This window comes from Pongo abelii, chromosome 17, assembly GCF_028885655.2.
Source record: "Pongo abelii isolate AG06213 chromosome 17, NHGRI_mPonAbe1-v2.0_pri, whole genome shotgun sequence".
NCBI lineage: Eukaryota > Metazoa > Chordata > Mammalia > Primates > Hominidae > Pongo > Pongo abelii.
In genome coordinates, this window is record NC_072002.2 from 38,836,242 (window position 1) to 38,980,420 (window position 144,179).

The 144,179-nt window shown below is 40.9% G+C and overlaps 1 long non-coding RNA gene across 1 annotated transcript; it reads left to right on the forward strand.

The window, feature by feature from the left end:
* The first annotated feature begins 7,816 nt into the window (after window positions 1–7,816).
* On the forward strand, window positions 7,817–100,193 carry LOC129051673 (uncharacterized). Its single transcript, XR_008516100.2, has 10 exons — window positions 7,817–7,921; window positions 20,658–20,775; window positions 65,906–65,974; window positions 66,589–66,773; window positions 69,118–69,373; window positions 81,833–81,919; window positions 85,696–85,802; window positions 87,219–87,285; window positions 87,399–89,667; window positions 98,825–100,193. It is a non-coding gene; the product is annotated as an uncharacterized LOC129051673 (long non-coding RNA).
* Window positions 100,194–144,179: the final 43,986 nt, after the last annotated feature.

The following is a 144,179-nucleotide window of genomic DNA, read 5'->3' on the forward strand; positions in this document are numbered from 1 at the left end:
TGTGTTCACAGCTGTGTCCAAGGCTTGTTCATCATACCGCTCCCCAGTCTTGATTAGTTTTCCTAAGGCATTTGTGACAATTAAAAGTGGAATGGGGCTGGGTGCAGTGGCTCAACCTGTAATCCCAGCACTTTGGGAGGCTGAGGCAGGCAGATCACTTGAGGTCAAGAGTTTGAGACCAGCCTGGCCAACACAGTGAAACCCCATCTCTACTAAAAATACAAAAATTAACCGGGTATGGTGGTGTACACCGGTAGTGCCACCTACTTGGGAGGCTGAGGCAGGAGAATCACTTGAGCTTGGGAAGTGGATTTTGCAGTGAGCCGAGATCGCGCCACTGCACTCCGGCCTTGGCAACAGAGTAAGACTCCATCTTAAAAAAAAAAAAAAAAGAATAGGTAGCTCTTTCTGGTCATATCTTTGTATCTTTGCATTTGTTTTTCTAGAAATAGTAACTTAGCCCAAAGAATGAATCTCTGCTGGTGATATTTAAAGCAAAATGATGGTCCAGTGAAGAAGACATTTCTGAGCAAATATTTACTGATTCCTAAAATCTTGATGATGAACTCCTTGATGCTTTTCAACATAATCGATTCTGTGTTCTGTAGCTGGCTCTACATGTGAGAATGTTGATGGAAACTGGAGAAACATATTACCAAAGACATTACCATTTTAAACCTAGAACTCATTTAGTCTCTAAACTCTCTCTATGATTGTATTGTTTGTATCTGTCATTGTATTACCAGGAATCCTTAGACCTAAGCCTCACTAATACAATCAAAACCAGCAAACTAGGGAATTATCAGACTGGGAGCTCATTTCATGGTGAAATGTCATGTGCTTAACAGGTGCTGATATCTTGTAGCTAACTTTTCACCTCACCTCCACCTGAATGGTTATTATGACCAAATTGCAGTGCATGACCAAATTAGCAGTTACTGTATTTGGGCAAATATGACACATCTCATTTAATGTATATCTTAGTGTGAGACCAACCAACCTCTAAACACACAGAATGTAGATAAATTTCTTTTAAATGAGCATATAGTAATTTTTGTCTAATCACTTTGGAAGAAATATAAATGTCTGCAATTGCTTTGGAAATTAACCCCACACATGTGCATGTCCACACACATACATATACACCAAGTGCCATCAAATGTTACAACCTCTGAATTTTCATCATAATCTTAAAATTGGCTAGGACTTTAGCAATTATTTAATCTGAAGAGTGAAGAAAATGAGGTTTGGGGAGGGGAAGGAAAGCCTGAGTTTGCACCCCTAGTTAGTGGTACTCTTTGTCTAGTTTTTCCCCCGTGTCCAGTGACACATATGTTCTTCCTCCTTTCTCCTCTTCCCTTGAGTTCCATGACCTTTTCTAGACATCTTCTACTGACTACACAACTGGTTCCCCCACTTTCTTTAGGTCTCTGCTCTCCCTTTGCACCCAACATAAAGTGGCGTCCTAACCCTCAGGACTCCTTAGTCTCCACAGCATTTACTCCCAGCTTCCAGCTTAGGGGTTTACTACCTGATGGATCCAACTAGAATGTAAGCCTCATGAAAGAAAGGACTTTGTTTTGTTCACTGAAAAGTCTGCACCACTGACAGCCATGCAGGGTGCACAACAGGTGCTCAATAAATATCTGTTGAATGAATAGATGGGCATCAACTAGTGAGAGGCAGAGACTGCAGAAATGAAGGTGAGCAAAAGGCTTCTGCTATCATGGAGCATTTAGCCTAGTGAAGGAGTCTTGCATTGGCAATCACATGGGTGTGATACGTTCTATGAGAGGAATTACAAGAGGTCACAGAAGTGCACAACAAGGGGTCTTGACTTGGTCCTGGGGTGCTTATGGACAATAGTGGGAAAAGCCCATGCACACACTGTGTATGTGTCCTGATTACTGAACCAGACTTATAGAACACATTCATCCCTAGTATATTTGAATGATGTTTTGTCAAATACAAGTTGATTAGGTTTCTGCGTGACTACCTTAGTCTCCAAATAGGCTGTGTTTGGTGGTTTAAGAGCTTAGCGGCGATGGGATTATCCTTTAGATAAGATTGTGTAGGGATACATATTCTAAGCATGGAATCCACCATTGATCCACTGGATTTTTTTTGAATGAATTTATTCCAATGGGAAGGCGGCCCTGGAGTTTTCGGTATCTCCCTGGGGAATTCATCTGGGAGAGCGGACTACCGAATGAACGACTACCAAATGAACGACTACCAAATGAACGACTGCCAAATGAGTTTTGTCTACCAAGGGTCTACCAGAGGACCACATGATGTCGCTGTTGCTTAAATATATATGAAAACTCTTTTGTGAGGATTAGTTTATAAAGAAAGTTTCAGGAAGATGGAAAAATGTTATTCCAATAAGAGAAACACTTTTATACACATAAAAGGCATTTTTAAACGTAAAAACAGCTGACTTATATCCCAAAGACTCCTTTTAAATTTTTATTTATTATTATTTTTCCTTTACTCAGCAATATCATAACTGTCTTGGTGTTACCTGATAATTTCTTCTGAAGAATTTAGAGTGCCATTATGTCTAAATATCTTACATATTTAAAACTTGAGGAGATTTAAAATATAAATGTTTCACTGAAACATTATAAAATTCAGAATAAAAATGACATGTGTTGTGAACAGAGGGTTAGAATTACTTCATTTTCTGCACCTGAGACCCTCTCAAAAAATGATCACCTATATACATAGATTACATCCACCTACATTCCTCAAATCAACATGATTTACTTAATATCAGTCTATCACCTGCTTTTAAAAACTTTTCCCTCCTTTTTCTTTTCTTTCTCTCTTACTTCCTTTTTATTTCTCAGAGAATTTTTGTTTCTTTTATCATTTCATGGATTTATTTTGTTAGTTTTAGTTCATTCATTTCTCAAACATTTACTGCATACCTGTTATGTGTAAGATCATATTCTAGGTATTGTAAAAGACAGAAAGTAGGTGAGCATATCATTTCCATATATAAGACTCTTACAGTCTTGTAAGATTGAAGACAAATTCACAAAAAATAACAGAATGAATCTTTATTGCATGTCAGACCCTCTACCAAGTTTTTAACGTGTTATCTCACTTAAATCTCATGATATCTCTTGTTAACTTCATTTTACAGGTGGGAAGACTGAGATTTAGGGAGGATCAATATTTGTCTAAGGTTAAACAGCTTGTGTATGTGGGGGCTGAGAATCGAATCTCAGTACATTTGGCCACAGAGCCTGAGATATGCTTTTTTAGACTTGCAGTAATATTAGGCAAAATAAGGCAAATGTTAAATATAGAGGTTCAAAATGCAATGGAAATTCATATCTGGGGAGGTTTTATGGAGGAAGTGGCATTTGAGATTGGCTTTCAAGGATGAATAGTATTTCACCTGGTAGAGATGAGAAGGGAGTCTCTACCAAACAAAGGTTTAGTTCTGGCTCATGGTATATTTACAAGCTAAACCGACAAGGGTCTTGGTTCCACACATTGACTCAGGGACCCAAGCTGAAGGGCTACTGTCTTACAGTTGCACACTCTGGAACATAAGCAGAAGAGAAAATGATGCATGAAAGTTGTATTGCCTTTGCCCAAAATTGACTCATGTCACTCTGCTCACATTTCACTGGCTAAAACCAGTCATATGGTCCTGGTTAACTGCAAGAGGGCTGGGAAATGTAGGGAACAGATGGAATATTAATGAACATGCTGTCTCTTCCCTATTATTATGCTGCCTCCCTGGAAATGTGGAAAATATGCATTATTATCCAGATTTAATCAGTGGATAGACTTGAGTACAGAAAGATTAAGTGACTCACTGAGGATCACGTGGTCACCTTGGTCATAGCTACCAAGAGCAGGTAGCACAGGCAGCTACTGACACGGCATTATTTCGGGAGCCTTCCTACCATCCCCCACCCCCAGGTCTTATTTCCTCCAATGATTGGTTGGAAAAGATGGAATTTCTACAATTTCAAATGATTTTCTTTGGCTTAAGTCCTCAGTACTTTGCAGATCAAAACAGCCTTTAGAGAAATGCCATACTGAGCCTGACACGTTCAAGCCCCTTTTGGAATGATGAGATGTGGGTGGTGTTTTCTAGCACAAATAAATAAATAAAATAAGCCAGCAAATATAATTTAAAAATGACAGTCATTCTCACTTTAAGCCTGGTGTTTCCCAACCTCTTCCAGTGGAAGATCAACTTACAGGAGGGCATATTTCTCTCATTCACTGGATTCACTGGGTATACCTCTGTGACTAGCCTATCGGCAGTACCTGAAAGACCATTTAAAGAATGAGACCATTGTTGTCTGTGGTGAAAGGAGAATTTGCCTGTTGCAAGTGACATACCATGCAACTCTCTTCTAAACAGCAAGGTGCTTACCCATGTGAAAAAAAAAAAAAAAAAAAAATGAAAGGAACAGCCAGATTTGGTTACTATCGGAGCCACATGATTCAGAGATATCCTTGTTAATGACAGTTGCACAGCTGGATAATTAATCAAAGTATGAAGAGAATATAGCGCAGCCTAATGCACACAGCTCCATCCAGTCTCTGCGGGATCAGGCCATCATCTGTTTATTCTCCTTTGGAATGGCTTGAGAATATTCAATTATTCAATAGCTCCCCTCCTTGCTGTGATGGGATGTATGGTTTTTAATTGGCACCAGGGCCTTTCTGCTCCTATGAACTTTGCTAGTCACTCTTGTGATTCTAGTCCCTGGAAGCATGAATGTTTATCTTTATCTAGAGCTGAGCTCAAACAATGCACCTTGAAGTACTGATCAGCTTTTAAAAAGCAGTTCTGCCAAGTGATTGGTGGCAAAATCATGACAAAATCTTCATTTCAATTTTGTCCTTTTTCTTCCTTCCCATGTTGTACGTGCCACAGAACATTGGATAAAAAGTCTATCTGTAGCATGAACTTTCTCTGCCATTATAGTTAATTTTGTAAATGTTGTATTTTCCTTAGGAGAGATTTTGGGTTTTAATATTAGGCTGGTGCATAAATATTTGCCCATTATGGTGTGTTTCTTTGAAGAGCTTTCTGGAATAGCAATTTAATATTTCTGATATATAAATACAATGTTTTTTCAAGCTTAAGAGAGAGATTATTATAATCGTACAGAGACATTTATTAAGACATAGATTACCACCTATTTTAGGGCCTTTGAACATAAAGTTACAATGAAATCTCATTAAGTGGGCTGCTTCTACTGATTTTACCTCTCTAAATATTTGCCCTCTGTAGTGGAATTTTTCTCCTTCAGGCGCAAATTTTTCCAACCTTCTGTGTTAATTAACTCAAAATGTTCTTTCCCCGGCTTGGTCCCTGCATGGCTCTGCTAGTCAAGATTCCTAACACTTGCCTGCCAACACTTAGTGTTGCTTCACTGCCTGATCATTTCAAGAGTAATAACTTATCACAAGTCCAACTCCTTAGTCGGTTTTCCAAGCCCTATTTAACCTGACCTTCACAAAGGACCCTGCCTTTTATCTTGCCACCTCCCTACAGACATCTTTTCAGTTGATCTCCTTCCAGGTGCTTTGTAATCAAAGTGAGGTTTTCAGACAGCAGCATCAGTCCTACCAAGGGGCTTACTAACATGCAGAAACTCAGGAGTCATCCAGCTGTGGGGGGAAGGAGAATCTGCATTTCCCAGGTCATTCCTGCATACATCAGTTTGAGAAGCCCTGCCCAAGACATAGAAGCTGCAATCTTGCTTCTATGTCTTTGCTTATACTGTTCCCTCCTGAATGCTGTCTCTTCTTCCATCCACTGCGGTAAGTTATTTTATTTTATTTTATTTATTTTTTTGAGATGGAGCCTTACTCTGTCACCCAGGCTAGAGTGCAGTGGCGTGAGCTCAGCTCACTGCAACCTCCGCCTACCGGGTTCAAGAGATTCTCCTGCCTCAGCCTCCCGAGTAGCTGGGATTAAAGGCACCCACCACCACACCCGGCTAATTTTTGTATTTTCAGTAGAGACAAGGTTTCACTATGTTGGCTAGGATGGGCTTAAACTCCAGATCTCAAGTGATCTGCCTGGCTTGGCCTCCCAAAGTGCTGGGATTATAGGCATGAGCCACTGTGTCCAGCCCACTTACATAAATTTCATTCATCTTTTTGGGGCCAGCCAGTTGCGCATATCTCACATATCTCACTTTCTTCCTTAAACTTTGTCATGATACATTTTAAATTGAGTCTTGGTTTGGAGGTAGTTTTTAAAGACAGATCATTAGACAAAAAACTACAGAGTCAAAAATACCCTTGCTTGGAGATTAAAGTTGTCTGTCAAATAAAGCACAGATAAATTAGTGTATCTCATGCTGCCTGTTGGTAAGCTCATCCATGGTCAAATTTTCCTCTCCTATCAGAACATTTTGCCATTTCTTTGGTTGAATACCAGATTCACTGAATGGCTTGTGTTTAGGAACTATATTGTCTGAAGAAGTATGTCTCCCCCACTTCCAAGTTGATATAGCTGAATTTTTGTTAATTTACATAAGAAGTAACTCCCCTGAAACCAGGCCTGATGTGTTCCCACTTGTGTATTTTTTTGTTGTTGTTGTTCCTTTTTTGAGATGGAGTTTCACTCTTGCTACCCAGGCTGGAGTGCAATGTTGCAATCTTGGCTCACTGCAACCTCTGCTTCCCGGGTTCAAGTGATCTCCTGCCTCAGCCTTCCAAGGAGCTGGGATTACAGGCATGTGCCACCAGGCCCAGCTAATTTTGTATTTTTAGTAGCGATGGAGTTTCTCCATGTTGGTCAGGCTGGTCTTGAACTCCTGACCTCAGGTGATTCACCTGTCTGGGCCTCCCAAAATGCTGGGGTTACAGGTGTGAGCCACCGCACCCAGCCTCCCACTTGTGTTTTTATTGCCATGTCGAGTTGGATCTGGTCAGAGCAAATGAATTATTGGGACTATTTCAAAAATATGTTTTGGATTATTTTGAATTAATTATGAATCATTCCCTTTTCATTAAAGAAAGAATCTCAAACATTTAATACATTTTTTTAAAGTAGAAGAAAAAGAAAAACATTTTCTAACTTCCCACAAGGCTTATTTAGAATGGCAAAAAACAGGGAAACAAAACAAGAAGAATGAGAATTAAAAGGAGGAGAAGAGGAAGGAAGAGAAAGAACCTCCATACAAAGTTTAAATAGTAGAAAGATACATTTTAAGTAGGTTAATGTTGCCTGTTATGGACCGAATTGTGTCCCTCAATTCATATGAGGAAGCCCTAACCCCCAATGTGATTACAATTGGAGATAGGCCCTTTAACGAGGTAATTAGGTTAAATCAGGTTATAAGGATGGGGCCTTAATCTGATAGGACTGGTGTCCTGATAGAAGAAGAGGAAGAAACCATGGAGCTCTCTCCCTCTTTCTCTCTCCACAAGCGCACAGAGGACAAGACCATGTGAACACACAGTAAGAAGGCAGCTATCTGCAAGGAAAAGAGGCTGCACCAGAAACCAACCTTGCCGGCACCTTGATCTTGGACTTCTAGCCTCCAGAATGTGAGAAAATAAATGTTTGAGCTTCCTAGTCTATGGTTTTTGTCATGGCAGCCTAAGATGACTAATATATTGCCTATTCAAGATCATTGTCCTAAGGACACGATAGATTGATGTTTTAGCCTGAGGTCTCATTATTTTGGCTGTCACAAAGCTAGAACTAAAGTAATATGATTCCTTGTGTAGCTATTGGTCAGTCCATCTCAGCAATTGCTTCTACTTGATGATGTGTGTGAGATGAACAGAGTAAAATTGCCTGTGTATTCTTATAACTATTTAGATTCTAACCAAAAGCTGCAGCCTCCAAATATTTCCCAATGCGTTTAGGATTTTCAAATGGATTACCTAAATTTTGAAAAAAGTTGAAACTGAAACTCAAGTAAGTTTGCTAAGGTAATGATGTTACTGCAGAAATCTGGTGGGAATTTTAAATAGTTGCAGTGTTACTTCTTTAGCTAATAAAACATTCTTCCAGTAGATCAGAGCAGTAAAGGTGGGAATGTCTTTTTCTCTAATATAGGCTTCTTAGTGAGGTGTTAAGTGCAAAGCTTACATACTCTCTTTTTCCTTTAATGGAGAAAAAAAGACTGTAGGAGGTAGAATTCAAAGTGCTAAAATCGAGGCATGGGAGAAGTGGAAGATGTAGACATTACGGTGCTTCTTCTCTAATGAGGAATCACATCCAACATTCAGGATTCATGAAGAGAACTAGTTGAGGAACTTGACTTGAGCTTATTTTTGGTGCATGTGCCTCTTAATGTTTTGTATTTCATAATATTCTGCATCTAATATCCATAATATTCTGCATCTAATATCCATGGCTCTCAAATGGCTTGACAAATGTTTCATTAATGTTATTTTATGGTAGGATTGGGATGCTCGAGGGTTACATGGAACTGGGGGTCTTGAATTTGGTCTCTCTAAATTATGTTATTTTTCTTCCTTGGTTTGAAGTGTGTCTATGTAGGCATATTGCTGGGGAAAATTACTTAAAGCATATAAATACATTTGTTAAGTATAACATTTCACTCCCCCATGCTTCTTCCTTGGAAATTTTAGGACTCCAGCATTTATTGTTTCAATGGCATGAGTCTTACTGGGGTCACATGACCAAGTGGACAGATTTTTGTGAAAGTCAGGAAGTTTGGGTTTCAATTCCATTTCCACTTCTAATCTTATGTGTCACCTTGGCTGGGCCATAGTGCCCAGATGTGTGGTCAAACATTATTCTGGATATTTGTGTGAGGGTGTTTTGGGATGAGATTAACACTAAGATTGGTAGACTTTGAGTAAAGAAGGCTGGCCTTCCTAATGGGGTTGACGTCATGCTGCTAGTTGAAGGCTTGAATAGAACAGAAGACTGACCCTCCTCCCAGTAAGAAGGAATTCTGCTAGTAGACAGCGTTTGGGCTTGAGCTATAGCATTGGCTTTTTTCTGGGTCTTCAGCCTGATGTCCTTCGAACTTGAACTACAGCATCAACTTTTCCCTGGGTCTCCAGCCTGCCAGCCCACCCTGAATATTTTGGACTTGCCAGCCTTCATAATCACATGAGCCAATTCCTTAAAATGAATCTCTTTATATGTAAATAGAGAGAGAAAGAGAGAGGGAGGTGTATATATATACATGCACATTGTCTTAGTGCTGCTTCTTTGCAGAACCTGACTCTATGGAATCCTGGCTCTGGCCCTTCTCCTCTCTGAGGCCCACGTTTGCAATCTGTAAAGGGAGGAAGTAGAACTGCATAGCTTCTAAGGCCCCTTAGAAATTAAAAATTGCACGATGCAAACGCCTGCTAGTTTTGACATGTATGATTTTTACAAAGAGTAATAAAAGCAAATTCCAGAGAAGTACTAGATAAAAATGTGGAAACACTTCCTCATTCACTGACTTTTGCTTAACATTTAGAGCAATTTGGTCAGTCTCTGCTATAGTAAAATACACATGTCTCGGCATTGTCCCCAAACAAAAAATGTGGCTGGGTTCTGATGCCAAGTCTTTCCTCCTCTGTCACAGTCCTGTCCTCCTTCCCAAACACCACCACCCTGCCAGCATTATCATCCCTGTTATGGGCACCGGCATCTTTCAGGCGAGTCTTGGACCTCCTAATTCCTGTGCCAGGCACCAAGACAAGTGGAATGTCAGCTGACTGAGACCCCAGCTGTCATCCAGAGATAAGAGTCTGGGCACCAGCTATGCCATGACTGCTGTTTGCCTAGGGTGTGATAATTTCTTTGACTCTTAATAATTCTTCCTGATATCAAAACTAACACAGATGAGTGCACAATAGCACTAAAAAGAAAATAAAAGTCACCTATTATAGCACCTACAGATAACTATTCACATTTTATTGCATAATATTCCTTTTGAATCCAGGTAATAATACAATTTAGTCTTCCTTGTCCTCCCTCTTGAGGGTCATCTTGTGCTCATGTACTTTGAGGAAGGAAGGTTTCTTCATTTCTAGTCCAGTTAGGGTCACCAAGTATGAGTGTGCAAGTTGTGCACTGCACAATCTGGAAGGCAATTCATGCTTTCACTGTTGAGCCGTAAGGTCTGTAGTGACTCTGCCACAAGCTTTAATGTTCAGTGGATTTCCCTGAGGGCTTGCAGTTAATGGAGGAGGCCTTAGATAATAGCCCTGCCCAGAACAGAGAACAAGTTACAATGGAAGATAAGACATGCCCAATCTTAAATATTCCCAGGCCATCTTGAACAAGGGAATATTCACAGGCTGCTTCTTCCTTTGGCCTAAAGTTCTCATCATATTTCTGAAACTTGCTCCTATCCACGGTTCACTCATCCTCAGCCAGAACTCTCAAATCTCTCCTGGGGAGGAAGTTCTAAAATCCTGGTTACTTTGTTGTACAGAACATTTAAATTCTTCTCCTAATCCTATCTTTTCAGACCATGAGCAGGGTGCCTTTCTTTCCATATCCGAAGGAAGTCTCAGAAACGTGTTATCTTAAAAGATCAGTTCTGTCCCTAGGAAGACTTCCCTACCAACTGACAGATGTGTAGATGGATGCTTAGATGAAGAGATGGTGATGCTCTTCATTTTCTTTATTGGTTTTTGCGTGTCTCTGGTGTTTGCATTTTCACTGATGGCAGAAAGATAACAAACTTGGCCTGAAACACTGTTTGGGGGCTATGTTCTGTCAGGTTCCAGCCCTAGCTGAGGACCAAGGAGAGTGGATGGATGAATGGCAGGTAGCTGGAAAAAACCTAGAGGAATCATAGTTTCCACATGGCTTTTACTATCTCTTTGGGTGTGAGCAAGCCTGGGCATGAGTGGTGGGCACAAGCAAGCCATGGGTGCAAGTCTAGGCATGAGCTGTATGTACAGCATCAGCAAGGTAATTATACCTTTTACAGACAATAGTGGCTCCAACCCAAGCACGAGCTCATGTGGGTGATCACCTAATGAGCCTCATGTGGCATGCTTACATAACATGCGGAGTTGTGTGCCCGCGCTCCAAACCCGCTGAGTGAAGCTGTGCTGAAAGGCCACCTTGGCCTATTCCTGATTACAGGGCAGGAATATGTACCTTACAGGGTACATAAATATTGAGGTTTAAAGTTCTTACCATGACTTTCTCTCTTCTCAAAGATTTGCCCCTCTTCTTCTCCACAATATGGCATCTAAATCTTCCTAGTGATTGGGGAAGATCCACAGACTCTGTTCAAAGATGCTTGTTGTCTTTCCTGGCTTGCTGCTGGGGTTAGCTCTGGGGTCCAAGCTGGCATCACACAGGGCTACTTCTCTGGGCTTGATCAGGTGGTCCATCTCCTGTGTCAAGGGGTCCATCTCCTGCAGGCTCTGCCCCATGACAGATCCTCTGAGTCCTGGCTATGGGTTGCCCAGAAGCTGGCCTGGGCTTCCCACTCTTCAGCCTCCACTTTGGGGACACCTTTCAGCCACCGTCTGCCTCCTCTGTTGGAAGCACGCAGGAACAGCTGGAACATTCCTTCCACGTCAGTCTGAAGCCAGAGCAACCCAAGGTCCTGTCTTCTGCTCTCACTCTGTGTGTCACACTGCTACTTCAGCATGCTGGCACTCCCTGGGTGGGCACCAGGGAGACTAGGGCTGCCAGAGTTAGCAAAAACAAACATGGGATTCCCAGTTAAATTAGAATTTCAGAGAAACAATAAATGCAATTTTAGTATTATTTAGTAAGTAATATTTGGGACATACTTACACTAAAAAAGTATTTGTTGTTTATCTGAAAATAAAAATTAACTATGAATCCTGCATTTTATCTGACAACCTTACATGGGGCACGGGCACAACATCTCTTTATTTTATTTTATTTTTTTGCTTTCCCTCCTCATTACCTTTGGATGGAATGAGGGTCTGCAGTAGCCCTATAGTCTGATGAGTCCCTGTGGATTTTACCCCCCAATTTGAGATATTGCATTTTAAAGCTAAGCTTATTTATAAATTAGGATTATATTAGGAATAGAGATTTTTTTAATCTACTTCTTTCTCCTTTATCATAGACACTTTTTTCAAGAACATGATTTTTAATGGCTAATGGACACATATGGCTTGATTTTGACTGGATTTCTGATATGTTGAGTTAGAAGTATTTGTTGAGTAGCTCTTAAGTACCAAAGTATTGTTTTTTTTCTTGTCTTTCTTTTTTTCTTTTTCTTTTGAGACAGGTTCTCCTTCTGTCACCCAGCCTGGAGTGCAGTGGTGTAATGATGGCTCACTGCAGTTTTGATCTCCCAGGCTCAAGAGATCCTCTGCCTCAGGCTCCCAAGCAGCTGGGACTACGGGCACATGCTACCATGTCCAGCTAATTTTTTTAAAATTTCTTTTGTAGAGATGGGGTCTCACTATTTTGACCAGGCTGGTTTTGAACTCCTTTGCCTCAAGCAATCCTCCTAGCTTGGCCTCCCAAAGTGTTGGGATTACAGGCGTGAGCCACCATGTCCAGGCAAAGTATTGTTTTGGTGCTGGAGATATAGTGGTGAACAAGTCAGAAATGTGTCTGCTTTCATAAATTTACATGCCAGTCAGGAAGACATATACTAGACATACTAAGTTTTAAGTGTTCTCACCACAAAAAAGTATGAAGGTAATACATATGTGAATTCACTTGATTTAGTCATTCCACAATGTATACATATATCAATGCATCATGTTGTACACCATAAATATAAACAATTTTTTTGTCAGTTAATAAGACAAAATAGACATACTAAGTCAATAAAATTAACTCAACTCATGATGCCTGCTATGGGGATCACGAAAAAGTGAGTGACTGTATGGGGTGGAGTGATCCTGACTGGGCCAATAAGAATCCTTCCCTGGGCTAAGAAAAAGACTCCAGCCGTCTCTTTGACAGCAGTTCTTGTAAGACGTAAAATTTAAGACCTGACAGTGACCATGCTCACTGTTGCATGATGAAGATACCAGTGGTGAGACAGAGTTATCATGCAGGTAGAAGTGGTAACGAGAGACAGGAGCCTTGGAGGCATTCGAGTCCTTGGGTTCAGATGCTCCTGATTTCTACCTTCATCCTTGCCTTTCTGGTTTGTTTGTTAGGCACTTCCTGGAATCCTATGAGCCAATAAATTATATTTTTGCTTTAAGCTAGTATGGTTTGAGTTCTATCATGAGCAGCCTAGAGTTCTAATACTAAAAGGGAGCTCACTAGAGATAATAATTTACAACAGATAGCCACACACAGGCCCACCGTTGGTTTCTCTGCTACAGGGGTCTCCAACCCCTGAGCTGCGGACACTATCAGTCTGCAGCCTGTTAAGAACCAGGTCGTACAGCAGGAGGTGGGCAGCAGGCAAGTGAGCATGACTGCCTGAGCTCCACCTCCTGTCAGATCAGTGGCCGCATTAGATTCTCATAGGAGCACAAGCCGTACTGTGAACCGCACATGCGAGGGACTAGGTTGTGCGCTCCTTATGAGAATCTAATGCTTGACGATCTGAGGTGGAACAGTTTCATCCTGAAACCACACCCCACCCCATCCATGGAAAAATTGTCTTCCACGAAACTGGTGTCAAAAAGGTTGGGGATCACTGCTCTACTAGATCAGCTCCCTGCCTATCTCCTACTTGGCTAAAGACAGCTTGTCTTCATCTCCCTGAATGTTTCTACCTCTCTACACATCATTCTTAATCCAAAGGGATTCCCAGATTCAGAGAAATGAGTGTTTCCTTCCCTCTTGTATAAGGTTTACCTCCCTGGTTTCTCTATATTTTGGCCTCAGACTGACCTCTTCCTAAAGTGCCTGACCCCATGAATGTTCATTCCATTCAGAGAGGGTCACATGCCCAACCACAGGGATATCCTCTTGTCCCATGGCATTAACAGAACAAGCGCGCAACAATCTGACATCAGTTTCCCCAAAGTTGGATTATTCAGTGCAAAATGATGCCATATGGGAGACATTCATGTCAAGCCAACCCAAGCTCAATATCACTTCAGTTTTCTCCTCCTCATGAGTTAAAAAACCATGGTGTGCACAGCAATGTGTGCATGGGAGAGAGGGACAGTTGCATTTGGAGGCACAGTTTTCCCATAGAAACATCTTTCCAAATGATGTTTAGGAGCTCAGGCTGGGCACAGAAGCCTGTATAGCTACAAACACACTCTGCATAGTGCTAGTTGCTCTAAGCTCACAAAGCTGCTGAACACCATCAAGCTCCTCAGAAGCCTGAGTCCACTGAGCTTTGAACCTGAGTCCAGAACCCCAAACTGAAGTCATTGAGCTCTTGTGAATCCTGAGTCCTAGAGCCTTTCTGAGCACCAGGGGTTTTCTCAGTTCTGAAAACACCTGAGACTGGTGGTAGGGGGTGGAAGGATCCATTATAAGCCCCAACAACTGGGCCTCTGCAGCCCTGGATGGATTCTTTTCTTTCTGCTCTTCTACCTCCTGGGAGTTGAATCCATCGTTCCTCCACCTGTAGGTTGAGAACCACTCCAGTTTCTGAGGCATTCTCAACTAAGACGATACATAGGGCAATAACCATTATGACCTATCTACACTCTTGTCCAGTATGGTTTGAATGAAGGTCACCTTCTTGGTACCTGGTAGCTCAGACAGAACTACTGGGTCCCTTGTGTAAATTACCGCCAGCCTCTCCTTCCCCGTTACTCCTGCTGCAATCCAACAACATGATCATGTCAAGAAAAAGGGTTTATGTCGAGCCTGCGAATTTGGAAAGCTGATGACTGTACTTCATGGAGTCTACTATTGCTTATGTGAGTGGTTTTTGATTTCGTGGGAAGACAGAAAGAGGCAGAGCCCACACCTGAAGTTAATGCAATGTGAAAGGGAGGGACATGGGCAGTGGTTACAGGTGGTGTGTTGATCCATAACCTGAAATGAAATTGAAGGAAATTCAGTTTATTAATATGTAATAAAGGTATTATTGGGATTTCCATACTTCTTAAGATCTAGATGCTATGGCCTCAACTCTCATTTCACACTTGTAAAAAGTCTGATGTCTACCCGAGATTCCTGTGGCTTCCTAATCACCTTTGTCTTCAAGCTCCTACTGCCCAAGTCTCTTTGCTGCCAACTAGACTCAGGATTTGGGCTTTAGCAGTAAGCCTGGACACCCAGTTGCACTAATCTCTGCTTCCCACCCCAGCCTTAGGCCTCAGCTTCCATCCAGTGCCCCGTTCTGTGTGTCTACTGGATTTTCCTAGGATTTAGGCCCCATCCTGGACCCCTTCCCCTTAACACAGACCTTCATTTTCTATCTAAGCCTGTCCTGGTTTCCTCTTTGAGCTTGGCCCCTGTACTTTTTAATTGCTGGCTGAGAATCTGTAGAATACAGAGAACGTGCCACAAAGAATAGCATCAGCTTTCCAAATTCCCAGGCTCAGCATAAACCATCTTTCTTGACATAATCATGTTGTTGGATCAATTTTCAAAAATACAGTTAAAATAAAGAATCAAAAAAATTTAAAACAAACAGCAAACCCACATGCTTTTGATGTAGGGCTAAGATCTCTTCTTCATGGTTTTGCTCTTTGGAGTTTTTCCACAGTTTTCTATGAATAAATCACACCTGTGATGCAGTGTGTGTCCATTCCAGCTATTTTGGCCTTTTTCTTTCTTTCTTTTGTTAGTGGAAAGACAATTTAAGACTTTCAAAGAAGTTTGGGTTCAGAATGCTTTTAATTTTTATTATTTTTTCGTCTTTTACAAGCATGTAAGACTTATTTGACACCAAGTTTTTGGTTATTTGTATTAACACGTCTTTCCATAGAGTTCAATTTAGTCTTTACAGAAACACTAGTGCTACTTATTTTCCCACTTGTAAGTCATGTGCTATACATGTACATGATATAAACAGATTTAGGGACAAACATACTGACTCTTGCTAGGTGTTTAGCTACTACAGTGTAGCCTCTTGGCCTTTGGGCTTCAGTATGCCATGGGCATTGTATAGAATGCTTTACAGAGAACAGTCAGCCAGGAGGGGGATGGTTTAAAGAGTTTTGACTAGGTCTAACCCTAGCCTGGGTTTCCTATTGCGGTGTTGCTCTCCTGATTTCCAGATGTCTGATGTCAATAACCCTGGAGACCCCTCCATCTGATTTCCTCCCTTCTTGGCTTCTGCTGAATGGCATCCACAGGCCTGGCCATTTCCCAGCCTTCACCTCTCCATTTCCAGCTTCTCCTTCTCTGAAGGCTGCTGCTAAACTTAAGGCAGAGCCCTGTCTTTCTGGGCTGAGCACCTGCAGGGCCAACTGTAGGAGGGTCCTGGTTTGGGGGTGCCACCCTCTTTCTCTTCATTGTAGTCTACTATTGCTTACGTGAGTTGTTTCTGATTTGGTGGAAGGACAGAAAGAAGCAGAGTCAACATCTGAATTGAATGCAGTGTGAAAGGAAGGGATATGGGCAGCAGATACAGGTGGTGCATTGATCCATAACCTGCACTAATCAGTGAAAGCAGAAGCCTGGAGACAAAGGTGGTTAAGAACCCACAGGAATCCTGAGTAGACTTTGGACTTTTTACAAGTGTGTAATGGGAGTGAGGCCATGGCGTCTAGATCTTAAGAAGTATGGAAATCCTAATATCTTGATTACATATATGATAAACTGAATTGCTTTTCAAAACATACTCTTTTTCCTGGTATTATCACTTTAACTCAGGCCTAGAGACTTTAATAAAAAAATAATGTGAATTATGTTCTATCTCCTCATTTACCCTAAATTGTTATATCTTTTCTTCCCGGTTAACTAAGAATAACAACCCATCCAGAATTAAACCGCAATCAGTGACAAAGCAGTTAGAATCAAATTGTGTTAATGGGTTTCTTTTTCTTTATTAGTTCTTTAGCTTCCAAGAAACTGCCCCCATAAGAAAAGCATTCATGTTTGAAGAAGGAACATGAAGTAGGCAAGCTTGCGGTTTGTGACCAGCCTGTGCTCCTGTCTTTGGAAGTGCCCCACAGTCCTGGCTTGAAGAGGGGGCTTCCTAATTTGTGTCTGCCAGATGGCCCAGCTCCTGTAATCTGATTGGACAGGAGGTAGACCCCTGACTCACGCTGAGCCAATCAGATTCTTTTTCTCAAAATACTGAACTGTGAAACTCAAAAGCCTCTCAATAGTGATGATCCCTAGGATGGAAGGTCTTGGAAGTCCAGAAACCTGGACAGCTGTGATACTTCCCTCATGAGAACGAGAGAGATTATTGGCCTAGAGAGAAAGACAATCATGAAGACAGGCAGTAGAGATCAAGGAATAGCACTAACAGTAAAACAGAGGAGAATCTGTATGGTGGAGAGGGGAGCAGTGTGGAATTTTACAGAAAAGAATATTTTCTTGTCAAAATGAGGGAGGCAATAAAACAAGAGTCAACTAGGTGAGCAATTAGGGTACAAACTAAAACCGTGTCTTTCTTAGGAGGCAAGCATGTGGATAAGGGCAGCATTATTATAAAATATTTAATAATACAAGGTAAAAATGTCATTTGATTATTTTTGAAATTGGATACCACACTAAAAAACATAACAAAACGAACTTTAAACAAAGCCTTACATGCAAACTATAGAGTCACTAAGTGAATTCTAGAAAGGAGTATCTAGCACAGAGACCCTCCAGTGCTGCAGAGACCAAACCTCACTCATGCCTGTGACCTGTGGTTAAACTCCTTAGCATGGCTTCATGAGCTCCACCACTTGGACCAAACCTTCCCTTCCAGCCTCACTACCTACTCTCCCTTTCTGGGCACTATGCACTCAGCTCATCCTGGCATACTTGCCATTTTTTTTCTTTTAAAAAACTGAGTCTTACTCTGTTGCTCAGGTTGGAGTGCAGTGGCATGGTCATAGCTCACTGCATCCTTGAACTCCTGGTCTTAAGAGATTCTCTCACTTCTCACCTCAGTCAAACAATGAGAATACATGGACACAGGGAGGGAAACATCACACACCAGGGCCTGTTGGGGGGGTTGAGGGTAAGGGAAGGGAGAGCATTAGGACAAATACCTAATGCATGTGGAGCTTAAAACCTGGATGAAGAGTTGATAGGTACAGCAAATCACCATGGCACATGTATACCTACATAACAAACCTGCACATTCTGCACATGTATCCTGAAACTTAAAGCCAAAAAAAAAAAAAAAAAAAGAGAGAGATTCTCCCGCTCAGCCTCCTGAGTTGCTGGGACTACAGGTGCATACCACCATGCCTGGCTACTTTTTAAAATTTTTTGTAGAGAAGGGGTTTCACTGTGTTGTCCAGGCTGGTCTTGAACTCCTGGGCTCAGGTGATCCTCCTATCTCAACCTCCGAAAGTGTTGGGAGCTACCAGGCCCAGTCATTGCCATTACTTGAATATGCCATGCATTTTGTCCTAGAAGATGGTCTTGACATAGATGAAGTTCAAGGCTGTAGTTAAGTGGTAACAGAAAAATACATTCTGAATTGGCCTGAGCCAAAAGCTAAAGGCTGGCTTCTAGGGTGGGCTCGATTGGGAGACAGAAGTGATTAACTGAACAAGGAGATCCAAGTCTCAAGAATGACACCAGGCTAAAAGCACAAGTGTGCCCTATCGAACTTTAAGGTACTTTAGATAACAGCACATACATTTCTTTGCTTCATTTTCCTGTGTATAATCTGTATAATACTTGGGTGATATGTTTTTTTTTTTTTTTTTTTTCACATTCTACTTATGGTTTAATACTTCAAGCAATATGTAGAAACTTTACAACAGTATAGATGTCTTTAATTTCTTTCATGTTACAGTTTTCGAACATATTACATCTAATAACATTTTAAATCCCCCAGCCAGTGTTATATTTTTTTGCTTTCAACTATCATATATATCTTAAAGAATTCAAAAGGAGAAAAATTATACATTACATTTACCCAGATATTTTGCCATTTCTGTTGCTCCTCATTTATTCCCAAAGTTCCGTGTTTCCCTCTGATATCATCTCCCTTCACCTGAAGAAGAACCTACAGCATGATATGTTTTTAAAAATACAGAAGAATAGTTAATTTCTGGCTGCTGGCTTAATGTTTGCTTTGAGCCAAGACCAGAATATCTATGGTCCTCCTGTCTGTTAGTTTTCCTGGGTCATTTTTGTCACTGTCTGATCCTTTCCACCAGCTTGGCCTTTGCTTCTACCTAGGATGCTGGTGTTAATTACCTTTTCCCCACAACTGTTTACTCACTCTGAGTTCCTAGATGGTTCTAAATAGCTTCTCTTTCAAAGAGCTCCTCCCACACCTGACCTGCTGTGAGATGGACAAGCTGGGCAGCTCCTCTCTTTCTTCTTTTATTCGAGAAGGTCTCAACAGCCATTTAAAAGGGAAGCTGCATATCCAATTTCTAATGTGCTCGGTAAGAGGTATCCTCTCTGGGTGAATGTAACAACCTGAGTTCTCAGCCCTTCAACAAATCAAATGAGAGTCTTAAACAGATCTCCCTGCAATGAGGATTAATAAGCATTGCTTCCCATTTCTAAGTAACCAGTTATTTGTCAAACACTAACATTTGTAATATTTTGTCCACCTAAAGGAATTTTCTTCCAGAAGCATATTTTAAAAATCTACAGATTGTAAGACTGAGACTGATTTGAAAATGAACACATATTTTCAAAGTGAGATGAGGCTGAAAGAAAATGATTTACCCCAGAATCCATTGAATCCACAATGAATCATGTAGTACCTTGTGTCAATTGTCCCATTGTTCTTCCTTTGTTTGTTCAGTACCTACCAAGTGCCTTCTGGGCATTAGGGATTCCTTTTGAAACTACTGGTGTAAAAATAATAATAGCAATATAAAAAGCTAATATTTGTGGGTTCTTATTATGTGCTAGGCACTGAACTAGATGAGAAAGCCCCATTACCTGCACAGAGGTTATGTAATGTGATTCAGGGTCACACAGTTAGGACATGGAGGAGCTGGTGTCTGACTCCAGAACTCTTACATTCCGCTAGTGTACACACATGGATAGGACCAATTCACTGCCTGAAACAGGCCCCAAACCCTTCAACACTGAGCCTGGCCCACCTGGCTGGGTCTCAGCCACAGCCCCAGCAGCATGTCACTTCCTCCAGCACCTGTGAAGTACTTAGGGAAGGGTGTATCTCTAGAACAACTCTCCTGCTTGTTCTGAGTTAGAGAGGTCATTAAACTCTGGGTCCTAACCATGATTATGTAGTTAAAAATATATGTTGATGTCTTAGCCAATTTGGATAACTATCACAGAATACCACAGGCATGGTGGCTTACAAGCAACAGAAAAGTATTTCTCACAGTTCTGGAGGCTGGGAAGTCTAAGATCAAGGCACCAGCTGACTTGGTGTATAGTGAGGGATGTTTCCTGGCTCATATATGGCTCATGTCTCATTGTATCTTCATGTGGTGGCAGGGTGAGGGAACTTTTTGGGGTCTCTTTTATAAGGGCACTAATCCCATGCATGAAGGTTCCACCCTCATGCCCTAATCACTTCCCAAAGGCCTCACCTCCAAATACTCTCACCTTGGGGATTAAGGTTCAACATATGAATTTGATGGGGGGAGGAGACACAAATATTCAGTCTCTTGTAATTGAATTAACTGAAAAGTAGCAGTGACTTTATCCGTGTAAAAATTTCCAGGTGAATTTCTTTTTTTGTCAGAGTCTTGCTCTGTGGCCCAGGCTGCAGTACAGTGGCGCAATCTCGACTCACTGCAAGCTCCACCTCCCAGGTTCAAGTGATTCTTCTGCCTCAGCCTCCTGAGTAGCTGGGATTACAGGTATGTGCCACCATGCCCAGCTAATTTTTGTATTTTTAGTAGAGACGGGGTTTCGCCATTTTGGCCAGGCTGGTCTTGAACTCCTCAAGTGACCTTAAGTGATCCACTCACCTTGGCCTCCCAAAGTGCTGGGATTACAGGTGTGAACCACTGCACCCAGCCAATTTCATTTATTTTCTAAGCCACCTCCCCTTATTCTTATCCTGTGAAATAATACCAGTTCTTATATACTTAGCATCTGAAGATGGAGACTATTAGTACCCCTTAAAAAGCAGAAGGCTGCTAGCCATGGAGATCATTTTTTGTTTCTATTAAAATTCTCACTTTACTCAGTTCATTGAATCTGGAGACAAAGATGAAGTCAGCCTATCAAGGTGATGGGTTGTCACCAAATACTGAAACCATGGCTGATTTTCCATATATTGAGCCAGATTTAGACATTCTTGTGTATCCTCCTCGCAGTTAATAAGGCATTTCCACCTATTCATTTCTTCCTTAAAAATCTTTCATACTTAGGAAAAAATTTAATGAGTCATGAGCAGAGTGCTCATCCCCAAAGAGTGCTTGAGGACTACACCTTGATAGAGAACGTGCATTGACTTGGCAAGGGAGATACTTTGAGAGGACTGAATCTATTTCCAGTAAATCATAAATGAAATACCAGGTGACAGTTTGAGGATCATATTAATTTATTTAGAAAAGCATAGCAAATTCTGGATCTAAATTTGGAAATGAAACAATTAAACATATAGGATCATAAGGAAAAATTCTGACGAATTAGCTAAAGAAAGCTGTAAAGGCTGGTAGGGAGGTTTCCTCAACTTTCTGTGCCTGGGATTGTTTAAGGGAGCTCACTTTTCTCATACAAAGACTCTCATTGTGGCAGGAACATTACTGCAGTCTTAGGCATCACATTCTTGTTCAGGTCAAAAGGAAGGGCTCCAGTGATGCCTGTCTCTTTATTAGGAGAGCAAAATCCACATTGCCTTCCACTTATGTCTTATTGACCAGAAATCCTATGTCCCCCTGAGCTCCAAGGGACGCTTGGAAATGAGCGTGTAGCTTTTCAGTCACTCTAATGGAGTTAGGAAGAAAAGGGTTCGGAATGGAGTTTCTCTATGGCATGAAGAGTGCCTGCCACATTTTCTTCCTTCATTCACTCTGCCTACTCATGTTAATCTCAATGCTCAGCACAAGTCTCACCTCCTCCAGGAAGCCAAGCTCTACTTTTGCTCTAGCCTAACGAGTTTTCTTCAAACCCTGAACTCAGCTCTTGTTTTCCTGTGTCTAGGTCTTCTCTCCTCAACCAACAAAAATATCCTGAAAGCAGAATCTGCTTATTTGTCTTTGCATATCTTGCAGCGTTCACTACAGAGCTTTGCACATAGTATTAATAGATATTCAGCAAAAATTGTATTAGAATGACAGTGGTCTTTTCTCACTGTAAAATACTAAGCAAAATTTAAAAAGCATTAAAAATATAAACCAATTCTCCATCAAACCCTCACCCATCCTCTAACACCTACCTGAAATACCACTTAGTCCATGAAGCCATCCTTAATCCCCCTTGCCAGTCCTGAATTGTCTCTCCTTTGAATTTTTATGCTATGTAAACAAAAGATGGTCTAATGCTCTACTTATTTCCGTTCCCTTCTTGAAGAATTTACTCTAGAGTGGGCAGTTGTATGTAACTTTGCCTCCTTGACCTCTGCTGAGTTGACTACAATGGACACTGGACCCATATTAGGGCCAATCATATTGTTTTTCCTGGGATATGTAATTGAAAACAGAGACCGGGTCATTAAGATGGTGCTGGGTTACTGGTACTAATAAGACCATGTACAGTTGCATTCAGAGTGGGTGCCATGAGAACCCGTACTTCTCACAAATATTGATTGATTGAAGGCCTAATAAGTGCTCATCATTGTATGGGGCAATAGGGGAAAAAAATCAGCTCAAACACCTGCTCTCATGGATCCTCTATTCTAGTTGCAGCGCTTCATTTTAGCTATAGTCAGGCAAAATTACAGAAGAGCAGAAACTAGGAAGCTAAGAGCAAGACAATCTGCAGCAAAGAGAATTGAGTGGGTTGACAAGAGACTCTGCAGCCTCTGAAAGACAGACTTGGAGATTTGGAGATTTGAGCTCACATAGTTCCCATGGGGCCCAACTATGCTTCTACCACTACCTCTATTGCTATTGTTGCTGCTATTACTGGCTAACATCTATTAAGTACTTACTATGTTCCAAGCACTAGGCAAATTTCTTGATGTGCATCTAATAGTTTCAATACCCTTATGATCCAGACACTTATGTTATTTCCATTTTATAAGCGAAGGCTCTGAGATGGTAGGTGAGTTACTTGAGAATGCCAGCCAGTAAATGACATAACAGGAACTTGAATTACAGGCCATACTGTTTGCAAATTGGTCTCATCTTATCACTCTGTATTCCTAAAATATCCTTGTAATAAACTAGCTTTACTGGGTGTCTGCTCCTTCCAATCAACAGGTACCTTAGGTAGCTTGCTATGTTTAGCTTAAACTGCAGGCAGGTAGACAGAGTAGTTCTCTATTTTTCTATCATTCTACAAATAGAATTGTAGCAAAAATAAGCTGCATTTTGAAAATGTTCAAAGTTAGACATTTGTATCAGTGTTTTGGTTTGAATATTCATTTCTTCAGTTGTATGACTAGAATTAGCGATTTTGTTCTTTGTGGGCACATGAGCCCTGGCCAGAGGGGTAGGGTTGGGAGGGGGCTGGCAAGAGAGTTTAGACAAGGAGGGTGCAAATACATAGGCATATCAAGAAATGTCCATAAACCAAGTAAATAATATATCTTGCACACATGTGAATCGTGTGTTCTAAATGGAGAAGTAGTTAATATCTATAAAACAAGGATTCCTGTAAAATAATTACTGAACCCATACCAGCTTTTTATCAGATATTTTCTATATCAACAGACACTAAAATTGAGGGATATACGAGTCTGCCCTTTTTCTAAAATTAAGAGTAAATCCTCATAATTAGAAGTTGAGAATCACTACCGTAAATTATATTAAAAGGCTATCAAGCCTTTATAATGGGGAAGGCAGATATGCTACTGTCATTCACTAATCCCATCCGAATAGCAGGCAGCTGTCACTGATAAGGACATTTTTTCTGACAGGTTCCAATACTACCTCACACTCTCATTATGATGCTCAAGCAGCCTCTACCACTGGATTGGAGTTAGCCTGTGAAATGCTGCCTTTCTTGTTTAGAAAATGAAGAACTCATGTTGTTCAATGACCATCCCGTGATTTTTCCTAGGGTCCAGATAGAGCATTGAGAATCAGCCAGTTAGTTTTACCAGACACATCTTGCTTATTTGGCTTTGTGTCAGTGTTCTTGAGTCACCAAATCTGGTGCCTTACCCATTTCAGTTTGTCAGCTGGGTAAAACAAAACTTACCTCTATATATGGTATTAATAAATGAATGTTGTTGAGCTTCTGTAGAGAGCAGTAGTTGTGGAGTAAATGTTATGGCATAATTGAAATTATGTCTTTTAACTCCCTAAGCGACAGAATTCCCTCCCCAGCTGCTTAAAAGTTGGAGTTATTATTCACATCCTGTTTAAAAATAGCACAAAATCTGCAGCAGGATGGGCGTGGAAGTTGTCTGTAGCTTTAATCACTAATGGCCTCATCTTCAAATGGTCAGTGATAATAAACAAGAAGGAGGGATTTCCAAGGGAGCAGAGCATTAATAAGGTAAGATTTTAAAATTAATTTTTCAAGTTAATTAAAATGTCCAAAAGCACAATAAAACTACAGAAAATCTGGCAAGGGAATGGCAGCAGGACTGATTAATGCAAGTTAACTGTCTTCTGAGGGTAATAGTAATAATGATGAGATTATGGATATGGAAGAACTTGCTAAAAAGAAATGTGATGCATGTGGAATACAAACTGCATCCCAGTTACTATTTTATGGTGCACAATGGATCTTATTAAGGAGGAATAGCGGCAAGAATTACCACTGAATTGCTCAATAAAAGTATTGTGTAATTAACAGTGTTGGAGCAGCAGCTGGAGTGATGCCTCCCATTGATGTTCCATATTCTCCATTTACTTCCAGTTTGCTAAGGGGTGTGGGTTCTAACTAAGACTGTTTGTTTATTTGACCATGAAACAGTAACATTTGTGAAGCAGGGCACTAAGCTAAGAGACATGAGCCTGTAAGGATGAGTAAGGCACTGCTTTGGCCCTCAGAGGGCTTATGTTCAAATAGGCGAGATGAGATAGGAATGTAATTAACTCTAATACAATGCAGATTGTGTTGAAACCTTCCATAGAGGTCAAAAGAGAGAGAAATTATTTTTAACAAAAGGGATTTAGCAGAAGCACCTGGGAATCTATGGCATTTGAGAAGGGCTCTGGCTTTGATGTTGGCAAGATTTTTGACAGGTAGAGATAATAATAATTCTCTACTTGTGAGTTCTTAAATTTTTGAGAAAGCCATATGGTATACAAATAACGTCATTAAGCCAAATAGGAAACAACAAAAGTATATTTGTGGTGAAGAGGAGGTCAAAGGGGAGCTATGTCTTTCAATAATATGTTGAGAGCACTATGTTGGCACACGAAATGGTAACATTTAATACCATGCAAATACATCTTGTGCAAAGGGGGCTTTGAACATTTTGGAATCAAGCAATTATGGTCGAGCCAGACATGCTTGGCCTTACCCTTGCTTTAGGTAGCTACTCTGGCTGCACAGCGGACTTGGGGGATAAGAAGCAGGTCATAAAAATAATCTTGGGATGCCACAGCAATAGAACACGATGGAAATGATGGGAGCCTAAATTTACAAGATGTGCTCTGTGAAAACAGAAAGGAGAAAACACTTGACAGTAGCATTGTGGATACAGAACTAAAAAAACTTGAACGAAGAAGAGGGAGAGGTCAAAGATGACCACCAGCTTTTGAGTTTGGGCCACCAGGAGGGTGGCCAGGTGAACGCCAACAATTTGGTGGATGAAAGGGCTTTGGGCTAATAATGAAGATATGTTGGTACAATAATGATTGATGCACCAGGGCAGGTACTTCTCCTGCCTCATCCAGCTGAGGTCAGCCTCCATCTTTTTCAGTATGAAGCTGAACTCGAGTTAATGCTTCTTAGATTCTATGATGATATTGAGTTTAGGCGCCATCAGACTGTGCTTGTGAGATGCTGGCATGGAAAGAGATGTTCTTCGGGCATGGTCAGAGGATTATTTAAACATCATCCACTTGTGCACCGATGTATTTCAGGGTCATTTAGAATGACAGCTGAGCTTTTCAGTCTCCAAAGTGGAGACAGGGTTGCTGTGAAGCTCAGTTCTGAGGTCCTGGAAAGAGTCTGGACCCCAGATCACGGGATACAACTGACTTTTAGTTTGGTTTTTATAAGGTTATCTTTAGGCCTCATTTTAATTTTCTTTTAGCTCCAAAGAATTCATTCCAGACTTCCTTTCTCATTGGGTTTCTATTATTTCTAGCTATATTTTCTTTACCCAGCCGCCTTTGTTTCTGGCATTGGCGCTGATGAGCACAGAAGGTGTTGAAGCGTAGAAGCCAGCTGACCCAGAGTATAATGAAGCGCTAAGATGGAGAGGAAGAATTGCCAAGAAATTCAAGCTGGGGTAGGTTATAGTTTAAAGGCTCATTCCGTACCAGGCTCATAAATCTAGTTCATTTTCAACTCCCTTGTTTCCTTAGTCCCTTGTAACAATCTACCAGTAAGACATAAAGTTTCTAGCTTTGTTACTTCTCAGATCCATCCCTGCCTCTCTAGCTCCAAGGTCACAGTCGTAGTTTTGCTGTCAGTCTTCTTTCATGAGGACTGGTATAATCTCCTCACTGGTGCTCTGAACTCTGTCTGGTCCTCTTCCAGCTGTTCTGTGCACTGCAGTGCACAGTATCTTCATTTTCAGGATTCTCCAAAGCCTCTATGGCTCTCCGTTGTTCCTGAAATCAGATTAAAACCCTGATCCTGGACGTTCAGGCTCTCCCTTGGTCATGGCCCTCCTCAGGCGTCCTTGCCACTTGCTACCGCCCACCCGTGTTTTGCGCCTGTCGGTAAACAGCCTTGCTGTACACCACACACCATTTTATGGCAGCCACCTCTGAAAAGTTGTCGGCACCACGGCTTCCTAAAGTGCCATTTTTCTCTGCTTCTCACACATCCGTCTCAAATTTCCTTTAGAGGTCTTTCTTGTTAGGATCAGGCAAGCTACTTCTTGGCATGAGTGGGTGTGTCTCTGTCACCCTAAATGCAGGTGGACAGAATGCAGGTTACCAAACCCTTTCTTTTTTTAGCAGGCTGTGAGGCCAATCTTATCCTTTCTGGTAAGTTTGCCTGCTGATAACTTTTACTTTCTGCATTGAGCATCATCTTATTAGCTCTATTCTTCAGTTGTCTGAAAAAATTACTGCGCTGTTAAGTCTCCTGCTAAACATAGACTTTAGAAATATGGCTTACAGAAGATCCCAGTACTTTCCAAAGTGTACTTGGATTAAAAAAAATGGGTTCTAGTTTCATGTAAGTATGGGAAATCCTAGATTTAGCAGAGCTAAACAGATTTCTTTCTGGGGGACTACTTAGAAATTTTAATGATGTATCTTTTAGATCTCCAAGAAGGGGTATTTCATGATCCATCAAAATTAGGGGTAACTCTCCTCTCTGGGGCAGGCTCTCTTTTGATTTCTTTTTTCTTATTGCAATGAAATGTAAATTTCAAGACATCCAGAGATAGAAACGAACTGAAAGAGACTGGATTTTTTTTTGTTTCCAACATGATGCAGCGCTAAATACCACCAGGGTATTATTGCCTCTGGCTAAAGGTGAATAAAGCCTTTGGCTCTCAGAAGTGTTCAGGGCCCAGAACTGGCACAGTTCGCTGTCTTTAGGGAAGGATGACAGAGAGGTGCCTTCTGCCTGCAGCCACGTCCCTGCCAGCACAAAAGGGCAACCGTTCTAAAAAGGGAAACGTGGTCTCAATGCTTCTCACTGCTTTCCTCAGGAAAGAAATTGCAGACCACAAGGGTGACAGCAAAACTCAACATTCTTACCTCATTTAGGACGCTTAGGAGTAGGTCCCCTCTCCCTTTATTCTTAAGGCATTCAAAAGAAAACATAACTTTTAAACGTCTCACGGGGAAACGGCACACTTTTCATGCTTTGCTTCTTTGTTGCTGATGCATAAGCTCTGCTCTCGTTAGTCCATGCTGGCTACATCCCAGCTCCAGCACGTCCCACGCCCACGTCATCCCTCCCAGCTCTGTACCCAGGAGGTTCGCTGCTGTAGAGGGCGCCACGTGCACCGTGCACCCTTCTCTTCCATACCCACCTCCCTCCCTCTTTGGTCCTGCTCCGGAGCCCGGTCCTGCTCCGACTCCACCTCCCATGGGCAGCCCCTACCCGTGGCTCCAGACCTCAGTGGCCTGCAACGGGGAGGGGGAGGGGGAAGCTCTCTCCTCCCCCTGCCCTTGACCTAGGGTGGCCAAGTCTTCCCACAGCTGCTAATTTCCGGGTACCTCAGCCTCTCTTTGGGCGTTCCCTTCACTCCGCCCACAGCTCTGCAAATAGTCCCGTCAGTGGCTAAAGCCTCTGGAACCTTCCGAGTTGGGTCGTCTTTCTTGCTGGACCCTGACTGAGACAGTATATTTTCAGGAAACGTACACAGGTCCCTCACATGAAAATACCGGAGAGCCGTCACAGTGTGTCATTGCCACCTCCTTCCCCTGAAAGACAAGGAGCGCAGCTGGGCCGCAGCTGGGGAGTCTCCCTTGGGATCAGAGCAGGGGGCCCAGCAGGCCGTTTGCCCAGCCTCATGTAGCCAAGAAGCCCTTTTTGGTGGAGGGAATCTCAGGGGATTAGTATTACAAAGGACCCATTTCGAAAAGCCCTAGAGCAGAGTATAGCTCAGGAGGGATGGAGCACATTCAGTGGTTTGCTGATAGCAGGTATTTAGGAGGCTGATCTGGGCCGTGCTGGAACCACCTGGCCTGGCAGATGGCTGCAGTATATTTTAGAGAAGTCCCTAAGTGTGCCTCAGTACACACTGCTCTTCGCCTCTGTTCTCTTCAACAATGTGTAAGCAAATCTTGGCTTGATTTTGCTGGGTGGGGGGCGGGATGCTATTGTAGCTTTTGAAATATATCCCAGGGGATCCTTTTCCTATGCCAGGAACTCTGAACTGTTGCTTTCTGATATTCCCAGGGAATTGCACTGTCCACTCAGAAGTGAGGGGACATCATTGTCCTCTCTGATCACAGGAAGATGAGTCTCAGAGGAAGGCATAGAAATGCCAGAGCTCTCTTTTGAGAAATAGCCAACTTACCGTAATTTTGGTAAGTGTTAGTGTGGTAGGCATGCTGGGATGAGAAAGGACTTGGCAAAAAAGGCTTGAACATCACTGAATTTGTTTGTCCTTTAGAAACAGAAAAGATAGGAGCACACTTTACTCTTTCAGTAACCCTGTGGTCAGAGTGTAATGGTCAGAGGCCGAGTGGCCTCTTCAAGATGACCAGGATGCAAGTCCCTGTCCGTATCGTGCATCAGTAGCAGCGTTGGGTGAATACGGTGTCATGGAGCCCTGGGAACGCAGCTGGAGCCCTCATACCTTGTGGCCAGCTGTCTCTCTCTCCCTGCTTTCTGTAGAGAAAAGAAGGGAGAGAGCTGGCTACTTTGTAACTCTCCTGGAGAGTTACAAAACACTTCTAAACACTTCTAAACACTTCTAAAGTGTTTATGTAATTTGCATTTTTTTCTGGTTGGGTTTCAATATTTTCATATGGACTTATATGATCATTTTAGCATATTAGGGCTATTAAACATTTTGTTTTAAAATTTTAGCAGTATCTCCCTTATTTAATTTCTTTTAGCCATTTTGTTTCCTCTTCAGAACTTCAAATTTCAGTGGTGTGTAATATGCCAATGTTACCTATTTAGTTTCTGCCTTTGGTTCAACATAATAAAAGGTCTTGACCACCCCTAAAATATAAAAAAAAAAATTCTATGGCTAAGTATGAATTCCCTTCTTTATATTTTAATTTTTAATCCATCTGGAATTCATCTAGCTTAAAGAATTATGCAGTAAAGGAAACAAATTTACTTATTTTCTCCCAGAAGGCCAGCTAATTTTTCCAACATCTTTTCCTCTTTAATTAGAAATGCCAGCTTTAGCATATATATGTAGTGTTCCCATTATTGTTATTCTCTTAAATATTCTACAAGTGTAGTTTTGCTTTTTTCCCTTTACCAGTGAAATTTGAACGGCTTAATCTCTCAGGAGTGGGTCTCATTCCTCGTTTCTTTCTATAACATTAATCTATTTGTATCTTTTTTTTTTTTTCTGTTGTGGTCAGTGAATATAGTCTGAATAATGCTTATTAGTTGGAATTTATTGAGGTTTTCTCTGTAGTATAATGTGGTTCAATTTTTGTAAATGTCACAAGAAGATATTAATACAATGTCTATATAGTATATACCTCTGTCTTCTCTCTCTCATCTGTAATTTCTATTACTGCTAGGTGTGGGTTGGAACTTTTTTAAAAGAAGGATTTGAAGTTTGGAACTTGGTTTGTTGGGGAGGAGACCCCTTTGACTTTTAGATTAAGCAATTGCCTGATTAACTGCACAGGGATATGGGGTCAAATTTTCAGAAAATAATCACAGCTTCTTTGCTCTTTTTACAATTATTCTTTCCCTTTCAAGCATCCTGAGCCATTTTATTTTAGGTGTTTTTCTTTTATACAGAATTCAGCTGAGTTTCAGTTTTTGATTCAGTATGAGGGGTTTTGTTTTGTTTTTGCAATGATGCTTTATTCTTTGTGTATGATTGTTATGTTGGTTATGTTTGTTTTTATTTAATTTGCAATGGTGATAGATTGCATTATTGTCAATTATTTATCCACTTCCCCACTTAGCTGTATTTTATAGCAGGCAGAGTGTACTTTCCTTTCCTGCCTTATTGACTTTGGGCTTTGACACGGGGTTGTTTTGACCAATGCAGTGTAGATGGAAGGAACAGTGGCCAGTTTTGATCAGAGGTTTAAGAAACACCATGAGTTTGGCTTGTCCCTGGAGCTTCTGTCCCCTGGCACAAGAACCCCCTGATGGTGGCTGCCCCTTCATCTTGGGATATGGAATGAGAAGACACAAGGAGCCCATCAGAGCTCAGCAGAGCCCAGCAGAAGTACAGCCCACCTGGAGACCTGCAAGCAAGAGTAAATATTTATTGGTGGAAGTTGTTGAGATTTGGGGTTGCTTGCTACTGCAGTTACCTTGTTTCCCTTGCTTTACCCCACTCATTCTTTAAAACTACTTTCTTTCTTCCTTCTCCTAATCCATGCATCATTGAAAACCATTAGCAGGCCAGAATGAAGTAGGCAAGCCAAGCAGGGATCAAGGCCTGTGGACAAGGAGGGGATGGGGCTGTGTTAAGCGGTTTGCTGTGTCCTGGAGGACTGAGAAATGCATTGAGGATAATGGGAGTCGGATCTCTTACTGTTGGGAATATGGAAATGGAGACAGCTAGAATCGGGGTTGCCAAATTTAGCAAATAAAAATACAGGACACTATTTGGGACAGATTTATACTTTTAGTTATTTGTTATCTGAAATTCTAATTTAACTGGGCATCCTGTATTTTATCTGGTAATCTTGGATAAAATAAACCCTGTAGTGTTGGATTGAAATTGGAAGTACCAGCATGAACTTACAGATTTATACACACACACACACACACACACACACACACACAAATAAAGACGTGTGACATATACATATGCAGGGGCCAAGAAACTTTCTCCTTGGCTGTCTGAAGTTTTGCTGAAAAATCAACTTGCACAAGGCAGATTAATTGGAGAAAAGGCATACAAATCTATTTAACATGTATACATGGGAGCCTCCACAATGAAAACCGTAAGATACAGGGGAATTTTTCCATTTTTATGCTTAGGTGAAAGTATGGACAGCTTTGTGGAAATATAACTGGAAAAAAAAGAGTATGATCTAAGGCTAATGGACTGAGTGGGGGAACCCAGCAAGATCTGTCTGTCTAGATTATTCCTGGCCTCTCTGAGCTGCTTTTTTTTTTTTTCTGGGTATGGGGCAGGGCCCTCTGAAATGGAAGTCTTATGAGCTACAGTCAAACAAGTTATGTCAGATAATTTTTTATGGTCAATTTTTATACAGAAAGACAAAGGGAAAGTTAGATTAATATTTTTAGGTTTTATGGTTGGTTTTCGGGAAGGGGTTCTGGTTTCTGTGACCTGCCTTGGAGAAGAGGGATTCTAGTTTCTATGGATAGCCTTGTGGGAGAATGGTTCTGAGAGACAAGAAGGTAGGAGAAGGTCAGTAAAAAGCTTTTGCTTCTGAGGCTGCTTCTGAGGCCTTCGTTTTAGGATATTGTTTTCTGAGCCCCTACATTCCCCAGTCTGAAACTTCCCCAAGAAGTTCCACAGTCCAGATATGGGGTTGGTGGATTGTTTCATAATCCATTCAACCAGCCTCTCAGTCCTGAGGATAAGCTAGTCCAATTACACAGTTAATAGTTGTGTCTCACTGCAGGCAGCAGTGTTGCAGGTGGGCTTCCACCACAGTCAGGCCTCTCTATGATTTGAGCAGTCAGTTATTTAATAAGAAGCATTCCTATGGAAACAAAAGAAAAACAAAGGCTAATGGTTACAACAAACTATAAACTTAGTTTCTGAGTCCAGAGGGAAGCCTGTTGAGAAGATTTTTAGATATTGGGCTTGAAGCATCTTCTGATGAACTGAGAGCAGACAGTGGCAATCTGACAGATTTTTTTTTTGGTTTGCAGTTTGCATCAGGTGTTCCAGTGAACTTTCTGAGTAGTCTGTACACCAGCAGGCACAAAGTCTGTTCATACATGAAGTTGCTGTAATGATTTTTCAAAGTTTTTTTTTTTTATCAAGTTGTCTAGTTTTAGCTTATAAGGCTTTAGGAAAAAGCAGTTTTAATTTTAGTGATTTTAAGCTAAAAAAAATTGTAAACATTAGTTTGGAGCCAGTAAAAAGTTCAGTATTCAGTCCAAATTGTATGCAAATAATAAAAACTCAAAAACAATGGACAAGGCTAGAATCTAGAATCTAATAACAGATATATTAGTTTTCTTCTGAAACATAATTTTCCTCCAGTCCTCTGTTTCTACCAATGACAAATCATAGTGCAATTTATTTGAAAAGTAAGTCTTAGTCTTATTTTACTTGGCCTGATTGTTTGCATAAAGTGTGGCAAAAATAGTGATTGGCCACATACAGTCTTTTTCAATTGGGTTTTCTGGAACTTTTTATAAGGAATTTCAGATAAGACTTTTGAAAGCCTCCTGAGGCTAACAAAGCCAAAGATTTGTCTTTAAACTGTTCCTGTAATACTTGCATGAATTGGGTGAATTCCTCTTTGAGGTCCCAGAATTACTTGAGGTTTCTGATCCTATCATTCTTTACTTACCGCAGGCCAGAAACCTTGTAAAGAAACCATGTAGACAGGTTCCAGCCCATTTTTTCCAAGGGGCTTTTTATCAGTTCTATAAAGTCAACTTCAATTTATTTTTTAAAATTTTCTTTTTTTAAATTTTACTTTAAATTCTGAGGTACATATGCAGAACATGCAGGTTTGTTACATAGGTATATGTGTGCCATGCTGGTTTGCTACACCTATCAACCCATCATCTAGGTTTTAAGCCCAACATGCATTAGCTATTTGTCTTGATGCCCTCCCTTCCCTTGACCCTCACCCCCTGACAGGCCCCAATGTGTGTTGTTCTACTCCCTGTGTCCATGTGTTCTCATTGTTCAACTCCCACTTATGAGTGAGAACATGTGCTGTTTGATTTTCTGTTCCTGTGTTAGCTTGCTGAGGATGGCTTCCAGCTTCATCCATGTTCCTGCAAAGGATATGATCTCATTCCTTTTTATGGCTGCATAGTATTCCATGGTGTATATATACACCACATTTTCTTCATCCAGTCTATCATTGATGGAAATTTGGGTTGAATCCATGTCTTTGCTGTTGTAAATAGTGCTGCAATAAACATACGTGTGCACGTGTCTTTATAGAAGAAAGATTTATATTCCTTTGGGTATATACCCAGTAATGAGGTTGTTGGTGAGGCTATGGAGAAATAGGAATGCTTTTACATTGTTGGTGGGAATGTAAATTAGTTCAACCATTGTGGAAGACAGTGTGGTGATTCCTCAAGGACCAATTTCTTAAAGCAGTCTGTTTACATCTGAAAATATGCCATTCCAGTCAAAACCCTGGTAAAATAATCAGTGTTCAATTGTGTCCTGTTACAAAAGAAAAGAGGTTCTTACTGAAATTATGCAAATAACTATATTGTCATAAATTAAGAACACTCACAAATTGTTTCTAAATTCTGGAGAAATCAGGTGGAGAGAAAGGCAATTGTTTAAATTTTACTCACAAAAGTATACTTTACCCAACTCGTTGTAAGCTATAAATAGCTCAAAGAAGAAGAAAAACATTTTCTTGATTCTAGAAAACAAAGCCTAAGAAGAATCAGCAATGTTTCAAACAAAAAGTCATGAAAAATTATGTTAGTCTTCTATCAGTTAGTCCTATGTAATTAACCTTTTTTTTTTGCTTAATGTTGGGTGAGCAATTTCCATAAATGTATCAGTTTTTTCATTAGAGTTCTGAAAGTTTTTTTTTTTTGTCCAATGGTATAATCTCCAAAGTTATCAGAAACCAGAAACCTGTATTCAGGAGTATTTATAAGAGTTTTTGTATGAATTTATTTAAAGAAGAAGCAAATTTTGGACTGCTGCTGATTATAAACCACTTTTTGAGAATAATCAAGGTAAAACAATGATTGTCTGTGGATGACAAAAGTGTTTGAATAGCCATGGCTAAAGACACAATTTACAAGGAAATTTGGTTATTTTGTGGCATAAAACAATTTAACATAATAATCATAATTATACTGATAACATGTAATAAGACATATTAGAATTTTAAGAATCACATACAATTTTGGAAGATATATTAATATCACCTTTATACAAATATAACCTAAAGTAAATTAAACTGCATTTTATATTTGACAGTGTTTTCTGTACGACTTCAACATACCAAATAAACCTAATATGTCTCTCTTGAACTTCCGTGGGCCCTAATATCCAAAAATTTAGTTTGAGATTCAAGAGACTGAATTTAGAATTTGAAATTTTGATTTTGGAAAGTTTGTCAAATATCAAAGGTTTAAAACACTTGCTCGGAATAGAATCACATGTCACTGTAAAACGATAGTTGTTCATTTAGTCAAAGTAATTTAAAGATTTCAAAAACCAAAAACCTTTACTTTTTGATAAAGGAAGAGTTTCCTAAACAATCATAAGACCTGAGAAAGACATCATGAAGCAAACTGTATCTGTCTTTCCCCCTCTCCCCACTTTTTTTTTGTTTGCAGTTTACTTAAAAGGTAAACAAAAATCTTTTACTACCTTGTTAATATTATACAAACATCTTGTTTAAAAGGGAAAACCAAATTTTACCTTTGCATCAGTGTATCGTTAATGCTAAAGCTAATTATAACAAGACCTTATAAACAAATCCAGTCAATCTTATTCTGTTTTAACATACAAAATAAGATTTCCGTAAACCTTTTATAACCTCTTACAGTTTTTTTCATTCTTTTTCTTTTTCTTCTTTTTTTTTTGAGACAGAGCCTCACTCTGTCACCCAGGCTGAAGTGCAGTGGTGTGATCTCATCTCACTGCAACCTCTGCCTCCCAGGCTCAAGTGATTCTCCTGCCTCAGCCTCCCAAGTAGCTGGGACTACACGTGTGTGCCACCACTCCTGGCTAGTTTTGTATTTTTAATAGAGATGGAGTTTCACCATGTTGGCCAGGCTGGTCTCAGACTCCTGACCTCAGGTGATCTGTCCGCCTCGGCCTCCCTAAGTATGGGATTACAGGTGTGAGCCACTGCACCTGGCCTCATTCTTTTTCTTAACTTTTTATATACATTTGGTTTTATTTGTCATTTTTCCCTTCAATTTACAACTTATAAAATCCTCTAAATTAGACAAAATTACTTTCCTTTTAACAAAAAATCATGTTTATTGGGGGAACCTGCCCCCAATATTTCAATGTAGGTTCTTTCTATTTTCCATAAGTGTTGGCCAGCTGAGAAATAAAGAGAAAGAGTACAAAGAGAGGAATTTTACAGCTGGGCCGCTGGGGGTGACATCACATATCAGTAGGATCGTGATGCCCACCTGAGCCTCAATCAGCAAGTTTTTTATTAAGGGTTTCAAAAGGGGAGGGGGTGTAAGAACAGGGACTAGATCACATGCTTCAAAGGGCAAAAAGGAGAACTACTGATAAGGGTCCAACAAAGATCACAAGGCAAAGGGCAAAAGCAGAACTACTGATAAGGGTCTATGTTCAGCAGTGCACGTATTGTCTTAATAAACATCTTAAACAACAGAAAACAGGGTTCGAGAGCAGAGAACCAGTTTGACCACAAATTTACCAGGGCAGAGTTTTTCCCATCCTAATAAGTCTGAGGGTACTGCAGGAGACCAGGGCGTATCTCAATCCTTATCTCAACTGCATAAGGCAGACATTCCCAGAGCGGCCGTTTATAGATCTCCCCCCAGTAATGCATTCCTTTCCCAGGGTATTAATATTAATATTCCTTGCTAGGAAAAGAATTTAGCGGTATCTTCCCTACTTGCATGTCCGTTTATAGGCTCTCTGCAAGAAGAAAAATATGGCTCTTTTTGCCCGACCCCGCAGGCAGTCAGACCTTATGGTTGTCTTCCCTTGTTCCCTAAAAATCGCAGTTGTTCTGTTCTTTTTCAAGGTGCACTGATTTCATATTGTTCAAACACACGTTTTGCAATCAATTTGTGCAGTTAACACAATTATCGCAGTGGTCCTGAGGTGATGTACATCCTCAGCTTATGAAGATAACAGGATTAAGAGATTACAGTAAGACAGGCATAAGAAATCATAAAAGTATTATTTGGGGACTGAACAATGTCCATGAAATCTTCACAATTTATGTTCCTCTGCTGTGGCTCCAGCCAGTCCCTTGGTTTGGGGTCCCTGACTTCCTGCAACTTTTTATGCCTTCTTTTACTTTTTAAAAACCAAAAACAAATTCTACTTTTTCTATACACTTTGTATACAGAATTATTTCTCCTGTATCCGGTAGTTTTAATTATATACAATGTTCATATATAATTTTTTAATGTTTACTCTTAGTAACCTTTATTTTCAGTAAAAATCTAGGAGGTAGGCAATTTTAATTATGTGTCAGATGCAGAGCTCAGGACAATTCCTGGAGGATCTAATGTCTTCCAGTATGGACAAGAGGCACAGCCAGTCCAAGGAGGATGAGGCTCAGGTGTTGTTCTCAGGCCTCACCATGGTCACTTGTCTAGACCCCAGAATTAGATGCTTCACGATAAAGACAAGCTCATCGTAATGTATGTGTAGGGGTTTGGAGGAGACCAGTAGTCAGCTGTTAACAGCTTTAACTCACAAAATAAGCAAGTATCAAAGGTACTATAGGAACAACAGTTTTTTGACTTTAAAACATCTAGCAGAAACAGCCTAACCCTGTCTAACAAGTAGACTCATGCAGAATGTCTAAGAGTTGTAACAATCTCATTTGCTGTGAGATGATGATAATGATGGTGGTGATAATTTTTGCCAATATAGAGTGAGCCCTCTAAGGTCTAGGTAGAAACCTTCCTTCTGTCAACCTAAAGAAATAAACAGGCAAAATTAACATAGAGAGTTTATTTGGGCCAAGGTTAAGGACTACAGCCTGGGACATACCTCCAAGTTGCCTTGGAGAATGCTCCTTTCAGCTTTTGAAATAAGCAAGTTTTTTTTGAGACAAGGTCTTACTCTGTTGCCCAGGTTGGAGTGCAGTGGGATATCAGTTCACTGGAACCTCCGCCTTCCAGGTTCAAGCGATCCTCCTGCCTTAGCCTCCTGAGTAGCTGGGATTATAGGCATGCACCACCATGCGGGGTTGATTTTTATATTTTTAGTAGAGACAGGGTTTCACTGTGTTGGCCAGGTTGGTCTCAAATTCCTGACATCAGTGATCCACCCACCTTGGCCTCCCAAAGTGCTGGGATTACAGGCGTGAGGCACCCAGCCAGTTATAAGCAAGTTTTTAAAGGCAAAAGAGAACAAGGAGTGGGCTGATGCCGTTTTTTGACAGAAATTCTCACTGGTTTTCAGAAATAACAATGGTTAGTGATAAATTATAGCATAGAATTTAAGGCAGTCTAAGAAGCAGAATTAAATCTATAGAATTATGATAATGGCATAGAGCATAGGTTTGCAGAAATCACCCAGAACAATTAGGAAAAGTTTGAGGCTGCAGTGGGCTATGATCATGCTACTGCACTCCAGCCTGCATGGCAGAATGAGACCCCATCTCCCCCCACCCCCAAAAAAAGGAATGGAAAATAGTAATTAATTAAGAACTGTTTAGATACCCGGAGGGTACAAATGAAGGGAGGGTGGTATGAGAAGCTGCAGCAGGAAACTGGTCTTTTCAATAACTAAATCTTTTTATTCCTCAGCAGTAAATTTTTTGTTTTTTGTAATAGTGTCTAAGCAAGAAAGAAAAAACAATTTGAGTATTTCTTTTTAACTTTCATTTTAAGTTCAGGGATATAAATGCAGGTTTGTTATATAGGTAAACTTGTGTCATGGGGGTTTGTTGTACCGATTATTTCAGCACCCAGGTATTAAGCTTGGTATTTATTAGTTACTTTTCCTGATCCTCTCTCTCCTCCCATCCTCCACCCTCTGATAAGCCCCAGTGTGTTTTGTTCCCCTCTATGTGTCCATATGTTCTCATCATTTAGCTCCTACTTATAAGTGAGAACATATGGTATTTGGTTTTCTGTTCCTGTGTTAGTTTGCTAAGGATAATGGCCTCCAGCCCCATCCATGTTGCTGTAAAGGACACGACCTTGTTATTTTTATGGCTGCATAATATTCTATGGTGTATATGTACCACATTTTCTTTATGCTTTTTAGGTTGATTCTATGTCTTTGCTGTTGTGAATAGTGCTGCAATGAACATGTGTGCCTATGTCTTTATGATAGAACTATTTATATTCTTTTTGGTATATTGATCAAATGATAGTTCTGTTTTAGGTTTTTGAGGAATCACCACCACTGTTTTCCACAATGGTTGAACTAACTTACACTCCCACCACACTCTTTTCCACAATGATTGAAGTAACTTACACTCCCACCAGCAGTGTAAAAGCATTCCTTTTTCTCCGCAACCTTACCAGCATCTGTTGTTTCTTGACTTTTTAATAATCACTATTCTGACTGGCATGAGATGGTATCTCATTGTGGTTTTGACTTGCATTTCTCTAATGATCAGAGATGTTGAGCTTTTTCTCATATGCATATTGGCTGCATGTTTGTGATCTTTTGAGAAGTGTCTGTTCATGTCCTTTGTCCACTTTTTAATGGCGTTATTATTATTTTTTATCAATTTGAGTATGTTCAACAGAGGGAATTTAAGGCCGGGTGTGGTGGCTCACACCTGTAATCCCAGCATGTTGGGAGGCCGAGGCAGGTGGATCACGAGGTCAGGAGTTCAAGACCAGCCTGGCCAACATGGTGAAACCCCGTCTCTACTAAAACTACAAAAAAAAAATTAGCTGGGCATGGTGGCACGTGCCTGTAATCCCAGCTACTCGGGAGGCTGAGGCAGGAGAATTGCTTGAACTGGGACCCGGGAGGCAGAGGTAGCAGTGAACCAAGATCACTCCACTGCACTCCAGCCTGGGCTACAGAGCGACACTCTGTCTCCAAAAAAAAAAAAAAAAAATGCTATTAATTGGTTATATGAGTGGGAAATGAGCTGAGAAGGCCAACAGGGGACAGTGTGGAAACCCGGAGAGGAGCAGCAATGGGAAATCCCCACACCTTAGGCTGGCGGGGCAGGGAGGAGACAGTGTTATTGGTGCCGGTGGCTGGCATCAGCTGGATGCTTGAAGCACTTTTTATGTGGCAGCTGGAGCCATGGAGAAAAATAGTCTCTATTGAGATGCTACCTGAGGCACAGAAAAGGGGGCAAAATACATGAATTTCTTCCTTCTCCTAGAAGAAATCCTGGGTTTCTTCCTAGAAGGAAGAAATCTCCCAGAAGTGCCTCCCATTGACTAAATGCTGACAGATACAGGGGCTGGAAAAATGTGCCTGGAGTTGTCAGCCCTTTATATTAAGACCAGAGCAGAGGAAGAGTGAGGAATGGATCTGAGGTCAAGACTGGCAAAGATTTTTCCTCCCATAGAGATTCTGCAGGTATGTAGAGCCTTTTTAAGGTTATTTCCCAAACCATATTACCCACCCTGCCCCTCTCCCAACATGCACATATACACACGTTTAGTGTAAGATCTACTTTCTTATATTATATCTTAAATGCTATGAACTTTTATCCATTTGTTTTGTAATAGTCATCTTTTTGGATTTTCAGAGTCCGAAGCACTTTCAGTTTTTTAGTTGATTCCTTTTGATCACAAGTAGGACTGATTTTCCTTTCTTTGTGATTTCTATAGCCAATCCTGTGAGCCTTCCTGCTCCTGGGAACTCTTTAAGTTACCACAGTCTCAGAAGAATTCTGTGTTTGGTGTCCCAGCTGTCTCTGAATTCTAGAACAACCTGTTCAGTGCCCTTGGGGTCAAGGTGGCATGTGCCCACCCATCTAATAGTCATTTGGGTTAAATACTTGCAGTGTCATCTCTTTTTTGGGGAGAACTCTTTTGCCTTGCTTCTAACCCAGAAGTTCTGCTTCCAGTAAAACAGCCTATTCTTTTCCTCAGTATACCCAATTCTGTAGCAGTTATGGGGTTTACACCAGTAATCTCCTCTGCTCATACCCATTCCTAGTACTTCATCTTATATAATTTCTACAATGATTCTGCAAATATATGTCACATAGGCAACCAGTATTTCTTACATCCTACTCAGGGCTGACATCATTAATTGATTAGGTTGATTTATTTAGTTCATTATTTAATTGATTTAGTTGATTAAATAATTATGATTAATTGATTATGCTCATTTTCTGATGAAAACAGCCTTAGAACACTTTTTAAAATTATGCTGGAAGTCACTCCCAGTAGCATGTGAAAAGAACATGTATTTGACATACTGGACTTGGTAGAAAGGTCTAAACCTCAGTTCAAGTTTTTAGCAGACAATGGTTTGTTACGAGGCAGTGAAAATGAGGAGTCCCTTCAAGTTCACTAAGACATTGATTTTGCTTTGCAATTTTTTCCCTTCAGAAGAAATCTTACCAGGTAACGGTGATGCTGATAACAAGAAACAAAGAGAAAGAAACAGAGAGAGTGAGATCGAGTTCCATTGTATGCTGTTTTAGATTGGGTTCCTTGGAAACCGACCCTGAAATGGAGAGCTGCATGCAGATTGTTTACTAGGGGATACTCCGGAGAGGCATCTATACAGAAGTGAGGAAGACAGCATTGGGTAGAGGGGGAGGCTAATCTGCGAAGCATTTCCAACTGAGGGCCGAGCTGATTCTCCACAGATCTCTGCAGGGGAATTTCTGGGGTGGGGGTGGAGGGTCTTGAGAATAGTCCCAAATTGAAGCAAAGGTTAAGCCTTTATGCCCGTACATCAGCAACATTGGTTTGGGGTGTCCCCTTGTCGAGGGGAGAGCAGCCTTGGACAAGGCAGAGCCAGTTTCCAGTGGGATATTGTGTCACCAACTTTGCAGGGTGTTCTTTTTTTTTTTCTGTCACAGATGCTGTGATGGATCTTTGGTCCATGTCGTAGTGCTGGGGTTGTACCTGCATAATGCTAGTTTTTAAATCTAATGATTTGTCTTTTGTTTTGGAAGGGATGATCTAACATGCTCTAGTCAGCTTGGTCCCTACAAACTCTTCATTAATATAAGGAATTCCTAAATCTTCGTAGGGCTTTTCTTCTTTGGAGCTCATATCTCTTGCCGAGATACTACAAAGCACTTGTCATTTTTTACAAATCAAGTCCAATTAGCATAATGTCATTGATATTGTGGACCAATATGGTGTTTAGCGAAATGTCCAAGTCCCTTTGGACCATCTTATGACAGAGGCTGTGAGGGCAGTTAACAGAGAGTTAACTCCGTTAATGAAGCCCTGTGGGCAGATCATAATAGTGTATTGTTAACCATCCCATATGAATGTGAACTGCTTTCTGATTCTTCTTTCAGATGGAAATGGAAACAAAAAGTTAGCCAACTACATAGTTATGGCTATGATGATGAAATTTGTCTTAGTCTGTTTTGTGCTAGACAAAATACCATAGATTAGGTAATTTATAAAGAATAGAAATTTATTTTCTTACAGTACTGGAGGCTCAGAAGTCCAAAGTCAAGGTGCTGTCAGGTTCAGTTGTCTGATAAAGGCTGTTCTTTACTTCCAAGATGGTGCCTTATTGCTGCATCCTCTGGAGGGAAGGAATGCTGTGTCCTCACAATGCAGACAGGCAAACTGGCCAAACACTGTGCCTCTTTTATGAGTGCCCTGATCCTATTCATGAAGGAGGAGCCCTCATGGCCGAATTACCACTTAAAGTCTCCACCTCTTAATATAATATCTGAATTTTGGAGGAGACACATTGAAACCATTTGTTCTAGTAAAGATACCACATTGGCATAGCAGCTGCAATTGAGACTTCTCTTTGGTTAAGGCTGTGACAGTTTTGGTGCTAAAGCAGGCCCATACTAACCTGTAAGAGCTGAGTTTTCAATTTTCAGGAGCCTTGTGAGCTGGTTGTTAAACCTATAGTGGGAGCATTATACTCTGGAAATTGGCAAATGCTATATAGCAATCATCCCTTGACCCCTGGAGAGCCTGTTGTTAAATGTTTACCAGCACGTCATTGGTGGTAGTCTACTGTCATTTATCATGTATCATGATTCTGCTCCATGTGCTTTTCCCTCTGCTGATTTTGCTTTGTTTTGCTGCAATAAATCACAGCTGTGAGTGTGACTGTATTCTGAGTCTTGTGAGTCTTCCTAGTGAATAATCAATAGAGTTTTTGTAGGGGCTAGAGTGGTGAATAAAATGAGGCTATCATAGCCATCACCAGTTTTGCATTCTTCAAAATTTTGAAGATGGCACTAAATTTTGCCATTTCCCCTGGGATATGATATTGTCTTTATTTATTGCCTTGGATAGGGGACAGTGGGGACATTTCAGTGGTTTCGTTTGGCTTTCACACTTCAATAGCTTTTGCACCACAGATCAAGAACTTGATGTAAGAGTTCTGTCATTTATCATGTATATCCATGTCAATTACACATTTGGGTACAGGGAAATGATCACTAGATGGATCCATGAACCCACTGGACCCATTGGGAAGTTGGAGCTGGGTCATTATTAGCCTTCACCTCACCCTATTGTAATGGGAAACACAATGGAGCTTTGTGTCCCTGGATATCACAGTCAATTCAGACCCTGGTTCCAATAATTCTTGTAAGTTTTGAGCACAGTACAGGGAAACGATCACTGGCTGGATTAATGGACCCAGTGTAGCCTTAGTGAACTGGATGTGGGTCATGACTGGTCCCCATATTTCTCTATTCAAATGGAGGGGTATAATGGTGCTTTGGGTCCCTGGGAATCAAAGTCAACTTACACTTAGATCCTTGTAAGTTTTGGGTGTTCCCATTTTTCTACTGGACAGTTATCTAAGGAAATGGCTGTTGATCTCTTTGGGAAAGAACTTGGAGAATTACTACTAAATACACTTCTGTGGTATTGCACGGTTTTTTTGTCATGGGGACCTGGCTTCTTCTTCAGTCATTCTTGAACTGAGAACTGGCTCAAGTTCAGAAGCTTGTTAAACAATCATGACATCTTATTCAGGCAGATGTTTGCAGGCTCTTGATCATCTGTTCTAGATTTCTTTTAGTTGGATAATTCGTGCAACACCTTGGATTGTCATGAATGTATTTCTTACTCCTTTTGTAAAAGATTGTCCTTGGGGCCCTCCTCTGGCACATTTCTGGCTGATCGGGGGCTCTCTAGACTTACCTGGTATATCCTCTTTAGCATACCCACTTCTCTGAGCTTTAAATGCCCCTTTCAGACCATTTGTCATATCAGTTTTGGTATTTCTAATTCATTGGGCCAAACAGATGGATGGGCCATGATATTTTCCAAGCTTTTGAGAGCCATCCTTGCAGTGTATTAGCACTCTCTCTGGAGTATTTGCCCAGACTTGAGTATCATGGGAGAATGTTCCCACACTGATTAATTCTCCTTTGTCTAACTTTGTGTCCTACAGCCCCACCTGTCAGCATCTATTCTCACGCACACTTTCCCAACTTCTGCTGGCACATATTAGCCAGAGCTTACAGCTTCTTTGGTATATAGTCCCTGGCCTCTTAGCAAGCTCAGTACATCTCTGGTTAGGGTGTGCTGAAATTTAACCTTGCTATTTTTCTGTTGCTTAAGAGGAGCTGCAGGAGTAGGGGGAGGCAAACATTATTTTTTAAGGCACAGCACCAATCAGGGTCCAATGAGGAGACAGAAATCACACCAGTAATTTGAACAGAGAAAATTTAACCTAAGAAGTACTAAGTAGTAAAATATATTTAACTACAAAAAGGCATGAAAGAGGGGTCTAAGGAAGATAAAAATAGCACACATGGAAAGCAGCTACCACTGCCAGAGCTGAGTACTTAGACCAGGAACTTAGAAAACATATCTTCTCCATCTTCCTCCATTGAGGCTGAGGTCCAAACTCCCTTGGAGAGGGTGTGGTTGCCATGGGAACACACAGTATGTTGGTGAAGAAGAAACTTAGTAGAAGGCACAGATGGAGCTGGTCTGCAGGAAACAGCCCACTGCGTGGTGGAGAAAATTGCTGGAGGGTGCAGGGAGGCTGGAATTGGTCCACAAGAACTGGTAAGGTGAGCATTACCAGGCCTCCTGCATGCTGATCTGCTGGAAGCCAGGACAAAGAAAAATGGCCCTATGGAACCAGTAAGAGAATCTCCTTCCTCTGGCTGTGACCTTGCAGTATCACCCCAGTGCCCTTTGTTGATAAAGATATTATACCATGGGAAAAAAAAGGAATGATTACAAGCTCTAGCTCTAGGATCACAAAGCAGAGCAAAGGAAGATGGATTAGAACTGAGAGGCAATAAATTGATGACTGGCACAAGCACTGTGATAATTTGGAAAATGCGGCACCAAAGTCCGCTTGTACCTCTTTGCCATGCCCCCCCATCAAGAGGTAGAGTTTATCTCTCTGCCTTGTTGAACCTGGGCTGATCATGTAACTTGCTTTGACTGACAGAGTAGACTGGGAAGTGATATTGTGATACTTACAAACTGACACCTCAAAAAGCCATGCAACTTTTATTGTCTTCTTCATGGAGCCCAGTGGCCATGCTGTGAACTTTGCCATGTAGCGAGGCCACATGTAGGAAAACTTAGTGGTCCTGCATTACAGCCCACCAATCCACTGCCGGATGTGTGAGGAGATTTGTGGGGACTGTTCAATCCTAGTCAGATGACTGACCAACTGCAAGCTCAGGAGAGAATCCCACAACAGCACACAAGGCACAGACAAACCATTTCAGTTCATCCCAGCCACAAATGCTAACCCACAGAATTGTGAGCAAATAGATGTTTGTTGTTTTAAGCCACTAAGTCCTGGGGGTGATTTGTTATATAAAATTTATAAGGCCGCATAGGGTGGCTCATGCTTGTAATCCCAGCTCTTTGGGAGGCCAAGGTGAGAGGATCACTTGAAGGTAGGAGTTTGAGACCAACCTGGGTAATATAAATCCCATCTCAACAACAACAACAAAAAAATAAAAATAAAAATTAGCCAGGTGTGGTGGCACAAACCTCCCACAGTTACTCAGGAGGCTGAGGTGGGAGGACACCTTGAGCCCAGGAGTTTGGATTACAGTAAGCTATGACTGCACCACTGCATTCCAGCCTGGTCAATAGAGCAAGATCCTGTCTCCAAAAAAATAATAATCATAATAATAAAATAAAATAAAATTTAAAAATTATAACTGATAGTGTAGAAAAGAGTTAACATAGCAGGCCTGGCTGTTATTCTTTGAAAGGCCTGCTGATAAGGCTAGCCTTTGACTAGTATTTGTAACTTGTGTTTTGGGAGGGTTCCTACCATTCCTGGAATGAGTAAGAGTGGCTCTCTCTGCCTAAATTGTCTGTGCAAACAATGTGGTTTATACTAAAACAATGTGGTTTATTTCTGGGAGTCTGGAATATTGGTACTTGCCAGGTAGAGACAGCCTACGTGATCAGCCCCCAGTTAAAACTTTGGGTGCTGAGTCTCTAGTGAGCTTCTCTGATTGGCAACATTTTCCATGTGTTGTCACAACTCATTGCTGAGAGAATTCGGTGCGTCCTGTGTGACTCCTCTGAGAGAGAGCTCTTGGAAGCTTATGCCTGGTTTCCCTGGGATTTCACTCCATGTGCTTTTTCCCTTTGCTGATTTTGCTTTGTATCCTTTGCTGCAATAAATCACAGCTGTGAGTATGACTGTATTCTGAGACTTGTGAGTCTTTCTAGCGAATAATCAAACTTGGAGTGGCCTTGGGGACTCTACACGCTAATACGGACACTTGCTTCAAAGCAAATTGCAGGGCACTATTTCTACCAAAGTAGGGTGGGCCTCTTCTGCAGACCCAGAGGCCTCAGGAGAATCTGGGAGCTGAAATTCTCAATGACGTTACTCAGATATCCTCATTCCAAGTCTCAGGGTCCTATGGTTTCCCTATTAGAGCTTGATCTCAGCATAGGAAAGCTTCTAGGATGAGAATTCAGCTTTCTCTGAAGCTCTGCTACCTGTGAGCCTGATCATTCTCTCTGTAATCCACTGGCTACCTGAGATCAGCATTTCCTTAAATGTTGCCCAGAAGGCCCTCTGGCTTTCATAAGTTTGCTTGAATTGTTGAATGACTGTCCTGACTATAATCTCTCTTCAATCAATCGTCTGGAGGAATTCCTTTTATTTTACATATCCCACATTCTTCTCAAGGGCCAGAGATATCTCACCAGTGGTTGCATCCACTTCCACCAGGGAAAATGTGAACAGTGGCAGCACTGCAGCATGCCAGGGCCTACCTCTTCTCTACCTTCCACCAGGGTGGGTCTCCATTCTTATGCAATTGGTGAGTGATCCAGTTCCAAGACCCTTATCATTTACTCCTATTACTACTACAACTTAATTGTACATGTGTAACACATTTAGAGCTTAGTATATGATTCCACATAAAGTAACTCCTTTATTTCTCGAATTGCTTTGAAGGGAGGCATTGGAGTTGCTGTTCTCTCTGTTGTCAAGTGAGGGAATTAAGCCTCAGTGGAGTGATAGCCCAAAGACAGGATTCTACTAAGTTGCAGAGTCAAAGTCAACCTAGATTTTTGACTCCATCATTCTTTCCTACCACATTGTGCTGCTTCTCCAAAGAACTGGTGAGGAAATTTCTTGATCTGCCTTTGCTTATTCAAATTCTTATGATCACCTTAGTATTGATGTGGGTGGTAGCAATCTACAGCAGATACATTTGACCTAAAAGAATCAAGGGCACAGAAGAGGGTGAGAAGCTTGTCAACCTTTAATGTGCAAACAAGTCACCTGGGGATTGGAAATGTTAAAATGTAGATTCTGATTCTGGGAGTCTGTATTTCTGACAAGTCCCTCAGTTGGTGCTGATGCTACTGCTCCTCAGCCTCACAGAGTAGCTAGGTTCTTAATAGCAAGGTTCTTGAAGAATCAAAGTAAGAAAAATTTACGAATATTGATTTTTTATTTTCCAATTTTTCAATGTGTTAAAATGAAAAACATTTTTCTACATTAATTCAATCCATAAACACTCTTTAAAAACACACTAAAAACACACTAAAAAAGGGGGCAAAAATAAAGCTGCAGAATTTTTCAGATTTTAACCAGCCGTAAGATAAAAATAACGATTTCTAAGAGCTTCATTCAGGCATTTGATTGACGAAGCTCATAAACAGTGAGTCAGTTAGGTACCCATCCTATGCCAGAATTCCCTTCCAGTTTTACGAGGACAAGGTAAAAAGACACAGCCAAATTCTGATCAATTCATGGAGACCACACTAAATCATTCTGGGGGATGACAAAGATTCTCTTGTGGACTAAACTCTAATCAACTAGGCCCTGAATCCAGCTAGGCCCTGACGTTTGGAATTTCGTATTCACTGAATTCCATGCATTGTCCAGTTTTAGCAGGAACCCTGTTAAGTCAGTTTAGACAGACTGTCCTACCTATGATATCTGATCACCCTTGATATCTGATGGGGTTCTTCATCCTCCACCCACCAGCTCCTCAGGTGATGTCTGGCCACCCTGGCCTGCTGTCAGCAAGAATCCTATTAGGTCAGTTTAGGCAGAGTCCCCCTTACCGCTGAGGTTGCCCCCTTTTATTATTTTTTTTTTGAGACAGGGTCTCTCTCTGTTGCCCCAGCTGGAGTGCAGTGGCGGTGTGACCTCTGCCACCGCAACCTCCACCTCCCGGGTTTAAGCGATTCTCCTGCCTCAGCCTCCTGACTCCTCCTTGGAGGTCTGGAGGCACGTGCCTGTAGTGGCCCTGCCATGTAGCCATGCCTGGCTAATTTTTGTATTTTTAGTAGAGACGAGGTTTTGCCATGCTGGCCAGGCTTGTCTCGAACTCCTGACCTCAAGTGATCCGCCTTCCCTGGCCTCCCAAAGTGCTGGGATTACAAGTGTGAGCTACCACATCCAACCCTGAGGTTTCCTCTTAGTAATTTCCCATGGACTGCTCCCCAGCCTGCCCGTTGACCTCCTTGCCTGTAAATTCCCACTTTTCCTTGTATTCTGAGTTGAGCCCAATTTCTCTTCCCTACTACAAAAACCCACTGGAGTAGCCCCTTTGAATAGAGTTTGCCTCGCCATTCTTTAACAAGTATCATGAATAACTTTTTCCTTCACGGGGATCGTAGTTGTGTTGGGTTATCCAGGATCCAGCTTCAAATTATAAGAATTTTCTCAGTAGACCTCAGAGAAGTTTCTGTTTGTATATGATAAACTTTGGAAACCTCTCAAAATGACACCCGTTCCCAGACCCTCACCTGGTTTTTGGTTTCTGTATTGTCAAGGTCAGCCACAATGTGGCTGACCTGCAACGTGTCTCCTCTCTAACCTTGTCCTTCCTTCTTGCCAGTGCCCAGCTTTCGGCTCCTGCTCCCACCATCTGTAGCTTTTCTTCAGGGACTGGAGTAGGGCACGGCCACACAGAGGGTCATTTCAGGGTTAAAAATTGAGGCAAACATTACAAAAAGCTAAAGTGGTGACGACCTTGGAAACTGGGATTGGCTTCTTAATCCTGGGACATCTGGTGGCCTTAGCTCAAGCTCCACAAAGCCTCCTTGTGGCTTTTTCTGGAAAAAAAGAAAAAAATATCCAGCAGGCAATTAAACTCAATCCCCCACCCCTTCTCATGTTCCGTACCAAACCACATTGCCAGCCTGTCATAGAGTTCTTTTCTTGACTGCCTTGTGACCCAAATGACAAAATATTTCCACTCAAAGTTTTGGGAGCTTCACCTCCCTCCTATTTTTTTTTCCTATAAATGGAACCCCAAAGGTTTGGGCTAGATATATTTTTTTTCCTTTTTAAAAATGGACTTTTTCCTTCCAGAAGCAATGATTCAGGGCTGACAATTCAACTTATTTATTTATTTGTCTACCCATCCATCCCTTTATTTATTTATTTGTTGTATAAGGTAATAGCTTGTGGTACTTACCCAGAGCCAGCTGTTTGCAGGATGCTGAGAGCAGGTGGTCTGGGAGGCCTCTGATGAATTGCAAAAGACACTCACCAGCTGCCGACACTGTGTGTAATGAGCAAACCTGCAAAAATCTTTATTTTCAATTGGATTGTACCTTTAAGTAAGCAAGGGAGACAGCCAGTATAACTACAGACCATGACCAACAACCCACATAAACAGTGTGCAAACACAAGTGATTAATGTACCACTATTTCAAAACATCTAAAGCTAATGAGTCAGATTTACTAGGGTGCACAAGAGAGGGGGAGAGGGATGTGGAGGAGGAGAGAACAACTTAATGGGCCTTAATAGCCTTTAGTTGAAGCCTAAGAATTCTCCTGCCTGTGGTCCACAGTGCCATCTGAGCTGGTAAACAAACACCCTGCTGGCCCACGAAGGCAATTTTCTTTCTGGCCATTCAGGGAGAGGGGTGTTCCAGTTTCAGGAACAGAATTAAGGGAGCAAGCTGGTGTTCACCGCACCCTCCAGTGATCTCTGATGATATGAGGGGATAATGGGTTACAAAGACAGACATTAATAAGGTAAGATAAGAGGGGGGAGGTTTATTAATTTTTCAAGTAAGTTAGGATGCCCCAGGGCATGGTAAAAGTGTAAAGAATCTGGTGAGCGATGAGGGGCTCGCCTGATTAATGCAAGTCAGCTGTCCTCTGAGGGCCATAGCAATAATGATGAGATTATGGAAGAACCTACTGAAGACAAATGAGATGCATGTGGAATAAAAACGAAGTGTCCTAGTTACTCTTTTGGAGTGCATGGTGGATTTTTATTAAGGAAGAACAGAGGTACAAACGACAGCCTGAGGAAGTGGGACTCTGCTTGTTCTGCTCAAGTGCTTTCTGCCTGGGCCTTCCAGGAATTCTGGGCCTGCCCTGGAGAAGTGCTGAAAAGGCAGTGCATCCAGCAACAAACATCTTCCACGTAGGCAGATAGGAGGGAGAAGGGCTTGGTGCCTCCCCCGGGCCCTCATGGCCTGTGGCTTTGCCTCCAAGCACTGCCGTGCACGACCCTCCCCTTCCTGCTGCTGTTTCCTCCAGGATGTGCTGGGAGCTGGGCTGCCTTGTGGTTCAGACGTGCCCCATCTGTTTCTGCTCTGCCACTGCTGACCAATTAATTTGGAGCTGGAGACAAGGGAACTTGCATTATTTTTCTTTTCCTTTTCAGGATGCTCACTAGGTATTATGTCCTGTCTCCGTGTGGTCCTCATCTTGCTTGTGTACTTCTCTTCCCTGGCTTGCCATTCAGTCTGTATCTTCCCATGGAGGCAGTGGCAGCTTCCCCACTCAGCCCCTGCCTTTGACGTCCACGTGCAGACGGTGGCAGCAGGGACCCTTGAACTTCAACATGCAGAGTTATTTGAGGAGCTGGCTAAAAAGGCAGCTTTAGGTCTTAGCCTCCAAAGAGTTCAGCCTAGATACCAGGAATCTGCCTTTTTAGTAAGCACTTCACAGGTGGTTCTGATACTAGTGTGCTCAGTTGATAGTTTGGGAAACACTTTGAAAGAGTATGAGATGGACCATGGGTTGCCTCTGATAGATTATTCTGAATGTCAAAGTTCCTAAAATTTCACTGTGGGTGATTCGCCTTTTTACATCAACTCACAAGACTTAAGGAGTTCAGAGTAAGATGTCAGTCTGCCACCCCCACCTCCCACCATGCAGTGGTAACCCCTCAAATCATTTTTAGAAATGACTCCCTTAGTGTGAGTCTGTTTATCACACTAGAGCAGACAGCTTAGAGCATGATGGCCAGACTTCTACGGAAAGATTCATGGATCAAGTTGGAAAGGAGGAGGCAAGGGAGCAGAGGACAGCCTGGAAGAGCAAGGACAGTTGGTGGGGAAGCAGGATATAGCCAATGGGTCCCCTGGGGCCAAAAGCAGAAGTGGGGGAGATGGAGAGGAGGAGGGGGCTGGGGGACAGTGGTGAAGCCAGTGGTTCTCAATTTTTTTTTTTTTTTGGTGGCAAAGCATTTCTTTTCAAATGAAATCTAAGTGGACATTCCAGTTGATAAAGGCAATTAAATAATGTATTAATATACATTTTATTTCAAATGTATAATAATTATCTTTATAATGATAAATTATATAGATGAAGCTGTTGGAACAAACACAAAAATTAGAAATTGGTGGCTACAGATAAGAGTTCAGCCTTAGATCATCTGGAATCAGTAAATTTGCTCAGATAAATGCTGTAAATGACAAGTTTGTTGGCAGCTGGCTTTGCAATTTTAGGAGATTCCCTTAGACAAAATGACCTGGACTCTTGGATGAGGAGTAACAGGAAATTTATATTTTAAGGTTGGATCACTCACGATATTTAGTAAATGTTCAAATTCCTCTCATTGAAAGGTCACTGCAGAAAGCAACCAGGGCATTGAAACAAGAGTTTAAATAGTCTCTGACATCGTACAACCTAGCTTACTATTGCACGAATGCAGTTACCCTACAGGAAAAGAAAGCCCCAAGCAGAGGCAGGAACCCTTGCTGGCATTGGATCAAGCCCTTCACTCATGTGCTGTAAGATGTGCTTTTAGGCAATTTTACTTGAACCGCCAGGCACAGGCCAGAATTTATGCAAATATCAGTGTAGCCCTACCACATTCCTAGTCAAGGAGACAGTTCTTAGAAACTATAAGAACCTTTATTCCCAGATATGTACAAAATGATTTATTTGATAGGCACAAGTTCACAATGTGCTAAAGGTTGTAAGTTTTAAAAACATACAATTTGTATTGAATTTATATTAAAAATGGAATGCACTTCCATGTGTTAAATTTATGTACGTACGCATTTCATGCATTGACATTTTGAATATAATGTACATTTAATTTACACTAAAAATGTGTAAGTTTTTTCTCAGGTGGGGGGTTAGAGAATAGGAGATAAGTGTCATACATTTGAAATACATATTTAAATAATGAAATTAAAACAAAATATGTATAGAGCCCTTGGATGCTTTCTGAGGAATTCAGGATTTGGAAAATCAGAGGCTTGGGACAAGACTGTGCCTAAGACAGACCCCATCACTAAGGATAAGGTGGGCAGCAGGGACTGGACATTAAGGAATGTCTCAGAGCATCTTTGGTAACAGTAGATTTTTCTTTCATCTAGCTACTTGTGCAAGAAGTTACAATGAGAAAAAAAAATTGCAAGAAATAGATGAGGGAAGGAGGTGCTGTAGAGAGAAAAACAAAGAGAGAAAAGGAGAATGAATTGTGCTGAGATAGAGATGCCTGGATGAAAAAGCTGGCCCTAGCACCCATAAAGCTGGAAAGAAAGTGGGGCCTTGGAAACTTCTGGAAGGATGTGAGGAAAGAAAAAGGCAAGGAAATGAGATGGAGAGGAGAAAGAGAAACCAGGAAGCACTTCAGAAGCATGTAAATTGCAAGGAAATGAGGAACAGCCTTTGTCTGTGAAGTCTGTGCTAGCGCTGAGAGCTTCATTTTACTGTCCTGGCAAGGAGGTAGGTGCTCAAAGAACTTTGTCTTGGAAGCCCACTGTGGCTCCCCTGGGCCTGGCACTTTAAGCCCCATACTTTTGCTCTCATTGTTTCTCTCTGCCTGCTCCCTGCGGTTTCTTCTTGGCTCTCTCCCATTTAGCCCACCCAGGCCTGGCCATCCGAGTAGAATAGACTTTCATTTTCCTTAGGTGTGCGTCGCGCATACTGACTAACCCGCTTCCTGCACAGGTGTGGCCCCTCTCCAGTGCCCAGCACCTCATTGCTATGGTAACAGAAGACACGCTGATTATCCGGATTTTGCCTCAGAGACTTAGGCTGTACAAGCTGCTTTCCTGGGGTAGCTTGTCCTTTTGCAGTTAACCGAGATGCCTGGGGAGAAGAGCTTCCCCCAACAGGATGGCAGGCGATGCTTCCAGATGCGGTCACTTGGCATGTCTGAGCTGAATGTCTCCATAAAAATATGATGTAATTAACAGAGCCACAGCAGCTGGAACAATTCAGCACCTCACATTGATTTTCCATGTCTCCTATTTACTTTCAGTTTTTAAACTGTCTGCAGTGACAGGAAATCAAAGAATTATAATGGTGTGTGTGAGGGCCCAATGCTGGGTCGGCATTTCCTTGTGAAATCCTGAGATTAATCAGTTTCCTATCACTCAGTCATCCCTTTTCACTTCTAAAGGAAAGCTGTCCTCCAAAATGCTACAAAATAGCAGTCTATTTTTGGATATTAAAAAAATCAATTGTATTATTTTAAAATTTGAGAGGAGTGTTTTAAAAAAAAGTCAGCCCGAAGCAATATTCACTTGTCTGTTTTCCCCTTCAAGTTTAATAGGAGTTGGCAAAGGCATTTGGGTGCAGTGAGACACAAGTGCTATATTCACCCTTCCTGAGTTTTGAGAGCTTGGAAAAGTTACTTGGTGCACCCAAAGAGAGGAACTGCATTCCAAGTTTTTTTGATCACTGAAATGAAGGAAAATAAGTTTCCCTGTATGTGGTTATTCATGAGCTTTCATCTGAAGCTGGGTTGGTTTTCTCATAGTTGGTCACTGTATTTCCAGCTCTGTCAGGTGAAAGTCGGAATCTTAGGTTAATTTCACCTTGGGTTCCTTAAAATGCTGGAGAAAATAGGCAGCTGCGGTTGTAGTGGGGAAACAGGCCTCTGTCTGAAGTCAGCTTGCTCTAGATTGTGTTTGAAAACATGCCTCAGATTTAAGTGGTCTTGCTATTTTTCCAGACTCCCTTGTCTTGGCAGATTCTGTGTCTTGGCCATACTGTAAGAACTCACTTTTCTTTTTCTTTTTGTTGATTCAAGCAATATAACCATTTCATAAATAATTAGGAAAATAAAGAAGAAAATTGCTCATAATTCTACTGCTCAAACACAATAGCTATGATTGTTTTGGAGCAATTACTTTGGGTCATTTTCAAACGCTGAGTTTTGATATGATTCTAAGCATAATGTACAAACAACTTTACATGTTGCTTTTTCACTTAATCTATGTCAGAAGTATTTCCCCATGTTATGATTAGCTTCCTAAATATCTTTTTAATTGCTGCCCAAACAGCTGGAACAATTCAGTCCCTCTTATTGACTTACCATGTGTCCTATGGAAGTAGAGACACTCTATTAACTATTTCTGTATTTTGGGACAATAGAGCAAATCCATTTTTCACTGTAATTAATCCCATGATAAGTACCTTTATAAAAAAGCCTTTTTCTGTATGTAAGATAATTTCTTTAGGATAAATTCCTAGAAATTACAGGGTCAAAGTGGATAAATATTTTATGACTCTTGATATTTCTTGTTGATCTTTAAAGCTATTATGTGACTTTATATTATCACCTAAAATGTTTGAGGAATTCATGCTTTATGAGCGTATTTTATTGACTAAATATGCAGTACTGAGAGAGCTTTATGTGTGCAGTTTGATGATGCTGACAGATATCCTGGAGATAAACATTTTTAAATTTAAAGATGTTCTGTTTATGTTTAACATACAGAAGTTAATGTTAAACATGATGCCTATTTTGTTTAACATACAGAAGTGACTTTATTAAAGCCATTTCTTCTAAATGTGCAATAAACTATGAATTCTTTGCCTGGTTCTAATGTTCTATCTCATCAAACCTCATAAAACTAATTAGCATCATATCCCCTCAGTTTGCCTGTGAATTTTGAAGATGATATGAATTTCTCTTCCACATGAAATAGAATTTGGTGGGTATCCCTTTGCTGGGAATAACTCCTTTGAAAAATAGAAAAAATACTGAGCGGAAAGAAAGTACATTTTCTGGGAAAAGAATAAGAACCCGGAGAGAAGGAGTGAGAATTGTACCACAGAGCCCCAGCAGCAGATGTTTTGGGTGTTGAAACTCCCACCAGAACAGCTGCAGAAATGTAGAATCACATCTGGGTGTGTGACGCGGCTGCATCATTACCTACAGACAGCAAAAGAGCCAGATGCTTCCAATTCATTTTAAAGACCAGGCTTCAGGTCTGAACCTGTGAATGTCTCCACTTCCCGACCAACAACTTATCAATTGCCGAGACAGCTCATGAAAACGTCGCCTCGCGGGCACTTTAAGGACAAATCTCGGTTGCAGCAGGTAGACGCAGAGTGCAGCTGCTGCACACCCGGCCCTGCAGCTCTAGCTCTGCTCTCGGGCTGGAGGATAAAGCCATCAAAGCCCTTCCACACGACGGTTCCTGCATGGCTTGTCACCGGTGTGTGAGGGTTCTGAGGGCGAATTCTGTTTAATCTCCACTCTAGTTCTTCAAATTCTCAACAAAAACCATTCATACAGAGCTTGCAAATGGGGAGGCCAAGGAAGTTATCTCATCAGCCCAACTGAGGCTTGGATCCATCTCTTCGATTGTCATTCAGAGTCCTGTGCAGAGCTCTCTCTTGAAGGAAGAATTGTAAAATGTAACCGAATCATGAAAGAGGTTAAGATTCACCAGAGTTATTTTTGGGGAGAGAGGATAATTTTACAGAGGAAGAAATGGAAGCCGAAAGAGGTGAAATAACTTGCCCAGAGTTTCAAAGTGGAGTCTGGCCCCAGATCGCAGGTTGTTGAGCACCAAGCTCCATTGTGTGTTCTTTGTCCTGCTGCCTCTTTGTTGGCCAATACCACACCAGGGTCAAGTAGGATGCGGTTAACTCTGGAACTCTAGGCTTCTGGTAGTGAAGGTCATTAAACTTGAGTGACAAGTTGTGTTGAGTAAAAATGATCCTAGAGTTGAAGAAATGGACATGTTATTCATGTCCATTGTGACCTGTGAGAGCTGTCTCCTGTTGAAACGCTTCTTATTCAGTAATAATATTAAAGGAGTATTATTGAGGTGTGGACCAATTGCTGTGGGAGGGACTGTGAAGTACAAGATGTATACCTGCCTTTAAGGCACTTATAGTCTGGTGAGATTAGCAGAGATAGAGGAATCATTAAGTAATATTCAAGATGGTGGAAGCAGGGCTATGAAGGTTTGTCTATGCTGTGGAGTCCTAAAGGGGATGAATGTCTCGAAGCTTGGTAGGCAAGGAAACCCTTCAGCCAGTGAGGTTTGGGGAAGTGTGCTAGGGTGGGGGTCAATTCAGACCCTGAGGGTCTGAATTTGGAAAGGTGCAAAGGACTCCAAATATAGAGTAAAGGAGAAACAGTCCAGAGATTTGGAATTTGAGAAAAAGGGTGAAAATGAGAAATGATAACGCATGCTCAGGGAGTGGCCTTTTTGTGTAGTGTGTGAAGCAGAAAAGGCTGAAAAGAAGACTCAGAATTAGATTGCAGTAATCTTGATGACCCTAGTCCAAGAAAGTGGAAACGACAACACTGCTTGTCAGCTGGGGCACTGCTTTGATAATAAGTGGGCTTCCATAAACTCAATGGGTGGTGTGTGGACCAAAAGGACTACGGCTTGAGCTTATGGCCAACTTACAAACCCTGTGTGTTTTATGTTTTCACCAGATAGCATTTATTTTGGCAACTATATAGAAGATTGTCTTATATCCTGACTTTGTCTTCTGCTAAGTCTCTGTAGCCATCTTTCAACTCAAATGGAACAACCAGAAGGGACACGCCAAAGGATGCCACATGGCAACCTCTGCCACTAAACACCTGTTCCAGAAGGAGCTAGTAGAGGATTATGACTAGTTCTTCACCATGAATTCATTAAAATCAGAAGAAAATACACACAAAAGGAAATCTGATTAGACCTGACTCGAGGTACAGGTTGAACATTCAGTAGAGTGGCTTTTGTGGCACAAAGAGGAAGAAGCCCTTTGGGCAGAACCTGAAGTGTTGTGAAATGGTACCCAACCCTGTGGGGGAACCTGATGGAGTGGTAGTGGCTGAGGACTTCTGTCCACGAGGCAGATGCTGCTCCTCCAGCAGTGTGATTTAGACATAGCTAAGTGTTCAGAGCTGCAATGGGCCCTACTCCATATTTAGTGCAACTCCTCATCTCAGTAAATGTCCTGACACTTAGGTAAGGTTAGGGAAGTGATCTGCCTGAGATCTCTCACTTTTGTTAGGGAATGGCTGTGAGACCCCATTCCAAGCACAGCTGTCTGCTTTGCTATCACTTCTGCTACCACTTGAGGATGTAAGAACTTCCTCTTACTGAGTCAAGAGGCTCATGCCTATAATTCCAACACTGTGGGAGGCAGAGTGGGAGGATCCCTTGAAGCCAGGAGTTCAAGATCAGCCTGGGCAACTAAGAGAGACCCTGTCTCTACAAAACAACAATAACAGCAACAGAAAAAAACAAAATATTATCTGGGCACGGTGGTGCAAACCTGTAGTCCTAGCTACTTGGGAGGCTGAGACAGGAGGATCGATCACTTGAGCCCAGGAGTGCAGGAGTTCAAGGCTATGGTGAGCTGTGATCATGCCACTGCACTCCAGCCTGGGCAACAGAGTGAGAGCCTGTCTAAAAAAAAAAAAAAATAATAATAAAAAAAAAAAAGAACTTCACTTGGGGGCCTGTCATTTTATTATTTCTCCTAGAGTGTACTTTCCTAAGACTAAGGCAGTAATGTCTTTCTTATGGGCAATGTATCTTCATTGCTGAAGGTCTTAAGAATTATCAGATAGTTTTATCCAGTCAGGTAGTTACAGAGAACAAATATAATTTGAAAGAGTTGAGGTACAGTTTAAGAAGTAAAATTTAGATCCTGGATCCCTATGTCCACCCACAGGGCTGGTGCATCCACCTGCATAACTCCAGGGAGCCTAGGTCATGTGGAGTTTGATGGGGATAGCGTCCCCTGCAGTTGGGCAATGCAAGGCTGGCTCATGACTGTTGCAGATTCATTTCTGCCAGACTCTCCTAGGAGTCAGTACATTTTCCTTAGTTCCAATGTTATTTTTCTCTCAGTCCAAGCCAGAATCTTTCCTACATAATCTAAAAACCAATTTCTTTCTGCTTGATTCCCCGATGCCCATCTTCTATTTCTTTCTGCCTGATTCCCCAATGCTTGTCTTGCATTTCTGGCAAAACAGCACCTGTGCCTGGCTAAGCCTGGGTCTCCCTTCATGGTTTCTGGCATCGACAGCAGGCTTCCTGCTTATTCCTTCAAACCTTACCTCCTGTCCATTCTGCTGTCTGTCTCATTCTCTCTCTCTTATCTATTTATTTATATTCATTTATTTGGTATTATTTGTATAGTTATTAAAGTCATCTATGTGGACATAATTTTAGCAATTTGGCTGGGTATGGTGGCTCATGCTTTTAATTCCAGCGATTTGGGAGGCCAAGGCAGGAGATTGCTTGGGCCTGGGAGTTTGAGACTGAAGTGAGCTAGGATGATGCTGCTGCACTCAAGCCTGGGTGGCAGAGCAAGATCTTGTCTCTAAAACAAACAAACGAACAATCTCCTCCAACACAAATTCATGATTCAATTTATCAGTTAAAGGTTTAAAATCAAACCTAGCAGCACCCTTGTTCCACTTTTCTCCACCCCATTTTCTCTCCATTCATTGCCAGCTACTTCTAGCTCTCTTAGTTTTTTTCTTATATACCTGCACATTCATAAATAATTTGCTAATGTTACTAATGCTTGATTTATCTGTTTTAGATGTTATCTATTTACTCTGTATTATGCTTGTGAAGGTTTTCTCTAATCATTCCCTTCCCCTCTCTCTTTCCTCTCAACATATTTATAGCACATTTTCATATTTATAGCCCATATTCAGGGTTTACATTATTGTGGCTATGTAAATATTATTTACTACTGAGCCAAACAAGTACTATATTTACATCTAGTCTATTATACAATGTTTTTCCCAGAAGTTAATAACTGTCTTTTTTTTTTCCATTTGCTTAGTGTTCTGTGAACCTATCACTAATTTTCCTTGCATCTTCTGACAGCTGTGTAAATGCTTCTCAAACAGTTTTCCCCAAGTTCGAGATATTAAATAATCTAGAATTCTCCCACCTGGCCCCTACTCCCAGATTGGAGGCTTTCCTCCTAGAGTTCTCCAAACTCCCAGAGTCTGCATTGGTTGCTCTTCAGGCTCATTGAACAGTTGTTTTGGGATTCCTCTCCTATGTTATTCTGGGGTTTGTTTTCCACTCTCTCCTTTCCTGGATTCCAATTTTGTTTTATTTGTCTTTGTCCACTTGTATTGCTATACAGGAATACCTGAGGCTGGATAATTTATAAAGAAAAGAGGTTTATTTGGTTCACAGTTCTGCAGGCTGTACAAGAAGCATGGTGCCAGCATCTGCTTCTGGTGAGGACCTCAGGAAGCTTCCAGTCGTGGTGGAAGATGAAGGGGAGCAGGCATCACATGGCGAAGGGAAGAAAGAGCAATGGGGAGGAGGTGCCAGGCTCTTTTCAGCAACAAATTTTCATGAGAACTAAGAGTGAGGACTCACTCATTCCTGTGAGAATGGCACCAAGCCATTCATGAGGGATCCACCTCCACAACCCATACCTCCCACCAGGCCCTACCTCTACCAATGGGGATCAATTTTCAACATGACATTTGGAGGGTCAAATATCCACATCATAGCACCTTGTTAGCTGATTAAACATTTTAGGGAAACACTGACTCCAGTTAGTCTTGAGAAAAGGTGCATAAGAGGTATATTTCCTTAGTCTGTGTTTATCCGAAAGTTCATTGTTCTACCCTCATACTTGATTAAGAGTGTGTCTTGGTATAGATGTAGACTGAACATACTTTTTTTCTCAGAATATCAATTGTTATATTGTCGTCTGGCCTCAGTGTTGCTAGTAAGAAACACGATGCCATTTTTATTCCTTATCCTTTGTGACAGGTTCTCTTCTCTGTCAACTTACAATCTGTCCTATTTCTGATATTCTGAAATTTCATAATATTTGCTTAGGTAGTTTTTTTGGTTGTTGTTTTAAATACATGATGCTGGGCCTTCTCTGGAAACTCATGTCTTTCAGTTCTGGGAAATTAAACCACTTATTAGATTATTTCCACCCCATAATTCTCTCCACTTTCCCTTCTTGGAATTTCAGATGTCGGATACATTGGCTTGGTCCCCTAATTTTCTTTTTCTTCATTTTCATCTTTTTCTTTGGCTTTTCAAGGAGAGTTACTCAACCTTATCTTCCAAGTGTTCTATTGAATATTTTTTTATCTTGGCTAATTCCTTTTTTCACTCTGATTATACTTTTTCATTGCATCTTATTCTTGTTTCATGAATGCAACACTTTCTCAAAAGTTTCTGATGATAATAATATCTATAGGGTTGTTTGTTTGTTTTTGTTGTTTATTTTTCTGCTCCCTCTATTGTTTGTATGTCTTCTCAGCCCTCCAAAAGAAGTTTATTTGTTTAGTTCTCTTTTTTCATAGTTGAGGTCTTCTACAAATGTCTGGTGATCTTTAAATATTTATTTATGATTAAGAAGTGGTACACTAAAAAGCTAAGAGGAGACTTTATGTGCATGGGGTGGCTTGCCCCTCAGTAAGCATTATCAGGAGATGAATGGGCTTACTTGATTGATGAAGAACGTTTCAGATGGAGTCTCTGTGGATCTTGTCCCTAGGGCCAGTCTGTCTTTTTGGAGAATTATCCATCATTTTCATGCCTGAAAGGTATACATCTGAGCACTCGTGTTCTGGAAGCAGAGACAGAAAGGGCACTTGGAAGACAGACTTCCACCTAGTGCCTTGTTTTCAGCCTCACACCCTGTTGTTACCAGAACATGAAGATTCTCTGGTTGAAGTTCTCTAAAGAAGACATGTTTACCTGCCTGGAAAGGATGGAGCAGGGAATGGATTGGGAGAGGCCAGAGGGAAAGAGCTAGTGTTTGGTGAGCTGGGGTGGAGTGAGGGAAGAAGCAGATACATACTGTGTACAAATACAGACTTTTAGTCAGTACCTCTGCTCCAAGCCCAGGCCTCCTGCCAGCTTCCACGGAACCTATGGTGTGCGGATGTCCAGTCTGTCAAGGGTTCTGTGGGTGAACTTGTGTGTTCTTCCATTACAGCCTCTTCTCCTCTGCTGAGGTAATTACCATTTCCCCATCCCTTCCCTGCTCCACAAATCTGACATTTCTTACCCACAGCTGTTACCTCTCCCGTTCTTGCTGACTTGTGGGTTTACATCTTTTAAATTCTTTTATTGTCATTTCAGTCAGGATTCAGGTGGGAGAAGAGATAAACATGTATACTCTATTTACCATATCTGACCTAAGGTCTCTTGTTTTTTTTTACATGGCTTTCTGAAATCACACACAGAGGCCCAGGCATAGAAAACATCAGGGGCTGTAGTTCATAGCCAGTTTGTAGTAAACAAGAATTCCTTCAAGTCTTGGAGGCTGCCTCAAAGGGAGAAGCCTCACCCAGCTATGGGGTCTCCTGGCCTCCCCTGCACTGGCTCGACAGCACCAGGGCCAGAGGCATCTCAGGGAATTGTCTCTCCTTGAGCAGCTGCTGAAGCATCAGGCACAGGGGAGCGGGAGACAGACCTCTGGGATAGCTTTTGTGCAATGTAATTGAGGTCCGAAGCAGCATTTTTTCCTATTTAACCACAATGCTCAGACTCACTCCAAACTACCCCATCACATTTATTAAAGGGAAAAATAAGTGAAGAAACAAACCTGGGGTTATGTTTCATGGAAAACTTGTCAAACAAGAAAGGCTTTCCCTCCTTATCTGCCTGTTCAACTTGCAAGCGGACTGTTAGCAATTAATATTTTCCAAGTTTTCACAAGTGCCCTGTAGAGAACTGGACAGGAGCGATACTTATTAAAAGAATGTGATAAATATGAACAATAGCAAAAGGCTTTGCAGTCAAGAAAGTGCCAAGCAGAAAATATTGTAAGACCAAAACAATCATGATAACCCCCTCCTCCAAATAAACAAAACAAAAGACATCACAGACAAAACTCCTTCTCTCTCTCCCTCTTTTTAACTAGGGAAGAAAATCTTGCTTGTGAGCAGCTGAATTTTGAAAATCCTTAAGAGATTTATCAGAAATTGATTTGTAACTGCAATTTATTTTTTTCTTTGATCACTGCAATGTTCATTAAATGTCATTGTTATACAATGCATCAACGGTGGGTTAGAAACAGGCCTTCCATTTCTTTTTAGGCTGAGCTTGGCAAGAATTTAGATGCTATCTGAAATATGAAAGTTTCTGTTGCAGCTGAATTGTGTCCTACACCTTCACCCCAACCCAATCTGACCAGTGTCCTTATAAGAAGAGGAAACCTGGACATGGAGACACCAGGACATGCATATATAGAAGGAAGTCCCTGTAAGGATACAACAAGAAAGCAGAGATCTGCAAACCAAGGAGAGAGGCCTCAGGAGAAACCAATTTGCCTACACCTAGATCTTGAACTTCTAGCCTCCACAACTGTGAGAAAATAAATTTCTGTTGTTTAAGCGCCACGCAGTTGGTGATATTTTGTTGTGGCAGCCCTAGCAAATTAATATAGTTCATTTTCCACCATATTTGATTGAAATTTGGATATAACAAAGAAGATCATAAAAATAGTAAGAATAAGATGCTTCTAAAAGCCAACTTTTGCTAACAGTTGAAAAATCAGGTATTAGATCATGGTTAAGAAACTTGACACATATGGAATCACATTGGCCCCATCACCTGTGGGGGTCTAAGGTGTTGAGTTGAGCTGAGGTGGGGCTTGCAGAGTCGGAACATGGAGCCTTAGACTCTCCGTCCCCTCAGGGCTTGTCCTCAGTCTGTCATCTTTCAATCTGGCAGGGGGAGGACCCTGAAATAGAAGGTCTTAAAGGGGAAGGGAAGAGTAGATTGAGGGGGTTTCCTGGTGGCAAGTGTTCCTGATGGGAAGTGAATCAGGGGTCCATTCTGCCCTCTCAAACACCAGTCAGCATGGACAGCAGCAGCCTGGGTTGTGGAATGCTGCAATGGACAGCTGGATAAATGGCCTCTCACTCACAAAAAGATGCTTAATGGGCAGAGTGCCCTGGAGTCACCTGGGCCATCTTATTTCTCTCTTTCAGGCTGAGGAAGAAAGGAAAAAGTATGGCATTCATTTAACTAGATACTCAAAGTGCTTGTATCTGGGCTAGTAACTCAGCTGAGGAAACAGCTGAGCACTGGCCTGTTTGTAGCCCCATGTCTGGAGGTTGCAGGTTGTCACAATTCTCCAGAAGCCAGCGAGAAAAGCCAGGGCATCATGTTTAGCTTGTACTCACCATCAGGAAACGTGTCACCCTCTCTGTGAGTGCAGTGCTCATGCTGACCATGGTCCTAGATCCAAACAGTGAACCACTAAAACGAGTAAAATTGAGGGAGAGTTACAAAGACAGAGAGGAAAGGAGGGAGGGGGAGAGGGACAGAGAGGGAAAGAAGAGGATTTAGAGAGAAACAACGAGAGACCCGGGGAAAGCAGGCAGAGAATAAACAGAGAGAACCAGACAGCCTGAGGGAAAGCAAGTCTCCGTGCCAGGGCTGAGAGGCTGGGAGATCCTCACCCACCCACTTCGGATCTGCACTCATCCCCACCTCTTAGCCTGTATAACCCGTTGGAGCATCAAGGCTTAAGGAAGCCCGTGGAGCCTTGTAAATGTGATATGGTTTCTAATGGATACCCTGTGAATTCCCTGAAGTGGAACAAAAAGGATGTGGGACCAAAGTTAATATTCTTAGGTTTTATTTAAATAGGGGGTTATGCCTGGGATTCAGTCATGTGAGCCGGACATCTCATCCAGGTGGGAGAGTCAAATCAAGAACCGAATCCCGGGGGCAGCCAGCAAGACTGGGGGCAAGGCATGTTCATTCTTCCTAAATGAGTCTTTATTGCAAGAGCTCTGCTTTCTCTCTGGTGCTTGTTAAATACTGTATTTATGCTGTGTAATTTGTACACAGTGGGATTAAGGGACCAAACTGAATTACTGATGATGGTTGCTTGAAGGGGTGTTTGACTAGGAGATTTACACAGCGTTCTTAATAATCTTTTTCATTTATTTATGGAATGTTATCATTCCAAACGTACAGTTCTGCCATCCCTTAGGAAAGATGCTTTCTATTTGAGGGCCACCAGCTCTGCATGTTGATTTCAAAAGAGATAAAAGAGCATCTGGCCACCACAGCACAGGCTGCACTTCCCTCCCTCTTCATTATGCAGAGAGCTGATGCGATTTTTGCTTCTTTCCTATTTATACAAATAAAGACCACAATTTGGGAAATATGTCATGCTGGCATTAAACACCACCAATCTTGCTGGGTTGAAATGTACACGTTCCATTAACAACAATTATATTGTATAATTAAGGTTTTGGTCCCCAAAGTCTGACTTGGAAGCTTCCTCAAATACCAATGGGTTTATCGAAGATGTTAAAATAAATATACCCCTCCCGTTACCCTCCTCCACTTCCCCATTCCTCGCCCCCCTTTCAAAAGCACCACCAATACCTGAGTCAATGACTTGGTCTGCAGTAAAAGTGGGGTTCAAGTGCCCTCTAGTGTAGCTGTGGCTGTGTGGATATGAAAATAGAAAAGCTTTGAAAAGGCAGACAAATGCCTGCAAGCAGAATCATCGAACATTCCTGTACATTTGATGGGGCTCCTGTGTACGAGTTCCACATGATCAACACTGGGTGCAGGCAGGTGATTTGGACCCCTCAGGATGAGGCTGTCCATACAATCTTGCTATAATAGTACTCTCCATCATTCTTTTGTGGGCCTCTCAGTTCAAGTTTAGGTGGAAATTTCCCAAGGTGTATGCAATCTTGGCACACTCATGTGTAAACAGTCACAGGGAAAGGGCTAATGAGGTTCAAGCCCTTGCATCTGGGAGTGTCTCTTGACTGCCCCCCTCGTCCCCCTTGCTCCCCCCACTGCCAACCCCCACCACAGTCTTGGCACATTTTACTCTTCTGGCAGCTGGAGAGAGCTCTGATCTGTGTCTCTTCAGTGAATGCTGGTGGTGGTGACAATAATGAATTTCTAAAGGCAATTAACACAGTGACAGGGTTTATAAATTATAGATTATGACAACACTCCCTGCGATCTGGTTTTTTCCTTTGAAGACCACCTGGCTACCAATAATGGTCTCACCAGAAAAATCCTGTATTTGTGGGCCAAGACAGAGGAAGAACAACAATGTAAAAAGCTGGAAATCTTAGAGCAGACTCACATATTAACTAGGAGAATAAGTGCTGGCCCAAGTGCCCCAGGACTGAAGCAAATCAGACATAGGGGAGGAGGGAGAATGTTAGAATGAGGCACACCTGATTCAGCCGCTAAATGGTCTGGTTGGCTAAGAATCACAGTCGAGGTATTTTGCTTTTCTAGTTTTCTTTGGTGAAGATCTGTGAGCATCCAAATGATGTGAAGAACAATATGGCTAATCTGCACTACTTCGTGAGTACATATATTCTGAAGAAAGTTGTAGTTGGGAAAGGTGGGGACGGGTCACTGCTCCATCGTTCCCAGACAGGACTGGTAGTGTGTGGGTGTGTCGATGTGTTTCCTTGCTGAAAGTGAAAATTGGGTAGATTTTCTTCCAGAATTGAATGATGGTGGAGGCATGATTCCTGGGTAGGCCTACACACTTAACACATGATTCTGTATTTAGTTACTCTTTAAATCCCTAGGAGAAAATTGGCTCAGGATAGAAAAGGGAAGTATGTTGAAAATTTTGGTAGACTTCCTACAAATGTGGAAGCATGTGCAATTTGTGGAGGTGAAAATGTTAAGGGGATTGAACAGATAATAAACTCATACTAATACTAAGGTGAATAGGGCAAGATGGATTATTTTGGGAGATTCCTGTGGCAGAAACTATTGACTACTTATCCCAAATCAACGAGTTCCTTCTTCCTTCTTAGTAGAGTACTGAATTTGTTTAGAAACTGGGTTTGTAGGAGCTTCAGAGACCCCTCCCTAGCCCTAGAGTCAAATATTGATTACTGTAAGACAGTTGTGGGATGTGTAAGGGAAGCCTCTAGGAAATGTTTCTCTTGAAATCCATAAAGGAAAGCCTGGGAGGAATACTTCCTCTTTGCTGGATGTGGCGTCTGCATGTACCATCTGGAATTGCTATAGCCAACTTACAAATACAGATGAAAGCTTTATCAACCTGCTGAGCACAGCCGAATGGACAGATGCAAAGCACCCTGCTCTTGGGAACTGGCCACCTTCAGACTTCTTGCTACATCAGGTAACACAGTTCTCGCATTGTTTAAGCCACTTTCAGTTGGGGTTTCTGTTACTTGGAACCGAAAACATCTTAACTGATACAACCACTATTTGAAACAGTGTATAACAAGAATGTTGTCTTTGAAAAAACACCATCAGAAGACAGGTGCTGATAAAGCAATTACATACAATGAGAAGATCTTTAAGATCCCAGTTAGTTCTGACATATTATGCTCTAATCCGTGGATCTTTGTCATGGAAGAAAATAGAACAAGAAAAAAGTTCATGGAAACTTTTGGGCTAAACTATTGAACCCACCTTGGGCAGTGTGAGTAAAATGTTCTATATGTGTGATTCACATACTTGTGAAATTTAGACTTGCATTTTTTACTTTCCAAAGCAGAGAGTGAAACAGATCGCTATCTCTGCTTAAGCAAACCAATAATTATAATTGACAAGAAGAACTGTAAATTGTTTTCAATTGATGACTGAGTAATCACATTATATTTAAGAATTTTTACCCAAATGTCATCTTGAGCCAAGGTATGAGAATATGCCATGTGCCATAAAGATAGAGTTGATAATGTGTTTTTTGACTAATAATCATAAATAAGTAGGTATTTTTTCTGAAAGACTTAGGCTATGCTTTGTAAGAGTGTATATTTATTAGGCAATGCATGTCATTAACTGATATAATGTTTACAAGTAAATCCTCTTTAATATACTTCAACATTGACAGCCTTGGTGAGGAAGAACAAATAACGTAGTCTGTGTATATATACAAATAGGGCTTACTTTTTTAATAAAATAAAATTTAGGGAAGATTAATTAGATACATATTTATTTATAGGTGTATTGGTTGCAAGTAACAAGCAGTTCACAGAAAGCAACAATAATTGTAGGGAGACCTTATTCTCAGATTTTCCAAGTCTATTTCAATTTCAAATATTATTTACTATTGTGAGAACAATGCGTGTTGATTTTTTGGTTTAGGAAATATGATCTGTCAGAGGACACATTTTGCATTAACTCTACCCTGCAGCAAGCCCTCACACTGTGTGTGGAGGGGAGGAAGGGAGCAAAAGGTAGATGTAGGAGAAACTTCCTGGAGACCCTGGCTCCATATCACAGAGGGAGCTGCCCCCCTGGGCTTTTCCAGCACCCAGCAGGGGCTACCTGCTCCCTGGGGGCACTGGCAATGAAAGCTCTTCTCCTGTTTCTCCTCTGTAACACTATGCTTCACCTTCTACTTCTGGGAAAAGGTTGCAAGTAAGCTCATCTTCCTCACTGATTACTGCCCACCTGAAACTTGGGTTCCACCAGTCATATATTGTTCTGTGAGTGTGATCAGTGCACACGAGGAAATGAGTTTGCAGGGAGCTCTTGAAGCAGATAACTTGAAGTATAGCCCAAAGAATTGTGTTGGAATAGGTCCTCACTTCCATCTTGACTACAAAGTTGGGGGGAAGGGGAGACATTTCACTTTGAGAAGATGACATTTAACTTTAGGGAGGAATATCCAGAGAAGGAATGATTTTACAGGCAGACAGAGGTAGGTTTGAATACAGGTCTGATACTTGTTGTGTGACCTTGAACTTGAACATTGTTGAAATCTCATGATGCCCACGCAGGGTTGTGGTCATCAGGATTGGCCAGATAGCATATGACGAACTCAGCATAGCAGCTGGTTCACTGTCAATATCCAGTAACTCCTGGAAAAGAAATCAAGGCAATGAGTTAAATAACATGCTCTGTAAGTGACATCTAAAAGTGACATGAAAATAAGGAAAAGCTGTGTTCTGACAAAACGTAACGTGAAACCTATTGGATAATAGAATGAATTACAGGAGCTCAGCAAATCCAAGGATCTAATTGTCATACTAAGAGATTAAGCTTTTACTTCTGTGATGTGCTCTGAATTAGGAAGTTTCATTGATTACCTTCTTAAGAAGATAGCTTTTTGAAGGCCCATTTAAGATTTAGTAGCAACATTATTGAAGAGTTAGTGTCCTGTTCCCTTTTGGTGTTTTGGGGTGAACTGCAAATCTTACATTGGGAGTCTTTCAAATAAAAAGTATTTTTAGGTGTTAAATTGGAGGCCTTTCCAGGCAAGGATGCCAAGTTTCTTACAGCAACAATGCAGAAACCAGGCCAGTTCTCTACCCTTTCTGCAATTTTCTATTTGGTCTAAGGTAGCTCTGTGGAATTATGTTTTTCTGTATGATTATTTCCATGGCACTGATGAAGTTATACTTTTTTAAAGTTGTTTTTGTTTTTTTCTGTGAGATTGAATCATTTCAGGAAAACAGGGTGCTTTAAATGAATAACTAAAATTGTCTTTTGGGTTGTCTTTGTTGATTCTTAAGGAACTCTCAAGAATGGAGAGTTGAATGGTAGGGCTAGCACTTAAATAGAATAGCTGAAGCAGAGATGACAAACATCGCGTGCTGATAGCTTACTAGATCAGTGATGGAAGTGTAGAGCATAACTCTGCACTGACGGCTGAAATCACCGCTGAGACACCAGCAAGACCCAGCATGGAGCAAAAGGAGGACTGATGGAGAGTGGCCCCACCATTGTGAATGCTGGCATTGGAGCCCATCACAACCTATATCAAAACAGGTGGGCTGAAATGTGAACTTTCTAGTACTCCAGCTGTTCCTGAGATTCCTAGAACAGGGACACTTCCTAGTTAGCTATCTGGAGGCATATCTTGGGTCTAACTTATGAGCAAGTGATTAAAAAAAAAAGTGAGGAGTATCAGAATTTGGCCACTAACCCGGACTAATGACTCACAGTGTTGGCTATTTGAAAGTCATGCCTGCTACTCCCTGATCTTATTCATTTCTTAAGTGACATTGATTTTTGAATTTGGGCCACTTATTTTCAAATTTCTGAGGGTGGTAGATAGTATTGGGGGAAAAACACCTCAAATGTATTTTTAAAAATAGATGAGCAGTGAGTATAAGGTGGAAGAAATCAATCAGCACAATTATATTTTGCAACAGTTATAACAAGTCCCTACAGATAATAACCATAGTGAAATGATGAATAGTGCTTGTCCTCCTGTGACCTTCAGCAACACCTCCAGCAGCTCAGTGGTCAGTCGTAGGCTGCAGCTGCTCCAGATTAAAAATGCACCATCCTGAGGGGCCAGAGTCACCTCTACAGTAGTCACCCTGTTCTTAAGGTTCTTAGCATATTTTATCTGGGGTTAAGAACCAACTAGAATCTTTTACTTGATAGTAGGGTGAGGTGGGGTTGACACATGCAGGTGAGCTCAGGGACAACCAGCAAAATAGAAAGACATAAGGGCAAAAGGCTTTTCTAGATTGGAGCTTCACCTGCTTCCCAAGCTGTTACCATTTTCTGTTGTGCATGGAGGCAACTGTTCCTCTGGTGAGAAATGCTTGAAATCACATCATTCTAATGCCACCCTTTAAGAGTTTTAAACCCATTCGAATGATTGCAAATACTTGAAACTTGCATCTCTATGTATGTTCCTAATTATCTATTCCAAATAACATGTCAAATGTTTCTTGGTATTGCTTAATATGACTGAAGAAAATATTAATGTTAAGGACTTAGAGCAAATGTAATCTCACTTTGTTTTCTTATAATGGGGGTAAGGTTAAATGACAATCTGAGGTTACTATTAATTTACTCTTTCAGTGAATACATATGAATCCCCTTTTGTGTTCCAAGCATTGTTCTGGGGGCTACAGATAAAAATAGAAGAGCAATAGACAGGGCATTATCTGCCTTTAAGGAGCTCACGGTTTGGAAGGGAAGTGGACCTGGCATCAAATAGTAACAATCAATTGTGGCATGTGGACAAAGGAGACAGGCACAAGGTGGTGACAAAGGGCTGAGTGGAGGACTCTGAATCCCAGCTCAGTACTGTTGCTGCTAGAAGGGGACTTATGTGTTCCCAGAACTTTGTTGTTGTTCAGTCTTCATGGTGTAAAGAGCTTCATCAATGCAGAGTTATTTATGTTATTCTCATATACTGTTAGTTTCAAGCATTTACGAACAATCATTAATCTGCCTACCAAAGTTAAAAAATAACTTTATATCCATACATGCTTTTTAGTTCCCAATGGACTGGCTTTCACATGCATTTTCTCATCAAAATTCAAAACCCTATGAAGCCGAAGGAAGGGGCTTAATGAACATTATCCCCATTTTTCAGATGAGAAAGCTGAGGTGAAGAAAAGTGAAGGGACTAGCTCAAAGTCATAAAGCTAATTAATTGGCAGATTGAGCCATGTGAATTGAGGTCTTTCTAACTGCTTGGAACATGAGTGCTGGTGTATATTCCAATGCTGAGAAGACTCATTCCTTGAATGAGTGTCATTCAATGTAGGTTTCACATGTGGGTTTAATAGGAATACTGGGTTAGTCATTCCCTCCTTTTAGAGACTCTGGTTCTTTGAATCCTGCACTATGTCACTCTGCATGTTTCTTGTATACTTTTGATTATTCTTTCTCTGTCTCCTCTACCTGCCAGGTAAGTGTTGGTGCCCCATGGGGCTGACCGTGCTATGTGTCTTTCTCTCTCACACTCACTCTGGACAATCACGTACATTTTCAGGGCATCAGTACCATGTCCCAAATCAGATTTTCTAATTCTGACCTCTCCCCAGGAATCAGAAAAATATACCAGCTGCCTGCAGGACATCTCCCGTGGATCCCCAGAAGTCCTCTACATTCCTGCTGAGTGATTCTTCCCACCACTCAACACTGGAACCCTCACTATTATTCTTAATTCACTTGATGTCAGCATCATCTGCCCAGACACCCAGACTCAAAAGCCATGTGTTTCTTCTCCCTCACATGTCACATCTAACTGGATCATCATGTCTTCATTTAGTCCTCCAAATACGTTTTTAGAAATCTGTTTCCTCTTTCTCATTCCTGTTGCCACTGTCCTATGTATTTTAATGGGTCCTCCAGTATGTCTGTGGGTTTCTTGAGAGCATATTGAGGAAAAGGGCAAGTGATATATTCATTCAAGCATTCATTCACTAATTAACTTCACAAAAAATTGAGACATATCTCACAGCTACTGAAAAAAACTGGGTTGAATCTTTTGAGAAAATTGAACTTGACCTGGAAACCTTATAGTCTTTTCTCATCCTGTCTAGGTTAATTAACCCTGTATTACATAGCTCTCAGGCCTTAACAATTTCACACTGGATATCTAGCTGTTGTCTAGCCAGAGAGCAAAGATTAAATGACAGTTCTTATCAATCATTCCCAAAGTACCTCTCTCAAAACCATAAGATTCTGCCAAGTAAATGCTTGAGGCTTTGATTAAAAAGATGTTTTGGCCACAAGTCACATCTCTGATTTTATCAGAATTTTTCAAAAGTAACTGTAAAAATTCCAAACTCTGGGAGGGTCTCAGCAAAAATATTAGCATATCTGTGGTAATTCTGGCAGTATTTTTTTTTTTTACTTCTTTGTGAACTTATGTGAAATGCTTACAATTTATAAAATTACATCTTATTTAATGAGGTATTTAGGAATATATTCAGTATCACATTTATTGAATAGTCTTTAGTGAAATAAATAGAGATAAGCAAAATTGCAACAAGTTTGGAAACAAGCAAAGAAATTCCTGCAGAAGAATAGATTTCCTTTAGCCAACTCCTTCGATGCATTTAAAATGTGATTCATTCAGACACTTCTCAAAAGAAGACATTTATGCAGCCAAAAAACACATGAAAAAATGCTCACCATCACTGGCCATCAGAGAAATGCAAATCAAAACCACAATGAGATACCATCTCACACCAGTTAGAATGGCAATCATTAAAAAGTCAGGAAACAACGGGTGCTGGAGAGGATGTGGAGAAATAGGAACACTTTTACACTGTTGGTGGGACTGTAAACTAGTTCAACCCTTGTGGAAGTCAGTGTGGCGATTCCTCAGGGATCTAGAACTAGAAATTCCATTCGACCCAGCCATCCCATTACTGGGTATATACCCAAAGGACTATAAATCATGCTGCTATAAAGACACATGCACACGTATGTTTATTGCTGCATTATTCACAATAGCAAAGACTTGGAACCAACCCAAATGTCCAACAATGATAGACTGGATTAAGAAAATGTGGCACATATACACCATGGAATACTATGCAGCCATAAAAAATGATGAGTTCACGTCCTTTGTAGGGACATGGATGAAATTGGAAATCATCATTCTCAGTAAACTATCGCAAGAATAAAATGTGATTCATTTCTCAAAATGCTGAAGTATAGACATGTTTCAGGAACATATACTAAGTGCCAAGTTAAGTATACCTATTATGTATTATAGTGATGAGTAATTTATTTATGCTAAAGAATGTTCTGATTGTGAAGATTTATACTCTCATCTTGGTAGGCTTAGACCTTTGATATTTGGTTTATCCAAAGTTTATCAGGTCCCAGGAAAAATGAGTGTGGTGGATTAAAAATGACTACAGATTTCTTAACCTTCATCCCATTGAAAGATGAAGGCTAATTCTCTTCCTCTTGAGTCCAGAATGGCTCTGGCACCTGTTTTGACCTGTAGAATGTGGTAGAAGTCTCTGCCAGTCTTCTGAGGCTGGGGCCTCAAGAGAGCTGCAGCTTCCGATTTTACTGCTTGGGACATGCCCTCTTGGAAGCCAGCATCCATGCAAGATGTGTGATTAGCCTGAGATTAGTCTGCTGTGAGGAAGCCCAAGCTAGCTATGTGGAGAGAGTGAGAGAGAAACTGGCCACCAGGGAATACTGAGGTGTCAGGCAGGTACATGAAGCCTTGTTGGAACTTCTAGCCTGGTTGGGCCACCAGCCAATGCTGCAGGGAGCAGGACTATTCAGCCTATCCTTGTCTGAATTCCTGTCCCACAGAATTGTGAGCAAGTAAAATAGTTATTTTCTAAGCTTCTATGTTTTGGGGTAGTTTGTTACACAGCACTAGGTAATCAAAAGAATTGGCTCGTACCACCCACCATCTCCCCTGAAGGAAAGTTTACTTTGGAAAACAAATCGACTAATGAATCAGAGAATCAGGGCAGAAAGAAATGTTCTTAACGAGATCCAGGACTACATTTCTCAGGCTTCGCATTTGATCTGGGAATCGTCTCTTCTTGCCAGTCTCAGAAGGCATTGCCCTCAATTTTTCTCCTCATGAGTGCCATTTTCCCATTGTTATAAGATGGTCTTGTTAGTTCTTCTGATTACTGTAAGTTTTACATCAGATTACAACCGTTTTGTGTCAGGCAACTAGCAGACACTCAACAAGGTCATTTGATGAAAATATAAGGAGCTCCTGCATTGCCATGCTAGGCACTGTGGATGCAAGAACAAATATGACATGGTCTCTGCCCTCAAAAAGCTTATAATTTATTATGGGGAGAAAAGTCATGTTCAGGTAATTATAATTCAACCTTATGCGATGATGGTTTCCTGGGACACATGAGTGATTATTTCTGGCTTGGTAGAAGATTTCCTAGTGAGAATGATATCAGGTCTTGGCCTGAGAGGGTGAGTAGGAGCTTGGCAGGAAGGGGAGTTTCTCAAAGTCATCCTACCAGAGGAAGTACTGAGAATGAAAGTCTCTGAGCTTGGGAAACTACAAGGTATGAGGCCAGGGCATAGCGAGAATGAGGGCAGATGAGATTGGAAAGGTAGCTTGTGGTCTGATTATGCCAGTTTTTTTGGATACTCACTCCTTAGCCAATGAGTTGGAAGTTTGTCATGTTAAAATTGGTGAGCTTTGGAAGGTTGAGGTGAGAGGAGATCACATCTGTGTTCCTGTGTCATGGGTTGTGGACTGTCTTTCGCCTCTTATCACATGTACTGGGACTCTTTGTTAATATAAAGTTGATATTGTAGGAAAGGCACAAATGGTTGAGTAACTCAAAGCATGACCCTAGAGGAAGGTGGCTTGATGACCCAAAGAGTAGCTTATCACTTTACCAGTTAAGAATAGAGAGAACTAAGATCTAGTGTTCAATAGGTCAGTAGGGTGGCCATAGTTTGCAATACTCTATCGTATATTTTTAAATAGATAGAAGAGAATAATTCAAATGTTTCTAGTGTAAAGAAAAGACAAATATTTAAGGTGGTAGATATCTCAATTACACTGATTTTATCTTAACAAATTGTATGAACGTATTAAGTTATCACATGTACCCCCAAAATGTATACATCTATCATGTACCAATAAAAAAAATAGGGGACATATATTTAGATCCTTTTGTTTGACTGTCCAACTCTTAGGAAGTGTAACATCTGCAGGGTGCAAGGAAATGTGACTTTGGAGAGATGTTTTTTCCTGGCCTCAGAGAACACAGTAGGGTCAGTTCCCAAAGCACTCAGAAAGGTTTTTTGTGGTGAGGGAAAACTGCAGTTTCTCTCAACCTGTGTTGTGTGCCAGAGATGATTACATATCGTCTCAATAACACATTAAGCATTGCTTCTTAGCAAGTGTCCCCTGTAGCCTGAGTTTATCTCAAAAGAATTCTCTGAGATCTTAGTAAGTCACATTCATGAAAAATTTTGCAGAATGAATATTGTCAAGCAGGCTGCTGTCTTTGGCTGTTTTGTTGTGAAAGGTGCTTAGGACTAGAAAATGAGGTTATCAATCTGGGCTCAGCCACTGACCTGCTGAACTCTTAACCTCAGGGGTAAACCACTCATTCACATGGTTACAGACTTTGATAGGTCTGTAGAAGGCCTACTGTGTGTCAAGCACTGTGCAAAGAATGAGTGGTGCTCACCTTGCTAGTGTGGAGTGAGCAGTGCAGTGAGGGACAAAGGCAGGGAGCACCAAGGGAAGGTTCTAGATGGTTGCTTATTGAACAGGTACGGCTGTAATGTTCCCTTTTGTGATTTTTTTGAGGTGGAGTCTTGCTTTGTCACCCAGGCTGGAGTGCAGTGGTGCAATCTCAGCTCACTGCAACCTCCATCTCCCGGGTTCAAGTGATTCTCCTGCCTCCCTTTTGTGATATTTATCTTGAGTTTCCATATAAGGATTATGCTGGCTTTGTAAAATGATTTGTGAAGTTTTCTTGTTTTTATGCCATGGGATATTTTTATTTATTTATATTGATATATATTAGATGTACATATTTTCTGGGTACATTTGATTATTTGATACCTTCATTTAATCAGATCAGGGTAATTGGGATAGCCATCACCTTAAATAGTGACATTTTCTTTGTTAGGAACATTGAGATTATCCTTTTCTAGCTATTTTGAGATGTACAATTGGTGAATGTTAACTACAGTCACTCTATTGATCTATTGAACACCAGGTCTTATTTCTTCCATGTCACTAATCAACCTCTCTTCATCCCTCTTTTTCCTTAACCTTCCTGGCCTCTAGTAACTACCAATCTATTCTTTATCTCATGATCCACCTTTTTAGCTCCTTACGTATGAGTGAGAACATTTGCTATTTGTCTTTCTGTGCTTGGCTTGTACACTTAACATAGTGACCTCCAGTTCATGGAATATTTTGTATAAACAGGGGAATGATCTATTTCTTGACTTTATGTGTGTAGCTGGTGGAAACACTTTATGGGTCTGATCTCCTTCTTGGAGATAATTTGTTGATGGCCCTTTTTTCCCCTCTTGTTTCTTTCGTGGTTGTCTATTTAGGTTTTCTGTTTCTTCCCAAGGGAATTTTGACAATTTGTATTTCTTGAAAATAAGTCATTTCAAGACTTTATAGTATTCTGTTGTAATTGATTTCTTCTGTATTTGCCACATCCTGTCTCACTCTTGACTTCATCTAAGATCTTCTGTTTAATTAATTCATTACAAGATTTTCAATTTTATGTATTTTGGCATCCCTTAACTTTTGGAATTTCTTCTTCAATTGTGTTTTTTTCCTGTTTTTCTAATACATACATTTCCATTTTGTTCTTAATTATTAATTCCTTTGGTGTTCTTTCCTTGTTAGAATTTTCTAGTCTCTTGACTTGAATTCTTTGTAAACTCTTGCTTTTTTTCTTGTTTATGAAGGGACACATTTTAGTGGCTTTACACAATACTTCTTGCTCATCTTAAGGCCCAGTGTGGGTGTATCTTGATCAGTGACTCTCCACCAGGCTTCAGGGACCCAGTCTCCTCCATCTGTTACTTCTGTCATTCTCAAGGGCCTTAGTTGTGTTTGCATCCCATGATGGATTGGGGGTTGAGAGTGCTCAGGCTCATTGGCCTCCTAAAATCCAGGGCCTAGAAGTGGCTCAGTTACTTCTGCTCTCATTCCATTGGCTGGAACTCAGTCACATGGCCACACCTCACTGCAAGGGAAGCTGGGAAATGTAGTTTAATAATGTACCCAGGAAGAAGTAGAAATGAATTTTGGTGGACACCCATTTCTTCCACATTTTTGAATAATCCTTCTTATCTTGCAATCTATGTCTTTCTGATATTAATATAGCTATATAAACTTTCTTGTGAGGTTTGTCTGTCATATGGTTTTCTATCCTTCTATTGTAACTTTTGTTGTTTCCTTCTGTTTTGTGTGTTTTTTCTAAAAAGTGTATGTTTAGATTAAACTTTTACAAACTGGTAACATCAGTTTTTTGTTTGTTTTTTGAGACAGAGTCTCACTCTGTCACCCAGGCTGGAGTGCAGTGGTGCAATCTTGGCTCACTGCAACCTCCACCTCCTAGGTTCAAGCAATTCTCCTCCCTCAGCCTCCCAAGTAGCTGGGATTGCAGGCACCCACCACCACACCTGGCCAATTTTTTTTTTTTTTTTTTTTGAGACAAGTTTCCCTGTGTTGGCCAGGCTGGTCTTGAACTCCTGGGCTCAAGTGATCCACCTGTCCCAGCCTCCCAAAGTGCTGGGATTACAGGTGTGAGCCACCACACCCACCCAGTAACACTAGTTTTAACTGCAAGTTTTGCTTATATAAATTTACTGTGATCATTTAAATACTTAGACTTTTTCCTAGCATCTTTATGCTTTCTATGTTTTCTTGCATTTTTCATGCTTTTTCTACTTTTCTTAACTTTAATAATTGACTTAAAAAACTATCCCTCCCAATGATTTGTATATACTCTTGTCATAACTCTTGACATTTAATTGTGCCTACATAGCTTGACAAGTCTAAATGTATTAAATAGTTTAAAACTTCCCCTCATGAAAACATAAGGACCTTAGACTACTTTCTTTCCAATTATCCTTCCTTTTGAATACTGTTGATCAATAGCAATGAAAAGGATTGTAAATGTGGTGCTTCAAGCCTGCCCCATGACTTATTCCACCAAGTTAGGAGTTTAGTGGGGTCTGAGTATATTGTGCTTACTTTCTGTGATGTTATACTGCTTTCTGAGTAAGAGGTGATACAGGTCACTTTTTAGTACATTCTTTGATCTGCTCCCTTCTATACTACATCTTGCAGAAATATCTGTGGATGGCTTCTTTCCCCACTCTCAAATCCTGCTGCAGGATTTTCCTTATCTTCATGTCCTTTTGATTATTATACTAACATGGAGGCTTTATTAGGGAAGAGATTGGGTCTGTTTCACACACTCCAGCCCAGTATATCATGATAAAGAGCAGAATACATCACTGGAGCAAAATGTGAATATGATTTCTGTTTAAAATCTTGGCAAAAACAAATAAACTAATTTTTAAAAATGTTATCATGAAATATAAAAAATTGACCCAAAGAGCTGAGTTCTTATACTCTTTCTCTTATGATATACAGTGCAATGTAATGTGATAAGCATGAGGTAATTGTTGAATACATCCAATGATGGCATTTCATAAGGAGGGTGTACTGCTTTATATATTTGAAACCTAATCAGAAAGTGTCTGCATTTAACATCAGAAGCTACCATTTTCTTAAAGACAAAGGCCTTTAAAACAGTTTACTGCTTAGAGTTCATAGCACACTGATGCAACTTAGTTCAGAGTGTATTTTGGCAACTCTTCAGCTGAGAAAGAATAGCAGATTTGGGAAAACAAGGCCTTAAGACTTGTCATTTTAAGGCTAAGTTTTAAGAGTGTTAAAATTTAAAATCTTAAACTTTAGAGAAATGGAATCTTGAAATTACTGATTAGTTCACAATGGCAATAATTATGGAGAAATTAGTCTGTAATAAAACTTGGCATTGAGTGCAAAGACTACCATTTTTGAGCAAAGCATAGAAAGGTTCCAAGTGGGGCAGGGCAAGGAGTGGGAGGTGTGGACATTCCCAACAGCAGGCACTGCTGCTGCTGTTTCTTCCTGACAGTCAGTGGCAGAGAACCGTTTCAATAACTCCTCCAAACACCATCTGAGACCTCACTTTGTGAGAGCTGAGTATTCTAGGTATGCTATTTTAGGGCACTGATCTCTTTAGCTGTAGCTTAACCCTGTGGATAGGTGATGGGAGTCAGCTGCTTCTCCTTCAGTTTCCTAATCATGGTTTTATCACCCCTAAGATCACGCTTAGTTCCCACTAGGATGATGAACATGTTGGAACATGGTGGTGAATATCAGGATACCACTTTGCACAGGTATTTTCAAATGATGCAGGACTCACAAAGGAAAAGCAAATAAAGAATTCATCTGTTTGCAGATAGGACAGGAAGTGTAATCCATCATATTCTGCCATCCATTTGTATCCCTTGAGCCCAAATTCACTGGTTTTTCCATCCACCGTAACACTGGCAGAATAGTTGTCAAAGACAGTGGGGATCTCTTCTCTGGGAAGTGCACTGGTGTGTAACTGAACAGTAGGTAAGTTTTATCTACAAATCTGTCTTCTGCCACTGTACACATGACGGCCTGCATCTAGGCCACTAGCTGGGTATCCCTGGCTGGGCACAGATGCAAGAAGCAGCAGGTGCAGGGTTCAGGTTCAGCAGGTTTGGAATTTGAGGGTATTGGAAATAGTGGAATATTATATGGCCTACTGTGATTTATCCAGTGTAATGCAAATTACTGTAGTAAGACTTGTATCTAAAGTAGTTTTCATGAAATGGGCTGTGGGTGGGTGTGCTCCCAGTGATAAATAGCCATTGAGTATAAGACCCAAGGTCTTTCTACCACCTTCAGCACAAGGTATTAGAAGGATCTAGAATGATAGTCATAGGACCAAGATTTAAATTTCACTTCCCTCGTGAGTAAATCTGTGACTCTGGGCAGGTGTTTGTTAATCTTTCTGAGACTTAGCTTGAACATTTCTAAAATGGAGATAATAACACCAACCTACAAGGATTGTTGCAAAAATATAAATCAATGTGATTAAATGAAGAAAAAAGGTAAAATGTATTGCAAACTGTAAAGTAACTTGAAAATGAAAGTAATTCATGTAACAAGCTTTTTGAGGAATTATTGTGCACATAAATTGTATGAAGAATGTTAAAAGACAAAATTAAAACTAATTAAAATATCTTAATTGGCTTTTATTCATGACTTTAGAATCAGGCAGCCCTCTGAACCAGAACAGGTTCAAATAACTCCAGTCTGTCATGTGTTCGGATAGCATTTATGGACAGAAAATGGAAATGAGGTACAGAAAATCAAAGTGTGGGAAAGAGACAGCTTGATTGGTTACAGCTCAGCATTTGCCTTATTTGAACATAGTTTGAACAGTTGGCTGCCTGCAATTGACTAAAGTTTGGCCGCTGTGATTGGTGGAGACTCGGCTATTTGTTGCGAAAGTATACTCTTAAGCGAGGCTTCCAGTAAACTTATGTCCAAGTCAGGTTGCAATCTATGTGAGGACTCATGTACAGAGGCATCTTCAGGTCAAATTTAGTTTAATTTAACAAAGTTGACGGCAATTTACCAGGGATATCTTTAAGTGTTTTCCTGTCGTTTTAGTCTGCCAGTTGAGAAGTTTCTGTGGAAAAGCTTTGTCTGAAATGCATTCTACATAGTAATATTTCCTTATCCCATTGGCTGGATTTTATTTTATTTTATTTTTCTTTTAAATTTTATTTTAGGTTGAGGGTACATATGTTGGTTTGTTACACAGGCAAACTTGTATCTTGGGAGTTTGTTGTACAGATTATTTTGTCACCCAGGTACTAAGCATAGGACCTGATAGATATTTTTTTCTCACCTTCTCCCTCTTCCCACCCTCCACCCTCAAGTAGGCCTCAGTATCTGCTGTTCCTCTCTATGTGTCCATGTGTTCTCATCATTTAGCTCCCACTTATAAGTGAGAACATGCAGTATTTGGTTTTCTGTTCCTGTGTTAGTTTGCTAAGGTCTCCAGCTCCATACATGTTGCAGCAAAAAACATGACCTCATTCTTTTTCATGGCTGCATAGAATTCCATGGTATATATGTACCACATTTTCTTTATCCAGTCTACTGTTGATGGGCATTTAGGTTGATTCCATGTCTTTGTTATTGCAAATAGTGCTGTAGTGAACATACACATGCATTTGTCTTTATGGTAGAACAATTTATATTCCTCTGGATACATACCCAATAATGGGATTGCTGGGTCTAATGGCAATTCTGTTTTTAGTTCTTTGAGGAATGGCCACATTGCTTACCATGATGGCTGAACTAATTTACACTCCCACCAGCAGTGTATAAGCATTCCCTTTTCTCTGGATTTTAGAAATAGGTAAGGATTTTAAAATATCAAAGAGCATAAGGATTTTTCAACACTTGCTCCTTGATTTTATTAAGAAAGAGAACTGTGCCAAGAGTGCATGCTTCAGTAAGAAATAATGAGGGAAAATTGTTCAGAGGGCTTACTTGGTTAAGTGCAATTAAGCTAGCCTGTAATTTTTGCATTAAACTGCTGGTAGTTGGGAACAAATATTTGGAGCTACTCATTAAATAAATTACCTAGATGAAGGAGTTTTCCATGATTATAAACACAGGGAAGGACGAATGTCTTTAAAACCTATAGTCTTTTAAAATAACAACTAATGCAAGGTTGCTGAACAAGTAGCCCTAGACCCTGGCTACAAGGCCCACAGAGACTGTTGATCAGGGCCCTCCCATCACAGGAGAGAATTGGAATGGAGCTGCTGGGAGTCAGGATAGAACTGCTGCTTCTGTCTCTCTGGGTGTGCAACCTTTGATTGGCATGTAAACTCCCTGAATCTGTTTCTGTATCTCTAAAGAGGAGTCTGAACACTGATTTGGACAGGAGTATTGGAGGCTTCTGACTCAGGATGCAGTTGCAAACAAAGCTGATTCAACGAGGCATGGTGAGTTCTTCTCAAATGTCCATGTGTGCATATCACCTGGGGATTTCGTTAAGCTGCAGATTCTGGCTCGGGTCACCCAGAGTATGATCTCACGTGTGCATTTCTGATGATGCTGGCCTACAGATCACACTTTCAGTGGTGCGGGCTTTAACAATAAAGAAAATGTTAGCTCATTTAATGTAAAGACTCAGGAAAAGTATTGATTTCAAATAAGGCTTGTAACAGTTGTTCAATAACGTCATGAAAGTGCTGGTTTCTTTTCACTTTTTCCTGTGTTCTGTAAAGTTGGCTTCACCTTTGGGCCCGCTTTCCTCACGGGACCAAGATGGCTGCCTGCAGTCCCTGAGGCTTTGGTTCATACTTCCTTGGGTGTGACCAGCAGAAAATTTGTCTCCAGTATTACCAACAAAATTGCTAAGATTCATTTTGATTGTACAGATGAAATAAGTTGATTTGTTTAACTACAAGTGGAGTGAAGGTGGAGTGAAATTTCTAGAGCCTATAGAAATCAGGGCTATGAGAAGGGGAGGGATGCTGGGGAGGAAACCAAGAAATATCCTCTGTAGAGTCAAATAAGATAAAAGTTTTGATCAAAATTAACAAATGTAACACACAAACAAACAGAGAGTTAGAGAGAGAAAGGGAGAGAGAGAAAACATATAGTTTGCATACTTCTCCATCTGATTTGGGAAGCTTCTGAGTCAGGAAATGTTAGTTTTTGTTTATATCAAATATGTTTTGGAAATCATGACACCCTTTTAGGGATCCCTTTGACATATTTTATTTATTAGTTTAAATAAGAACGTGGCTTTGTGTCAACAAGATTCACTAACAAGGGTTGGATTGAATAGTATCTCTATAAAAAGTTCAGAAAATCCAGAGCATTAGGAAACTTTTAAAGCTTTTGTACTTTGTGTTTATCTTGTAATTACAAATTTAACTTTGTTGTCCAGATAGAATTGGAGGGGGATAAAGGAAGTGCAGAATTCAAATAATTATAGCAAGTGAGAATATAAAGACAGAGTATGCGGTCAAACTGGGCAAGAGGCTGCTCTTCCCAGTACAGAAGCAATGGTTTGTTGACTAGGATAAACACAAATCAAAGTTAGGAGAGTTACTGCAGTTAGCAGTGGTGAACTTCTTGCTAATCTTGCTATTCCTATGCACAAAACTTTGGCAATATTTGTGTTGCCATTCACTCTGATAAAGGGCATATACTTACTACCCAACCAGCCAGTCTTAGCAGCACAAATGAAAAACTGGGAGCTGTTTATGTTGGGTCCACCATTTGCTGTAGAAATGTGCCAGGGCTGAAATGAAGTCCTCATCAGGAAATTTCTATCCATGGATGAACTTATCCTAGTTCCATGCTGACAGGCATGACATCACTATCCTGCCAAATAAACTCAAGGATAATTCTGAGAAGGCAAGAATCCTAACCGTATTCTTTCTGTGCCCATGATGGTGTTGGCCTTGGCTGGTATAGATGTGGCATAAGCTGGGTAAGGCTCATGAAAAGCCTAAGAAATCTTTTAGTATTATGTTATTAATAATTTAAACTTACCGAAAGAATAAAGAGTTTTTTAAATTGAAATTGAGGGTAGTCTTGGAGACTACCTGAACTTGTAGTTGATGTCAGAAATGAGGGTGGTCTTGGAGACCATACCCCCTAACTTCACAGTTGGTGTCAAGAGTGGGATTCTCTATCGTGACCCTGACTCACTGAAACATGATTTGAGAAGAAGAATGAGAGGGCTGAGGCTGAAGAACCTTTGACTCCTGAATGACTAGCTGGTCACCTATGGTATGGAACTACAGGTGTGCGGCAATCAGTTATTAGAGGCAAAAGTTACCAGTGGAATTTAGAGATAGCTCCAACTTCCAAGGAGTTAGCTCACTGGATACACAAGAAAATGTAAAATAATAAGAAATAAGCTAAATATACAATTCATTGGCTTTGTTAGCTATAATAGCTAAAATGAAAGTAAAATAGCATTGGGGCAGATCCTGACTCTATACCAAGCTCAGATCTTGGTCAGTCTGAGATACGGCCACATTGTCTTAGGGCTGCTACCAAAGGGAAAAGTTATGCTGGGACAATAATAGGTAGCACCTCTATGACCTCTAGTCATTAAGGAGGTGGCCAGGTTGGGGAAAGGCAAAACCAAGGAACTGGTGAAACCAAGGCGTATAATGTAAAAGAGTTATTTCATTTTGTGCATTGGTATCATCAAATTCCCAAGGAACCTTTACAAAAATGGATTGTGAGTGAGTAACTTAGGGGAGGTATCTTTGGTTTTGATTGCTGCAGAGTGAAAGAGCATGTTTGGGTTGATATAAGACCTAGCTCACTATTGAACAATCATGGATGGCTATATGTGATCTAGACACACAGAAGGTTGTTCCTGAGATGACAGCTAGCCTCGTGCACTGAATAAAAGTCACTATAAAGTTAGTTTACCCTGAGAAGGGGGGTCTGTCCAACTTCCCCTGTACTTGCCAAATGGAAGACTCCAGATGAAGTAGCTAGTATGCCTTGTATGCAAGCCATGTTGGATTGGCTTTATGATAATCTGGATATTTGTCTGCAGAATATGCCCCTTACCCAAGACATGGAAAATGTTGTGATTAAGGTGGATACCTTTGCATCGGTACCCCATATAACATTATAGCTGCAATGTGAAGAACAGTCTGCAAAGCTTCAACACATTTATTGTCTCAGTTTCCTTATGGGTTTTACAGGTGCCAAAAAAATTAGAGTGATTTAGAAGAAAATGGGGAAAGATAAAAAGGAGAGTCAGGAGAGTCAATCTTGCAGGGTGGTAATCTTTACATGGTTGTTAAGAAATGGGATGAATAAAGCAGATAGTAATGGGTTGAAACAGAGGTCTTAATGTAGCACTACTGGAGGTTGGTTGGACCAACAGGCACCCCTGCTGGTCCCCCAACATTAAAAGACCCCAAACAAATCTGCTCTGTTTATTCCATTTTGGAGGAATTTGAAAGGCTGGAAGGGAAAGATGACAATGAGAAACTTGATCTCGAATCACCTGGAGAGATGCTCTGCCACATTAATAAAGACGAAAATTGACAGAGGGGCCAGGATCCTCTGGCTCAATCCCCAACTGAGAACCCAAGGGCAAATGTACATGTATGGGTAAAATGACCTGTGGGATCAAGGGAGAAAAGAATTTTCTAGGGCTTCTTGACATGGAATCCCAATGCTCTAGGATTCCAAAACCTGTTGGTGAAGTCGTAATGGAATCTACAGTTAAATGAGAGGATATGGGGATGCAGTGTTTGATGGGATTAAGGTGAAGATGGGATTAAAATGGAAATGTTTGAATGGATATTATGTAAAGTGGTTACATTTCTTGTCCCTGGACATCCCTTCCAGAGGAGGAAAGTTTGAGTAAAAATAAAACACAAATGGAGAGAACAAGAACTAGTGGTTGGGGATAAAGGAATGGAATGAATAAATGGGTTATTGCAATGAGGGAAATCCAATTTTACATTGGTGCCTTAAGAGAGGCTCAGAGGAAGAGAATAATATTATCTCTTAGCACAATTATACTAGATACCCACACGGGTGAAGCTATGTATTTGTCACATTCATCTTGCTTCTGGAACCTGACAAGGTGGAATAGAAGCCTGCAAACCTGAGTAGCGCTGCCCTGGGAGACATTCTGGTCATACAATATGATGAACTGGACTAACGGTTAATGAGTGAGTAGAGCTCTAGTAATAAGTCAATACCTCTGACTCTTATTTTTCAGGTTTTATCTACTACAAAGGATATCACTTGGGAAGAAATTTCTTGGAACTGCTCCCAAGAGAGCCATTGGACCATGTGGTAAACAACTCCTAGCTGATGGATTACTGGGTAAAGATAAACCTGGATGATCCCATGCTCAGAAAGTTTCCTGATTATAATGAATAAGATGTAGCAGTGGCATGCTCAATATTCCATAGTATGCTATGCACAAATATACATCACCTTTGTTTTTGTGGATGGCAAGCTATTAAACAGAATAGGAAAGGCCAGTGGGTTCCTGATGGGATTAGAGCAGTAGGTGCCACGTAGTGATTCTGACTTCCTCTGGGAATAGCCCCACCCTGAGGTGAAGAAGGCTATAGCGGGCCTGGTATACAGAAACTAAATTATGTCTACCTGTATCTTGTATGGTGGACTCAGCATTTTGGGTACAAAACGTGTATTTTAGTTGCACTCAGGCTGTTAGTACCCAATGGCAACAAGGTGAATGGTAGAACACAGCACTGGCCTATGAGACAGAAACGTGCTTTAGGGGAGACATCTTCTAGTTGAGACTTCATTGGATGAGCTGAATTTGCTTTTAGTGAGGAGTGGCATTTGGAGAAAAAGACTTATTAACTAGAATGAGCAGATTAAAGGGAATTCCCTTCCAGGAGGAATGCAAGAAATGACAGTCAGCCTGGACAGGTGATGAGGCTTTAGTGAAGTAGGACAGGCCAACTCAAAAATAATGCAGGATAATGCTAGGACCCAGTGTTGGGAAAGCCTTGTACCCAGGAACAACAGGGTCTCTTCATTATTTTAATACTGACAGGGACTGAAGTAGCCATGGAGCAATAGCCCTCCATTCTAGCTGTTGAGGCCCGGGAGGCACACGTATGGGAATCTTATGGCTCTTCACCTATGGGAGTCCTCTAGGAACACTTGCAATTTACGCTGATGCAATGTGACTGCCCTTGCTCTAGGATAGATCAAAATAAGACATATCCTAAAGTACAGTTATCAGAGGGAGGAACTGTTCTGAATATTACCATGTCCTCCTTGTAGCAGGGAGGTGAGCCCTGCTATGTGACAGCACATAATAAAAACTAGTCTTAGTACAAGCCTGTGAACTGAGACAGGGTGAATGGCTTTGTCTGTAACTGACTTGGACCACAGAATAACCAATCATGACTAATTGTCAAGGTGCCTATTCATAGTAATATATGGTATACGGGCAAGGTTGATTATCTTGTGAAGGAATAGCAAATATGTCTGTAATTCTTAGTGATTTGTTCTGTAATAAAGCTGAACTGTACCACGGTCATACTGTGATATGGTATAAAATTGGCACTGCTGGTAAGACTCAATTACCTTATGTAAATAGGTCTTATGATAACACTGATATTGATGATCAACTGTATTGGGAGATTTAGTTAGAAACTCCTCAGAATTTGTGACAGGAGGCATTGGACCACAACAGACAGTCTAACAATGTAATTTATGATGGGGACTTTGGCTCACATGGTATCTGTTCTACCACAGGAAAGGCTCCAGAAGGGCTGGAGACTAAAGGTATCATCTCGACCTCTGGAGGGGCTGGAAACTAAAGGTCAGCTATGTGTGCAGTTAGCTATGTCTGCAATAAAAACTCTGGACACCAGAGCTCAGGGTAGCTTCCCTGGCTGGTGGTATTCCATGCACAATGTCATATGTTATTTTCAGGAATATTAACACCATCCAGAACGCTATGGGGAGAAGACAACTGGAAGCTCCGTGTGGACAAACCTCCTGGACTCTACCCCACATATCTCTTCCCTTGGCTGATTTGAATTTGTATCCTTTCATTGTGATAAACCACAACCAGATTATTACAGCTGTCAGCAAGTTCTTCTACTGAATTGTTGAAACTGAGGGTGGTCTTGGGAACCCCTGAACTCTACTGTTGGTGTCAGGAGTGAGGGAAGTCTTGTAGACTATACTCCCTGACCTCACAGGTGCATTTTCCAACTTTATGTGAACATCCCCCAACAACATCATCCCCTTCTTCAAATATGTTTCTGCTGAAACATTATCCTTTAAATGGTTCCTTCGCTGCCATTATGACTATGGCGTAATCTGTAGTAAAGCACCATTAAGATGTTAATAAAGATGTATGTGTGAATTAAAAAGTGATGCTAAATGCATAGTAACCAATTTACTTCACATTAATAATTTAGCTATTTTTATTTGTTTCTAAACAAAAAGCAAAGAGGATCCAGTCCAGAGAGCAGTTGCAACAGTGTGCACAATTTTTATTAAACCAAAATAAAATCTTTTAAAGTTCTTGGGCTATGGAAGTCACCTAAATTCACTTCTTTTTTCCTATGAACTTTCACTTTTTTTCCTTCCAACTCTAGTTAGAAGCTGACAGCTGACACGCCCTTCCCTCGTGCATTTTATCCTGGGGCAAAATGAGAAGACATCCTTCAGTGCCCTTAAGTACTATTCCTTTTAGTAGGAAATCAAACACACCCCCTAACTGGAGTACTATTTATTCTATTCCATCTGTTTCACATAAGAGCAGTAAACTGATTGGAGGTGAAATGAAAAGAAAGAAAATGGCAAGACATGGTGCACAAATAACTTTCAAGACTCGTAAATTGCACATCTTGAAGATCTTTATGCTTGAGAATACTGGGCATCTGTGATTCACAAAACACTTTACAAACTAATATTCTTGGCCCCCATTTTGTAACTGGCTCAAAAAGGAGGTAGGCAATAATAAGAACATTATTCAGAGTCATGGAGGAAGTCACGAAGAGTGCCAGATACAGAGCCAGTTACCCTGGCAACATTCTTCTGTTTTTCCATTCCTGCATGCCTTGGTATTGGGTTTCAGTTGTGGTTCTTTAACTTATAGGCTGATCGTATATTCAGCTTTCACAGTATGTCATGGGCATTTTCCTCTGGATTTGGCTGTCTCTCTCCTAATTCTCCTTTCACTAATTTCACTGTGTCAGATGTACCACTTCAGGAAAATATGGTTATATGACAATCTAAACATAGAAAGTAGACAAGACCACCTGGTGATGGTTCAAGTGCAAAAAGATTACTCACTTAAAAAAGAATTCACAAAATTCTTTTAATCATCTCTTCTAGGTCACCACAAGAGATTTAATTTAAAAAATTTACAAACAAGTTTGAGAAACATTTCTGTTTCAAAAAGCAATGTCTTCAAACTTGCTGATACCCATTTCTTACTCAATTTTTATGTGAGATTACAAGAAAATAACTTAAAATATAAAATGATTATACAATAAATATAAGTATGTAATAAAGTAATTTTAAATATACAAAGTCAAAATTGGTATACATTTTTATGCTTATAATCCTTGCAGAAGCCTAGAACAAATAGAAAATTTCAAACTATATACTCCCAAAAAAATCTTTCCAAAAATGAAATTCAAAATACAATCTTTACCTTGATGTAGTGGATAATTTTTTTTTAAGTGGAAGGAAGTACTCTTTGTAAAAATAACTATGGTGCTGACTGCCATAATATAGGTATCTGTATCTGGCAAGTATTTACCAGTGAGTGCTGTGTGATGGCTCAGTTTCATTATCATTTTCTCTAGTGGCACTCCTGAACAAACTTCCTTTGCATGTCTGTTGGTCTTTGAGTGGCATGAACACATCATATGCTGTTATGATTTGGCTGTGTCCCCACCCAAATCTTATCTTGAATTCCCACATGTTGTAGGAGGGACCTGGTGGGAGGTAACTGAATCATGGGGGCAGGTCTTTCCCATGTTGTTCTTGTGATAGTGAATAAACCTCATGAGATCTGATGGTTTTAAAAAGAGGAGTTCCCCTGCATAAACTCTCTCTGTTTGCCTTTTGCCATCCATGTAAGATGTGACTTGCTCCTCCTTGCCTTCCACCACGATTGTGAGGCCTCCCAAGCCATGTGGAATGTCAAGTCCATTAAACCTCTTTTTCTTCCCAGTCTCAGGTATGTCTTTATCAGCAGCATGAAAACAGACTAATACATATGCTTACCAAGGACATCTCAATTTTTTTCTCATTAGCTCATCAACAAGAATTTATCAGGAAGAATTCTTCAATGCCAGTGAGATTCTGAAATCTCATAGTTGTACTCAATTATAAATTACTTATTCACATGATCCAGATTTTACATGGGTTATTTTTTTTTAGATAATCATCAGAATGAAAACATGAAATTTAAAAAAGCAGAAATTAGACTACAAGGATTGTTACATGTTCTCAGGCTCCCCGAGCCCAGGTTGAGAAATGCTGTTTTAAAGATGTCCAGGCACATGCATTTTGGTTTAACAATACTTGATCTACTAATAGTTCTCATCATGCAGTAATTTAAGTATTTCATTGTATTGTTATAAGAATTAATAAAATGTTATATGTGAAAATATTTTGCAAGTTATAAAGCATTGCAAATGTATGTAGTTAATTTTTTCTACCTCTTTCACTTCTTCCTCGAAGACTATGTAAGCCATACCAGCCTTTTGATATACTTCCCTTTTAAAATTTTGTTGCCTTAGTCTTTTTCATTAGAGTATTGATCAGCTGTCATCTAGTACTTCAGAGGCAAACTTCATCTGACTATTTACCACATTGACAGATACTGATAAACCCTTCGTGATTTCCTGGCTATTTGGCAAAGTGTTTGAAATAATGATTCAAAAGGGGGCTTCTTGAAAACCTCCTTTTGGAGTCTTAGAGGTTTAACTGATTCCACTGAATCTGATAATTGTGCTGTCTGCAAAGAAATACATGGGAGCAGTACATGGAGCTCAGGTTATATGTATTGGAAACAGAAACACTTCAATCCTGCTAATTGTATTTAAAGCAGATGGGGAAAGGGAGCCAAACATCAGAGTTTGTTATGCTGCAGATGCTTAGTACACACTGTCTGGATTGCTGGCTTTCTTTTCCCATTGTGTAGGGGGGAAACTGATGTACAGAAAACTTCAATAATTTGACTAAAATCACAGAAGGAGCTGGAGCAAGATTTGATTCCTGGTCCTGATTTCCAAGTGAATATCATTTCCCATATGTCTGGCTATGGAAGAGGGAGTGAGAATGTAGGAAATGGCAAACCAGGGTCTAGGGCTGAGAAAATGGAGCTTCCCAGGCTGGCATTTACCAAATCACGTGTGGCCTCAAATCCAGTTCTCCAAGACAATTTCCTGCTCCCTAAACCCCTACCTCCCTTAGTTACATCCACTTTCCTCCATCATTGGCACCATCGTTCAGTGTCAGCTTCTTCCTGGAAAACTAGTTTGCCTTAAAAACTTGCTCAAAGACTGTTTTTCCCTCTCTCTCTCTCTTTCTAGAACTGACCTCTCTAACTCAATAGTTAGACTCTTGAGTCCTTGAAATTGAGCACAGGTATGGGCTACCACAGGAACACCAATACAAATGCTAACATTTCCTGAGTGACTACAGTAGGCCAAGCACTGCGTTAACTGCTTTATATGTGTTATTTCATTTAATCCTCACCACAACCCTCTGTCGTTCTTACTATTACTGCCATTTTATAGATGAGAAAATGGAGGCACAGAAAGACCCAGCCATTTGTCCACAGTTACACAGCTGAAATAAGGCCATAGTAGACTAAGACCAATTGTCATTCCATCCCCAGGGCTTTGTGTTGTCTTTCTGAGCAAACTTGGGTGAATTGTGACTGTGGGTTCCTAGGCATGTGCTGCATTCTTCTGATCTCCTGTCTCTGCTTGCAAAGTTCTGGTCCAGGAATCAAGTGTTCAACTTTCCATGCAGCTCCCATAGTACACAACAGTTCTGAGCGAACAGCAAGTGTTTAGTGAACAGGGTTGACTTTTACTACATGAAACACTAATGTTCAGTTATGTACTTGTGAAGGCAGAGGGAAGTAGCATATTCCAAGTGTCCTGTTGATCCTCAGAGTATATTAAAAGGGAAATCAGACTTTGTCTCAGAGAAACTAAACTAACATTAAATAATGTTATGGGCTACATTGTGTTTCCCCCCTCCCTCATATAAATATGTTGAAATTCTAGCCCCCTGCCCCCATACCTCAGAATGTGACTGTATTTGGAGATAGGGTCTTTAAAGAGGCAATTAAGGTAAAAGAAGTTCATTAGGCTGTGCCCTAATCCAATATGACGATGTCCTTATAAGAAGAGATTAAGACACAGACACCCACAGAGGGAAGACCATGTAAAGACATGGAGAAGGTGGCCATCTCCAAGCCAAAGAGGAGAGAGGCCTCATGAGAAACCCACCTCGCCAACACCGTGGGGAATAAATTTCTGTTGTTTAAGCTACTTGGTCTGTGGTATTTTGTGATGGCAACCCTGAAAAACTGGTATAGACACCATTTGGGCAAAAAGATAAGAGCCTGCCTCTTTTTCTTGTGGTAAAGGGAGTTGGTGGGCATAGGGCTGCTGTTTGGGGCATACACACCATGACTCTGCAGGTACTCTTTCTGCTGGGAACCAGCCAGAGAGGAGGATATGGATTGGGATTGGGATCAGTAGAGGATGGAGTTTCTGTGACAGTCTCACACCAATTTTTTGGAGCACACTTACTTGTTCACCCAATAAATACTTACTGCCCACCTATTATGTGTCCACCACAGTACTGGACCCTGGTGATAAATTGTCCAGAATAAAATTTCCAAAGGTTCTTCTCCCCACAGTTTCTGTGGATTTCTTCCTGGCCGGTGCACACTGAGTCTCCTTGTTCACTTTCTCTAGGTGAAGCAGTTGTTATCAATCAGCATATTACAGCTTTCCATTCTTTTCCTTTATCTTCTTTTTGTTCTTGGTCTTAAGAATGGATAGCAGTCTAGAGTGCTGAGATATTATTTATGCCTTTGCCTTCAGTGCTAGAAGGAGCTTGATGGAATTATCAGTGTTTCTCCTGTTTTCCTCCTAAGAAGGAAGCCAATTTTTGTTCTGAGTTTTGAGCCACTAGCCTTAGGGAGTTGCTAAGGGCTTTTTGTGCCAGAACCAAAAGGAGAAGTTGTGTATGAAAGTGGTATGACTTGGAGAGTGAGTTTATCTCTCTGAGCCTCAAATGTTCCCATCTGGAAAATAGGAATAATTATGATACTGTCTCATAGGTTTGTTAGAAGGAAAAAAAAGGTAATGCTTGGGAAAGTCTACATATATGTGCATATATATGTAATAACCATTCCTTGGGTGTTGCTTTTGGGGTCCATACTGACCATAACTTGTTTGGAAGACCAGGCCAATGACAAGGAAGAAATTGCGGGAAGCATTTAGGTGGATGAAGGAGTGCTTATTAGAGTGGGGCAGACTTCTGGAGATTAAGAGACATTTTTCGGGGTGGGGATGGGGATGGGGATGGGGGTAGGGTAAGGGAGGGAGTTCCACAAGTTGTAGAGAACTGTGCGCTGCTCAAAGCCATGTCCTTGCTTGGGGCAGGAGGACTACAGCCACCAAGTGATGATGGAGCCTTGAGTGGAGTCACAGGCTTTGTGTGGTTCATCCTGTGGTCATAGAGGGGATCACGGGAGGACAGCCTTGCAGCTTTAGTACCAGAGCACAGCACCTCTGCATAAGCATGTCTGGGTACTAAAAGGATGATGGGAAAGATGGGAAACTATGCACTGAAGGTCTGGGATCTTCCCAGATTTTCTGTATCCATTTTCAATTCCTGACTCATTTTCAATTGAAGGACAAGAAAGCCCCAATAATTTCAATTCTGTATCCATTTTCAATTGAAGGACAAGAAAGCCCCAATAATGACCATTGTGGGGTACCTTGCCTGTTCTGAGACACTGGGCTGCAGAGATTTCACTTGATTTAGAGAAATAAGAACATGGTACTTTTTGTACCTAAGCATTGCACCCCAAGTTTATATTGATTGCAAGTAGTTATTGGTTTTCGTTGTTGTTTATAAAAAATCTCAAAAAATTCACTGTGCAAAATTTGGAAAGTAGGGAAAAACAAAAATAAAAATAAAAATTTCCTGTAAACTCACCACTTGGAAATAACAACTCTCACTGAATATTTTTTGGGGTTTTACTGTGTATATGCTACATATATCATTACATCAGTGAGATTATACTGTGCACAGTCTATGCTATTTTCATTTAACAGTGTTATAAAGACTTTCTCATGTAATATAATAGAGTTCTTCATGAAGAACATTTAAATGCTGGATGTCATTCAATTTTAAAGAACAAAATAGATGATTAATCCTTAGATCATTTAACTAAGTAGATTAATCCTTAGATAATTTAATCCTTTATTATTAGAAAGTTGGGTTTCCAGTTTTTTGCTCTGTTAAATAATATTGTTATGATTATCCTCACATAAATTTGTGTTCCAGTCTTGTTTTCTGAGAAAGTTTACCTAAAAGTTGTTATCTCTCTTATTTATTGTGTGATATTTTATTAGATTTTATTTTTGAGACAGAGTCTCACTCTGTCACCCAGGCTGGATTGCAGTGGTGCAATCTTGGCTCATTGCAAAACTCAGCCTCCTGGGCTCAAGTGATCCTCCCAGCTCAGCCTCCCTAGTAGCAGTGACTACAGGTGCACGCCACCATGCCTGGCTAATTTTTGTATTTTTTGTAGAGACAGGGTTTTACCATGTTACCCAGGCTGGTCTTGAACTCCTGAGCTCAAGCAATCTACCCACCTTAGCCTCCCAAAGTGCTGAGATTACATATGTAAGACACCACTCCTGGCCTCATTTTATTTTTAAAAACTTCTTCCTGTGTTTTCTTAAACCCACACTAAACCCAAAACAATTTCTTCAAACAGCCTTTAGTTCTTCATTACATTTTCTCTCCACAAATTATCCCCAAAGACTCTCATTCTGAGATGGAGAATCGTTTGTACCATTGGCAAGAGTAGGACAACTTACATGCAGTCATTTAAATTAGAGTTTCCTTAGCTGCAGCCAAACTGACACTCTCAAAATTCATCCAAAATCACAGTTATGTTGATTATTTGGTTCTGATATTGCTTTCGTATCTCGCCATTCCCTACTTTTGTTGCTATCAGTGGGTCTACTGTTTTGCTCAGAATTGTCTTCAACAATGTTATAAAGGGTGCTGGTAGAGTAGCAAGATGGGTCTTCACCATCTCTTAATTGGTTGTTGCTTTTCACTTTTTCCTGGAGGGGCAACATGTGTGTACATACGTGTGTCCACAGGTAGTGTGTTGTATATATGTGTTTGTGGGCACTGCTAGAAAGGAGATTCCTGTAGTTGTTTTAGTTATGCAGACTCCCAAAATATCTGAAGCAGCACCAGACAATATCTCAAAGCATAATGGATACTCACAACATAACTAGCATATGTGTATGTTCCATCTCAAAATTCTATCCTTGTCTGCCATTTTCTTCCAAGTGTTAAATTTATGATTCTCCTGAGAGCTGCAAATTCAATTAACAATAAGATAGAAAATACAACTCAATGGCATTATGGCCATAACAAAGCGAAGTCTCCCTTCGCTGGTTTGTGGTAGAAATGTTGGCTTGTCCAGGACAATCTTTCATAGAAGATGGATTTATCCATCCCTGACAGACTCAGACCACTTCAGACCAAGCCTTGTTTTCCACAGTCAGAGTCAAAAGTTCATTTTCCTCGCTTCTGACGAAAAATAACAAAGACTTTTAGTTTTAGGGACCAGAATGAGAGTGATTCTCTTTGAAGCTTTCACAAAGCCAAAAAGAATTTCACACCATTTTGAGTGCTGCAGGTGAAGAATTTAACAGCTGGTGGGAGTGCAAATTAGAGCCAATTATAATTTGATTGACCTGCCTTGACAGTAAAACTGTCTTCTCTAATTTAAAATGCCTAGCAGGATTCTCTCTGCCGTGGTAAGGTGGTGATTTCAAACGAAGAGCAGCTCAAACTAGGAAATCCTTTAACAATGCTATGACACTAATAAAGATTTATTTATATAGTGCTTTTTTTCTCTCGGACTAAAATTACTACATTCAAACCAAGGAATAGCATGGTGAGTACAGGAATGAAAAAGGACTGGGCTGGGTAGAAATGAGTCGTGGGGATGGTGGCCACAGAAGTAGAAAATGCATGAAAATTTTGGAAAGTTGTGGAGAAAGGGGAAAGTGTCTCAGTTCCCAAATGTAATGCCAGTTGTCATAATATTTGTAAAGAAACCAAATGTAGAATTAAAAAGTGTATTCTCCAAAATTGTTTTAAAATGGCATAAGAAAGCACATTTTATTCCTGTGTTTGATTTTAGAAGCTAATTTATCCTGTCGCCTTATTTAACTAGGTCAAAGGAGGCATAGAACTCTAGTTCAAACTCAACCTACTCATTCCCTACTTATTGACAATAGCTAGGGTTTAATTAAGTATTTATACTTTATAAGGAAAAAAGTTGGTGGATCTGCATTTCCTGCTTTGCCTTGAGTGAAATCTCCAAGTCTTTTCTATTGACCTCTCATTCTGACGCAGGTGATCTGCCCACCCCATGCTCCAGGCTCTTGGAAGGTAGTGCTCCTGAAACTGTCCCCAAGAAAACTTTTTAAAATAGATTAAGGGAAAAAATAAAATTCAGCTAGGCTTGCAGCTCCATCAGCGGTAATTATTAAGCCAGCTTGCCCTTTGTCTCACTTCCTTGTAGCTGGTTACTGCTCACTACTCCAGGAAGACCTCCAGGATAATGTAGCCCTTGTCAGAATATTCTTTGTTCTATAGATAAAATCTAAGACATTGTGAGATGATAAGCTTTCTGTTTGAGTTTCTCCTTTAGGTTCTGTATTCCAACAAAACTACCCATGCCAGCTGGTCTGAAGGGCCCAGTAGGAAGCTGACTCATGGAAGAACGCAGTTTCCACATCCTGTTGACTTCATCCCCTTACCATGACCAATCAATGACCCCAATTTTCTAGCTCCTTGCCCTCCATGATCTCCTTAGAGACCCTTGCCCAAAACCCTTTGATGAAATGGATTTGAGGCTTGAGAATTGCTCCTGTTACCTCCTTTGGCAGCCTTGCAATGATTAAACTCTTTCTTTGCTGCAAACCCTGCTGTCTCAGTGTATTAGTCTGTTGCTGCACAGCAGATATAACAACCTGGCAGTCCTGTAATACTACAAGGAGCCACCTGTGTCACCATCAAACAGAGATTCAACAGATCTTCTCTCCAGTCCCATTCCTACAATTTAGGACTTACTTGATCTTGGGCATGTTGTCCTCTTTGAGTCTCAGTTCTTATCATTTGAAAAATGGAAATAATAAAATCTGCTTCATGGGGTATGGTGGTGATAGGTGAGATGCCATATGCAAAATGACTTGGCACAATGTCTGGCCCAGAGTAGCTCCCAGGAAACGGTGAGATTCTGTTTCTTCCTCTGACAGGACTCCTTCACCTTCACTCCATCGCTAAGGTTGCCTGGCCTTCTTTCTTCTCTCTTCTTTCTCTCAGTGAACCTTCTGCAATGACCTGAGGGGAGACTGAGGGAGGGAAGATGGGGAGAAGAAGTGCAGTTCTTGCCTCCTTGATATGGTACTTAGAATGAATTTCACTAATTTCACTAAGTAACAATGTTCTTCCTGCTGATAGATTTTATAATTCTAATATTTGGGTACATTGTATACGAAACATACTTTTGCAGTTGGCTTAGAAATCTTATCTTTTTATCATATGATTTATACAAAATGAAGTGAGGAAAGAAAGGAAAATGGCTGGCAGGGCATGGTGGCTCATGCCTGGAATCCCCCAGCACTTTGGGAGGCCTAGGTGGGCGGATCATGAAGTCAGGAGTTCAAGACCAGCCTGGGAATATGGTGAAACTCCATCTCTACTAAAAATACAAAAATTAGCTGGGCGTGGTGGTACACGCCTGTAGTCCCAGCTACTTGGGAGGCTGAGGTAGAAGAATCACTTGAACCCAGGAGGTGGAGGTTGCAGTGAGCCAAGATCGTGCCACTGCATTCCAGCCTGGGTGACAGAGAGAGACTGTCCTAAAAAAAAAAAAAAAGAAACGAAGATGGCTGTAACAAAGGCCATGAACTTTACTTCATAGGAAAGGAGATGAACACTTTCATTTTTTGGATACACTATATACAACCAGAGTTTTACTGCCTTAAATTTTATGACAAGTAAACTTATCAATAGAAACAGAAGCCTGAATTCCAAACAATCAATTTAATGTACAAACTTTTGGATTTTAGCATGTAACTGTGTGTAACTGCATTCATGTCAATGGCTACAAATCATTGGGAAGCTTCTACATAAGGAGGCGGAATAAAGTGATGGGCTTTCTGACAGTGCAACCTCTTTCCTTTTCACATTAATTCTGAATGAGGGTTAGGGTTTCTGGAAGTCCATTCTTTGTATAATGAGAGCTTTCCTCTATTACTATAAATGTGGCTCCTAGGGTCTCTTTCTACTAAAAATATTACTACTAATAAAGATGTATGTAGTGATGATTGTATGCATCCTTGTTCACATCTGTGAAACTGAAGTTTCTTGTGGATAACACATCTGGCTTTAAAAAAACTACCTATAGGAATATTAAATGGTAAGCAAGGATCTCAGTAACCAGGTTCTGGAGTGAAGCCAACCCCCAAGCAATGAAATGATGATTTCTGCAACCAGGCTTGACTGGGCTGGACCTGGGCAGATGATGGAGGGGAGCAGGAGGTGCAGGCAGCTGCTGTCTGGTGAACCGAAACGGGGCATTCACAAGGTGGGCAGACAGATGCCATAATGACCCACTAAAGAATACCCACATGCAATACAATATAGCTGTGAAACGTGGAGAAACAATGGCAGCAGATGGACAAAAACCTGGCATGCAGCAGGCAGGGAGAAGCAGCTCATTTATAGCAAAAAGTCCTGGGTTGCTCAGGGAGGGACAAGAATCCAGACCCATACCAAGCCTGTAAATAGCAACAGGCCCTGTAAGCGGCCTTCATCCTTTTCAAATATTTATTGACTGCTTGCTATGGGTCACATACTTGGCGAGGTGCTGCACAAATGCAGGGATGAAGACAGGCTTATTGAGTTCAAGGAGTTTAGAATCCAATGGACATGCAGCGGGTTTCTGTTTATATGACACCATTTGGGAATTATGTTGTGGTTCCTGGCATTCCAGGTGTTTAACACTCTTCACAATTTGGTTCTTCTTTTTCTAGACCTTGGATGGCATAACTTCAAAACCAAGGGAGATGGAGGAGTTTTAGAGGAGTAGAAGGCTACAAGCAAGAACTGATGCATTACATCTCCAGCCACCTCACTCTAAAGTTGTCCTGTAGCTAAGACTGTTGAATGAGACTGTTGTTCTTCAGTTTGTAGCCACAAAGCACAGAGGCATCTCCCCATGAATCCACTGCAGGGAGGATGAACAGCCCTTACCTGGATTTTAGCTTTATCTAAAAATATATTTGTAGAAGAAGGAGCATTCTAGTTTCCAAATACAAAGGGCAATCTCCTTCTCTGTGTGTGCCTGCGCAAACAAACACACTTCTACAAGTAAGCATTCTTCTTTATTATCATAGTCATCCTCATCACTGGGTTGGCAACTAAAAACGAAACTACGAAACTCTCGTGTTAGCAGTTGAGTAACTTTCAATAACCAGATACAAACCATTCTTCATTGTTTACAAGGGGCATTAAAAAGAAAAGGAGGTTGAACTGCAATGTGAATTGTAGTTAAATATGTAGACATCTTGGATTCTAGAAGAGTTTGTAATGGATTAAAGGGTTAAGCTATGAAATTGTTGCCCTCTGTGATTTTTCCACACTAGAACAGACTGACATGGTTTGAAGCAGTTGGGCTTTAACCTATAGATAGCAGGACAGAGATGATTGCCTATGAAGCAATTATTAAAATAGCTGCATTTTGGCATGTTCTAGTTGAAAAGATTTAGTTTTACCTATATCACCTCATCATCACTAATTTAATCATCCTCAAAAAACGCAAAAATAATGATGTACATTTGACAAGTCTTATACAAAATTATGTTTCAAAGCTTTGTGGTCAGAATTAAGCCATGTTCTAAAATACAAATGAATAGTCCACAGCCCGCTAATTCCTAACTGTAAGTGTTGTCTATGTAAAAATGAGACAAGCTTGTGATCAGGAATAGCTTCCAATTATGAAAAATTTAAATAAAAATAATAGAATGTGCTCAATTTATTTATCATATACAAAGTAGACATAGGTGACCAAAATGATTCATTATTTTTACGCTTTTCATGGGAATAAGTTTGACAATATTAAGTGCTGGAGATAGAATATCAGGTAATCTTATATACTGTTCATAGGAATGTACAACCATTTTGGAGAACAGTTGGAATTATCCAAAGAAAGCTGAAGATTTTCCTAACTTATAATTTTAAAAATTGGCACATGCCCTCAAGTAACAGTTGCATACCTAAGGAGACATGTGTAAGTATTTTCACAGCAGCATTATTTGTAATAGCCCAAATTGGAAATAACCTAAAATCATATGTTCTTACAAAGGAGTACTACACAACAGTGAAAGTAAATAAACTATAGCTAAATGTTATCTATCTTGAAGGCATTTATAAGAATAATGATGATTTCACAAAGTAAATTGCAGGATGTTATATACAATATGATACAATTCATGTAAGTTACCAAACATGCAACGCAATACATAACATTGTCCAAGGATAAGTATAAATGCAGTAAAAGTATAAATAAATGTAGGATAATGATGCTTGCTTGAATATTCTGTATACTCTTTTGCATATCTTTAATATTATTTAATAAATGAATAGACAAATCAGTAATACTAAAAGCAAAGTCCAAGAGTGCTGGATTCGATTCAAGAGGTAGAATAAAACTGCTGGAGGAGAGGTGGAGATTGCAAGACATAAATGGGTTTAGAATTTTTTCCTTGTATTTTCCTCGTGACAGTAGATATTAAGTTGCTATTTTCTTTAGAAAATAAGTTCAAAGAGGGAGATGATCCCCATTCCATATATATATATATATATTTTTTTTTTTCCCAGACGGAGTCTTGTTCTGTTGCCCAGGCTGGAGTGCAGTGGCATGATCTTGGCTCACTGCAACTTCTGCTTCCTGAGTTGAAGCAATTCTCCTGTCTCAGCCTCACGAGTAGCTGGGATTACAGGCGCCCGCCACCATGCTTGACTAATTTTTCTATTTTTAGTAAAGATGGGGGTTTCACCATGTTGGCCAGGCTGGTCTTGAACTCCTGACCTCGTGATCCACCCAAAGTGCTGGGATTACAGGCGTGAGTCACTGAGCCCGGCCCTATTCCATTTTTTATCTATCACATTTTTTTTTTTTTATTCTGAGAGGGCGTAAAGATATGGGGTTATGGAAGCAAGTCTTTCAGAAGGCCCTCCTCTTTGAGGGATATGATTAGTTCAGTATGTCTTAAGCAGATAATTTCTGAATCAGTGTTATATTAGATTGGAACCAGATATTGATCAAACTGTGGTAGTGCTTAAATGTAAGCGTGAAGAGGTGAGACTGTGTCATAGATATTAGAGTGCTACTAATATATGTATGCATGTAGGGAAACAAGATAAGGACACATAAATTAATAGAGATAGGTACATACTCTTACATACAGCTATACATAAATACATAAGCATATATATCTTACACCTATAAGTATGTGTCTATTATCTATCATTATTTATGTCTATAATTATCACTACAACTATATATCCTCTTTAGAATACTCTGACTTATCCAAGATTGGGATGGGGGTGGGGGGCAGAGTGTTGAAGAAAAGTCATAAAAATATTAGCTGGTGGGCTGGGCGCGGTGGCTCATGCCTGTAATCTCAGCACTTTGGGAGGCCGTGGCGGGCAGATCATGAGGTCAGGAGATCGAGACCATCCTGGCTAACAAGTGAAATCCCGTCTCTACTAAAAATACAAAAACAAAATTAGCTGGGCGTGGTGGCAGGTGCCTGTAGTCGCAGCTACCGGTGAGGCTGAGGCAAGAGAATGGCGTGAACCCAGGAGGCGGAGGTTGCAGTGAGCCGAGATCGCGCCACTGCACTCCACCCTGGGTGACAGACTGAGACTCCGTCTCAAAAAAAAGAAAAAAATTAGCCGGTTTCATTTCTTTTATTATAATATGAGAATGGAAAGTGTCACTTTAAAATGAAATGCCTATATTTAAGTGGCATAGCTTTAATAATTAATGGTAACTAATAGATTCTGCAAAGACCTTTAAAGATGAGAATGCCGTATACTGGGTAATGAGAATGACTATTATTGACAAAAATAGTATTAACTTGTGAACACACAATTGGGAAGGGAGATATACAAAATCAGTTTTTCCTATGTAAAAACAGAGATTGATATTTCTAGCTGTGGAAGGTAAACTCAGAAATTAGCTCAGTATTTCATAATTCTTTTAGAGATGTAACATATACTTCTTAAAATATTTTATAATTTTTTCCATCTTAAAAAAGGTGTAGAATAACATATTTGTTTGAGGAATTATTGTTGTTTTGATATCATAACATAAAGCCATAACAGGTGTTCAACAAATGATTGAAATAGCACATCTCTTCTAAAAATAGCATCCTTATATTTGATCACACTTTTTAAAAATTCTTTTACCTATTTTTTCATTAGTCACTTATAGAGCACCTATTATGTTTTGGGCATCATGCCAAACACCCCAAAGAAAAGACACACAGGTAGAGTCCTTGGAGAGTCGCAATCTGCGGGAGACAACAGAATGTAAACAGCTGAAATGTGATATGTAGATTAAGGAGCAATCTCTGAAAGGGCCATTAAATCAGTCTAGAGCAGAGTTTCTCAACCTTCACACTATTGACATTTTGGGCCAGGTAATTATTTAGCGGGTGGTTGTCCTGTACACTGAGGGTTTAGTGACAGTTCTGGACCCTACCCACTAGTTGCCAGCACTCTCCCGTATCAAAATGTCTCCACCGAAAACATCTCCAGGTATTGCTGAATATTTGGAGTGCTGGGGGTCAGAATGGCCTGAAGTTGAGAACAACATCTCTAGAGACTACTTACATTTCTGAAGTGAGAAAGATTTCTATAGATTTATTTTAAAATTATCACTATTATTTCAGCCATTTTTTTTTCATTCAGCCAATATGCATTTTTTTCTTTCTTTTTTCTTTTTTGAGATGGAGTCTCACTCTATTGCCCAGGCTGGAGTATAGTGGTACCATCTTGGCTCACTGCAACTTCTGCCTCCCAGCTTCAAGTGATTCTTCTGCCTCAGCCTCCCAAGTAGCTAGGACTACAGGCATGTGTCACCGCACCTGGCTAATTTTTGTATTTTTAGTAGAGATGGGGTTTCACCATGTTGACCAGGCTGGTCTCGAACTCCTGACCTCAAGTGATCCACCCGCCTGGGCCTCTCAAAGTGCTTAGCCAACATGCATGTATTGAGGAAGTATGGAAACTAGCATGGATGGAGAAGATAGAGTGAAAACTTTCTCCTTTTATAGGACATTAAGGATATCAGAGATTCTGTGTGAAACTTGGCTACCTGGATAGTTTCAATATTGTTATGATTAAGAAATGGGATGATCTAGAAAGAACGTGGCATAGATTACAAATTCCAAGAGGCAGGGATCAAATCTGTTTTTAAAAACTTTTATTGAGGAATGATTTAAATACCATGAAATGCACTCACTGTAAGTGGATAGAAGTTATACAAGTGTAGGTAAATTCACACAGTTATGCAGTCATTACCATGATCCAGTTTTAAAACATTTTCATCATCCTGAAAGTTCCTGTGTGGATTTTTGCAGTCTACCCAGTTTCATGCATCCATGAAACTTCTGTTATGTAGTTTCCCTTTTCTAGACATTTTATATAAATGAAATTATATAATACATAGCCATTACTCTCTGGCGTCTTTCAAGTAGCACAGGTGTTTTGAGGTCTAGCCATGTTGTTGAATGTTATCAGTAGTTTGTTCCTTTTTATTTATTCCATTGTATGAATACCAGATTTAGTTAATCCTTTCACTAATTGATAGCAGTTTGGATGGTTTTCAGTGTCTAGCTATTATGAATAATGCTAGTATGAACAATCTTCTTGTGGGCATATTTTCATTTCTCTTTAGTAGATAACTCAGAGTGAAATTGCTCAAGGTGAAATTGCTGAGTCATATGGAAACATTTTGCTAAACTGCTAAACTGTTTTCTAAACAGACCATGACATTTTATTCTCACCAACAATGTGTGCAGTTTCCAGTTTCTCTACTTCCTTGCCAACACTTGGTAGTGTCAGTCTGTTTGATTTTAGCCGTTTCAATAATTTCATAGTGGTGTCTTTCATTGTGTTTTAAGTTTGCATTTCCCTAATGACTAATGATTTTGAGCATTGTAAAATGTGCTTTTCTGCCATGTGTATGTCATCTTTGGGGAAGTATCCATTCAAATCTTTTGTGATTTTAAAATATTGTCTTATTGAGTTGTAAGAGTGCTTTATATATTCTGAATAGAAGTCTTTTATGAATTGTATGTTTTGCAAATCTTCTCTCCCAGTCTGTGGCCCCTATTAATTTTCTAATGATGTCTTTTCAAGAGCAAAATTTTTATATTTGACAGAGTATAATTTATCAATTTTTTTCTTTTCTAATGATACTTTTGATTTCATTTCTAAAAAAAAAATTGCCTAAGTGACAAAAATTTTCCCCTAGGAGTTTTATAGTTTAGCTCACTCTTATAGTTAGTTCAGGCATCCATTTGCATTAATTTTTTTCTATGATGAGAGTTAAGGATCAAGCTTCTTAGTTTACTTTGTATATGAATGTCCAATTGTTCTAGCATACTTTCTGGAAAAGCCTATTCTTTCTCTGTTGAATCGCCTTGGCACTATGTTGAAATCAGTTGACCATATATGTTTTGGTTTATTTCTGAACTCTCTGTTCCATTTTTTATCTATATGACTATTCTTACAACCAGTACCGCATTGTCTTGCTAACTGTATAGCTTTACAGTAGGTTTTGAAATCAGTGAGTACAAGTCCTAAGAAGTTTTTTATTCATTTGTTTTCAAAATTGTTTCAGCTATTTAAGATCCTTTGTATCTCCATATTAATTTTATATCAACTTATCATCAATTTCTAAAAAAACAAAAAAAGTACTTCTTTTGAAGCAGGGTCTCTCTCTGTCACCTGGGCAGGAGTGTGGTGGCACAATCTCGGCTCATTGCAGCCTTGGTCTCCCAGGCTCAAACTATCCTCCTGCCTCCTTTTTAAATTTTTTGTAGAGACAAGGTCTCACTATGTTGCCCAGGCTCAAATCCTGGGCTCAAGTGATCCTCCCGCATGGACCTCCCAAAGTGCTGGGATTGCAAGTGTGAGCCACTGCGCCCACACTTCCTGGGATTTTAATAAGAATTGTCTTGAATGAGAAGATCAGTTTGGAGAGAATTCCCATCTTAATAATATTGAATCTTTCAACACATGAATGTGGTTTATCTTTCCGCTATTTTAGGTCTCCTTTAAGTTTCGCCATTCTTTCAGTAAATTTATTTCTAGGTATTTTATTATTGTTGATGCTTTGTGAATGATTTCTTAATTGAGTTTTTGAATTGATTGGTGCTAATATATAAAAATGCCACTCATTGAATTTTGCATATTGGCCTTGTAACTATGACATTACTAAATTTGTTTACTTACTCTAGTAGATTTTTTGGTAGATTCCTTAAGCTTTTCTATGTCAAAGATTATGTCTGTGTATAAAGATAGTTTTACATCTTCCTTTACAACATGCATGCCCTTTATTTATTTGTTTTCTTTTGTCCCACAGTGCTAAATAGAAATGGTGAGAGCATTTCTCCCTTGTTCCTGATCTTAGGAGGGTAACTTTCAGCCTTTAACCATGAAGAGTGATGTTAGTTGCCAAAGTTTTCTGTAGATGTCCTTTATCCAGCTGAGGAAGTTCCCTTCATTCCTAATTTTGTGAGAATTTATACAATGAATCAAATCATCAAATAATTTTTTTCTATATCTATTAAGATGATAAATTTTTTTCTTTATTCTATTACTATGGTATTTTATGTTAATTGATTTTAAGATGTTAAAACAACTTTGCAGTTTTGGGATACACTTCATTTGACCATTGAGTATAATCCTTTTCATATGCTTTTAGATTTTACTTGTTAATATTTCTCAAGGATTTAAAAATCTGTGTCCATGAAGGATATTGGGCTATAGCTTTTTTTTATTTTAATTCCTTTGTCTAGCATTAGTATCAGGCTAATAGTGGTTTCATAGAATACAATGGAAAGTATTCTCTCTTTTTCTATTTTCTGAAACAGGTTTCATAGAATTAGTATTATATCTTTCTTAGATGTTTGAAAGAATTCATCAGTGATGCCATCTGTGTGTCAACTTTGTGGAGAGACTTTAAATTACTAATTCAATTTCTTTACTTGGCATAAGTGTATTCAAAATTTCTATTTACTCTTGAGTCAATTTTGATAATTTGTGTATTTCTAGGAATTTGCCTATTTCATCTAAGTTAACAAATTCATTGGCATAAAGTTGTTCATGATATTCTTTTATAAGCCTGTTAATTTCTGTAGTGTCTGTAGTCATGTTCCCTCTTTCGTTCCCAAATTTGGAAAAATTTTTATCTCTCTTTGTTTCTTCACTGATGTCTAGCTAGCCTACTGTTTCAATTTTGTTGATCATATCAAAAAACCAACTTTTGATTTCATTGATTTTCTTCTATTGCTTTTTTCTATTTTCTAGTTCATGGCATTCTGCTCTGATTTTTATTATTTCCTTCCTAGTACTTTGTGCTTAATTTGCTTTCTTTTTCTAACTTCTCAAGATGAAGACTTACATTATTGATGTAAGGTATTTCCCCCTTTCTAATAGGAGTATAAAAAGTTCAAATTTCTCTCTAAGCAACATTTTAGCTGTGACACATAGATTTTGATATGTTGGTTCTCATTTACATTCAGTTTATGATATTTTTGAATTTCCCTTATGATTTGTTATGTGAATCATGAGATATTGAGAAGTATGTTGTTTCATTTTGAAATATTTGGGGATTTCTAAGATTTCTGTCTGCTATTGAGAAGAATGTTTATTCTGTTGTTTTTGGGTTGAGGGGTCTGTATTTGTCAGTTTGATCAAGTTGTTCAAGACTTGTGTATCCTTATAGATTTTCTGTTATGATCTTTCAGTTACTGAGATAGGAGTATTAAAGTCTCTCTATATAATTATTACATTGTCCATTTCTCCTTTCAATCTGTTTTATGTAATTTTTTTGGCCCTGGTGATAAGGTATATGCATATTTATGATTATTATATCTTCTGGTCATGTCAATACTTTTATCATTATGAAATGTCCCTCTTTGTCTCTAGCAATAGGTCTTTTCTTAAAGTCTGCTTTGTCTGATATTAGCATAGCCACTGTAATTCTCCTACAGTTACTCTATTCATGGATTATAGTGAATATGTAAATTTAACATGTGAATATGTGAATTTATCATGTGTGAATTTAAGGTGTTTCTCTTGTAGACTGCATATAAATTGAATCTTGTTTGTTATTGTCTGATAATTTCTGCTTTTTGATTGGAGCACTGAGTTGATTAATATTTACGATAATTATTGACATTATTGAATTATGCCTCCCATTTTGCTATTTTTTCCCTATAAGGCTCATGTCCTTTTTCGTGTTCCCCTATTCCTCTTTGGCTGACTGACTATTTTGTGTTAAATAAATATTTTTTAGTGTACCATTTTAAATCCTGTGTTTATTTTGTAGTCATAGCTTTTGAAAACTTAAAAATGTGGTTGCTTTAGAGATTACAATATTCAATTTTACTTTGTGACAATCTCAGGTTAATACTGGTTTAATTTGAGAAGAGTATAGTAACTAATATAACTCAATTTTCTTGTTCCTTCTAGTGTTATTATTATATATGTTATATCAATGTCAGGTATAAACCAAAAAATATGGTGTTGTAATTAATGCCCTAAACAACCTTATGTCTATAAAAAATTAGTATAAGAAAAGAAAAAAATATATGATCTTCAATCTTTAATATTTACCAATTTACTTGCCATTTCACATTCTCTTTATTTCTTTCTGGAGATTCCAGTTACTCTATTTCCTTTCATCTTGAAGAACTTAAATTTTAGTATGTATTGTAGCAAAGTTCTGCTATAAAGGAATTTTCTCATTTTGTCTACCTGGAAGTTTCTTTAATTTCTTTTTGAACAATGATTTTACTGAATATAGGATTTCAGGTTGACTTTTTTTTCTTCCAGTGCTTTGAATATGGTATTCCACTGCCCACTGGGTTACATTGTTTCAGATGAAAGTCAGCTGCTTATCTTGTTATTCTCTTGTCCAGGATTAGTCATTTTCTTTTGCTGCTTTGGAGATCTTCTCTTTATTTTTATCTTATGGCAGTTTGACAATGATGTGTCTCTATGTGGTCCTCTTTGTGCTTATATTATCTGATGCTGGTTGAGCTTCTTGGATCTGTAAGTTAATGATTTTCAAGTTTTGGGAGATTTCAGCCATTATTTCTTCAGCGAATTTTCTGGACCTTTCCCTTGTCTTCTGCTGGAACTCCCGTCACACATATGTTGAAATGCTTGATGTTATCTGGCAAGCCTTTGAGAATCTGTTTATTTTTCTCCCTTTATTTCTCTGTTCTTCAGATTTAACAGTTTCCATTTATCTATCTTCAAGTTTCCTCTTCTTTCTTTTGCCATTTCAAGTTTGCAGTTGTTCCTAGCTGGTGATTTTTTTTCTTTCAGTTATATTCTTAAACTCTAGAATTTCCATCTGGTTCTTTCATATAGTTTCTATTTCTCTGTGTGGACTTCTTACTTGTTGACCAGTTGTTAGCATATTTTTCTTTTATCCTTTGAGCATCATTTTCTCTAACTCTTTTTTGTTTATTGTTTTAGTTTAATTATTTGAACATATCTATAGCAGCTGTCTAAAGTCTTGCCTGCTAAGCCTAACATCTAGGATCACTCAGGGTCAGTTTCTAAAAATTGTTTCCTCCCAAATCCTCCAAGTACGGGTCACACTTTCCTGTTTTTTACACGTCTAGTAATTTACATTGTGGAAAACCTCTCCCACACAATGTGCAACTGCTGATGCCTTGGCCCATCTGTTTTTTGTATTTCTATTTTTTAACCTGGCTCTCTAGAGGTCGCTCCTCTGTCTGTATAGTTTAATGGTCAACTAATGACAGCTCAAGCTTTGTTCAAACACCTTGAACCTATTAGACTTCCATCTTGTGCCAATTGAGTTATGTGAGGAACATATTCAAAGTTGCAGCCAGTTCTCACGTCTCCCTTGGTTTATCACATTTCCTAAGGGTCCTCTGGATCTCTCCTTCACACAGGTAGTTTAGCCATTAGCCAGGGATGTGTGGAGAGCTTATCTCAGCCCTTTCATGATGTTCTAAATTCCAAGATTGCCTTATTAAATTTCTGGCTGGTCAGTCACTCACCTTAAACTGAGAAACATGACCTAAGACTAGAAAAGCTGCAGGTTTTTACAGTCTATTCCAAACCAAAGCTGCCATATTTAGCTGTGAATGTAATAGAAGTTTGTTCCTTCCCCTATACCCCAAGGCAAGCCTGCCTTCTTTGGCAGCAAAGTCCCTTTCTAATTACAGCCCGCCTAGGTTGGTATGGCCATATTCTTGCCAATTGAACTGAGGAAGGGGAGCATAGGAACAGCCCAGGCAAGAGGCCACAGACTTCCATCATTCTTGCCCAAAAACTCTTATCAGTTTTTGTGTGTTAGAATAAATTCTGCTTAATTTATTTTTTGGCTTTGGTAGGTTTCTGCATGCCAAAACAAATTTTTTAAAAGACAATTTTGTCCATCTTATACTTGTTTTCTCTAAAGGAGGATCACCTGACCTCTTCATTATTTCTATTTTTGAGGCAAGGTCTTGCTCTGTCACCTGGGCTGGAATGCAGCAGCATGATCATAGTTCACTACAACCTCAAACTCCCGGGCTCAAGTGATCCCCCACTTCAGCCTCTTGAGTAGCTGAGACTACAGCACACCCACATCTGGCTATTTTTTTTGTTATCTTTTGTAGAGACAGGGTCTTGCTATGTTGCCCAGACTTGTCTTCAACTCCTGGCTTCAAGCGATTCTCACTCTTTGACCTCCCAAAATACGGGGATTACAGGCATAAGCCACCACGCCTGGCCATTATTTTTATTTTTAAATTTTATAGGTACATAGTAAGTGTATATATTTATGTGGTACTTGAGATATCTTAATATACACCTGACCTCTTCATGTTGCCAATACCAGAAGGTCAAATCTGCTTCTATAATAAATTTGCTAGAAAGTAGTATTTAATAAATATGTGTTGAGCATGATTTGTTAAAAGGCAGACTCTGTGCTGAAAAGCCTTCAGAGCATAATAAACTAAGTATCTCAAGATGCCAGGTTATTCTAGGAACAAAAATAAATGTTTGTTGAGTGAATACATGATCTAAAGCATCAGCCAAATTTTGCTTTGCTTTTATGAGAAATTGAGGAATAATAACCTAGAAACTCTTTTGAAGCTTTTTTTTTTTTTTTTTTTGATGGAGTCTTGCTCTGTCATCCAGGCTGGAGTGCAGTGGCATGATCTTGGCTCACTGCAACCTCTGCCTCCTGGATTCAAGCGATTCTCCTGCCTCAGCCTCCCCAGTAGCTGGGACTACAGGCACCTGCCACCACGCCCGGCTAATTTTTTGTGTTTTTAGTAGAGACGGGGTTTCACCATGTTTCAATCTCCTGGCCTCGTGATCTGCCTGCCTTGGCCTCCCAAAGTGCTGGGATTACAGGTATGAGCCACTGCGCCTGGCTTGAAGCTTTGTTTTGATAATAAATGTATTGATTTATTTGAGCTATTATATTAGATTCTGCTAAGATAATAAAAATTCCGTACTCTTCTACATCTTAAGAAGCCTTTTGCAGAGGCTCAATGTCACTTAGTTTTCATTTACATAAAAAAAGGCAGAGCAACTACAATGTAGGTAACCTTTCCCTGTAAAGGTTCTTACCCTCTTCTAGTTCAAATTCTGCATGAGTTTGTTGGAAGTTTTGGTGATATTCACCAAATGTGTCAATAGGATGTTGCTGTGTTTTTTAATTAATAAACGTTTCCATTTAGGGATTAAACAAATTCTAGCTGTGAAGGAAGCCATCTTCATAAAGCCAGGTATTTCTGAATTAGGTTGGTGGATTGGGTTTATTATCTCGCTAAAAGCTTCATTTAATCTGAAACTATACATCAGAGGTCTCAGATTGACAGCCTGGATCCAGCCCACAAACATGTTTTATTTGGCCTGCACAGTGTTCTAACAAACTCTCTTGTTATCATTTAAAAATCAGAGATTTTGTGCAGCAATATAGATTTTCTAATTTGAAGATCTCACAATACAGCTTTGCTTCCCTGAGGCAACAGTTGGCCATCAGCCCTTTAGAAGGTCCTGGAGCTCTGCTCTCCAGCTCGCCTCAGTCCTGGCCTAGCCCCACCTGATTCACTTTTTAATGACCACCTGGCCCTGTAGACATTTGATTTCATGATTTTTTGGGACTGTGAATTTCTCTAAGGCCAGGTGGCTACCAGGGGGATAAATTGGTCATCAGTGGAGGATTAAGCTGCATGTATTTATCATAAAGGAACTTGGATCAAATAAGAAGTATTTGAGCCAGGTTAGAGAATAATATTTTGCATCCAGAGTATATATCAGTGAAATCATTTAAAACTGAATTTGGAGAGATTTGGATAAAAAGTATTTGAGCCAGTTTAGAGAATAATTTTTTTCATCCACAGTATATATCAGTGAAATCATTTAAAACTGAATTTGGATAGATAGGAGGAATAAGTTCTAGTGTTCTATGTCAGTGTAGGATGACTATAGTTAACAATAATACATTAAATAATTTCCAATAGCTAGAAGAAAGATATTGAATGTTCCCAACACAAAGAAATGATAAATGTTTGAGATAATGGATATGTTAATTACCCTGAGCTGATCAATATACATTATATGTATCAAAACACCACTATGTACTCCATAAATATGTACAATCATTATGTCAATTAAAACAATTTAAAAAAATTTTTTAAAAATCTAAAAATCCAAAACGGGGGTAGACGAAGAATAGCATTGCTGTATCTAAAATAATTAAATTGAAACAATATAAATGCAATGTATTTATTCATTCATTGTTCATTGATTCACAAAATATTTATGGATCGAGTGTTTCTGGTTTACCATCATCTCTCTCTAGGACCTGAAGTTCCTCATGTATAATAACCATAATATAATAAGTATTCTATACCTAATAAACAGACTCTTCCATATACATTCTGTGGATAAATAAATGAATGAATTGCATTCATATTATTTCATTGCTCTAGCAAATGAGATAACTTGCTGGGCACGGTGGCTCACGCCTGTAATCCCAGCACTTTGGGAGGCCGAGGCAGGCGGATCACGAGGTCAGGAGATCGAGACCATCCTGGCTAACACGGTGAAACCCTGTCTCTACTAAAAATACAAAAAAAAAAAAAAAAAAATTAGCCAGGCGTGGTGGCGGGCGCCTGTAGTCCCAGCTACTCAGGAGGCAGAGGCAGGAGAATGGCGTGAACCTGGGAGGTGGAGCTTGCAGTGAGCCGAGATCGCGCCACTGCACTCCAGCCTGGGAGACAGAGTGAGACTCTGTCTCAAAAAAAAAAGAAAATGAGATAACTTACTTCCTCAATTTTCCCCCTCCCAGCAACCCTCAAATTTCTATTTTAATTGATTTAAAATTAGTATCTAGTGTATTAGTAAAATTTTTCACACTTCATTAATGAAAAAAGAAGAATTTTTTAAAACCCACCTGAAATATTAGACTTTTTACCTGTAACTGGGTCTGAACAGTCTAGTTCTCATAAAGCAGAAAAAACCCAAACTTGTGGAAGCAAGCAGCTTATTATCATGAAGAAGACTTCAGCCTTCCAGTTTCTGGATGAAACTAGGGGCGGTAATATTAGAAACCCTAGTGGACCCTTTGCCTGAGAAACATGTTCATCTCTTAGTAATTTGGACTAGAGAGCATGCAAAATATGCATCAATATAAAATCAACTAACACAGATTCCAGGGTCACAAGCCCAAATAACAGTAAGATCTGTAAATATCAAGGAAAACGTAGATTTAAGAATTCAGATCAGATTCATTCCTCCACTCACAGCTTATACATATTGTGGTCAGCAGCTGGAAGTAAGTCTGTGCTCTAATTAACTCTGCTCTGGGAGGCGAGGCTCTCATGAGAGAGAGGAGAGAGAGGGGGGTGGGGGTGGAGAGGATTGGGAGCACTTCAGAGAAAAGATCTGAGAGAAAAGCCTGGGACTCTGCCACCCAGCTCCCTGGCCCCTGGGAGGAGCCATGGCAGATATTTGGGATGAGGCAGCATGCTGGTCGCTCAGCAGCATCCTTATCACGTCAGCTGTGGTAAGTGGGATTCTTGATACTTGCTGTTTTGCCAGAAGTTAGAATATCGCTTTTCTCTTGAATTGATACATGCTGCTTAGAAGCCACTGGGTTTCTTGGCATGTCTATTTAGAATTACAGATAACCCAGTAAAAATTTTCAAACATCATGTAACATGTATTATCAATCCAGGCACGTGTAGATATTTGGACTCACGGAGACAGAGGAGTGTCATGGAAAAAGCATTGCATCAGGAATCAGGAGGCCTGGGGCCTAATTGTATCTTTGACTCTAATGTGATTTTAGCAAGGGGGCTTAACTGCACGGAGGCACTGTCTTCTCTTCATGGGAGACCACCCCGGATCATTGCTGCTATCTCCATAAATCCCAAAGGAAAATGATACTCAGTCTATTCCAGAGCTGCAAGACTTACAGTCTCCCGGTCAGGATTTTTAGGCTCTAATCCATATAAGAGATCCTGGTCTTTTAGCAGAAATAGAAATGTCCTCAAGTGGGGCACGCTGTTAGAGAATTTTTAAAAATAAATTGGGAAGTCATTGGTAATTTGTAGTAAGAAGAAAGACCTGTTTTATAAATCAAAATGCCAGAGTCCAAAACGAGCAAGAATTCCAATTGCTGACTATGAATATCTGAATACAGCACTACTTTCTAATTGCTTCACTTGCTACAGAGAGAAATAAAACTGTGAGACTGTGAAGTGTATAAAGGAGTCTACCGCTCTCCCGGGGCTCGGAGACCCACAGATTGGAGAAAGTGAGTGCCTTTCTGACCATTGAATTCCTCACTCTCATTGCAAGTTAGAAAGCTCTAAGGACTTTAATGAAACCAGTCTTTGCACGTCCTTAAAGAGTACTGAAACAGCTGGAGAGACAACGCCACCTCGTGTCCACCTAAAAAACTCCCTGGCAATCATCTTTGCGGAAACTGGCCCCAGTAACTTCCATGAAATAGGGCAAAGAAAATAAATCCATCAAAGCTGACTGGATAACAGAGAGAAATGCCAGCTGAAAGCATTTTTGACTGTTGATGACTTCAAAAGCCAGGAAACTTAATCCTAGCCTTATGTTTCTTTCTCCGTGCCCAAAAGGCAGCCGAGTTCGTCACTAAACCAGGAGAGGTGAAGAAGGTCACTAAGTTTATAATGTAGTTGGTTACTGGCTTTCATTTTTTCTCTGCATCCTGGCAGCAGGATACAGGCAGCTTGTTATAACTTAGAGGGGGCTCCTGGAAAGCCTGCTTGCTGGGTGTATTTCTGTAGGCGTGGGCTCACTGGGAATATTGTTACCTCATGGAGTCACGAGTTTAATAGCATTTCTTCCACTTCATTCAGCACAGCACCAAGTTACAGTGACTCTGGCTGCAGCACATTGCAGACGCACATTGTTCCCTGCAGCATCATGTCTTCACGGTCCCATGTGGGTCCCAACCGCGCTGCCTGCTCTTGCACACATGCGCCATTCTCACACCTGCAGGCTCTCTGGCGGGGTCTTCTCCACCTCCTACATCCCTAGCTGGTTTGCACCTCTCTCTACCCCCTTTTCTCTATTCTCCTACCTCCCTCTTCCCGCCGCCTTTCCTTCTACTCTGTCGTAATGACTATCATTTGCGGCACCTACCATCGCTTTGCACATCATTTACCACTTGAGATATTTCTGCGTCTGTCTCGCAACTTAGGAGACTGTGGCTCCTGGAGATGAACACAATCAGGGGAGAGGAGTGCTCTGCTCTCCTCATGCCGCTTGCAGTCTCCTGAGGTCCCTGCCACCGAGGGAGCTTCACTAGCAATTACAGTCCTGACCACCCGATGCCCCTCTGGCTCCTCTTAGAAGAGGAGAGGAGTGATTTCATCACGTGGTGAGTTCCTAGGGAGAACAGGGTTTGTGCAGCGCAGTCCCCAATGCCCTGCCCCCTACAGGAACGAGGCCACCTGCAGAGAGCCTGCATCTGGTGCAACTACCTGTTCCTTCTCCCCATCTGTACATTTCACAGGGCCACTCCGTCCCTGTGCTGCAGAGAAATGGGTGGGGGAGGCTGTCCAATCTGGAGGCTCAGGGGTGGGGAAGCCCACCCCACAGATAGAAACCATGACCTCCACCATCAACCCTGTCAGTAATGAAGGTATTTTCATCTCCCACCTCTCTTGCTGCAGACCTTTGGTGTGTTCTTTACTGGGACACCTTCAACTCTTAACACTTAGGAAAGCATTTTTTTTCTAATCCAGAGCAGAAAGTTTGGAAGTTTAAATTCTAACTTCAGATGATTCAACCCCAAATGAGGTTTTTTTTTTTTTTCTTTTTTAGTTCAGAGCCAATTTGTTGTGATGTAGAGAATGTTCTGGATTGGCGATCAGAAGGTACGGGCTCTACATAGGGCTTGGAGCTTTCCAGCTTTGCAACTTTGAGTGAGAACCTGCTCTAGGCTTAGGTTTCCCCATCATGGCTTCTGTGATTCCAGGATCAAGAGTTGGCCATTTAGAGGTACCAAGAAGAGGTGATGCTCACTTTTTAAGTCCTTCATCCACTTGAAATGAGCTACTGCTTGTTTAACTTTTCCCTTTTTGGAAAAGTTAATGCTTTTTCCAGAGACAGCAAATTCATGGAGCATTTGTCTAGGACTCCCCCCCACAGTCCCTTCCCCTACCCTCAGCCTCTATCACAGTTAAGAGCAAGCCTCAGGCCTTCTTTATTTGTTGTTATTCACCCCGAGCATGGAGCTGCCAGGATGTTAGATTTTTTTTTTTTTGAGCCCAAAACTGGGACACTTGGATTAACAAGTTATTTTCTATTTGATTTGTAAATTTGTCCCAAAGTCACCTGCTTTGAATCACATCGAGGTATGTATTTACTACGTTGGCTTTATTGAGAAGAATGACATAATGTGGATTGTGGAGAAACTGTGGAGCTTGAAGTCACCTAGAGGAAAGTAGAAGAGGCAGCGGGTCCATGGCCGCTGTTTTGCAAAGACAGGCAAGAATAGGAGGTGAGAAATGGATGCAGTTTGTCCCCTCCCAACTGCAGCCTCACTTTTCACCACAACCTCACTCTAGTTTTAAGATATTTTAGTACCATTTTGGGTTATCATTTCCCTTGAAATAATTACTTGCTTCCTAAGACCTTGATACACTGAACACTACCCATACCAGATACAATCTACTTTCTGAGTGGCCACCACCATATTTTCACCCCAAGTTCAAGTCCACCTCTCTTGCCACAGAAAAGAATGGGCTCTGTCCTGGACTTACAGGCAAGGGAAGAATTGGAGTGGAATGTGATTCATGGGATGTATGTTGGTTTTGATGCCATTCTAGAAAATTGACAGATATTGGCTCCTTTGTTCCTCCTTCTTTTTTCTTTGGTGAATTCATTTCTTCTCTCGGGTTAATGCCATCTATATGCTGTTAATTCCAAAACTGGTATCTCCATCCTGGACATGTCCTCCAAGTTGCAGATACACACACACACACACACACATATACACACACACTATATGTATATATATACACAAACACACATGTGTGTGTGCACACAATATATATTTATAAATACATATGCATATAATTATTGCCTCCTCATGAGGAGGAGGAAACATTTGGAAGCCCGACAGGAATCGCAAAGTTAGTAATCCCCAAACTAAGCTCCAGATATTTTCCTTCCAGGTCTCCTCTTTCCTAGCCTTCTTCATCTTTCATCTCAAAAAGCGGCTTCTTTCTGGCAGCTTGGGCCAAACCTTGGAGCCATCTTTGACTGCTCTCTCTCACATCCCATGTCTGATCTGTCACCAAATCCAGTCATCTCCACCTTCCAATTATACTGAGGTTTTGATGATTTTCTTTACTTTCCCTGCTGCTACCTTGGTCTCAGCTGTCCACATCTGTTGCTTGGACATCTACAGTAGCCCCTAGCCAGTCTCCCTTGCTCCCTCCAATCCCTCTCAGCCCAGCAGCTTACATGATCCTGTTGAAACACATCAGATCATAGCACTCTGCTGAAAACCCTTCTGATGGCTGTCTATGTCATTCAGAGTAAAATCTGCTACATTGTGCTCTTAGCTGCCTCTATTTCCTCTCTGCTCTCATCTCCTCATTCCGTTTCTGCCGCATTGATCTCTCTGCTTTTCTTTATGCTAGGCATGCTCTTGCCCTGCATCTGTGCACTGACTGGGTCCTCTGCACAGATGCTCTTTCCCTGGAGTCCATGTGGCTCACCCCCCACCTCCTGTAGCTCTTTGCTCCAATGCGTGGCCCTCCTCTGGCTATTCTAAAATCGCACTCCTCGCCACCAATTGTGTCCTTGCCACTATCTCTGCTTTATGCCCTTTGCATTTATTACTGTTTAATATACTCTGTATGCTACTTATTTATACTGTTTTCTCCTGAAGAAGGCAAGCTCTGTTAAGATGGAGTTATTCCCAGCTATGTTCCCAGCAAGTAGATCCAGGTGCTCAGTGAATATTTGTTGAATAATTGAATGAAGATGAGGGACAAATTGCAGATGAGGAGGAGAAAAGGGATGATGTAAGTGTTTCCCCTCATGTGGGCATCTGGAGATCGAGCACGTAGTCACTCATTTCAGCAATGGCAGGTGGGCTTGTGATGGGGTTGGGGAGGAGGACGGAGACCCACTGGAGTGTCCTGCTCCAATGGGAGTTAACTCAAAACAGGACCATGTTCAGAAATCAGAAACGATATTACTAGAGGTTTATTTTCTGCTTAGAGTTATTATTTAACTTCATTTGATTGAACAGACATTTATTGTGTAACTGCCTTGCCAGAGTGCTGGAGGCTGAGAGTACAATGGTCTCTGTTCTCATGTAGAGTACGACTGAGGTGATAAATTCACATATAAATAGATCCTTCAGTATGGAGCAGTGTGTGCAGTGCTGAAGCACTCTATCCAGGGTCAACACTTCCTCCTAGTCTCTTCGCTTTCTCCTTTGAATGTTTACCAGCTTGTGGAGGAGAGTATATCTGGACTGGCAGGGGTGGAAGGGAGAAACTGCATGCATTTACTCAAGAAGCACCTCATGGATGAGAGCCCTCAGGAAAGGTAATCGAGGACAATCATTGCCATATAATACTTTGATGGCCTGACCCCCTGTATTAAGAACTTACTGTTTACTTTGAATACATTTTAGAAATTTTCAGTGCCTAGTAACTTCTCTCTGCAAAGGGAAATTAATAAACGCTTCCTTCCATGAGAGGAGTAGGTTAGAGTGTGACTGGGTGAGCCTGTCTTCACCTTGATTCCTGTGAGTAACCTGCAGCTCACCCCTGCTCTGTCACAGCATCATTTTGGGGTGTGGTTAGTCATTTGTCTATTCTGTCCTCTCTGGGAGACTGAATTCCTTCTCTAGTGGTTGGCTGGGCACACTGTGGACAGGGAAACTTCCTGAGCAAAACCAGAAATATTTCTGTGACTTGGTGTTTGAAATAAAGACAGTGCTTTGTTGAGAATGAAACATCCTCTTTGGGATTGAGTCTGCTTTTCTCAAGGGTTACTTTGAGCTCAAATGCTTAAACATTCTTCCTCCAGGTGCCAGAGATAATTTTTCCAGGAAGACTTTCCTGGCATTTCTTCCCCACCCCCCACAGTCTGGATCAAATGCCTCCTTCGTGTGCCTCTAGCACCCCAAATTTCCTTTATTCCACCCCATCCAGAGTCAGACCAAAGTTTTAGATGGAGCACAGTCCTCAGTACAGATAGAAGTCTGCCCAAGGCTTCTGACATCAGCCATAAGTTTGGAGGCCTTTAGGGGTACCCCCAATTTAGACCAGTTGGCTACAAATTTAGGGGTCTCCACCCCTCAAGGACCCCCCAGGCTTGATGATTCACTAGAGGGACTCTCAGAAATCCCTGAAAATGCTGTATTTAACCAGGAAGAAGTCTGGGAGGTTTCCAAACCTGAAGCTTCCAGTGTCCTCAGGGATGTGTTACCTTCCCAACAATGAGTGACAATGCACAGAGAGTATTGCTGAGCAGGGAAGATCTCCCAAGCTCAGCTTCCAGAGTGTTAATTGAGGCTTCATTACATACACTGATTGATTCGATCATTGGCAGGCAGCTGAACTCAGTCTCCAGGCCTCATCCTTTCCCTGAAGGTCAGGCTGATATCTTAAGACTCATGCACCAACATTCTAATGATACCGTTGGTCTTTTTGGCGTGGCCAGCCCCAGTCCTGAGTCATCTTGTTAGTGTCAGCTGCAGGTGTGGTCTGAGGGGTGCATCATGAATAACAAACATTCCAATCACTCAGGAATTCCAAGGGTTTAGAGGTTAGCTCCCAGGATCTGGGGACACAGGCCAGCCAGACTCTTTAGTAATAACACACAGTCCCTCCCACACTGTATTAGCTGCATTTTTGTCTGTCTCTCTAATTAACCTCTTGAGGGCAGGGAATATGCTACCTTGTTCATCATTGTCTTTGTATTTAATGCAATGTAGATACAAAAAAATTGCCATATGAATGTGAAATAAAAGCAATTATTGGACAGATTTTATTCTGGCATTTATTTTAAACCATTACCATTAGGGAATTGCTTAAATCCTAAGGCAAGTATAGTTAAGGCAATTGTCCTGGTCTGGATTTTTTTTGTGTTTTATTTGGTTCCCTTTAGCCTACTGATTTTCTCCTAGATCTCGAGGTCGTCCACTCCTGACACTGATCCAAGCCACTTCCAATCAAAATAACTGTTTTCTTATATTGATATCAATATGCAGAGAGACAGTATGGAGATTAACAAAGCCTCCATCAACTGTATTTACGTAGCTCAAGTTCTTAGCTACTGCACAGATTCTTGCAAATGCTGGAACAATCAGTTTCCTTTCTTAAATGCTCACTCTGCAAGAAACTATCTGCTTTATTTGTTTTAATTCTTTTTGCTGCTATGGTGTGGCTAAAGTAATGCTGACATGTGGCAGGGAGGTTTCAACTGCTGTAACTTCCATTGAAATGAAAGCTACTTCCAGGCTTCATTATAGTCACTTTTTTAAGGCAAAAGGTTTTCCCCATCTTTATGAGTCAAAGTACCTTTGTTCTGTGACTACCTTTTATGCTGCATTGTTAAATGTCTCCCTGGCTACCCAAAACACCCCTTCCCACTGGCTGTGGTAGTCTATGATTCTAGCTTTAACCATTTTGTGCCAATGACTGTGTAGAGTATACACTGAGGATAATGGTAGAAAATGGGGACAAAGGGGAATTAGACTATGGAGGAGCCATGGAAAGAAAACCATTCCTCTGGCCAGGTGCGGTGGCTGACGCCTGTAATCCTAGCACTTTGGGAGGCTGAGGCAGGTGGATCACAAGGTCAGGAGATTGAGACCGTCCTGGCTAACACGGTGAAACCCCATCTCTACTAAAAATACAGAAGGTTAGACAGGCGTGGTGGCATGCGCCTGTAATCCCAGCTACTCAGGAGGCTGAGGCAGGAGAATCGCTTGAACCCGGGAGGCGGAGGTTGCAGTGAGCCGAGATCACGCCACTGCACTCCAGTCTGGGTGACATGGCGAGACTCTGTCTCAAAAATAAAATAAAATAAATAGAAAACCATCCCTCTGAGGGGCTCTAGCAGGGAAGGAAGAATAGCTGCCAGCCATGAATACGAGGTCACTCTCCTGCTCCAGCAGGGGCTACTGGCATGTTCCCTGATAAGAGTTCCATGATGCCAACTGTGAAGTGGCATTTGCTTGCCAGCTGCAGAGCATGCATTCTTCCTGGACTTTGGCTTGCCCCTGAGTCTAGGAGACATTTGAGGAATGGGTGGTGGGAAGAGGCATGTGCTTTGTTGGGATAAAAGGAAAGCATTTAACCATTGTTGGCCTCATCTCAGTCTCCAATGCAAAGCAGCATCCGCATGAAGAGTTAAGACAGCTTAAGAACAGCTTAAGTATTCCATGTTCTTTCCAGAAATTTTAGAAAATAAAGATAAGCAAAAGATGTTCTTATCCTTATATAACACTATAAAATATATGAAAAGGACCTGGGCTCTATCCAAGGTCATCAAATGTTCAAAGTCCAACTCTTGGAGAACCCGTGATGTGAGGGACCATGCTGATCCTTTTCTTCTTTTCACTTCTCTTTCTCTTCCTGTCCCCTTTGATACAGAACAATGCGAATATTGAGACAATGGGTCAAGCTACATGGCTTTTACAGGGCACGCGCTGCTGGCTTGTGGTGTGCCACCTGAAGGGATGACAATTCTGTGACAGGCAGGGCTGAGGGGAGCCCAGGTCCCGGGCCAGATCCAACCCCTGGTGGAAACGCACACTTGCTATTGTGTGTGTGTGTGGAGTAACAGTGACATCCTGTGGCCAGTCTGGTTGATCTAAGTGGCTCCTTTATAGATAAAGAAGACTGTTTTGTCTGCACTGAAAGGTGTGCATGCACTCTAGACAATGCACAAAAGAAAGAGGCTGTGCAGAATCGCCACCGTGAGCCTTCCAGCAGCTCGTTTTCAGCAGCTGTCTCTGACTTAGGTGGGGGAGATTCTTGGGACTGAGATGATGTCTGTTTCTATGCTTGATCAATTTAAATATTACTATTTGAGTGTGGAGTGAGCCATAATACTAACTGGGAGAACAGTGTGAGAAAATAGTGATAGGGAAGAGAAGCGCTTCTCTTTGTAAGACATCCCTGTGGATTAATGCAGAATATAATCTGTTACTTTAAAATGCCTAAGTTGCTTGACATTTAGTATTTTATTTTTACAGTTTTTGGATGAAATAACTTCATTTTGACCTTATTTAAAGCAGAGGAGGGAGGGGTTGAAGAAGAAAACAACTCTGGTCTGAAGTTGTTCTACATGCTTACATAACCTGCAAACTATGTGCTTGGCTGGGCTTATCAGGGGCTGGGGAGTTTTGTGATTCCAAATCTCTAATGTGTAACCTCCCATAGTGTTAAATGGAGGTGAGGTGGAACACCAATGTCACCTGGCTTGGCCATGATGAATGAGCCCTGTCAGGCCCGTTGTCCATGGGAACGTCCAGCACCACACCCTCAATCTTCTTGTTTCTATCAAAAAGATGCCATTGCCCCCAAACATGCCTCAACCTGGCTCTTTCCTGGGTGTTCCCAGGGCTGCTGCTTATGGAATAAAGGCAAAGGCAGCTTGGAAGTAAAGAATTCATGCTAGGGAGTTACACAGACCTGGGTTCTAATTCCACCTCACCACTCGCTAGCTCCGAGATCTCGGGCAAATTCATTAACTGCTTGGAGTTCCACATCCGTCAACTGCAGGATGGGGTCCATAATAAGTGCTTTTTTTCTTGGGATGTTGTAATGCATTTTAAATATATGCAACAATGCAGGGTCACCAGTGCACCTTGCCTGGGGCCCAGTTGGAACTCACACAGGTGAGCTTCTGCTACTGCTACTGTTGTAGACAGGCTGGTGTCCAGGGCTGAAGGCTAGTTGGGAGGGAGGCTCTCTGTCCCCTCTTCACTGAGAATCAGCAATAAGATCTCTGTAGTTGTCTGTTGAAGCAGGCTCGGGTCGAGGGCATAAAGTACATGTGTGTTGTGTTGTGTGTGTGTTTTGTGTGTGAGCTGTGTGTGTGTTATATGTGTTTTTGTGTGTTGTATATGTGTAGTATGTGTGTATTTTTGTGTGTTATGTGTTTTTTTGTGTTGTATGTATTTTTTGTGTGTTGTATGTGTATGTCGTGTGTGTGTTTTTGTGTGTTGTGTGTGTTGTGTGTTTGTGTGTGTCATTTGTGTTTGTGTGTGTTTTGTGTGTGCTGTGTGTGTATGTGTTTTTTGTGTGTTTGTTGTGCGTGTAGTATGTGTTTTGTGTGTTGTTTGTATGTTTTTTGTGTTGTGGGTATGTGTGTGTTGTATGTGTGTTGTGTGTGTTGTATGTGTGTGTTGTGTGTGTGTTTGTGTGTGTTGTTTGTGTGTTTTTTGTGTTGTGGTTATGTGTGTGTTTTTTGTGTTGTATGTTTTTTGTATGTTTGGGCTATGTGTGTGTTGCATTGTGTTTTTTGTGTGTTGTATGTTTTTTTGTGTTGTGTGTGTTGTATGTATGTGTGTGTTGTATGTGCTTGTGTGTGTTGTATGTGTGTGTTTGTGTGTTGTATGTGTGTTGTATTTTTTTTGTGTGTTGAGTGTGTCGTGTGTGCTGTGTGTGTTGTATGTGTTTTTTTGTGTTGTGTGTGTTGTATGTGTGTGTTGTATGTGTTTTTGTGTATGTTGAGTGTGTTGTATGTGTGTGTGTGTGTATTGTGTGCGTTGTGTGTGTTGTATGTGTTTTTTGGTGTTGTGTGTTGTGTTTGTGTGTTGTATGTGTTTTGTGTGTTGTGTGTGTGTTGTATGTGTTGTATGTGTGTGTGTTGTATGTGTGCTTGTGTGTGTGTTGTGTGTGTGTGTTGTATGCGTGTGTGTTGTATGTGTGTTTGTGTGTCGTATGTTTGTGTGTGTGTTGTGTGTGTTTATTGGCCCATTCTTGCTGAAGCTCAGCATGAGCATGTTGCCACAGGAGGGTCAGATGTAAGGGCTTCCCAGAGGTGATCTATAACACTTCCGATAGGAAAAGAAGAAATAAAACAGGGAAGGAATGGAGTGAGGTAGCCAGGAAAATACCAATAAAGGAAGGAAATGTAGGGGATTGGTGGAAATAAGGCTTTCAGCATTGAGAATTCTCCCAGGCCATTTTAAAGTTCTCCAAAATCATGATAACTTAATTCCAGTGTCAATAAGGGTTTCACACACTTTTTGTCTAATGGCAGAAAAAAGGACAAGGTGAAAGATTCCTTCCACAGGGCACAAATTTTGCGTTTTGAGTTCTTGAGTATTGATGATTTCTCAGTCCCCCTTAAGAGCACACAGCCTGTTTCCTAAGCTTCTCCCCCGCTCTTGTCCTCCTCTCCCTCTGTCTTTCTTAGTGGCTCCCAAATTTTGGGATGACTCTTGGCCTACACAGATGGCGTTTACTGACTTTGTCTCAAAACCTTACTTGCCTTCCAATTCTGTCATAAGTTTCTTTATGCCTTATGGCAGCCACCCTGTTTTACAAGTTTCTACTTGTGCTTGTGGCAGATGGATTTCCCACACCCTGGCTGGAAAAGACAATGAATGTGTTTGAGGATAGGTTCTTTTAGGTGTCAATAATAATAACGGGAAAATGTCATAGTACCTATTGGAGACAGACTATGAAATTACTATACTTGGGATCCCCAGGGAAAAGAAAAAACAAGAGTTGAAATCCTCAGAAGGTATTTGAGAGGCATCTTGGCTTGAAGACTTGACTGCTGTGACTTGGGAAAGCAGAGAAATAAAGCAAACCAAGTTTTTTACTTGCTTGGCTGGAGGTTTGTTTATCCTGATCATGTGAAGCCTGAGCCAGTAATTCCAATGATTTTAACTGCCCCTCGATGCTTCTCTGCATTTGGGCAGGAGAACTATTAGAATGGGCCAGTTAACTCCTATGATGGGTGCAGGACACAGATTTCTCTTGGGAAACCAAAGCTTGAGGTTCCTGATAATATGAATAACAAAGCTAATTACACTTCAAATTATGTATGAAAACACATTAAACTCAGTTTTATACACTAATATTTACACCTTTAAGTATTCGGCCCAGAAGAGTAGAGCAGTTCCAGGAAGGGCTTTGTGTAATCAGTTAATGCCCATATGGAAAGCTCCAGGGCAGCCCAGGGATGATGCGGGCACATTCCAGTTGGCGCCTTTCCTCTGTATCCTGCCTCTCGCTCTCTTCTTTCCCTGCTCATTCCCACACTACTATTTCCCAGTTTAATAAAAAGAGAAGGGGCTGAAGAGGCGCTGATGGGCAGGTGGCTCTTATGACGTTCCATCCCCTCCTTCTTGTGTCTTTGTCTCTGCAAAGATGTAGCCGACATTAAAGGGGATCAAAGTATTCCCCTCTCCTCCTGGGCCCAAGTGAGTTGTGTTCTGACTTGTCTCCTGAGTGTCAGCCGGGATGCTTTTGGTTCCAAGGGACAGAAACCCCCATTCCCACTGGGTTAAACAATAAAACACAATTTTTGGCTCCCATATTTGCATAGTCTATAAGTAGGGTGTCTTCAGGGTGTCTCCAATGGTCCAAAAGCATAAACCAGCACCCAGTCTCTTTCCTTCTCTCTGTTCCACCTTTTACATTATCAGCTTCATATTAGGACTGGATCCCCTCATAGTCACAGAATAGGTGCCAATGCCATTGGTGTAGCAATGTAACTCATTATCCATGAAGAGACAGAGAGAGAGAGAAAACACAAGTGAGCTTTTTTTTTTTTTTGTGGGAGTAGGGGCTGGGGGGCGGGAAGAGATGTCTCAAGACCATGAAAATAAACCCCAGGCATTTTTTTGTTGAATTAACTTAAGTTCTATATCTCAACTAATTGCTAAATTGGATGTCTAGGGAGTGTCGGGTGCTAATTGGCTTATGCCAACAAGACCTAGCCCTGGAGCTGGAGGAGAAAGCAGGTGGGTAGAGAAGGAGAGGTGGCTCAAATAACATGCTGCTACTCAACGTGGAAGAGATGCCCATTACCTGTTCTTATTCCTTCTAAATAAACTCTACTTCATCTTCATGATCCAGTGTGGTAACCCATTGGTCTGTCATGTACATAATACTAGGATTGGCAGGTATTGGCTTTATGAAATCAGTAATCTGTATTGTTGGTTATTTGTATTGTATCCACAGAGGCTCCACAACTGTCTCCATTCAGGGCGGTTGTGTGCCTGGACATCTTTGGTACTGTCTATGCGTAGGGTCTCAGTAACTTAGCAAAGGATCAAAGATAGTGCTTTTCTTGTTCACCTAACTGTGGTAACATTTTCCTGGAACAGAACTGACATCCTAAGAGTGAAGCTTATTGGAATCTGGTAGGATGATAAAGGTATATGTGTCACATGTTGGAAGTTTGAGTTAGAGAAATTTATTCTGTTCTGGAGTATCTGCTTGAGATATGGACCATTGGCAGAGCAAAGCTGCCTCTTTTGACAGTGTGCTTCTCTGGGTTGAATTGGATATTTTATCAGTTCCTTTCTCTCCTTCCCCTTCTGTTACTTTATTTTGTACCAGAAAAGAGAAGGAAATCAATCCACTAGCACATCTGTGTTTAAATAGGTTTGGTTGTGAAACTTACAAGTGTACCAGGGACTGCATCTACTTCCTGCTGGAAAGCACAGAGGATGAGAAGAATTCTAGGACCAAGGCAAAAACAAAATACAGATTATCATTATTAAGTGCTTACACGGTTTACTAATGAAGCAAGTGAGAAGTGGCAGTTTAAATTTCCACTATCTTGTGGCAGTGGTGGTAATGGTTTGTCAAATGATAATAATGTTAACTGCTTGGTTTTCTGATGGAGAGGTGAATGCCAGCTCTTACCTGCTGCTTTAAGATATTCTAGCATTCTCTAGCAGTGAAAGAGTTTGAAATGGCTATCATTGAATTATGATCATCATTTTTAATTTTCTCCACTAATGAAAATTGAGATGAGAAGCAAGACCTGAGCATGTGCTTTTCCACCTGGAGAGCAAGAAGAGACCTTGGGGAGAGTAGCGGTCACCACAACTGTAGGTTCAAGTCCTCTTCATGGCAACTTCTAGGAGCTCCGGGCTTATGATCTAGTGCAGAGCAGGTAATTGGGATTCCTGGAGGCCTGAGGGCTGCCAGACTTGCTCACATCTTACAAGTGAAGAATAATTCATTCGCTCCTTCTCCTTAAAGGAGCAGGTTAACTTGGGTCTGGGTCTCTTAGTTCTTGATGTACTGATTTGTTCTTCAAATGCTTGGATTCCTCTCTCGAGCAACTTAACACTTTCAAAATTTCTCTTGCCAAACAACCTCTCTTTGTTTTACACATGACTTCTGTAGCTATATTAATATATTGACTCACTTGTGCTAACCTGATGCAAGTCTGTTTCCTTAAGGTGAGTTTGCCTATCTCTGCTCTTATATGTGTCCAATCATTTTTACAGTCGAAATATCAGAAGGCAGTCTTCTAAGATCTTTTTAGGGTGCACCTTATTTTTGACTTTCCTATCTGTTCTTGACCACTGCGCTTTTCCTTTTTCTGGTTTCCATTGTATCACTTCTTCTTGGCTCCCCTTGAAATCTTCTCGATCAGCTTCACCTCCACAACTCAGTTATTGAGTCAATCAGCTGAATGCCTCTCCTTCAGGTGTCTGCTCCAAGCCTTCTCCGGGTCAGATAGGGCTGATGTCATCTGGGGAATTCCTCCTATAACAAGCTGTCCCTGGAGAACCCTGGCAGATTAGGGAGAAGCCGAGGCTGTCAGTCTCCTGCAGGTATTTCCCACTTTTTCCTGCATGGCTTGGCATTATTTTCCCCTGTACTCTCACCCCCTACAGTAGTCTCTTTCCCCGACCCTGGTCATCCTCCATTTTACCTCTGTTTTGCAGATTTGCTTCTCAAAGGCCAGCATTATGTGTGCCTTTGAGAAAACCACAAAACTTTCCCCTCAGAAGGCTCTCTCTGGGCACCAGCCTGACCATTCTGGTGGTGTTAGGAATGAACGGTACCAGAATACGCCATCTTGAAATGTGCCATTTTGGTATAAGGATTATTTTGAGTTAAAGACAATTGAGAACCTGCAGACCCAGGAAAACTTCTTTGCCTCCTCCTGTCTAAAAATAAAGATTTTCCCCCACCCCTTTTTTAAAGGAAATTTATATTTATAAAGAAAATTTCCATGAGTAACAATGTCTCTGCATGGGGAAGAGTGCTACTCCCAAGACCTCTCCAGTCACCTGGGAGATTCTTATCTGCATGACAAGATGACCCTTACTTACCATTTGTTTCCTCCTCTCCCCTTCCCAAAACTTGTTTCCCTGCCCAGAAGCCCCAAATCCCTTTTCTTTGTTCAGCTTATGATGGTATGTCAGCTTCAAACATCTATAAGCTTCAATCAACTGGCCGTCTCCTCAAGTCTTATTTCCTTGTGAAATTCCCACGCTTGCTTGCTCATGTACATAATTAAACTGTTTTTCCTCTTGTTAATGTCTTTTATCAGTTTGATTCTTGGAGCTAAGCCATTGAAACTAGGAGACTGGAAGGAAAAAGATTTTTCCTCCCCTACAGTGGCCATGGCAATTCGTTCTGAGCTGGCATCCTTGAAAATGTCAATCTTATATGTATATTATAAATATTTTGTCTCTAGCTATCTTTCAAAAACTTTTTTTCATGTGTATGTGACTGGGACTCCCGTCCTTGAAACTGACCTAGGTTTGCATTAAGACGTCAAGTGTTACTGTCATCTCAAGCCTCCTTCCATGTTATCTCTACCTCAAAAGGGGGTCATATTGAGCATCTCATTGCAGGAGCTCAAGCTTCCATAAAGATTCCATCCTAGATACCACAGTCCTTAAAGGCCAGTAGCTCCCTCTCAGCCTATCAGCCACTTTCTTCTCCACTGTCAAAAAGGTAGTAACAGACTAATTGCATTTTCCAGGCTTTTCTTTTCTATTTAAGTTGGTGTGTGTCTTTATTCCTGCTTGGTAAAAGTAGTGTTGGAAATGTATTAGGAGGAGATGTGAAATGTAATTTTGCTAGGGCTAGAGAAATCCTGACTGAGTTGTAGCAAGAAAACAGCTTGTTAAACACCAGCTGAGGCAGAAGGTTTCGTCTCATTGGAACTCTACTTATTCAATGCTTGAACAGCTCTTAGAACAGCAGGAACCTGGGAGTGTCTCTGTATACAAAAGGCAAGCATGGTAGATGCTAAACTGGCATTCATTTATTGGAATCCATTTTGGGTACTTTTCCTATTTCTCTCCTGGGAAGACATTGTTGGTGGCATCTTTGAATTAGATACAGTCATATTGCAGACACTTACATGTCTTGCTTGGAAGAAAGATAGGCCGGATTTGAAAATAAAGTTGATATTCCTGTCATAGCACTAACAAAAGGTATTCTCACCAAAAAAGGAGTTTTTTTTTTTTTTAAGACTGAGAAAAATGTCACATGTATTTGATCTGCATTTCGAAAGGTGGGGTGCAACCACAGGTTGCGTATATCAGTCATTGGAAGACTATCGTAGTCAACAAATTAATACAGACCATGTCTCCCTCCTCTACATTTTGTTCTTCTTGTGCATGCTATTGATTGATATACCTCAGGGAGAAGATTCTTCTGACTCAGACACTAAGCAAGTACCTAAAGAAAATATCACCTTTAACAGGGACTCAAGGAAATAGCAGCAGCAGCGAAAAATCGCTAATCTTTCATTTATAAGAGCTACTGAACATCTGGAAAGCATGCGGCTTCTTTAACCCCCGGAGTGCAGGAACAAATGAGCACCAAAGGGCAGCCCATGCTAATGTGGTGCCATTAATTTGAATACAATGGAGGGCCCTATAACAAACATCTTCAGAGCCATCTGGGTATTCCTTTACACCTTGTACCGCTCCTTGCGGGCACTGGAGGTGCAGCTTAATGGGAGAAGAAAATCTTTGGAAGTTGAAGAACAGGGAAGACATTCTTTCAAGAGCAGTAGTAAGTTAAAAAAATATAGTAATCAGAATGAAAAAAAATCAAGCAATTCATAGGAAAAATAGTTTTTAAATGATTCATGGGGGTGTTGACTGAAATTAATATTTATTTCTCTCCCTCACCCAGCATTGATAGAATTTTTAGCCAAATGTCAGTGTGTTTGTGAAAGAGTAGGAGCAACAACATGCATCAGGAATGACTAATGTGAAGTTCATACTGAGGGGAGAATATAGGCCTGACATTAGTTGAAATGGTGCAACTTTTTCTATCACCTTTCCATGGGGCACACCATCTGAAGAGTGTTTAACTCCATTTAAAATATATAAGCATGGAGATTATAATATTTATTCTCTTTTGCTCCTCTCCATGGTCTCATGGGATAATGTAAACATGCTGTGGAGTTGCTTTGTATAGAAGCCTGGGACAAACAACCAATGCAAGAAGTAATGTTGTCATGCAGCAGTTGTAGCAGCCACTCCAAGTTTAGAAATAGGGAAATATTTCTAAACATGTCCTTTCCTACCATCCAAAAAGATTTCCCACTACCTCCTTAGAGCAGAGAGTGCACCCTGGCATCCAGGGCCCAGATCTAGCTCACAGACTAGAATTGTTGGCTCACACAAGGTTTTAAACATTTTTTGCAGTAGTTGCCAACATGGACAAAAGTATCCAGACTTTTGATTCCTTTTAAAAACTTGAAAAATATGACAATGGTTGTACCCACAATTTGACACAGCAAAAGATAGTTGGAGTGGAGATTGGCTGGGACCTGAGGACACGGCATGCCCTCTCTTGCTGTGATACTCATTTACATTTGTTTGTAGGCATTTGAGTTTATAGGAAGCCACTGAAGATGTTTTTCAAAAACTTTGAGTAGCACACTGTATTAGTCAGGGTCCTCCAGGGAAACAGAACAAATATATATATACATACATACATACATACATACATATATATATATATATATATATATATAAAACATTAAACAGAACCTATATATATAACATATAATATATACATATGCATGTATTTTATATGTGTATATATAATAAATCCTTACATATAAAAATAAATATGTATTATGAGGAATGGGCTCATGCAATTATGGAAGCTGAGAAATCTAGATCTGGAAGAGCCCATGGTATTGTTCCAACCCGAGTCTGAAGGCCTGATAGTCACAAGAGCCAATGGTCTAAATTCTGTCCAATCTGAATGCAGAAGATTGATCTCCTAGCTCAATGACAGTTACTTTGAGAGAATGAATTCTTTTTTTTTTTTTTGACAGAGTCTTGCTCTGTTGCAAGGCTGGAGTGTAGTGGTGTGATCTCCGCTCACTGCAGCCTCCACCTCCTGGATTCAAGCAATTCTCCTGCCTCAGCCTCCCAAGTAGCTGGGACTACAGGCATGCACCACCATGCCCAGCTAATTTTTGTATTTTTAGTAGAAATGGGGTTTCACCATGTTGGCCAGGATGGTCTCAATCTCTTGACCTCGTGATCCATCTGCCTTGGCCTCCCAAAGTGCTGGGATTACAGGCGTGAGCCACCGCACCCAGCCAAGGAATTATTTCTTAGCCTTTTGTTCTACTCAAGTCTTGAACAGATTTGATGAACCCACCACATTAGGGAGGACAGTCCATTTTACTCAGTCCACTAACTCAAACATTAATCTCATCCATACACTCTCACAGACACACCCCATTTAGTCAAATGTCTGGGTATCTCATGACCCAGTCTAGTTGACATAAAATTTAACCGTCACATTCACCTAATAACTGCTTAGCTTAATTGAGTGCAGGGCAGGTCTCCTACATGTCTTTTATCTAAAACCCTGACAAGACCAGTTGGTTAGGAATGCCTCTCAAGTCACAGGCATCTGGTATGAAGTAAGAGAGCTGGAGAAAAAGTTTCAAACAACAAGGCGGATCCCAGAAAAAGGAAACAACTATTAATTTCTCTGATGGTTTGAATATGTCCCCCAAAGTTCATGTGTTTGAAATGTAATCCTTATTGCAGCAGTGTTGGGAAGTGGCACCTTTAAGAGGTGATTAGGTCATGAGGGTTCTACCCTCACAAATGGATTGATGTAATTTTTGTGTGAGTGGGTCCATTATCTCAAGAGTGGGTTTGTTATAAAAGTGAGTTGGCCCTCTCTCACTCTCTCTCTCTTAAGCCCTCTTGCCATGTGCTACCTTTTGCCATGTTATGAGGAAGCAAGAAGGCCCTAACCAGATACAGCCCCTCGAACTGGGACTTCCCAGGCTCTAGAACTGTGAGTCAAATAAACTTCTACTGTTTGTGTGTTACCCAGTCTGTAGCATTCTATTATAGCAGCACAAAACAGACTAAAACAATTTATTTCTCAAAGTTCTCTGTGTACCTTCACTTTTGATGTCATAAATAGCTATGAAATAGGTGTGAACATCTACCTATAACTGTGAAATTCAGATGTCTACACAGTGAGAATGGTTATTTCAGAAGCTTGTAATTCCATACTCAATGGGAGCCTGGGTAATTAATTAACTGGATGTAGGAGGCTTGCCCAGGATCTGGGTGCAGATTCTGAAAATAGCACCACCCAGAAACTTCCCATGCAAACCCTGGTGAAAGTGCAAGGCTGCCCTTTTGGGACATGTCATTATCCATACTGGCTGATGCCCCTTGGGTGTTGGCGGTTAAGAAGCAGCAAAGCATAGCAGCTGGTACTTAAAAACAGTGAAAATCGCAGTCAGAATATTGTTCCAACATCTTAAAGATGGTGAAAACAATTTTAACTCAAAAGCAAATTTAAGGTCACAGGTAGCAGCCCCAGTCTCCACTCACTGTGAATGAGTTGGGAGCAGATGCCTCAGTTAAAGTAATTACTTTTCCTGAAAAGCTTTAAAAAGAGGTAGCCACATACAACATGCTGTCTACCTCATGAGACATCAGAATGATAATACATTTTAGTTTAGTTCTTTTTGTGGACTATTGTTTAAATATAACCATTGACAGTTTCTTTTTCTTCCTTTTATAAGAAATATTTAAAATGAATGACCACTTGGTGGCTGATTTCCATCAGTATTATTCTGTCATTTGACACATATCTTAAATCTCTGCCCCACCGGCTTTTGCTCAGTGTTCCTGCCTGCTCAGCCCCCACCTGGGCTGTGGGCGTGCCTAGCAGGGCTGAGACAGAACCAGAACAGCCTTTCCACTGTCTCTCAATAAGAACTATCTCTCTAGGGCCCTTGCCTACCCCCTGCCCTTCAAAAGGGAAAGTGAACCTGTCCAGTGGGCATGAGTGGTCATGAATTAAGCAGTGCCAAGTGCTCAGCTCTCCAGTGGGAGCAAAGTTCTCTGCCTCGTGGCATTCCTGGCCATCTGGGCTGGGAGATGGAGACCACTGTGGCAGCAGAATAACCTTGGCCAGTTCTTTTGCAACTTCTGCTTCAGGAATTGCCATGCCCAATGCTGTGGCATTTGACACAGGGGGCACCGATGCCATGTGACCTGGAGGGGCACTGTCCTATTCTCTCACCTCTAATGCCCCTCTTTCTCACATACTCACTTAACATTCTCTCTCATAAGCTGAGGGAAGGAGCTCTTTCTTACCAGGATGTGAGCTGGGCTGAGCGTGTATGTGCACACACAGACACACACACACATACATACACTGAAAATGCTTACCATCCTCACAGGAGCAAAAAGGCTCCCCACAATGGCAAGGTCAGGCTCCAACTCGCTGTGACCTGTGGGGAGCAAGGGGCCGTCAGGCTGGGGAGACAGTTGATGAAGTCTGGAAGAGGAAAGGCTCTGGGGTTTATTCTGCTGAGCCTGGAGGTTTTACTGCATGTGTCTTCAGTTATCAATTTTTGCTTTGTCTTCATAAGCAAATTTCCTCTTTCACTGTCTTTGCTGGCACCAGTAATCACACAGAACTAGTGGTTACTCCCAAAGACTCCAAGCATCATGTAACATACTCTCTTTATTAGTTACATTGTATTTGATGATCTTTCATGATTTTCCAAGTTGACTAGATCCTTAAGGATTCATGAAACCAAAACGGTGTGTGTAAGGGAATACATGCTTCATCTCTCCTGCTGCCCCCGAGTCCAAGCTACTTAATTTATCACTAGTATGTGCAATAGTCTCCTAACTTATCTTCCTGCTCTGATTTCATCTCTTTCAATCCATTCTCACATAGCAGCCAAAGTGATCTTTCAAAAATACAAGTTGTATCTTTTCTTTCAAGTAATTGAACACATATTTATTGAGCACCTACTATGTGCCAGACACGGTTCCAGGTGCTAGGAATATTGTGGTGAATGAGAGAGATGAAGATTTACTCTGTCTCCTTATGAGACGGACACTTTAATGGCCCCCACAGGTCATAGGATAAAGCCACAAGCCTTAAAATGATTGAATACAAGACTATGCCTGATCTGACCTCTGCCTTACTCCCCAGCTTCATTTGGAACCTCTATCCCCAGCTTTTTTACTTCCACCACAGTGGGGTATCCCAAGATCCTCTCCCTCAGAACCTCTGCACATGCTGTTGGCTCTTCCCTACCCCGTCACCTACTTCACTGCCACATGCCTTTCATATCTCAGTTCACTGCCCCTTCCTCAGTGATGTCTCGTCTGGCCAGTCCACCCCACCAGCCTCGACTAAATGAGGGTCGCTTCTGATATTCTTTCTCTTAGCACCCTGCCCTTTTATTTCATGACACTTATCATAGGATATGCTCCACAATCCCTATACTATATGATGACTGGTGTCTCTGCCTTCCCCACCAGACCATATGCTCTGGCAGGTAAGACTCTGCTGTGTTTTGTATTTTGTTATATCACTTCTTAAGTAGTGTTTGGTAAAAATTGAAGAATGAATGAATTAATGAAGGAATTTCAAAAAGTGAAAAGGACAAATGAACTAAAAATAGCTTTGTGGATATATCTTAGAAATATTTAGATTTTTACAGAATTCTTTAATTTTTAATGTTTTTTATTTTTGAGAGAATGGCTTATCCAAAATCACACTCCATGACTGTTAGGAATTTAAAAAAGTCTGAGATTTTATCTATTTGCAAGCTACAAGTTAGCCTGTCACAGTTTCATGGATGCTGACGGAAGATAGGAGATTCCTGGGTCAGAGAAAGTGGATTCTATTACTCACAGAACAGCAAGCAGCATGAGCATCAGTGTATTTGTGTAAGTTTCCCTTCCTCTCAAGTCCCGTAGAAATGATGGGGATTGCCCCAGATGGATATGCTACAGGAAAGCATTCCAGAGTTTAGGGAACCCAAATCTTTTACAATGGACAATGAGCATGCCTGCCCTTTGCTCCAGAAAAATATAAGCAAATTATCTTTTTTTTTCTGAAGGAAAACACTATCTCTATCTGTTTGCTTTATAAATAGTCCTGGAGAAAGACAATTACTGCAATATTCACGGGATGTGCAGAAGCATTAGAGATATGTCAAGAATTTTCCCCCAACAATATTCACCCCTGATTTTTACACCATCTTGGATTCTGGTGATTTTTCCATGAGTATGCCAAATCTCTGGCCACTCTAATTAATCTGTTTGGCAGAGACCAGGGCCAAATCTAATCAACTGATTTCAAGTAATGTTTAATTATGCCTACTATCAACAGGACAACTCCAAGCAGCAGGATGAGGGCAGCTTGTGGTATTGACCTCAACCATGGCCCCTGTGTCTTGGATCCAACCTGCTGGGCAAATTCCGTAAACCTAAAGGACTTAACTTTAAAAGTCAGGTGACTTTCTCCTTTGGTTTCCGTATTGACCTTTTCACTTGGCTGAGGAATTCATTCAGGTACAGCAGGATGTTTTAGTGATTGCTTAGACTTTGCTTTGACAAGAGAGGAGGAAGTCTAGGCCTGTTCTCTCATCATTAACAGCCCTGGCCAGTGAACTGAGGCTGATTTCAGTGCCTTCAAGACCCAAAGTGGTGTCGTCGTTAATCTCTTCAGCTAAGATAAATTTCGTACCACCATTTCTTTCCTTCCTTCCTTCCTTCCTTCCTTCCTTCCTTCCTCCTTCCCTCCTCCCTCCCTTCCTCCCTCCCTCCCTTTCTTTTCTCTTTTCTTTCTTTTCTTCCTTCCTTTCTCCCTTCCCTTCCTTTCTCCCTTCCCTTCCTTTCTCCCTTCCCTTCCTTTCTCCCTTCCCTTCCTTTCTCCCTTCCCTTCCTTTCTCCCTTCCCTTCCTTTCTCCCTTCCCTTCCCTTCCCTTCCCTTCCCTTCCCTTCCCTTCCCTTCCCTTCCCTTCCCTTCCCTTCCCTTCCCTTCCCCTCCCCTCCCCTCCCCTCTCCTCCCCTCCCTTCCCTTCCCTTCCGTTCCCTTCCCTTCCCTTCCCTTCCCTTCCCTTCCTTACTTTCTTTTCTTTCTTTATTCTCATTCTTTTTTGAGACAGGGTCTGATTCTGTTGCCCAGGCTGGAGTGCAGTGGCATGATCATGGCTCACTGCAGGCTCCAGTGATCCTCCCACCTCAGTATCCTAGGTAGCTGAGACTACAGGCAGCCCCATCATGCCTGGCTAATTTTTTTTTTTTTTTTTTGGTAGAGACAGAATTTTATCATGTTGCCCAGGCTGGTCTTGAACTCCTGGGCTCAAGTGATCTGCCCACCTCAGCCTCCCAAAGGGCTGGGATTATGAGTATGAGCCACCACACCTTGCCACTGTACTGTTTCTGGTTGGATGACTCCTATTGTAGAAAAAGCTGGCCTCAGTGTGGGCACAAATAACATACCCACCATCTCTCTGGGAATCTCTCCCAAATACCCAAGGGTAGCCTCATATTGGAGAGCTCTTCACAGTCATATGAGAGCTATGTAATTTACTGGTGATATTTGCTTTAACATCTGACTTGAAGTTTCTTATGGCCACCCCTGAGGTACCAGATTCCACACAATTTGTCTGAAATTTAACGGACTTCTGTGTCTGTCGTTCTCTACCAGATAGCTCTAACAAGTCCAGCAAAACAGCAGTGGGGGGGCCCAGTTCGTGAACCTTCCCTGCAAATCACCCTCACACCTCAGGATGTTTTTCTTACCACTATTTCCATAGCTGTCACTATTTCCATACCCGGCTTCTATACAGCAAGTGTAGTTGCAGGAGTGTTCATGGTTCCCCTAAGAAGGAATCATTGTTTACAATAGATGCCCCTCTGCCTCCTCCTTCAGGTTGGGCCTATGGGAGTTGGGGGGCCCTAGCTGTCCATGCTGTCAGCTTGGGATCCCATTTGGCTGGTGGACCTTAAGACTCCCAGTTCAGTTCCCATGTCCTTGTTTTTGGCCTGAGGACAGTCAGTCCAACCTGTCCTGTTGGTCCATGTTGCCAGACTGGAGACGTTCATCTGCTGCATGGGATGACTGAGTGACAGCTGGGAAAAGAGTGATGAGGAAAATATCCAGAGGTGTTGAAAGGGTGTTTTGCAGGGGAGGTGCAGGAACTGGGGCTCTTCCCTGCTGTTTTGTTAGAACCATCTGGTGGAGAATGACAGGCACAGAAGTCAGTTAAATTTAAGGTGCTTGCATCAGGTTGAGAGAGTGACACCAGGGCATTTTCCTTTGGGATCAAGGGTCCAGGGAAGTTTCTGAAAGACAAGTAGTATTAGTCTCCCTCACTGCTCCATCCCTTCTGGATTCTGAGGTGTTCTCTTCTCCAGTGCCAAGGTCGCTATTCTTCTTCCATGGCCACAAAACTAGTGTGTCCCATTCCAGGACCTATAATATCACCTTAGAAACATCATCCTATATTCACACCCATGCCTTTCATTCAGAGAGGTCAAACATGAGAAGGACAAGGGCATTTTTATGAAACTGGCAGAGACCCACCATATCCCCTACTTTGGCACATGTGGGCCACTGTAGGGGACTCGGTGAGTAGTGTACTCAACCAGGCAGTCATCATCCTTATGCCCTCTTACCATGTCAGTCCAACAAGAGCCCCCAGGTGGCCAAACTAAAATCAAATTTAAGTCCTGCAGGCCCCCTTCTGCCTGTGCCTCCATCCAGAAGGTGATCCAACCAGGCTTACCTAGGGTTGTTTTGGGGGGGACTGAAAAAAGCATCATGCCCAGGAATGGTCAGGAAAGATCCAGAATTTTCAAAAGAGGCTTATGTAAACCCTCATCCCTTACATCCTAATTATTACCCAGGAGGTGAAAGAGAACATAATCCCTTCCTGGGAACAGCCATATTCAGTGGCTAAATTGTCTTAGGAAGGTATATATACTAGAAGAAGGTGATTGAGGTAAAGTCAAAAATATGAAAAAGCCTTTCCCAACTCAAAATAATACCATATACCTGTGGATGGCAGGGAGTGTAGACTGCCTATTCAATACCTTGACCACTAGCCTATAATTGGGTAGTTTTTGTGATGAAAAAGTTTACCATTATCAGACTACAAATGGTACAGAAGCCAAAAACATGATGCATCAACTTCAAGGGTTGTGTGTAGCCTTCCTCACTGGGAGATAAAAGGATCAAGGCAGGAGCCACAAATTCTTTTGGCAGGAGTCACAAATCTGGCATGCTGTGGGACCTTCTGCACCAGAAACATAAAGTCCCTTGCTTTGTCCACAGTCCATGATGGTGGCCATGTTGCCGTGTCTGGGAAGATGAGAGATCATGGTGGCAATGGCAGCAATCTGGACATTGCAGACTCCGTCAAAAGCTTGATTGCAGCCTGTCTCATCAGAGCACAGACCCTTACTGTGGGCACCTATAGGAGCGACCCAGATGGTTTGATTAGCAGCTATGATATGTTTCCACATTTCATGACCCCAAAGCGGGGTGTCTTTAATCTGCCAGTCTGTAGTTGTCTAAATGGCAGACTGAATAGCTAAGCCATTGGCCACAGTCCATGAGTTAGGAAAAATATACTATGGTTCATCAAAGGGAGTATTGGCTGGAGCTATGAGGATGGGTTTGAGTTCTGCTCACCGAGCAGAGCAACCACATCCTGGTTCTGTATAGCTGGCAGGGAGTTGAACAGCTGTTGGACACCATCAAGTTTTAGCTTAGCTGAACCATCAGTGAACCAGGCCCAGGCACTTAGGGGAAACTCTGTGAACCAAGGGCCTCACTGAACCAGTGGCTTTACTTCAGGTGGCAGAATGGGGAATACAAATTTTCTCTAGGGAAAGCTATTACTTTTTTGTATAAAGCCAAGATGCTTCTGGGGCCAGGCTCGCTTCGTACGTTTTTGACAAGAGGGGCTTGTTGGGCTCTTCTTACCTTGTTGGTCATTGAGTTCTAGTTCACTCATGCCAAACAAAGAACTTTCAGAGAGTTACAAGGCCTCCTTGCGTCAGGTGTTCAGTTTGGATGACAGCTATACAGCAATCTCATAGCTTCTTTCCAAAATGCATGTACCTGTTAATCATGTCAGGGAGGTAACAGCTCAAAAACCCCAAGGGGCATCTCTGAGTAGAATCTGCCTCCCTCTGCCAGAGACTCCAATAGGCAAGTTCATCAGTCACAGGGACTCGTGGCTCAAAGTGGCCTCATTAGGGTTGAGGGCTCCCCAAAAATACAACCAATTCTTTACATGTGGCTCTTTCTGACTGGGAGAATCCCCTTTGGAACTTATAGGGTGGGGAAGTACAAATATTTAATGTATGTATTGCTATTAGACAGTCAGAGGTAGAAGCAACTATAGCTCCTGCCCAAAGACCCCACTCTCAACATCACCTTAGCTTCTCCCATCTACTGTGAACCTCACTCCAATTCCATCGATTGAATTTGCGTGCTCCTTTCTCCTGTGGGACCATGTGTAATCGTGATCTGGGCAGCTGTACTTAACAGCATCATAACAGTTTTATTCCTTCTCCTCACCGAAGTTCCCCTGCACACTCATATGGATGCATATGGTCTTTGATCTTGCTTGGGTACAGAGAGACTGCAGCCTCACTCCTAATCATCTTTTTCCTTAAAGAAGCTGAGGTCAGGACAGCGAGAGAGGGAGGGATCAGGGCGTGTAGAGAGAGAGTGGCTCTGAGTTAATGAGTAAGGCTTTGCATTTATTTTCATCTGAGAGTGGCCATTTGCTCTGAGCTCAACCAAACAAATTTGTAAAATTTGTAATGTCTTCAATCCACCTAAAATTCTATGTCCTCATTGATGGCAGCTTATATTTCAGGTTTAGGGACTCCTGGGCTCAGCAGGGACAGCCATATTGTCTTTTGGCTGGGGCCATGGGGTTGCTGCCGCGTGATAACGTTTCTTATAAAATTCATATATTTATATATATATTTTATATATATTTATATGTATAAATTTCAATAGCTTTTGGGATATAAGTGATTTTTTGGTTATGTGGATGAATTATGTGATGGTGAAGTCTGAGATTTTGGTGCATTCACCACCCAAGTAGTGTATGTTGTACCCAATATGTAGTTTTTTATTATCCCCCTTTCCTACCCTGCCCTGCTTCTGTGTCACCAATATCCATTATACTACCCCCATGCCTTTGCATACCCATACCTTAGCTCCCACTTATAAGTGAGAACATGTAGAACATATTTGGTTTTTCATTCCTGAGTCCCATGGTAACATTTCTTCCTCCTCTTTCCTGAGGAAGAGTGAGCAACAACAAATGCACCATTTGGGTGCTTGGTCAGCCCTACCTATTTCTGCTCATCTTCTAAACGTTCATCAACATTCATTACTCTCCACTTGCTTACCACTTTAGTGAGTGCATTCTACCAGATCTCAGGGGGTCTTCACATACTCCCAAACATGCCCGGCAAGGTCCTTTTTCCTCTCATCCCCAATACTGTCAAGAACTGAGACGAGGTCTGAGATTTTTGCTGTATTTCTCCATTTCACAAGTAAGGGACCAGAAAATAGGGCAGGCGTGGATATGTTAGGTTGCTTGTCAATGTCACACAGTAATTAAGCTCTGAAGCCAGGATTTGAATCCATGCAGTTGCGAGCTGACATGGCAGCCTACCAGTTTCAAGGATGCTGGCAGAAGACAGACTCCTGGATCTCACAGCATGGCAAGAAGAAAGAGCATCAGCATATTTGTGTCAGTTCCCTTTGCCCCCAAGTCTCCCAGAGCTGATAGGGATGGCCCCAGATGGATGCCTATACATACAGTAGTTTGTATTACAGGAGAAGACTCTGGGATTAAGAAGCCCAAATCTGTCATAATGAACAGTAAAAGCGGCCTACAATTTACTCCAGAGGAAGTCCCTATCTTTTTCCTTCCAAGGCTCTTTGCTTTATAAATGCCCTGCAACAAATAATTCTGAACAAAGGACAATCAGTGCCCCATTTGCAAGATGTGCAAAAATGCAAGAGACCCAGGGTGAATTATATCCCAATAACAACTAATAATGGGTAATGGAAAGAGCTTGTTGAATTAATGAATGACTGAACAATCCAGACCTGGGTTCCAATCTCAACTCTACTGTTAACATCTTTGTAATCTTGGGAACGACTGAAGTTTAGTTTCTTCATATATAAAATGATATATTATTAATAATAATAAACTCTTTTCTGAGAGCTTACTATATGCCAAACACTGATCTAAGTTCTTTTCACCTAGAGTATTATCTTATTTGTGATAACTTAGGAAATAGAAACAAGGATTTTTTCCACTTTATAAATGAGGAACCAGAAAATGGGGCAGACATGGATATGTTAAGTTGCTTGTCCATGTCACTCAGCTAGTAAGTCCTGAAGCCAGGATTTGAATCCATGTAGTTCACTCTAGTTTCAATGGTTTTAAGTACTACCCTCTGCTCCCTACACAAGTCCTAATAACAGTATCTGCCTCTTTGGGGTGTTGTATGAGGATTGAAAGAATTGTTATGTGCTTAATAAAGGATGGTATTCTTTCTTTCTCTTTCTTCCTATGGCTGCTTATTAAAACAAGCAACCCCTCACTCAGTATCTTGGAATCTTCTTTTTTAGAAATGGTGATTATTACTTTACCAAGTAAAAGTGGAAAAATATGTCTCCCCAGCAAAAGGGGAGAAAGGCTGAACAGTGGGTACAGTGTGGTGATGGGGGGTTAGCATGAAGGAATTAAACCCAGCCCTCTCCAGGTTGAGGAGGAAGAGCCACCCACAATGGTGCCTGGACCTCCAGGTGTCTGTGAAAAGGCTACAGAACTGCAGGTGCTGGCTCTGAAATGCTTCTTCCTTCATCAACTCCAGATGACCTAACCCACAGAGAGCAGCCTGAAAGACTGTCTGAGAAATATTCAGAGAACTAACCATGAGGCCTCTAATTCATAGCAGCCTAGAACAAGCGGCATCTCTCTGTGCTCTTGTCTGGGTGTTGTTCTTGGGGTAATCTGAGCTGCCTGCTATCATCACCATATATAACAGTCCTGGCCTGGGGCTCCACTGCAGCTCCAGAAAAGAAAAAAAAAAAATATCCTGTGGTTTCAAAGGCAACTTGGCCCAAAATGTAACTTTTAAAAGCCTATACATTTAGTGAATGTATAACAACTAAATTTGAAACATATTTAATGGAGATATATTTATGTGCCATTAATTCTCTGGGAGGGTAATTTATGCATCCCTGTGTAACGTTGGCATTCAATAGATATTGACGTCACACTGCTTAGAATCATTTCAAACAGACACTTGGGCAAAATGAGTAAAATGACATTTGATGGATTTTATGATTCAATTATTCATTCCCAAGGTATGTATTTTCTTTATAATTACATGCTTTTTAGATAAGTATGAAAGATTTTTGGTGTGGATTCAGAAATCTTAAAACTCTCATTGCATTTACTTGGCAATGGCCCCTGCTGGGACAAAGGCACTTTATTATAGATAAGTACTGTTAACTGGGCTGGAATGAAAACTAGAAAAGAAGAGGCGAGGCATGCGCTTCCCATAGCGCTTTCAATTTGCATGTCCTGAGAAATCCTAAATCCCAACTAGAGAGAATGAATAGAAGACTCTGTTGTACTTGCTACTACCTAAGAGAGCTAGAATTGGTCCAAGCCAGAGGAATTATGTTGAGATCGTGCTCAGAATAGTACTTTGTACCTACCACTGTTACAGCACCTCTTTGTGTCTTGTTTCTTTACTGGCGTAAAAGCCCTTCCAGTCAGTGGGCTCCTCGAGGGCCATGACCAGATCTAAGTCATCTTTGCATTCTGGCAACTGCAACAGAAGAGGCTCACAACGCATGCTTCTTCTTTTAGTTCTGGCCACCTTCTTGCTTTTGCCATTCACATTGCTTTTGCAAAAGGTCTGTACAGCTACTTACCTTGTTTCATGCCCCTGGTTCTTTGCTTATGTTCTTCTGTCTACCCGCAATGCCGCATTCCCCATAGGTAGCTCTGTAACTTTTCTACTTGTCTTTCAGAACTCAGCTCAAAAAAAAATTGTAGAGGCAGTGACCTGACACAGATGAGAGGGAGTGTTGGTGAGGCAGTCTCAAAAATATGGGTTTTTTGGTTGGGCGCAGTCTCACGCCTGTAATCCCAGCACGTTGGGAGGCCGAGGTGGGCAGATCACTTGAGATTAGGAGTTCAAGAGCAGCCTGGCCAACATAGTGAAACCCCGTCTCTACTAAAAATACAAAAATTATCTGGGCATGGTGGCGCGTGCCTGTAATCCCAGCTACTCTGGAGGCTGAGGCAGGAGAATCGCCTGAACTCGGGAGGCGGAGGCTGCAGTGAGCTGCGATCACGCCACTGCACTCCAGCCTGGGCAACAGAAGGAGACCCTGTCTCAAAAAAAAAAAAAAAAAAAAAAAGGTGGGGATGTGGGGTCAGGGGCTGTTTTCATGTTTTCTTGTCCAGGGTGTACCTATTTGAGAGGATGGTGCTGCAAACCACCTATTCTAAGAGAAACTTTTTAGGTCCCTTCAATTCGTTTCCTTCTGTCTTCATTGCCATCCATTTGCATTTGGACGACTTAGTTTCCCATCTATTTTGGTTACAAGTAGAGAAGGTAGTGGGAAGCTTCCAACAAACATCAGGCTCATAAGTTGATAGTATGCTATGTATATAAATCTTTCTTTGAGCTTGGCTAATGTGCTTTTATACTATATATGAATGTCTTATCTCATCTGCTTATCTATCTGTCTATCTCAGGCTCTGCAAGCTTGATTAATGTGAGTGTGCCCCTGAGCCATCCATTTGTTCTCTAGGTATTAACAATGTTTCTGACAATAAAATCCTGGGGCTTGGTGAATTCTTCTGCTCTGTGGTGAATTGTCTGGGTGACCAGCTGGCTGTCTCTATGTGCCAGCCCTTTACATTGCAGTTTGGTGCGCATTTTTCCTAATGGATCTACAACAGTAATCTAATCTAATGAACAGAAAGAAACAGGTTTAACAAAATACATAAAATAGAATAATAGAAAATAAATCGACAAAGAAGGTGCCCGTCTGTTTTCTTTTCTTTTTTTGTGAATACTTAAAAAATTGAATTGCTAAATGATTGCTGTGTGTCACAGGTTGTTAACATGTGTTCACAGATAATTACTAAACCAGCAATCCATTGATAGTGCAAATCTCAAATCAGAATGCCAAGTCCTTTTTTCCAGACTCTTGGAACTCTCACCTGGAATCTCTGAGCAAGTCT